Source organism: Erinaceus europaeus, chromosome 7 (genome assembly GCF_950295315.1).
Source record: "Erinaceus europaeus chromosome 7, mEriEur2.1, whole genome shotgun sequence".
Classification (NCBI taxonomy): domain Eukaryota; kingdom Metazoa; phylum Chordata; class Mammalia; order Eulipotyphla; family Erinaceidae; genus Erinaceus; species Erinaceus europaeus.
The window spans coordinates 24,130,988-24,252,958 of record NC_080168.1 but is presented as its reverse complement, the minus strand read 5'-3'; the positions used below and the strand labels follow the sequence as shown (position 1 = coordinate 24,252,958).

Sequence of the window (121,971 nt, the reverse complement as noted above, 5' to 3'; positions counted from 1 at the left end):
GCTGTGAAATTTAGTAAGTATTTCTCCATGTATAGTACAATTCTATAGAAATAATTCTGAACTTATTTATTTTATGTGATACAACAGATAGAGGGGGGAGAAATACAAAGAGACACCTGCAGCTCTGGTTCATTATTTGTGAAGCTTTTCCCTTGCAGGTGGGGAAAGGGGAAAGGGGGCTTGAACCAGGTCCTTGCTCATGATAATGCATGAATTAACCAGTGCACTACTGCCTGTCCTGGGCCTATAAATAGTTTTTAACTTAGTTTGACACCTCCAGTTCCTAAGGATTTATGGTGAGCCTAATGAGGCAGCCAGTTCTTTTTGAATTGGACTCCTTTTCCCACCCTCGCTCCCATCCATCCATCCATCCATCCATCCACCCACCCACCCACCCATCCATCATTTTGTTAGCATTAATTTACAGAATAATGTTAACACAGGGCTAGTTTTTTATCTTCCTGAAATACACATCTTCACACCACCCCCACCAATAAGTCAATCTTCTTCTTCTAGCGTTTGCCCTTCTTCCGTAGCCAGTCAACAGCAAAGCTGTCAGGAGCTGCTTGTTGCTGGCTTTGAAAGTGACTGGGATCCATGTGGATTCAGTTGGCTAGGAAGGATCGTCAGTTTCCCCAATGAATGGGTACTCACGGGATGCACTACGAGAAGGTCGATCCAATGCAACCCAATAAGTCAATACTACTGTGTATTGGTTACCCCACACTCTACTCCCTACTCTCTTCCTACAACTCCTTGTCCAGAGTCCTTTATTTTGATATTTGTCTCCTTCTAACATCCACAGCAGTCTGGCTACTCATTTTGTACAGCTCATAGGTCAGCCTAAAAGCTTTGATAATCCTTCATTTGAATGTGGTCATTCTTCTCTTTAAACCATATGCTTAAATCCTGGTCCTTTTTTTTTTTCCAGGAAGAAAATGTTAAAACTGTCTTGATGAACCCAAATATTGCTTCAGTGCAGACCAATGAAGTGGGCTTAAAACAAGCAGATGTTGTCTACTTTCTCCCCATCACACCTCAGTTTGTCACAGAGGTCATCAAGGCAGAAAGGCCAGATGGCTTAATTCTAGGCATGGGTGGCCAGACAGCTTTGAACTGCGGTGAGTTTTCAGTTTAATTGTAGAGTTTTGGCTCATGAACTTATATATGGTCTTTTTTGTTTGAATTCATCTAACAATTGTGCTCTTTGTACTCATAAAACCTTTTCTCTAATGTGTGAGGAAGCATGTAGCAAAGTACTAGCTGAAAATATCCTATTATGAATGCTATTAGTTTATTTCACAGAAATCTGTTCCTTTATACTCCAAGGTGGAAGTGTATGTTTCTTAGATTTCTCTATTTTACCCCAGAATATTTTCTTCTCATTACTAGCAAAAGCATAAGAACAATTATAAAATTATAAAAATAAATACTTACATAGATTAAATGTTCTTATATATCAAATCTTGTGGCATTTGACATTCATATATATTAAATTGTCAGAAAAGCCACGTTATATTTTTATATAGATAAACATGGAAAAATACTTTACTAACAACCCAAGTTGTTTATGGTAACAATAATGCATCTCTATACCATTCTGTTATGAGCCTGCTGAGTCCAGTGCTCTCTCCTTTTGAAATGCTCCAGATCTTTGAAACTAGGTCATGGAAACTAGAGAGTTGGAGCAAATAGTTAATAATATAATTTGAGTGTCAAATATAAAGGACTTGGTCACATTTAGATAGCAAGTTAATGAAAACACAACAGTCATGATGCTTTTTATCCTAAAGAGTCACCTGTATTATTGAGGTTATCTAGATAAAATAATCTTTATCACAATAGATCTCAGATGGAAAAGAAAATATACTAAATTATTAAGATTCAATGTAATACTGCAATGTCTGTTACACTCATTTATATTATAGAGTTGTGTAAAGAAGATTGTAAAGTAGGTAAAAGCAGCAGCAGCTAACACTTTTTGTAGACTTTGGAATATTAAAAAAAATGTTTTAACCCCAAGAATAATTTTATTATGAACTATGGTGACTCTATGAAGGTAAGTAAAAATTCAAAAAGTTATTCAGGTATTTGTCAAAAGCCATAAAAGTTTGAAAATTTTAAATTGATTAAATTTGGTTCTCCCACAGGGGTGGAACTATTCAAGAGAGGTGTGCTCAAGGAGTATGGTGTGAAAGTTCTGGGGACTTCAGTCGAGTCCATTATGGCCACAGAAGATAGACAACTGTTTTCAGACAAACTAAATGAGATAAATGAAAAAATTGCTCCAAGCTTTGCTGTGGAATCGGTAAGGAGTATTTGTTAGAGATAAATAAGCTATTACATTTAATTTTAGGGAGAACAATGTTTTATGCTTAAAAATAAAAGTCAAAACTAATATGCTTGCATACATTTTCTTCCAAAAATGTGATATTTAATGCTGAAATATTAGTAATAGGAAACAGTTTTTCATCTTGCAAAATGAAAACAAAAGTGCAGAGAGGAAGTCAGTTGGTCAGTGGTTGAAGTGCTACTGAATCTCAAATCTTCTGAATTAACAATTTAAAACCAAACTGCTTTGCAATTTCAAAGTTTTTTCTTTTTCTCTTATTCCTAAGACATGTCCCAGATCTTGTATGTGTGAATGGCCTGCAAGTGGGAAATTTAAATTTTCTTCTTAGAATAAATAAACACTTTGGAATGAAACTGTCTAGAAAAATCCACTGAATCTAATTCAGAACATTTATGACTGAAAAAAGCTGTAGTTAAGATGTCTACAGAGGACAGATCATTTTGCATTTCTATTAATCATTTCCCATAATATATTACACCTATTGACAAGGCATTATCAGATGCCAGAAAAGAGTCACCTTTTTTTTTTTTAGGATTGTTTTTGCCCTTGGTTTATGATTATAGACATATAAGATGTCAGTGAAGTGGGGTGCTAGAAATACAGCTTTTGATGCAGTTTCTCTATTTGTAGAAATAGGCAGCTCCTTAGGGATAAGGCAAGTATAGCTGGGGTAGTTAAAAGCGGGTCATGTATGTTTCAGAACAGAATGCTGTCAGATATATTCCATATTACAAAGCTGTCGATCAGGAATAATCCCAGGATAGCTCTGGTGAACGTTTGGAATCTTCCTGCCATGCATCTATTCTTTTATTGCCAGATTTAATTATGGCTTTGCTTCCTCAGGATAGGGAAACAGGCATATGGGAAAGGTGTAATTACATTCCCATTGGTAGTGTAATAATATTCCATGACAGAAAAATATAGCCAACATATGCTGTATTTTGTATGTTAAAAAAAAAATCCATGCTTCTGGGACTAGTCTGTGACTGAACTTGGAAAATGAAAAATCTTTTTCTTTATAGTATTCCTAATGGCTCATTGCAGTAACACCCAGCTAATTTTCAGCAGCAGAAAACATTGTTTCATTAAGAGGTGAAAATTTAAAACTAAATTAAAAAAATTCAATATGGCTCCCATTCTTAAATTGATGATTGCATCTACTTTGGATTTGACTTTACTTTTTATGCAGTAAAGCAAAAATTTCCCCATTGGCCAAAGAAGTGACTTTACTGCATTTCTGATAATCCAAAACTTTTTAAAAAGATTCTTTTAAAAACATTTTTTTGCAATTATGAGAGGACTAGGGAAGCAGCATAATGGTTTAAGTAAACAGACTTTCATGCCTGAGGCACTGGAGGTTCTATTTTCAATCCTTGAAATCACCAAAAACCAAAGTGGAGAACATCCCTGCTAATAAAATTACTATAATAGAAAGTGTAAGAGAGGAGGGTAAGTGAAAGAGGACTATATCATCACCATACTCTTCATTAAACCACTGCCAGGTATTGAACCGGTATCCTGTGGGGTCGCAAGGATGCAACTTAGTTCTCCAAAAGGATGAGCTATTTGTATCATATAATTTACTTCAGATTGTTTTTTTTTTTTTAAGGATCTGAGAGAATATAAAAGTATTTCATTTTCATTCTCCCCAAGTAAACTGATGTACCTGAACTGCTGAATCTTGCCACTGTCAATTCTGCTAGCACAATTAGCTTTTGAATATTAAAGTCTTTGTTCTTTATGACAGATTGAGGATGCTCTGAAGGCAGCAGACAAAATTGGCTATCCAGTGATGATTCGTTCTGCTTATGCCCTTGGTGGGTTGGGCTCAGGCATCTGTCCTAATAAGGAGACCTTGGTGGACCTCAGTACAAAAGTATGTATTCTCACAGACCAAATTCTGAGCAACCAAAAAAAAAAAAAAAACACTTCACATACCCTTTCAGTTAGAGGAAGTTATGTAGATGACAAATGCAAAATTATCTATTCACTAAATCTCTGCGTGTTCTCTAAGAGTATTGTCAGAAAATGTCACCCAAGGAAGGAAAATATAGTACAGTTACTATGTTTGAACAGAGTTAAGATGGCCCTGGGTTTACTAATGGTTATGCTAACTAAAGCCCGTCGTTAGTGTCTTGTCTGTTAACGTAAGTGCTGTGAACTCAATCTAGTTCCATCTTCCTCTGCTTTAAAATCTCCAAAATATGCTTCATGGTAGTATCCATATCAGCAGTTAATGGATGGAATATAATGGACTGTTTTCCAGTGTTTTTTAAATTTTTTTTGAGGCAGTATGATGTGAATTATAGTAGCTAAGTGAGGGGGAAAAAAAAGAAAGAAGGAAAAAAAATACACACTGAGAAGTTTAGTTTTTTCTCCAATTCAGGAGTTTAAAATATGTACAGAATAAAGTGCCCTGGTGTCATAAATGAGTGAACTTTCTGCCAGCTGCAGCAGACACATGTAAACAAAAGTGAGATCTGAGTGTTTGTATTCTCTGTCAAAATCACTTTACCATCTCACTTATTACTTCTTTAAAATTTTTTTAACTTATAAAATGAAAATATTGACAAGACTATAAGATAGGAGGGGTACATTTCCACACAATTCCCACCCCCAGAACTTATTATCCAATTCTCTCCCTTGACAGCTTCCCTATTCTTTATCCCTCTGCGAGTATGGACCCAGAATTATGGGGTACAGAAGGTGGAAGGTCTGGCTTCTGTAATTGCTTCCCCACTGAACATAGGCATTGAGGAAATTGGTATGCTCCAAACCATAATTTAAAAATTAACTCAGAAAAAAAAATGTTTCAAGAGAGCAGATAATTGTGCCCACATTTTGTTCTCACAGGATAGAAAAATATTTGTGTCACAATAATCGTCTGTTGAATAAATGAATGAACCAGTCAAGAACCTGCATAATTTATGACAATGAATTTGAAAAAAAAATCCTGAGAAATATTCTTTTATTTTCTTTTTCCTTTTCCTCCTCCTCTTTCTTCTCCTTTTTTTTGTAACCAGGGTTATCATTGGGGTTTGGTGATACAAGTCTATAATTCCCAGTGGTCATTTCCCCCTTTTTCTTCTATTTTTTATTGGATAGATCAGAGAGAAATCAAGAAGGGAGGACTAGATAGAAAGAGAGACAACTGCAGACCTACTTATGAAGGGTACCACCTGTAGGTGGGAGCTGGGTCTCAAACCTGTGTTCTTGCTCATGGTAACCTATGTGTCTTAATCTGATGCTCCACCACCTGACCCTGAGATATTTTTTTTGTAGTCAATTATTTATTAGTAAGGAAGAGAAGAGGTCTGGTGTTATAGTTCACTTGGATAGTATCATGCTTTGGCATGTGTATGACTTAGGTTCAAGCTCAGCCCTCACAGTTAATATTTTAATACAATAATATTTCTATTACTGCCTTTAATAACACTCTGTACATTTCCTCTCCCCCCTTTATCTATCTATCATCTGCCTATCTTCCACTGTGTAGGAAGCTAATATGAACCCTGTGTTTTTTTAATCTGAAAACTTTACAGTGAAGACAACTTTGAGATACGATAAATTTTAATTGTTCCCAAATATCCATTATTCTCCATTAGAATTCAGAGTTTTCCTCAGTTTGTAACCTTTGTTTTCCAGACTTCCATTTTTAGCAGGCAATCCTAATGACAAATTAGTCATTATTAATTTGTTAATATTGTCTACAGACTGCAAACCACTTTGAAAACCTCATCATGGGCAGCTGTGAGGCAACTGTGTTATATTTTTAGTTACATGTGGAACCTTTCCTATTGACTGAGGCTTAAAAAATAGGTTTGAGACAAATTATGGAAAAAGCACACTGAATTATTATTTCATTACAGGGCTGCTGATAATTAAAAAAAAATCAAACTATTTTTTTTTCCAGTTGCCTTCTCTTTCTTTCACTGCCACTGTAAATCAAATGAATAGGAAACAAAATGACATTTCAGTCTGGGATTCTCAGCCACTAAATGACCTCTGGTCAGAGACTGCTTCTTTTGTGTTTGGGTTGAGTTTGCTACCCGCTGGTGGGAACTCAGTAAATATGAAATGACAATTATACTCACTCATATTTGTTTAATCAGGCATACATGATATATGGCTCAGAGTATTTAGGCACTTAGGCAGTGATTAGCCATAATAATAATCACAAATGATTCTTCTAATTCCCAAGTTTCCTATGCCATCTTGGCTAACTGTTTACAACTATCATCTCCTTTCTTCTCATCAACCTCAACTGACTTTCATTGTGCATGTCACTATACAAAGCACCCTCAGCTATTTTAGAAAAAGCCAGAGTCTTTAGACTTATTTTCCCCTATTTATTCACACTTACCACATTTTCTGGTTTCACAGAAGCCTGGATGCTGAAATAATTTCATTTCCCTCTGCCTGATTGCTCAATTATTTTCTCTTTTTCCTAAATTAGTTTGATTTAATGTCATATCAGCACTCTGAATGGCAAACCTCCGTAATGTAAATCAAGCATATTCACTATAGGATGCTATTCCCACTACCTCATTGATTTTCTGACACATTGTGCCTTCTGGAACAGAGGGGGAAGATGGAGACTGGGTTTGAGATTTCAGTACTGAGCTGCTTTAGGAAAGGACATCATATATAAGCCACTGCCCTTTCTTATTCTGTAACACCTTTTTGTCACCAATATCTAGGCCTTCGCTATGACACCCCAGATTCTGGTGGAGAGGTCAGTGACAGGTTGGAAAGAAATTGAATATGAAGTAGTTCGAGATGCCGATGACAATTGTGTCACAGTCTGTAACATGGAAAATGTTGACGCCATGGGTGTTCACACAGGTACGCAGAGAATCTTCAAGAAGTATAATAATGACTTCTGATCACATCTTTGGTGGTCCATGCCTGTTTTTACAAAGTTCTTTAAAAAATTGACTTCCTTGACAAGCTAGTGTAAGTTTTACACATATATTTTATAGCAATGAAAAGGTTCTCACATTTAATTTGATTCTCACAAAAGCTCTATGAATAATGTATACGTATTCTCATTTTTTTGGAGAAAGGGACAAAATAAGAGATTTAGTGAAGGTAAAATCTAGAGGGATTGACCTTAAGAAGAGTGTAGAAGAGAATTTAAAAGAGACAAGAGTATTAGTCACTATGTCGATTAGAAAATATCATATGTGACAGCAATAGGTTACTCAGAAAGGGGAAAGTAGTCAGAAGAAGACACTTTAGGTCTTAGAAATACTGGATTTTAGGTGTACTTGGAAGTTTCAGAAACAGGAGTTAAACATGTGGAGTGAGATTTTAAGATACTGAGCCTCTGATACATGCAGTGGAAGTCATTGGTATGATGGAAATAACTGAAGCTGGAAGAACAGATGAGTATGTAAAGGGAGAAACAACAATAGGATTACATCTCAGGAAACATTTAAAATGATGGGGCAGGAAGAAAGGAAGGGTCAGTGTTAAAGAAAAAAGGAGGAAGTGCTTGGGAAGAACATAGGGTAGCACTCAATAAGTCACTGGATACTGAACAATATTAAAGAACTTTGGCTTGGTCTCCATCAAATGCTGTGAAAGGTCCAGACTGAGGATTTCACTTGTCTTTTGGAATATCCAAGAAAACGGTTTTAGTACAAAATCGACTATGTGATTCATAGTGAGAAGAATTATATGGGACGAGTGATAAATGTTACTGGTAAACTTTCAAGAAACTTAGTCATGCAAAGAATGAAGGAGAAGATTCTTGTGATTGTTAATATTGGGGGAGAATAATTGTGAGCTTGTAGAGGTTTGTATATGTTTATAGACAGGAGGGATGGTGCTATAAGTCTGAGACTGAAGATAAATGGGGATAGGAAGGGTAGAGACAGAAAGCAGACAAATTAGCCAGTCTGGGAGAAGAGACCAATGTTCTGTGGAAGGAAGTCCTTGAGAGAAAGGTTATTTGATATAAAGAGACGAGAAAACTGAATAAATTAATGTTTAGTCAGTAAATATGTAACTGGAATGTTTTATTTATTTTACTTATTTGGGTAGAGATAGAGAGAAATTGAAAGGAAATGGGGGGATAAAGAAGGAGAAAGAGAAACATCTACAGCACAGCTTCACCATTTGTGAAGCTTTCCTCCTGCAGGTGGAGATCAAGACGTCCTTGCATACTGTAATGTGTAAAGCTCAAGCAGTTGTACCACCAAGCAGTCCTTGACTGAAATTTTGGTAGCTAGATAGACATAGAAAATGTTATTATTTTGGGGGCCGGTGGTAGCGCAGTGGGGTGCGCACATGGTGCAAAGTACAAGGACCTGTGTGAGGATCCTGGTTCGAGCCCCCAGCTCCCCACCTGCAGGGGAGTCACTTCACAAGCAGTGAAGTAGGTCTGCAGGTGTCTAACTTTCTCTCCCCGTCTCTGTGTACCCCACTTCTCTCCATTTCTCTCCATCCTATCCAACAGCAGTGACAGCAATAACAACAATAATAGTCACAATAACAACGATAAACAACAAGGGCAACAAAAGGGAAGAAATGGCCTCCAGGAGCAGTGGATTCATAGTGAAAGCACCAAGCCCCAGCAATAACCCTGAGGGCAAAAAAAAAAAAAAAAAAAAGAGAAAAAAAGAAAAAAGAAAAAGAAAAGAAAAGAAAATGTTACTATTTTTTTCTTTTTCTTTTGAATGGAGCACTCTTTCAGCAATGGCTGTTAGTGGTTCTTGGACCTCTCATGTGAATGTCATGTGTTTTCCTGCTTCACTAGCACTCTAGCCTTGAGGGGATTTCTATAAATAGTGTGTATAAATAGTGTGTATCGAGTAATACAGGTATAACATGAATCAGGAAGAATAACACCTTGATGTGCCTTATACAAGTCAGCATAATTCAACAAGCTTCTATACCATTTTGTGTCTGTATCACACAAATGGAGTGCCACATTACTAGGATTAGCTATTTAGAAACGTCACCCAAGAATGCATTTTTCTTTCCTATACAGGTGATTCAGTCGTCGTGGCCCCTGCCCAGACACTCTCCAATGCAGAGTTTCAGATGCTGAGACAAACTTCAATCAATGTGGTTCGCCACTTGGGCATTGTGGGTGAATGCAACATCCAATTTGCCCTTCATCCTACCTCAATGGAATACTGCATTATTGAAGTGAATGCCAGACTGTCTCGAAGCTCTGCCCTAGCTTCAAAGGCCACTGGGTAAGATGAGAATGATTGACTATGGATCTGCAGATACTCTGTAGACAGGGTTGGAAAATTGATAGCTATTGGAAAACTGTGCTGCATTTCCAAACTCTAGTCCCTATTTCTGTATGCTGGCTTCAAATCATTTAGGACCCTAAGGACATAGTTATTAATGAGCTTGCTGCCAGATTGAGGCAAATGGTATTGCTAGCTGGCTTTGTTTGCTGGCTAATCATAAACTAATCAAATCTGGGTGGTCAAAGCAGACTGCAAAAAATCTGCTTCTTAATTGCACTTTGCAGATGCTGTTAAAAAGTGCAAATTAATCCTTGATTTTAGTTTTAAACTGGCTCTTTCAGGTATAGAGCGAGTGCTAGTCAAGTAAGATAGCTTGTTCAATTCAGGCATGTGACGTGCCTGCCTTGTTAAAAAATAAAATTCTGTAAGACTGAACAATGTAGGGTTTTTCTGTAGGTGAATATTAAAACCATACAAATAAAAGTTGCTATTCACATAACAAGTGCTAATAAGCATATTTGGAGGGAAATTTATTAATAGCTTTTGCTTTGTGTAATACATTTAGTGCTTGACAAATTACATGGTTATTAAGTAAGCAAATACATACCTCTAAAGATGCTGTATGCAGTTGCACCATGCTGTACTGAGACGTGGAAAGCACCCAGCCATAAGCAAATCGGGAGACCTGGACTTTGGAGCTCTCACTAACTGTGTGACTTTGAGCACATCATTTAAATTATCTCTATACTTTGACTCATGTGTTAGATGTGGAGTTGTACTAAATGATCAGTATGTAATTCTTCTACTTAGTTTCTCGAAACACAGGTTCCACAAATAATAACTCAGAGGAGAGAGCCAAATTTCCAGATGGTTGGTTTTTTTTAAGGTGCTCAGCAGAAATTATTTCAGAGATAATTTGGAAATGGAGTAAAGACTTAAATTTGAGAAGTTTATATTTTCTGACCATGACCTCTTCCATAGCATTAGTTAAAACTCTATAGTTTTCTTAGGCACAAACTTATGTGTGTGGGATATATGTGTAGTTCTTAAAAAGAATACTTGGCAGTTCTTATTTTAGGGCTGTGAGTGTTTTGTTTATCAAGAAAGTTACTGATACCAGATTGAAGAGATGAAGTTTAGGAGTTGTGTCTGTGTTTATTTGACATAGAGAAGAAGTCTTTTGTAGTCTGTGCCTTTCTGTTTTATCATGACTCACATGATAGTAGAAGTGACTATGAAAGATTCACAGAGCAGAGAGCCAGGTTTACTTTGCATACAAGTATATAATATTAAAACTTCTAGGTAAGAAAAATGTATGTTTGGAGTTGTTTTTAACACTTTTGAATGAAAGGTAAAATTGTATCTTCCCTTTATAGTTACCCATTGGCATTCATTGCTGCAAAGATTGCCCTGGGAATCCCACTTCCAGAAATCAAGAATGTTGTTTCAGGGAAGACATCAGCCTGCTTTGAGCCTAGCTTGGATTACATGGTTACCAAAATTCCTCGTTGGGATCTTGATCGTTTTCATGGAACAACCAGCCGAATTGGCAGCTCTATGAAAAGTGTCGGAGAGGTGAGTCTTGATGGATGCTGGGTTCAGAATATGTGTGAATTCTAAATATATAAACAGAACCAAATGTGAAAGAAAATATGAAATACAGGATTTATAAGGACTTCACTTCCTTTTAATGTTTCAATCTCTTCCCACTATGGGGCTAATGTAAGTCACTTGTTACATGGATATTTAGTCAATTCTTTTTTTTTTTTTAAGATTTTAAAAAATATATTATTTTTTCCCCTTTTGTTGCCCTTATTGTTTTTTATTGTTGTAGTTATTATTGTTGTTATTGATGTCGTCGTTGTTGACTAGGACAGAGAGAAGTGGAGAGAGGAGGTGAAGACAGAGAGAGGGAGAGAAAGATAAGACCCCTGCAGACCTGCTTCACCGCCTGTGAAGCGACCCCCTCCCTGCAGGTGGGGAGCCTGGGGCTCAAACCAGGGTGCACTTAACCTGCTGCACTACTACCTGACCCTCTATTTAGTCAATTCTAAGAGCTTCTGTTCAAAAAGAGAATTCAGATATGGTTGTTTATAATAAATACACATACAGGGAAAACACATACTACTCTGTCATCATGCTTTTGATGTTTTTTAGTTGTTTAATACGTAAACGAATTTTTACTATCTAAATCATTTGAGCAAAGTTTTATCTGAGAGCAATAGAAACCAGAGCAAGTGCCTCCAGTACACATGACACTGGAGACAGGACTGGGAGCCTCTGCATGTGCTGATACTGTGCATTATCAGCTGAGCTAGCTCCTCAGCCAGCAGCATATTACTTTATCTCATCACTGTCTCTGTACCACCATCTATTATGATGTAGTGATTTATGTTGGCCTCTATTTCCTGACAAAGATCACAGCTTAAACTAAGACTAATCATTTCAGAAATCCTTGTCACTAATGACAAAAAAAAAAAGTATCACCAATACAGGGAAAAGGAGAAAAAAAAAAGACATTTTACTGGTCATATTCCCACAGTAAAGAGGCAGAATTATTACTATTTTCCTTTATTGTATTTCTGAGATAGTAATGGAGAATTGTAGAATAATGACAGATAAGGAACAACTTGACCTTTTAAAATAAAATGCCTTTTTAGTTACAAAATGCTGAATAGTCATATTATTTCCTTTTTAGTTGTTTTATATCTTATATTTTCTGCTATGATTTTTCTGTGAACAAAAGAATTGTCAATTGTATTCAAATATTATGAAAAGTTGTATTGGCAGTGTTCCTGCCAAATAACACACACACACACACACACACACACACACACACACACACACACACATATATATATATATATATACATTTTATAAGAAGTATCATTTCTAAAAATAAGATAATTTTGTGGTCTTTTTATTAGAACTTTTAATTATAATTTAAATTTAATTTAATTTTAATTTTCTTTTTATTATTGCCACCAGGGTTATTGCTGGAGCATGGTGCTGGCACTACAAATCCCAGTGATTATTTTTCCTTTTTTTTTTTTTCCCTATTTTTCATTATATAAGACAGAGAAAAATTGAGAGAGGATGGGGATATAGAAAGAGGGAGAGATAGACACCTGCAGACCTGCTTCCTGCTTGTGAAGCAGACCTCCCTGCAGGTAGGGAGTGGGGGCTCGAACCCTAGTCCTTGGCTTTTGGTAATATATGTGCTTAACCAGATGTGCCACTGCCCAGCTCCCTGTTGTCTAGCTTTTCAAATACTACTGTGCATAAAAAATTGCTTATACCTGAATTGGGCTAATATTTTTCCTACCCCTGCTCTTCAGAAACTTCCCTTACTTCTAATTAAATTTGGAGCAATGTGAAAGGTTATCTCTTTGGCTTTAGTGACCTTTGAGCATGTACATCACCACATCATCAACATGAAGATTTACTAAGCTGACATTAGTGGGAATTTGGGTCTATTTGGGGAATCACAGACCTTTTGGAAGGAAGCATTGCAACTGTTATTATTTTAAACAGGAGACCCAACATGCACAGCTGTCTGTTATTCCATGGAAAAATTCAAAGTGTTTATTGACTGAAAGTAACTGGGTAGGCATCAAGGTCAATTTAAGTTTAGTTCTGAATTGTAACTTGTCCAAACTGAATCACCAAACTAAATGGCTTTTTCAATTGATTATTGTACAGTTGGCAGTAAAACTTGGAGGAGTACATAACAAATTTGTCATGGAGACTTTAATCTCCACCTATATTCACAATCTCTATCTTTCAGTATTTATTATGGTTCTTAAGGTTCTGTTAATAGGGACCAGGGGGGTAGAAAGCATGATGGTTATGCAAAGAAACTCCCATGCCCAAGGCTCCAAAGTTCTAGGTCCAGTTCCCCACACTATCATAAAGCAAAGCTGAGCAGTGCCCTGGTAAAGAAAGAAAAAATGTTCTATTAATACTAAAGAAATGCTAAATTAATACAAAATGTAAAGTGCGAAAGGACACCTGGGACATCTGTACAAAAGAGAGGTCTTGTCAAGGGAAGGTCTGTATGCTCTGACCACGGGGTCCTTATTTTTAATACAGTAATCCAGAATAATATAGGTGGTTTCTTCATAAACATCAGAAAATATAGTTAGATATTCTCAGTGGTAAAAGGCAAATGCTAAAGACTCATTGCATCTCTGCTGAAAAGGAAAGAGATTGGTGGTGGTAGATAGCATGATGGTTATGCAAAGAGACTCTCTTGCCTGAGGCTCCAAAGTCCCAGGTTCAATCCCCCATACCACCATAAGCCAGAGCTGAGCAGTGCTCTGCTAAAAAAAAGAGAAAGAAAAAAGAAAACTAGAGAGAAAGAAAAGTAACACCTATAGTGCAAATCATGTCCATCCAATTTGTATTTTGTTCCTAATTCTTTTATGATCAAAAATTCTACTTCTAGTTTTGTTATAACTTAAAGATAGATGAACTAGTTCTCTAAGTATGAGCTCTTAAATGTCCTTTACAGGTCATGGCTATTGGTCGCACCTTTGAAGAGAGTTTCCAGAAAGCTTTACGTATGTGCCATCCATCTATTGATGGCTTCACTTCCCGACTTCCAATGAACAAAGAATGGGCATCCAACCTAGATATCAGAAGAGAATTATCTGACCCATCCAGCACCCGCATCTATGCCATTGCCAAGGTAAGATGGGACAAAGGGTCTAGAGCTACTTTTAGTTTTCAAGGTTTACTCATAAGTGGTCATGCATTCAGGAATTTCTGAAAAAAAATCTAATTCTCTTCAGTATTCTATGGGCTTATATGAATGTCAATTTATTCCACTATTCATGAAACATTACCCTTTCTATTTAACTATAGGCACGAATTTAAGGACACATTTTGTTTTGCAAGATAACCATGTATCAAAGATATTTCTCTATTTCATTAAATGCAGTATCAATATTCTTATTTAAATGTTCTAACATTGGTTTGTCATTTCTATCCCTCTCAATACTTATGCTTTGATAATGTATAAAATTGTATTTTAGATCGAAAGTTACACAAAATGATATCACCTAAGACCTTAGAGCAATATTTATTTATTTGTTTGTTTGTTTATTGTGTGTGTGTTAGATAACATCAACAGACTGCAATGAATTTCCATGAGGATATATTTTTTTTTGAGGATGGTATTATGTAACTTTTATTGTTAGCACCTCCTCCATATTTCTCACTTCTACCCACTAGCTTCCCTTTATGCAAATTAAATGTCATATTAATCTCTCTTCATGTTTATTGTACTTAGTTGTGAAGTTTCAGCTCATGTGATTTTATAAAAGGTGATTTGGGCAGCTGCAATCTGTCTGGTCAGAAATCCCTGAATGACTTTTTGACATTTAAGGAAGCTCAGGCATTAATCCTTCAATAGTCCCTAACCACACTGGAGCTACAGAAAGCCCTGCTGATCATTTGTATGCTTGTGGGATCAGTTGATGAAAATATGAATTTTATCTTTAAAAAGAATTTTGCAGTTTGCCTTTGTACCAATGAAAAAAGTTGCTGTTAGTTGTTTTGAACACACTGAAACTTTTGTGTCCATTTTTTTTTCGAATTCTAAAAAATTGAAGAGTTTCACTGTATATAATCTTTAGCTTTATGACTTCTTTTTATTTTGAACAGACTACTTTATTGGGGAATGTGGTTGTGACTGTGGTTGTCACAGTGTATAGTATCACATCTCCCTGTGACAGGTGTCAGCATAAGACACCCTCCACCAACTCACCTTTCCACTTCAGGTGCCATCAAGCCCACCCACGTTCCTCCTTCAGAGCCCTTGAATTTGCTGCCATAAACCATGCAGAATCTCTAATTTCCATTGTAATTATGGGAGGTACTAATATCTTTTGATGGTAGCCTCTCCATGTTGAGTTTTATGATTTAGAAAATTGTTTTGGGGGGCCAGGCGGTGGCATACCTGGTTAGGTGCACACATTACAGTGCCTGCAGGGGTAAAGCTTCATGAGTGGTGATGCAGGGCTGTAGGTGTCTCTCTGTCTTTTTCTCTCGATCACCTCCTTCCCTCTCAATTTCTCTCCAATAATAAAAAGATTAAAATAAATAAAAAATAATAAATTATTAGAAATAACTCATTTTTGGTGGTGGAGAATGTAGTAGTAGGTAGATATTCTGGAAGGTTACCTTGATTATTGTTCCTTTTTCTATCTTATTTTTAAAAATAATTCATGACATTCATGCATATAAATATGTACATGTAATTGCTTCCCAAAGGATAATATTTTTTAAAGTCTAGCCCTCATTCTTCTGTCATTTTGAGATAGATATTAAAAAATATGTATTCCTTAGTTCTCAGTGAGGTGGTAAAACTCAAGTAAATTTCTTTTTCTTCTTAACAGACTTAAATAGCATGAGGAGTCGAGGAAAAATGAGGACAGTCTCTCTTGTATGTTCAAACAAGGGTTTTGGAATCTGAAGTATAAATTATTGTCTGCCTGAGTGTTAGGAAAGGGACCCAATTTCTGTTGGTTAGAGGTCATCATTACTGTTCATTTCCACAGCAAGCAGGAAACTGGTGATTTTGAGAGTATAAAGGGCTGTAGAGGGCTGAAGGGGAAAAAGAATGAAGGGAGTGTGTAAATCTTTGTTCGCTTTTGTAATTCTTAGAAAAGGGAAAATTGCTCTGAGTTCTGATTTTGCAGCTGTCTTATTTAGGATAAGTGAATCATCATGTCTTTTGATTAGGGAGATTAAATGGCAATGTTTTGAGTTTGGTAAATATTAAAATAGCCACAAACTTAGATGGAGGACATTATGAACTTCATTGCAATCCTGTGAGATGGCAAAGTTGTAGTGTTGGAAGATGAAGTGCTAAGGCTTGCAGGATCTTGCTTTCTATTTGAAACTGTGGATGTGACACTAGTTGTTCTTCTTCAGAGTGAAATGACTACAGGCTGCTAAGTGCCCCTTCCATTTCAGGGAGTTTATAGTGTGTGAAAGTTTCCTTTGTCCAGTCAAAAGCGTCAATCAATACGGTATTTTCCGCTTGTTGTTGGCCAACAAACAATTGTGCCTTTAATCACTTACAAAAGATGAACTATCAAATTCTTAGGGACTTGGTCATAATTACATGGAGAATTAAACAAAGAAATAGAAATGAACCAGAGAATTGAATATGCCCTTAGTTATTCTTGTTAGATGTTACTTCACTCTCCACAGTAGTGCTATGAGTGTGCTTTATCTCAACATTTACAGTCATGGTATTTCTGATTCTAGAAATAAAATTTTCAAAATACTCAACTTCCTGGGTTGTCAAGTAGTAGAGATAATAATACATACATTTTAATGGGATGCAGAAATATAACGTACCATTCTAAAATATATTGTCTTGGAATAATGCCCAATTCCTATTTTATTAGATATATAGTGAGGAATAGGAGCAGACATCTTTTGAATATGAAAATTTTGTCTTTGAAGGTTTATCTCTTTTAAATTGCCCCTCTTTTTTTTTTTTTTTTTTTGCTCAGCTTAATGACCCCTAGTTGTAATTTTGCTCCTGAGAAATCACTAAAGTAAGCTTGAAAAAATGATTGAGCTGCCTATCAGAACAGATGTTATTAATATATTGTTTTGGAATATACAAGAGTTATACAAAATGCCTGTACTAGTACAGATGTCATAGAACTGTTTCAAAATAAATTTTGTTTGAAATTCTTTCTGAGGAAACATCCTAGAGAAATAAGGCCAAGTCCGACTTGATCCAGACACTCTCACTGACTCTTTTGTGTAGAGGTGGAATGCTAGGTGATAAGAATATATTTGCTAATCCTGATATAACTTCATATAAAAGCAAGTTGAATCAGCATTATTTTAATTTTTTTATTTTTTCAAATAAAATTCTGGCTAACTTGTGGAGTTAGGAGATTTCTCTTTATTTTAAAGAAATCCACTAGACTTGGGAGATAGCTCATTTGGTAGGACACCTGCTTTACTGCAGAGTGTTGTGGGTTTCAACTCCAATAGCCCCTAGCAGTACTACAACACTGAGGGGAGTCCCACATACAGATGGTGGATCAATGTTGTGCTGCTTCTTTCACCCTTATGTCCCACCCCCAAACATACACATCCTTAAAAAGAAGAAGTAAAGATATGTGTTAAATATAGGATCCCATTGGTAACATGGTCATATAAAAAGGTGGCAAAAACTTAGGGATTTTTCTGAGCCCAGAATTCTCTGAATGACTCAATGCATTTACCCTATAAACCATTCATGGGCATAGTTGATAGCATCTTCAGACTTACAGGGAGAAACATCAATTACATGTTATCAATGTCATGTCTGAAGTATAAGTCTATGACCTCAGGTTCTACATAACATGGAGAGGGATGTCTTGCTAAATACTTTCAAACAGATAAGAGATTTACAAAAACTTTGCCACAGAGACTGTACTGTCCCTTGTCTTTTGGGCAGGCTTTGGAAGATAATATGAGCCTTGATGAAATTATGAAGCTGTCATCCATTGACAAGTGGTTTTTGTATAAGATGCGTGACGTTATAAACATGGAGAAGACACTGAAAGGACTCAACAGGTAAGGCACTAATTCAATCCAGAGATAAACTATGACGATTTTGAATGTAATTCCTCTTATATGTGAAGTATTGTGCCAAAATTCTGCTTCAGTGAAGTAAAAAATGCTAAGATAGGATAAAATAAATAATTGCCTGAAAAACAATGACAATTTTTGTATGTGTACCTTTTAAAATGTAAGCTAATATTTAAAATATTTAAATATGCCTCCAAACTTGACACCCAACACGAGTGATTTTATTAGGTCTTTCGAATTATGAAAATCAGTGTACATTTATAAATCCATGTGCTATTTAACTACAAAATATTACCTCGTTTCAAGTTTCATTGATTTAATAATTAAATGAGTAGTAAGTTTTTAAGTTATGAAATCTCTCTTTTTAATATTAATCTATTAATTGCTATCACATATTTATGAGCAAATGTATTCATCATGCATTCTACTGATACTTTTTTAACACTAAATTTTCAGTTCAGCATACAAATAAGCCACATTCAAGTTTCTGTTAATAGACTCTTTACCTCTTCCTAATTTGCATTTTTATTTCCTTCATGGCCAATTATTTTTAAAATTTCATTTCATGTTCAGAATATTCTGATTATGTCAGTGCTCGAAAGTCTTTTTATTTTCATGGAAAGATCATTTGTCGGATACCTCTTTATGAAATCACGATAGGATTTAAACACATACCTTTGATAATCAAAGAAGAGACTACGACCTATCTCGATCTTTTTCCTTTTAAAAAGGGGTGACAATGAATTACTAGAGGAAAATAGTCTCATTTAGGAGCCTGTGCATATGTTTAGAGAAGGCAAACATTCTGATTGCACAAAATATTCTCAAATAATATAAGAAATTATAGAAAAATAATTACTTAACTGTTGCTGTGGATAATACCTCTAATCTTTGACTTCTTAGCTCTCTAGCAACTAGGACATTAATTGGGTTACTGTGTTTACCCAACCATGATGTATATATACAATGGGGAAGAGCACTTGCTTTCTGTTTTGAGCAAAATCAGATTTTAAGTCATCTGTTTAACAGTCACCTGTTAACAAATCTGCCAAAATGAAGCTAGCTATAGTTGCTTCTAAGTCATCCTTTCTAATGACTCCGTAAGATGAAAAATAGCAGAATAGTGAAGAATTGAGGCTATACATTAATCTTGGAATTTTGCTGACTTGTGGTTTTTCTTCTTGGTGTATGATGCCAGCAGAATTTCCAAGTTGAATTATAGTCTGTTCAACTGTGTTGTGGTTTCAGACAACAGATTTCAAATACCTACAAAACTACTCCAAGGAAACCACAGGAGGGTGCTAGAAACTTGTGCTACTTCGATTGTAGTGGCAGAGACCTAGGGTGAAAAAGAGCAGTTGCTATTGTGATTCAGATTTCCTCTTAATATATATTTTGATTCTGGGACAAATTTAGTATTTTAATTGAGTGTTTTTATTACAGCTAAAAGGCAGCTTAAAATTTACACTAAGCAGGAATAAGAGTGTATTGATAGAAAAAATAAAGATCCTTGGAGGATTAGAACAACTCACTGTTATCAATCACAAACTGATTTATTCTGACTTCCACATTCTGAAGCATTTACTTGCTGATAAATTGATGTTTTTGCTGTCTATTTCTCTAAATATACCTGTATATTGAGATATTCCTACCATTCATAGTATTATGCTTAAAATACTTTAGTATTAGGAACTTAAGTATAATACATAAAATTATTCCTTATTTAGCTTGTTTAGAGAATTCAACAAATGTACAAGCAAAGATAAGACCTGAACTCTATTATCTGAACAACACTTTACTGTTCGATTTATTTCCACTTGGAGAATCACTGATACACACACACCAATTTTAACAATTATTGTTATTTAGAAGTCTTAGATAAAATGAAAACAGATGGCCACCAGTACTATCTGTTACTATCATTCTGTGATACATAGATCTGGAGCTGAAGTATGGTTCAGTTGATGGCATGCTAACTGTTAGAACTTGAGCTTCCTTGTCTTAATATGTCTTATTAATCTGGATTGCAGTGTAGAACTTGAGCTTCATTGTCTTAATATGTTTTATTAACCTGGATTGCAGTGTCTGACTTTTTGTCAGCTTCTAAATATCCAGCAGGGCTTAACCACTAGGGCCTATACTGATCCAAAGAATAGCAGCTTTATAACTATTAACATTATAGTCTGGATTATGTATTTCAAGTTTGAAAAAACATTTAAAAATGTTTTTTTTTTATTCTTTTTTATTTGAGATCTTTCTCAAGATCTAGATGTTCCAGTGATGGAAAGATTGATTCTCGATGTGGATCCAGATGATAGATACCTATGTATATTTGAATGCATTTGTTTATTTATCTATTTATAGATAAGTTTTTTTAAACTGATAATGTAGAGAGTTGAATTTTGATTTAATAAAATAATCATGAACACTTGCTATTAGATAATATATATATATTAATTGACCACAGATCAGGCATGGTTTTAAGCACATTATTTCATTTAATAGTTACTACAAAGCAAGAGACTTGTTAATTACCCTTAATTTATAGACTTTGAAGTGTCACTAAGATATTTAATAAATCATTTGATAGAACATTTTTAATAAGTGGCAGAATTGAGATAATTGAGATAAAATCTGAATAGAACTCCAGAACTAGAATACTTAATTTTTGATCCACATATTATAACTTGAAGAATTAAAATTACATATAGCAGATATTTTAAAATAGTAACAGTATTCAGTAAATGGCTGTAAGTCTTGTCACTATAGATCCAGCAATATGACACGTCTCCACTATAGTGGTAATTAATGGAAAAATGTGAAGAATCTCGCTAACTTAATTTTTTACAAAAGCAAGTGCCTTGAGGTGCTAAATGGTAGACCAGAGTATTTGAATTCATGATATAAACAAAGAAGGAAATATGCTACAATGATACTTCCTTGTGAGCGAGAACTATTTCAGGAATAGTTCTATTTTAGAATTATTCCCCTAGACATCTTATTCATGTCAAGTTGGATTCGAATTTTAGATTGAAAGACAATGCTTTCAACAGTCTGACACGAACAGACAAGGAAAAAAAAAGCGAGAAGGATGATTGACAGTGGTGAGCATCTGCTTATCTTCTGCTTGTATCTACTTTTAGTTCTTTTCACTTCCGTGTGTTGATGCCTTAAGTTTATTGTGTATTTCTGGTTCAGAGATTTTTACTGAACGTGCCTAACATAGATGTTTTTACTCTTTTACTGACTATGTCTAAGTTGCATTAAGTTTTGAATATGTGATTCAAGTGACTAGCTTAAAGAAGACAGCCCATCTGCTTGTGTTGTGCCATGTTAAATTACCAAATGGAAGGTTTCTCCCATTTATGATGCTTGCCTGTTCCTTTACATCTCATTCAATTTGGGCATTTTTCCTGGAATAGTCCTTTTTGTTCTCTGGTTTTGTCTGCTCAACGTTGTTATTTACGTGAGTAACATTGTGGATGATTGCTTAGAAGCAACCTTCTTCAATCCATTTTTCATGTTCAACAGTAGGGAATAGGACCGTTGTGATGCAGTTTAGATCATGAAAGTAGAGAAAGCTAATCTTTGGGTCTGTTTGGTTATTATTGATATAAACTTTGTTTACTATATATAAATGTGCAAAATACTCAGACTTTGCTTTTGCCCAATAGTCTATATATTTCACTCTTTAAATTATGACATTAATACCCTTTTCCCCCCTCTCAGTGCCAATTATTATATAGTCTATGTAGTTTCTTTTTAAAGCATTAAGTATACTTTCTAATGGTTTCCGTTTTCATCTGAGCATCACTACCATCAATATGATAAACTATAACTATTGATGAGTGTTGAGAAATCATAGTTGTCCCTGCTTCTCAGAAAAACAATCTAAGGCAAGGCTAGTGAGCTCTACTTGGGCATTCAGGTGCTAAATTGAACTCAGTTAAGTTGGCCATTTCCCTGCAGCCACAAACTTCTGGCAGATGTAATACTGCAGGTGTCACCTTAGCTGGAACACTCCCTCTGAATGTCCTCTCCTACACATCTTAGTTTCTTTTGACTTTTTTATTTAACTTGCTCACAAGGCATGACAAAACCAGACAAGAATGCTTTGTGCTTATCTTTGATGGAAGTTTTTTTTTAAAGAGTCTTCTGAAAGTTGTTAAAACTTAGGTATGACAAAGATGAATGTCCAATACTTAACTTTATGATAATCATTTATATTTGCTGATGAAAAAGTCAACTACATTTGACTTTAGCCTAATCATAAGTTAAATATAGAAGTAATTTGAGTGAGAAGATATATATATATATATATATATATATATATATATGTGCCCTTATTGATGACATATAGTAAATTATGATTTCATGACACATGATGATGATATCACTTATTGTCTTTCCCATTCTAGTCTGTAGACATTCAGAGATATAAGTGTGTGGTTATTTATTATTTTGAATGTAAAATGGGAACGGTGGGGCCAGATGGTGGTGCAGCTGGTTAAGCACACACATAATATTGTGCAAGGACCTAGTTTTAAGCCCCTGGTCCCAACCTGCTGAGGGAAAGCTTCATGAGTGGTGAAGTAGGGCTGCGAGTGTCTCTTTCCCTTTCTGACACCCCCTTCCCTCTCAATTTCTATCTCTATCCAATAATAAATAAATAAATAATAAAATAAAATGGAACAGAAGTGTTTGGACACTTTGGTGGGATGAGCCCATTGATATGATGTATGAAAAATAGGCTATGACCTCTGACATCACTACAAATCAAAGTGTGTTTCTAAGTCTCTGTTTCATCCTAGTAAAGAAAAAAAAACCCACTTGTCACTTTATTTGTGACCATGAATCTAGATTAATATATACTGTGTGTACAGTGGCTAATTCTCTTTTTAATAAATTTATTTTGTTACCCTTGTTTTTTTATTGTTATAATTATTATTGTTGTCATTGTTGGATAGGACAGAGAGAAATGGAGAGAGGAAGGGAAGACAGAGAGGAGGAGATAAAGATAGACACCTGCAGACCTGCTTCACTGCCTATGAAGCAACTCCCCTGCAGGTGGGGAGCGAGGGGCTCGAACTGGGATCCTTATGCCAATCCTTGTGCTTTGTGCTGCCGCCCGACTTGTACAGTGGTTAATTCTGCAGGAAAACTCAATGATCCATGACTGCATATTACCATTATGCGATCTTAGCCTTCATGTCCTAATCCAGTTATCTAATAAACCTTCAAGAAAACTGAAAATTAGGGATTTCATTAAAAATTATTTATTATTTGTAAAGGATGAATATCAGGTGACTGGGTGGCAGCACAGTGGATAAAGTGCACATGGTGCCAAGCTCAAGGAACAGCTTTAAGGATCCCAGTTCGAGCCTGTGGCTCCCCACCTGCAAGGGGGTCACTTTGCAAGCAGTGGTGAAGCAGGTCTGTAGGTGTCTCTCTCTCTCTCCTCCTTTCTGTCTTCCCCTCCTCTCTCAATTTCTCTTGTCCTATCCAACAATAGCAATAACAACAATAACAATACTAACAACAACAAGGGCAACACAAATGGGAAGAATTGGCCTCCAGGAGCAGTGGATTCATAGTGCAGGCACCACGCCCCAGCAATAACTCTGGAGGCAAAAAAAAAAAAAAGAAAAAAAAAAGAACATCACTATGGGAATTTCCATGCCTCTAACTAATGGCAAAATCCCATTTTATATTATATGTGATTTATGTCTTATTTAGAGACAATATTTTTAAATGATTTTTAAGTGGTTTAATACACTTTCATTAATTTTTGACTAATAGTTGATTGGATCAGATAGAATGCAAAGCTTTACATCAGATATCTGACTTGGAGCACATGTGTTGAATTTACCTTTTATTTTCATCATTTTGACAAATAATTATGCATTTTTAATGTATGAGCGAGGGTTTGATTCCAGCATGGAAAGATGAATGCTTTTTTAAAAATTATTTTAGAATGACATTGAGCGAATTTATAAAATGAATACTGCAATATACATTTTCTGTATATTATTATAGTACACATGTTCTGCATAGTCATTAGTAAGTGTTAAATAGTTCCAGTTTTTCTCATCTATTCAGAATTTCCGTGTATCTGATGACAGCAAAAACGCTTAAATGATTCTTATGTCAATATTTCTGATTTCAAGATGATAGGTTGCATATACTTAAGTATAGTTCTCTTTATCAAGAGCTATTCTTTTGATTAAATTGCATTTGTCAATCTGTTCAGAAATTAATACTTACTGGCTCCTTACTACACTCAAGACATAGGACTAAGTCTAGTGTCTTCTATTAGTGAATAGTTGTTAGTCATTAATCTGCCCTCATTAGGCATGTCAGCTATTTTTGAACGTCAAGGATATACCAAGTATACATAAATCGTCTTTAATCCTAATTTCAGAGGCAGTGCATGTTTGAGGCAGGAACTGAGTTCAGAGCTTTCTGAAAGCACAGGCAACGCCTTTCCTACAATATATCCAACGTTATGGCAAATAACAGAAGAGAGAATTTAAAAGAAGATACAAATGGAAACACTACAACTTTTCATAGCTTAGGGGGAGCAGAGAATGAAAGGACTAAATAGTTCACTAAATGTGAAGACAGAGAAGTTGGAGTAGGAGCACGCTTATATAGAGTGAACATACAGTAAGAAAGAAAAAGTAGTGAGGCCTGGGAGGCGGCACACATGGTAAAGCACACATGTCACCAAGCACAAGGACGGGAGTTCAAGCCCCCATGCCCCACCTACAAGGCGTGTGCTTCCAGAGTGGTGAAGCAGGTCTGCAGGTGTCTTTCTCTCCCTCTATCTGCCTGTCCTCTCTCAATTTCTCTCTGTCCCACATAATAATGAAAAAAGAAAAGAAAGTAGGTGTATGTATGAGTTCTACATGAATCATAATAAACCCTACTTACTCCATTTATAGTTCTTCTACATCTTATAAAATGAAACTCTTGCTATGAAGGAGCTAAGCCTGTGAACTGAGGTGGATATCATTATTCTCTTTGCTCAGTGCATATAACAGAGTCATACAGTTTAACTCCATGGTTCTGTAGTTACTTAATGTACGCATACCTCCACTAAATTGTAAATTCATTAGGACAAATTCCAAATGCTATAATGTCTTAATATTCTCTTCTTCTAAGTGTTTCTTTAAGAACTTTTAGCAGGATGCAGTTTTGATGCATCCTGCTAAAATACAGATCTACAGAGATCTGTATTTCTCTGTTGATCTTAAAGTACAATTCTGTTATAATGCAGGCAGAAAATATTACCATTCTATTTTTGGGGATGGTGAAACTGAGTCACACTTAGGTATGTGTCATCCCTTATGTCACACCAGTCAAAGGAAAGGAAGGAATCTAGCCCAGGGCTTCCTCCTTCAGTTCGAGTCACTATCTCTTTTCAAAAGCTCCGTTTTAGAGTTAAGACTTTTAAATCAGACAGCTGGAGATCAGTTCCGCCCTAGCTGTCAAGTTGTGAGTGACGTGTTTTCCTGCCTGAATTGTTGACCCCACTTAGTTCAGAAGCATGGTAAGAGATTGACCTTTTCTAGAGCTCTTGTGGGGAAAACGTAGGAGAAAGCCCTGGCAAGTCACCTTTACAAGACAAAAACGGATTTTTCAAGGGTACTGAGAGTCAGGATGAGGATTTTGTGTTTAGATTTTTTTATGTACTTACATAAAAATGCCTCATATCTATGCCTGACGCATATATATTTCCATACATTTATTTTTATTTAAATAAAATATATAAGCTTTATCCTTTATGCTAATGCAGATGTACGAAAACTCCTGATGTGTAAGATGGAAATTAAGTTTAGGCAAAAATGAGCTACCTGAGTCATGATTATAGAAGCTAGATAATCACTTGCTGACCCACAGAATTTGTTCACCTCTAATTCATACCTGAGATGCCTTTATGGGGCATAACACCTCGGTGTCTGTCCTTGGAGATGAAGTGTGTAATGTATAAAAGGGAGCAAAAGGTCAGGGCCATGCCTTCTGACTGCAGAGTAAATGCCTGAGTGCACATTTGCTCCAGAAAATCAATTTTGATTTGCAGGGAATACACAGTATGGTGGCCCTCTCTACCTTTGTGTATGGATACAAGAATGCAACCAAAAGAATAAAGAGACTGAAAAAAAAAAGAGAGAGAGAGAGAGAGAGAGAAAAAAAACAACAACAAAAGCCAGAAATGCATGATGGGCCAAATTGAGTTCTGCCTAATTTCTCATCGTGCTCCGTCGCAGTGCTGCTTTCCTCTTTTGTTCTGTCTTGTGCCAATTCCTTCTTTTTGTTTCTACCTCCTCTGGACTTTGAATTGATGCCGTATGTATATCTTGGCATTGTGCTGAATACTTCATACACTGACCTTTCATTTGATTGATTGCTGGGAAACTGATGAAATATTTTTTCTGCATAACTGGGACCTGACTTGAGGTTTTGGTCGGGGATAATTTGCTTACGTAAGGTTGAAATAAGCAATTAGGTACTATTTGTCTGTGTGAATATAATGATGATAACGTTAATAGTCATCATATCAGTATCAACCTGACAATACTGACATTACACCTACTGCCCCCTACTCTACCTTCCCACCTACCTTTCAGTTGATGAATTTATTTAATTGTGCATCCTTTACTCTAGGCAGCTTGAAAAGTGAGCTACTCAATTTCATCTTAGTCACTAGTGTGAATAACTACAAAATTTTTCTTCTGTGTATATTGATGTGCATTTATGCTACTTACAGGGAGTAAGTAGCACACCCAGTAGAGTACACACATCGGAGTGCCAGAGAACCCTATTTTAAGCTCCTGTTTCGGATGTGAGGGCGATCTGGCTGCGACATCTGTCACCCCATTGATCGCCAGGGTTGACTCAGCTGATCTGGCTGGCTAGGCGGGTGTCCCCTTCCTCCCTCAACGCTCCATGTGCATCCCTCCTGAAGCTGCGCGCTCAGTCGAAGAAGACGGCCTTCCGGGAATAGAGATGGACTGGTCTTCTGTTAAGGGTAGCTGCTGTGATCCCCTGCTAGAACCTCCAAACAAGCTCTCAAGTTCCTTTTCCCCACCTATTGGTGGGAGAAGCTTCATGAGTAATGAAACAGTTAATTATTACTAATAAGTAATTCATTAAAAAAAACTATAGGTTATAAGAAGGTAAAAAAAGCTGCACACTAAGTGTACACATTTACTCCTTGATACAGTATATGTGATGCATGGCCAACTATTCTTTGGCAACAAACATGACTTGATTTAAACAAAGATGACTGAGGAGCTTTAAAGCAGACCTTCCAAATAAACCTACCCTGTACTATAATAAAATTGGAACCTCACCCTTGAGAGTTCAACACCTTATCCACTGTGCCTCCTTCCGGACATAGATTTTATATGAACCCTGAATATAGGTATTGTGTGTTTGCCCTGTACATTAGAGATAAAAATAGAGGTTTACTTTAATTTTTTTTCAAGACTCAGTGCTGTACAGAAACAAGCCACAAGGCTTTTAAAACAAAACAGAAAAGTCATATTTACCTAAGTGTCTCAATCGTATTCCTTGCTTTCCTAAATACTACTGCTGCTTTTGAAATATGTCTTTTGCATTTCTTTTAAGGAAAGAGGTAGCAATTTATCTCCTTGGGAGAAGTGATGAGAATGCAAGTCCTCTGCATTATTATGATTGTGGCATGCTCTTGAACTTGTAAAATGCCAAAAATAATCAGTGATGCAGGGTAAAGCTCAGGGGTGAGCCTGGCAAGGGGTCTCACTGCAGAGAGCATAGATCTTACTCATTTTCCATTTATTATTATTATTATTATTACTAAAGCAGGTGTCATTATTAAGCATTAGATCTTGAGTGCTTTTTTTTTTTCTCAGCTTCTGCCTTTGGGGTGACTTTTTGGAAGAGGATAATAATAAAATTGCAAGCCCATCCCATAATTGTAGGCCAAGTAGAGTGCTCATTTTCACATTACAGCTTGTGCAATCTGGAGGGAAATTTGTTTAGTATTACTTGTGAGTTGGTGGATCAGATAAAAGCCAGTCAAGTGGAAGAAAGGATGTGTGAAGTGTGCTGGCTGGTTCCCCTGGTAATTGCCATGCTGTGGGCATTCCTCCACTCAGTTAATAGATTTCCCCAGCTCCTCTATGCCAGGTGAAAATTTCCTCATTAAGGGGGAATTTATTCCATTTCCTTTTATCATTTATTATTGAAGACTAAGTGTGAGTGGAGGAAGTTGCAGCAATGACAGGGTAGAATTTTAAACAACCACCACCACCACCACCACCACCACAAAATCTACATTGGAAGTTGAAGAGAGAAAGGAGAAAAGTTTGCATTGTTTATAAACCAGAGAACACAGGAGAGACTTCCTGCTGGAAAAGTTGAACCGTGATAACTGTTCAAAGATTATGGCAGAGTGTGTAAAAGTCTGTCCATTTTTTGAGATTCCCCCCCCCCCATCTAGAATTTAAGACTGTCATTTTGTGCTGTTAAGTAGAGAGAAATGGGAGATTATGAAAAGGCTAGCATCACAGCTATTTGGTTATTTTTGTTGTTGTTGTTGTTTTTGTAGTATAACCTTTAAAGAGTTTTCCCCAGAACTCTGAAGACAAGAAAAACTTCTAGGGAAAACTCAAACTGAATATACAACGCATTTAAGAAAACATAGTTTTGAAATAGGGATTTAATGTGTGTTCAAAAGAGTAAATATTAGCATAAGAGTAGTAGGAGAGCATACTCTTACTTATATATCGTTACAGACAGATAATTTTTTTAGTAAGCTTGTTTTAAAACTGTCTGCTTTGGTGCAATGTGCTCCATTCTGTCTGTCACATTTCTCATTCGATGCAATGTTCTCATGATTTAAATATAATATAAATTGGAGCATTCTCCATGGAGGCTTCAAAAAATCTGAATTGCAAAGTTAGCATTTATATTTCTTTTAGTAATTTTCTTTTTTAAAATAATTATTTATTTATTCCCTTTTGTTGCCCTTGTTTTATTGTTGTAGTTATTATTGTTGTTGATGGCGTTGTTGTTGGGTAGGACAGAGAGAAATGAAGAGAGGAGGGGAAGACAGACAGGGGAGAGAAAGATAGACACCTGCTGACCTGCTTCACCACTTGTGAAGTGACTCCCCTGAAGGTGGGTAGCCAGAGCCAGCGGCTCGAACTGGGATCCTTATGCCGGTTCTTGCACTTTACACCACGTGTACTTAATCCACTGTGCTACAGCCCGACTCCCATCTTTTAGTAATTTTCTATCTTGAATTTTCTTCAAATTAAGGTTTTCATTTTTCTCTAAAAAAAAAAAAACACCGTAATCCTGTCCTTAAAATAGTTTTTACTTTGCTTGATTAAAAGTATAATAAGAATAATCTCACTTGATGGAAGTTATTTGAAGCAAACAAAATGGAGGGCAGCCCAATAGGAGGATCATGTATCTCTATCTCCACATTGTTAAATAAGCTTTATGTTCACCTCAGACTATTCATCTGTATTCAACTCTTGAAGAGGTCTAAACTTATCTAAATCAATGGCCCAAAGCTAATGAATCATGTCTCAAACTGTCTCTTCTTTTGTTTTATTATAATGGACCACAGAATTTTGTATCAGGACAAGATGGGAATACAGTCAGCTTTCTTCTCTGTATAATGATATGCTAGCCTTGTGTTACAGAAGCAGTGGGGAAAATGAGGGGAGAGATTAAGAAGCAGCTTACTCTGCACCTTGGAGTTAAGGCTGTCCCCTAGAATTAGAGCAGCACTGACTGTGGGAAGGGGCCTGATTTTTCTCTTCGAAATTCTCACAGTGGATGGCTGTTTTCTTAGTATGGATGCTTTTTAAGTGCTCTGCATTCTTTTTTTAAAAATTTTTTAATTTTAAAAAGATTTATTTATTTATTTGTTTGTTTGCTTTTATTTTATATATTTTTTATTTAAGAAAGGATAAATTAACAAAACCATAGGGTAGGAGGGGTACAACTCCACACCATTCCCACCACCCAATCTCCATATCCCATCCCCTCCCCTGATAGCTTTCCCATTCTCTATCCCTCTGGGAGCATGGACCCAGGGTCATTGTGGGTTGTAGAAGGTGGAAGGTCTGGCTTCTGTAATTGCTTCCCTGCTGAACATGGGCATTGACTGGTTGGTCCATACTCCCAGTCTGCCTCTCTCCTTCTATAGTATGGTGGGTCTCTGGGGAAGCAGAGCTCCAGGACACATTGGTGGGGTCTTCAGTCCAGGGAAGCCTGGCCAGCATCCTGATGGCATCTGGAACCTGGTGGCTGAAAAGAGAGTTAACATAGGAAGCCAAACAAATTGTTGAGCAATCATGGACCCAAAGCTTGGAATAGTGGAGAGGAAGTGTTAAGGGGGTACTCACTGCAAACTCTAGTGTACTGCTGCTTTCAGGTATATATTTTGCAGTAGTTTATGGATACGTGTGAACATATGCTCTCTCTCACAGAAACTGGTGTATATCTAGGTTTTGGGACTTTGTTAGAAAGTGAACCACCTGAGATGGAATTAGAGTATACTATGAAAGGAAAGGTCTCAACCGAGTAATGAAGCTGAAGGGTTGTCATTCCACACGTGAAGTCTTTGGACACAGTCTGAAGTGAAGCATGTTGAGGTGGCAATCGTTGCGTTGATTAGGTTGTGATCGGCTGATGCAATATTATTTTATATGGATTGGGAGAGGCATGTGGGAAAGTGGGCCCTGTCCAAGGGTTCCAGGACTGGGGGAAGTAGAGGCTCTATAGTGGAGATGTGAGGTTCCTGCTGTCTTAGGGTTCAAAAAGACAATCGATAGTTAATGTTATCATCACATTATTTGGTAACTGGGTTACCTTTGAAAAGTCCTTTTGTTAGGGTTTGCTGTACAGTACCCAGTATCTTGTATATAGCTGTGTTATTGGTTGCTTCTGATCTACTTGGTCTAGGCTTTTGAGAGAGTCCACCTATCAAATACACAGCCTATATATTAAAAAGATTCAGTCTGTGTTTTAAATAACTTTGAGACATACAATTAGTTTTCCCCCTCTCATATTAATTAACTAGTGATTTATATGACTACATTTTACTAGGAGTGTACATAAACACCATTCTCACCACCAAAAGACTGTGACCCATCCCTCCCACCCACTCCCACCCCCCACTGGCCCTGGAAGCTGCATGTCTAACCCTCACCACAGGACTTTTACTTTGGTGCCCTACTTAGAATTTGGTCAGGTCCTGCTTTTAGTTTTCCTTTCAGATCTTTTTACTCAACTTCTGTTGATGAGTGGGATCATCCCATACTCATCTTTATCTTTCTGACTTAGCTCACTTAACATAATTCCTTCTAGCTCTGTCCAAGATGGGTCAGAGAAGGTGGGTTCATTGTTCTTGATAGCTGCATAGTATTCCATTGTGTATATATACCACAGCTTTCTCAGCCACTCATCTGTTGTCGGGCACCTGGGTTGCTTCCAGGTTTCAGCTATTATGAATTGTGCTGCTATGAACATAGGAGTACACGCCTCTTTTTGGTTGGGTGTTATGGAGTCCTTGGGGTATAAGCCCAGGAGAGTAATTACTGGATCATATGGAAGGTCCATGTCTAGCCTTGTGAGAGTTTTCCAGACTGCTCTCCACAGAGGCTGGACCAATTAACATTCCCACCAGCAATGCAAAAGGGTTCCTCTGTCCCCACATCCTCTCCAGCATTTGTTGCTGCTGTCCTTTTTGATGTATGCCATTCTTACAGGAGTGAGGTGGTATCTTAATGTTGTATTAATTTGCATTTCTCTGACAATCAGTGACCTAGAGCAGTTTTTCATATGTTTGTTAGCCTTTTGGATCTCCTCTGAGGTGAATGTTTTGTTCATATCCTCTGCCCATTTTTGGATGGGGTTATTTGCTTTTTTGGTGCTAAGTTTGCTGAGCTCTTTATATATAGTCAGTGGCATTTCTTTATGCAAACACTAAGCTGGAAGAAGAAGAAATCCAGAAATCAATTCCTTTTACTATAGCAACAAAACAATAAAATATCTAGGAATAAACTTAACCAAAGAAGTGGAAGACTTGTATACTGAAAATTATGCTCATTTTATTTTTCATATAAAGAATATTACAGACTTTAAATAACTGATTAATATTTCAAAAAATAAATCATTCAATTAAAAATATAACAACCAAAAAATCATGTTAAGTGAAATAAGTCAGAAACAGAAGGATGAATATGGGATGATCTCACTCGCTAGCAGAAGTTGAAAAACAAGATCAGAAGAGAAAACACAAGTAGAACCTGAACTGGAATTGGATTATTCCACCAAAGTAAAAGACTCTGGGCAGGGTGGGGGGGAGAATACAGGTCCAGAAGGATGACAGAGGACCTAGTGGGAAATGTTAGGCATGTACAAACTATTGTTTTTACTGTCAAATGTAAAACATTAATTCCCCAATAAAGAAATAAAATAAGAAAAAAGAAAAAATAAAATAAAATAAAACAAATAGGGAGTTGGGCAGTAGTGCAGCGGTTACGCACAGGTGGCGCAAAGTGCAAGAACCAGCATAAGGATCCCGGTTCCAGCCCCCGGCTCCCCACCTGCAGGGGAGTTGCTTCACAGGCGGTGAAGCAGGTCTGTGCAGGTGTCTCTCTTTCTCTCCCCCTCTCTGTCTTCCACTCCTCTCTCCATTTCTCTCTGTCCTATCCAACAATGATGACATCAATAACTACAACAATAAAACAAAAGGGCAACAAAAGGGAATAAGATAAATATTTAAAAAATATATATAACAACCAAAAGAGCTAAAGTATATTACTTTTGTTGTCTTTGGATTTTCCTTTATGTTGCTATTAACCCATCATTATAATTAGAGGTATGATAATTCATTTCAAGACCTGGTTTTTTTCTTCTAGTATATCAGGATTGTTGTAGTTCAAGAATAAGATTTTAGCCATATTGGTTATTGTTATTTCCTTCTTTTTAAATATTTATTTATTCCCTTTCGTTGCCCTTGTTTTATTGTTGTAGTTACTGATGTCATTTTGTTGGATAGGACAGAGAGAAATTGAGAGAGGAAGGGAAGACAGAGAGGGAGAGAGAAAGACACCTACAGACCTGCTTCACCACCTGTGAAGCGACCCCCCTGCAGTTGGGGATCTGGGGGCCCGAACCAGGGTTATTGTTATTTCTTAATATGGTTAACAGTCCAGCATTGACATGCAGAGCAATTAAATTGCAAAAATCAATAATCAGATTGCATTGAAAAATTTCACAGGAAAATTTCCACAGGTTGCTGTGGGAGAATATTCATCAAGTACTTGGGAAGATTAAAAAGTCAAGATGGGAATAAAAATTTAAAAAATGCACTGGGAAAATTAACAAGTTGATTTGAGAGACAGAGGGAATTTAGGTATAATGTAAAAAAGTGAATTGACTAGGAAAATCTGTTGCTACAAAAATCTAAATTATTAGTGACATTAAAAAAAACAAGAAATAACTTTTAAATATACCAGTTTAATGTTCATCTTTAAACTCAAAACATGCATTAACTAAATAGAGAGTAGTAAAGATTAGAGCGAAATAAAATGCAATAGATTTAGTTCTACTATATTCTACTAGAATATCAATAAACATTAAATTATTAGATATTTGGCAATGCACGGTTACATTTTAATATCACTGTATTGCCTACCATATTGTTTATAACTGAAATTTATTGTGCTGACTACTGCTATAAACATCAGGCCCACAGGTTATTTGGTTAAGATACTTTTACATTAATATTCTATTCTTCTGTATTATTGACACCGAATTCAGCTGGCATATATTTTGAATTCTAGCAATGAACTAATTTTAATCAATCCTTTGTCCTATAAGACAGAAAACTAGAAATTTATCATTTTCTTTCATATATATATGAAATGTTATCTGTGGGGCAAAGTACGTGGCTTCGGGGATGATCTGGCAAATGAACCCAATGTATTGTTTGTCCTCATGGAACTTAAATCTAGTAAGAACAAAGTCTAATGTGAATAAAGTCAAGAATCATAAGAAACTCATGTGATTATGACATGTTAAACAATATGGTTCCAACTGTACCCCTGGCTTCAAGCCAAAGCCAGTTAAGATCCTTAGGAAAATAAGCCTGAGTAAGGGCAGACCAAGAAGACTTCATGGATTGGGTATGGCATTGGTTGACCTTCAACAATTTGCTGGGAATTGGAGAGGAATTTGGAATGTGACAGGAATGCCAAAGGCATTACAATTGAAAGAACCAACATGAATATAATGGTCTACACTATGGAAATAAGTCTGTGGGAATAGAAATATAATTTCAGAGGAAAATAACCACTAAACCACAGAACTGTTCAACATAAGTAGCTGTGTGATATTAATAAGTAGAGTTTGTTTATGGAGATGATTCTGGCTGTTACAATGCCTAATGAACAAAAAAGACTATTCTCAAGCTTTGTATGTATAAAGACCTGAACCCCAAGTCAGACATTGGAAGGACTAAAGAAGAATTGGCTTTTGACATTGAACTGTTCTACTTTTTTATTATTATTTATTTTTCCTTTTGTTGCCCTTGTTGTTTTATTGTTGTTGTTGATGTTGTTGTTGTTGATGTTGTTGTTGTTGGATAGGACAGAGAGAAATGGAGAGAGGAGGGGAAGACAGAGGGGGAGAGAGAGAGAGACATTTGCAGACCTGCTTCACCGCCTGTGAAGCGACTCCCCTACAGGTGGGGAGTCAGGGCTCAAACCGGGATCCTTATGCTGGTCCTTGCGCTTCATGCCATGTGCGCTTACCCCTCTGCGTTACCATCCTGTCCTACTTCTTATTATATTTGGTCTAATCTTGAATCTCTTGTTTTCATTAAATCTTAGTGATTCCATCACAGAAGAAACCCTGAAAAAGGCAAAAGAGATTGGATTCTCAGACAAGCAAATTTCAAAATGCCTTGGTATAACTGAGGCTCAGACCAGGGAGCTGAGGTTAAAGAAGAACATCCATCCTTGGGTTAAGCAGGTAAAGTGATTGTCCTTCCCTCCCAGGATGCTTCCAGTGAAATGTAGATACCAACTCAGAGGGTCATTATTAAAGTAAAGGGTGGGGGGCATCAAGAAACTGATTCAACTTGCCTATAAGATGCCCCTAATGCCTCCAGTTTTATTCATTGTAGGTATGATTTCCTTAAAAGGGTAGGGATGAATGGGCACTGACTCAAATGTAAGAGTACACATGATGTTGACATTAATAAAATATATCAAGAGGGCCTCTTTACTTTTTGAGTCATGTGTAAATATATCTACAGGAAGAGAAAACCCTTAATGTACTAACACCTGAAATTGCCTAGCCGGGCAGTTGACTCTCTTGAAAAGAATAATTGTCTCTTTTGGCATTAACCTTTGACAGCGTAGTGGTTTATTTCAAGTGCCCTATCATTATGGTTCATTAAGTATTCATTGTGGTGGGATAGGGCTTAATGAATTCGTCTAATGTTCATGACAATAACTTAAAAACTTTGGTTGGTATACCGCTATGATTAATCTTTTTTATCTTTACCTAAAGAGGTGCTTTGAATTAAAGGACCACCAACAATTCTTAAAAATCATTAACTGATCCCCATTTGCTCAGGGGGCACACATATACCCTTAGATATCAGACTTGATGCTGAATATTTTATACTCAGCAATAACTATCTTTCCTTCTTCTTGCCTGCCTTACATTGGTTTGCCCTGTTGCCCCCAAATTCTTGCTCACTAAGCTGAGCTCCTAGCCCTAGAGAGCTGCATTGATTTAATTTTTCCAAATATGTTTAATGAGTTCTTATCCCTTTCCCCTTGGCCCCATGCCTAGTGGTATTTGCGTCATCCCATTGCTAAATGCCATAAGTAACTTAAATCTGTGCATTAAATCACAAGCCACAAATATCCTTAAATATAGATGATTTCCCCCTGGTATTTAATTTTGTACACAGCTGCTTCAGACAGCTGGCTGAATGTGTCTTCCTACTAATCTTTTGACTATATATGACCACTTTGTCTTAAGAGTTACTACTGTAATGTTATCCAGTGATGCTCTGGGATGTGGATTGCCATTTATTGCTCAAGCAATAGATTGTATCATCATTTTTAGTTTTCCTTGACATTTCTAAACTTAGAAAGTAATTAGATTATACATAACCATTTTCTTATCTTTGTATAATTTTTTATTATCTTTTTTATTTATTAGATAGAAACAGCCAGAAATTGAGAAGGGAGGGAGAGAGAGACAGAAACAGAGAGACAGAGAGACACCTGCAGTCCTACTTCACTACTCATGAAGCTTTCCTTCTGCAGCTGGGGGACCAGGGGCTTGAACCTGGGTTCTTACGCACTGTAGTGTATGTGCTTAACCAGGTGTGCTACCCCCATTTTCTTATCTTTGTATTTGACAATAATTGACACAAAGACATACAAATACAGTATGCAAAAAATTCACAGTCTTGAAAATTTTTTTTAATAATTTCTTTTTTTCTCTATTGGAGAGATTAATGGTCTACAGTTGAGAGTAAAATGTAGTAGTTGGTATATGTGTTAACACCTCCCAGCTCTTCACAACATTCTTTTTTATTTTTATTTATTTATTTTATTTAAGAAAGGATTAATTAACAAAACCATAGGGTAGGAGGGGTACAACTCCACACCATTCCCACCACCCAATCTCCATATCCCACCCCCTCTCCTGATAGCTTTCCCACTCTCTATCACTCTGGGAGCATGGACCCAGGGTCATTGTGGGTTGCAGAAGGTAGAAGGTCTGGCTTCTGTAATTGCTTCCCCGCTGAACATGGGCGTTGACTGGTCGGTCCATACTCCCAGTCTGCCTCTCTCTTTCCCTAGTAGGGTGGGTCTCTTGGGAAGCGGAGCTCCAGGACACATTGGTGGGGTCTTCAGTCCAGGGAAGCCTGGCCGGCATCCTGATGACATCTGGAACCTGGTGACTGAAAAGAGAGTTAACATAGGAAGCCAAACAAATTGTTGAGCAATCATGGACCCAAAGCTTGGAATAGTGGAGAGGAAGTGTTAAGGGGGTACTCACTGCAAACTCTAGTGTACTGCTGCTTTCAGGTATATATTTTGCAGTAGTTTATGGATACGTGTGAACATATGCTCTCTCTCACAGAAACTGGTGTATATCTAGGTTTTGGGACTTTGTTAGAAAGTGAACCACCTGAGATGGAATTAGAGTATACTATGAAAGGAAAGGTCTCAACCGAGTAATGAAGCTGAAGGGTTGTCATTCCACACGTGAAGTCTCTGGACACAGTCTGAAGTGAAGCATGTTGAGGTGGCAGTCGTTGTGTTGGTTAGGTTGTGATCGGCTGATGCAATATTATTTGATATGGATTGGGAGAGGCATACAGGAAAGTGGGCCCTATCCAAGGGTTCCAGGACTGGGGGAAGTAGAGGCTCTATAGTGGAGATGTGAGGTTCCTGCTGTCTTAGGGTTCAAAAAGACAATCAATAGTTAATGTTATCATCACATTATTTGTTAATTGGGTTAACTTTGAAAAGTCCTTTTGTTAGGGTTTGCTGAACAGTACCCAGTATCTTGTATATAGCTGTGTTATTGGTTGCTTCTGATCTACTTGGTCTAGGCTTTTGAGAGAGTCTGCATATCAATTACACAGCCTATATATTAAAAAGATTCAGTTTGTGTTTTGAAAAACTTCGAGACAATTAATTTTCCCCCTCTCATATTAATTAACTAGTGATTTGTATGACTACATTTTACTAGGAGTGTACATAAACACCATTCCCACCACCAAACACAGTCTTGAAAAATTTATAACAAAAGAAAGTAATTTGTTTATTTTCTCTTGCAGATTGATACATTGGCTGCAGAATACCCATCAGTAACAAACTACCTCTATGTCACCTACAATGGTCAGGTAGGAACTGACAAAATCTCATACATTAATCTTTAGATATCATAAATAGTGCAAATGGAAAAGCTTATGTAATTTTGTATCCTTAGTTATTTAGTCACCTTGATAATGAAAAGGAGACCCTATGGGTTCGATGTGGCAATGTGCTTATGCACTCAGTCTACTAAAACCTTCTCTTTTAACATGGTGAAATTGAACAGCTGTCAACATGAGAATGACAGTGGCTAAGTAGATATACAACTTACTGTTTATTAGTAATTATGTACAACTCTTTATATTCATGGGCTCCCAGTGTATAATAGAAGATGCATGTCAATAAGAGGAAAAGTAAGAAAGATACACTCAGATAGGACACCTCATTTAACCAGAGGGAAGAATAACATAGTAACTTCACCATGTCCCCCCTTTTTCCCCTTAGGAGCATGATATCAATTTTGATGACCATGGAATGATGGTGTTGGGCTGTGGTCCATATCATATTGGTAAAATGATTACTTATGTTTATGTAATACATATATATTATATTAATCTGTATCAATTTCTTCTAAGAACTTTGAAAAGAATTACTATTACTGGAAACATTTTGTAAACTAGGAAAATTGAGGTTGAAGGTGTAAAGGCCAACTTCAAATTATATCCCCTTGAATTTTTGTTGGTACCCCTTTATCATTTTCATATTCATGAACTAAATCAAATCTCTCAGTGAAGTTAGGTAATGAATTATATTTTGCCTTTTTCTCTTCTAGTGTAACTTTTCATAATCTTCTATACTTCTTCAAGAAGCTTCTACATCCATCATAAATCACATTTGCAGATGCAGCCCTGACCTAATGTATGACTCCTATTGACTTCAGATCCAAAGAACTTTATTCATTGTATACACACAGCATTATATAATTTATTTAACATATTTTCACCCAAAATGCTTACAGTTCCCCAAATCTTAAAAAAATTAATTGTTTAGTGATGAATAGATATCTACTACAGTCATACATACTTAATAAGCCATTATATTTCTCAACAAGTGTGTTTAACATTTAGACACTGCAAGGTAGTTTTATATGGACAGGATGAAGTATGATTAAGTATATGTAGTTCTATTGTGATTTTTTATATTAGTTTTATAATTCAATTGTGTGCTTCTGAGTACTCCACTTTATCAGTCTCTGGCCAAATTCTGATGTGGGTTGAAAGTGTTTATGCCTTTATAGTTATAGTTATCTTTTTTCTTAAAATTATTTATTTATTTATTTATAAAAATGGAAACACTGACAAAACCATAGTATAAGAGAGGTACAATTCCCACCACCAGAGGTCCGTATCCCATCCCCTCCCCTGATAGCTTTCCTATTTTTAACCCTATGGGAGGATGGACCCATGGTCATTATGAGGTGCACAAGGTGGGAAGTCTGGCTTCTATAATTGCTTCTCCACTGAACATGGGCGTTGGCAGGTGGATCCATACCCCCAGCCTGCCTCTCTCTTTCCCTCGTGGGGCGGGGCTCTGGAGAAGCAGGGCTCCAGGACACACTGATGGGGTCATCTGCCCAGGGAAGTCTGGCTGGTATTTTGGTAGCATCTAGAACCTAGTGATTGAGAAAGAGTTAACATATAAAGCCATACACATTGTTGATTAATCATGAACTTAAAGGCTAGAATATAGCAGATGAAGTGTTATATAGTTATCTTAATAGTGGAATGCCCTGAATACCTTCATCAGAACCTACCACTATCTTCTTTGGGTTTTTCTTTTTTCTTTCTCTTCAGATTTTGCCAATTTTATGAAACTGCTGTGCATTATTTTAATAATTAATAATTATTTTAATAGAAAAGACTAGCTGAGCTGATCAGATGTATGCTTAATAGATAGTGGAAGTTAACATGCTACTGTATCCGGGCAACTTTTTAATAGATTAGCATACATTTTACAACGTTCCATTCTGTGATCCTGCTAGAGGTGATATTTTCAGCCATTTAGACCTTTTTTAAATTTTAAATTACTTCCTAGAAGGTCATTCACTCTGCATGGGGTGACCTTGTCAAGCATAAAAGGACATGATTAGGAAGAAGAGGACTTTCCAATCAATCAAGATATGCCAGAACTTCACATTTGCTTTCTTAGTTTAGATTTACTGCCATGTTATTTCAGCTTCTGTTTATGCAATAGATTCATACTTCTCTTACCATTTTCCCAAATATCATTATGAGTGTTTAAAAAATCATTATAATTATTATCTGCTAAAAAAGATTCTGTATGCAATAAATATGGAAGTAACACACTACAGAACTGAGTGCAGTAAGACCAGTCAAGATATCACTATTTTAGTTCTTTAATCCCATACTATTAATACAATGTGTATAATAGATATGACATTTGTATTTAGGGTTTTTAAAATTTTTTTATTTTACAATTTTATTTATACAATTCCCACCACCAGATCTCCGAATCCCATCCCCTCCCCTGATAGTTTTCCCATTCTTTATCCCTCTGGGAGTATGGACCCAAGGTCATTGTGGGATGCAGAAGGTGGAAGGTCTGGCTTCTGTAATTGTTTCTCTGCTGAACATGGGCGTTGACTGGTCGATCCACATTCCCAGCCTGCCTCTCTCTTTCCCTAGTAGGCTGGGGTTCTGGGGATGTGGAGCTCCAGGAAACATTGGTAGGGTCCTCTGTCCAGGGAAGTCTGGTCGGCATCATGCTGGCATCTGGAACATTCTGGGTTGCAAGCTGCTGCCTCCTTGAGCTCACGGCAGCTGTGGCTCCAGAGTCACCATCTTGGCTCTGTCCTATATTTTGGGGTTTTAAAAACAGAATCAAGAGCACTGGCTAGGTGACGAAACACGTGTTAGAGTACAAGCTATCACAAGAGAAGATCGGGGTTCAAGCCACCCTTCTGCCCCCACATGCAGGGGGTTAGTTTTATAAGTGGTGGAGCAGAGCTGCAAGTCTCTCTTTCTCTTTTTCCATTTTCTCCTCTTTCCCAGTTTCTCTCTATCACTAAAAGAAAAATAAAGAGTGACCTGGGTGGTGGTGCAGTGGATGAAGTACTGGACTCTTGAGCATGAGGTCCCAAGTTTGATCCTTAGAATTGCATGTATCAAGAATGATGTCTGGTTCTCCTCTCATTCTATCCTACTATCTCTTCCATTAATAAATAAAATAAATAAATATTTTTGAAGTATTTTATTTATTCATGAGGAAGTTAGGAAGGGAGGAAGAACCAGATATCACTCTGGTACATGTGCTGCCAGGGATCGAACTCAGGACTTCATGTTTGAGAGTCAGTGCTTTATCCACTGTGCCACCTCCTGGTCCACAATAAATGAAGTCTTTTAACAAAGAGAGGAAGGAAGGAAAGGAGGAAGGAAGGAAGGAAGGAAGGAAGGAAGGAAGGAAAGAAGGAAGGAAGGAAGGAAGGAAGGAAGGAAGGAAGGAAGGAAGGAAGGGGCATTTGCTGTTTTAATTTAAGACTTACTACCAAGTTATTTCAGCTTCAGTTTATGCTGTAGCTTCATGCTTCTCTTACCCTTGTCCCAAATATCATTGTCTCCTCAGGCAGCAGTGTGGAATTTGATTGGTGTGCTGTCTCCAGTATCCGCACTCTGACTCAGCTTGGTAAAAAGACGGTGGTGGTGAATTGCAACCCTGAGACCGTGAGCACTGATTTTGATGAGTGTGACAAACTGTACTTTGAAGAGTTGTCTTTGGAAAGAATCTTAGACATCTACCACCAGGAGGTAAAAAATGAAAAGTAAAAAATCTATGCAGTGCACACTCTATATGTGTGTATTCATGCATGTAGAATTATAGTCTAAATCCCTTTAGGAAAGAGTTGCTAGGCCTATAATTATCTTATTTTCTAGGGAACCTCTAAAAAGTCCCACCCCCTTGTTAGATTCTTGAGATTCTGGCATAGAGTAATTATTTTTTCATACAAAATTCACTTTTTCCCCCTAAGCACTCCAGCTGTACTAAAATCTCTTTTTGGTGACATGTACCAAACACATTAACCAGAACTAGAAAATTCCAATGAATATACTGCAAAATGGTGTCATTAATCATCTAGACACACGATGCTGCTTCCTTCTGGCTCTTTTGTTGCTATGGTTTAATGATAAAGTGTTTCCAGAGGTAGTAGGTTGGTACAAAGGACTAGTTAAATGTTTGTGCTTTTATACGAAGCATCCATATTAAAGTTAAGATTGATGAATCCATTCTGAATGATCTTGATCCTGCCATAGCTTGTTCTTACAGTTGTTTTCCCACCTCCTTTCCAGTACTATTAAGTGCTTGCTCCCAGACTATAGATTCATGTATTGATCATCTACTGTGCATCTGTAGGACACATTGAGTTGCCTTATATTTAAAAACCACTGCTGGAAATGTTCTGAATAAAATGTGTGCCTTTTCAGGATTATAGCTAATCCTCCAGCACCTAGTGTTTATCCCTTTATATATAAATATCTTAATTTAGAAAAAAATAATGTGTTGTATCGGCAGTATCTACTGTTTTTTTTTTTTTTTTTGTCATCTTCAGGACTTCATCACTCCACTTTGACTTTTTCAGGTAGGTAGGTAGATAGGTAGATAGACAGATATCTCTCTCTTCTTCTTCTTCTTCTTCTTTTTTTTTTTGCCTCCAGGGTTATTGCTGGGGCTTAGTGCCTGCACCATGAATCCACTGCTCCTGGAGGCCATTTGTTACCCTTGTTGTTGTAGCCTTGTCGTGATTATTATTGTTATTGTTGATGTTGTTCGTTGTTGGATAGGACAGAGAGAAATGGAAAGGAGGGGAAGGCAGAGAGGAGGAGAGAAAGACATACACCTGCAGACCTGCTTCACTGCCTGTGAAGCGACTCCCCTGCAGGTGAGGAGCCGGGGTCTCCGACCGGGCGCCACGTGCGCTTAACCCGCTGCACCACCGCCCGAACCCCAGACAGATATCTTAACATGGAAGTTTCTTTCAGTGAAGTGGGGACCAGGCTTGAACTTGTGTCATGCACATTGTAAAGCAGTGCACAATCCAGCTGAGCCATTTTGTAGACCCATATTTAAATTACACCTTTGACTTGAAAATTAAATAACGTATATCAGTTACTTAATTTCTTTGTGCTTTTTTTTTTTTTGGTTAAAAAGTATAGAATATGCTTACTCTATGCAAATACTATAAAGGTGACATGAAATCACACTGTGAAGTATAGTTTAGTTCTATAGCAATGTGAGAATATTACTATTATTGTAAAGAAAAACACAAGTTTAGAATGAGTTTATCATCACAGCTGTCCTGGTCTAGCCGGCTTATCTCTCAATATAGTATATTAGAACTGTTGGGTAGAATATACACAGTTTACATTTCTCAGTGACAGGATTTTTTAAAAATTATCTTTATTTATTTATTGGATAGAGACAGCCAGAAATCGAGAAGGAAGGAGGAGATAGAGAGGGATAGAGACAGAGAGACACCTGCAGCCTTGCTTCTCCGTTTATGAAGCTTTTCTTCTGCAGGTGGGGACTGGGGGCTTGAACCTGGGTCCTTGAGCACTGTAACACATTCAACCAGGTGTGCCACCTCCCAGCCCCGTGACATGTTTTGTTTTTTTATGATTATTTAACAGTTGTTTCATATGCACAGGAGGGGCTCAAACTAAGTGAATTTTACAAGTATTTCTTAAGCCCTTTGTAATGCCAGTTTAAACAGGATCAAGAGCAATAAACTTCAAAATGCTAGCTATAAAAGAAGCCTCATGACATAAGTATGTGAAAATTACATAATTGTTAAAATACTAATAAGCACTACAGGGATATCAGCAAGTATTTTACACATAATCAATTATTTCACCATTAACTAATTTAAGGGAAGATTAAGACCTTTTACAACTGCTCTGAATGCATGGATATTACTAATTTTTTTTAATTCTGACTGACTTCAGAATAAATGCGTTGATACTTCTTTGAAGCTAATTGGCATCTAAAGTATTTGAAATGTTATTTTAGAGAATATAAGAGCAATCTTCTATTCCTGTATTCTTTAGACTACTTCACAGGAAACATAATATATCATAAACACATATAAAGCTCACTTCCCAGCTGCACAATAATATATTTTCATTATTAAGCTCCCGTGTATCCACACGGCAAACCCCACAGACCTCTCACAACTGGTGTGGGTATACCCCAACCTTCAGATGACTGTCCTTATCTGAACTTGGGTATCCCTAGTATTGCCAAAAGTACTAAGTAGTACATTTATTTTCAGTAATAAATTTGCAATAAAAAAGAACATACCCCAACTTATTTAGAAGCATAGACTTAGGTCACATAGAAGAGCACTAGATATTTAGACTTTTCCAAGGATACACAGGTACATAGGGGTGATAGAAAAATCTAGACTGCTTGGAATGCTTCAAAAATCAGAGTTGTCTTTATGGCATTATAGGTGCAGCTCTGAGAAAAGAACAAAGTGTTTTGGAGGGAAGTCTTGATCAGACGTTAGATGACTGACAAGAAAAGAGGCTTAGAGTGTTGAAATCTCTGTCTTTTTATCTTTTTCTTTTCTTTTTCTATTTCTCTTTCTTTTCTTTTTTTACCAGAGCACTGCTCACCTCTAGTTTATGGTGGTATGGGTGACTGAATTTGGAACTTTGGAGTCTCAGGCAAGAGAGTCTCTTTGTATAACCATTATTCTATCTACCCCCCCAGAGAGACAGAGAGACACCTGCAGAAACACCTGCAGTCCTGCTTCCTCATTCAGGAAGCTTTTCCCCTACAGGTGAGAACATAGGACTTGAACCTAGATCTGTGTGGACTGTAATGTGTATGCTTAGCCAGGTGCGCCACTGCTTAATTGAAAATGTCATAGAGATTTATTCTGGCTGCAATGTTTATACTTTATACAAAGTGACCTTTAAAGTTTAAGTAATTCATTCATTGTTATTGTGCCCATGTTTAGAGATCTATATTTATTTATTTATTTATTTATTTATTTATTTGAGGGTGGTCATATATGTGTGAGGAAAAGGGGGAGGAAATGAGAGGATGGTGTCTGTAATCTACAAAAAGTTTTGGTAGATGACACTTTACTTAATGACCATTTTGCTTAGGATATTCCTTATATGAAAAGACATGTTTGTGTTTATAGGTAGAGTCAAGTAGAAGACAGATTTGTTCACAATGTGCCCTATTTTAATTTTGACCGACTAATTTGCTCTCTTCTACTGAACTCCTTTGTATAGGTGGAAAATCTGCACTTCACCATCAAGCCATACACCATGACTCTAACATATTCCTATTGGTGTGATTTGTATTCCCAGTGATGACAATATTCATTTCTGCATGTCTGTGATAAGAAAATGCTTTTACAGTAAATGTTTTCCTAACTACTGCTTCTAAAAAAAACTTACCTTGGAAATGGCTTCTTGTATCTTCTACCGTTACTACCTTTGAACCCAGTTAGACACATAGAGCTTGCTTATACTTCAAAGATTTGCTGTACTAGTTAAGCAGAGCTCTTTTATAATATATAGACTGTAGTTGTATTTACTCAGGCTTATTTGCTACGTAAGCTATAAGAGCAAATCATTGTGACTTCATCAAGTCTGCTTCTTTATTTATTTATTTATTTGTTCCCTTTTGTTGCCCTTATTTTATTGTTGTAGTTATTATTGTTATTGATGTAGTTGTAGGATAGGACAGAGAGAAATGGAGAGAGGAGGGGAAGACAGAGAGGGGGAGAGAAAGACAGACATCTGCAAACCTGCTTCACTGCTTGTGAAGCGACTCCCCTGCAGGTGGGGAGCAGGGGGCTGAAACCGGGATCCTTATGCTGGTCCTTGCGCGTTGTGCCACGTGCGCTTAACCCACTGTGCTACTGCCCGACTCCCCATCAAGTCTATTTCTTTAGCTGTAAAATGGGGATGTTATTAATTGCTTCAGAGAACTACAGTAATGGTAAAGCTCCAGAGTGAAGGTTATGCAGTGGTTTCCTTACTAAGTAGTAGCGGTTTATGTTACTGTTTTGGAAACTGCTAACATATCAACAATAGAAATAGAAAATACAACTCCACATAATTTCCACTACCAGAAATTCATATCCCATCCCCTCCCCTGATAGCTTCCTATTCTTTAACCCTCTGGGAGTATGGACCCAGGGTCATTATGGAATGCAGAAGGTGGAAGGTCTGGCTTCTGTAACTGCTTCCCCACTTGTCTCTCTCTTTCCCTTGTGGGGCAGGGCTCTGGAGAAGTGGGACTCCAGGACACATTGGTGGGGTGATCTGCCCAGGAAAGTTGGGTTGGCATCATGTTAGCATCTGGAACCTGGTGGCCTCTCCAGAGAATCCCAGGTTGAAAACTGCTTCTTTTTGGAGCTCACACTAGGTATGGTCTTCAAGTTGCCGTCTTGGCTCTGCCACCTCTTTTTTAATCTTGAAATTTTCACTTCTAGTAAGAGATGAAGGTGAAGGATTCAAGGATTGCCTGTACATCAAGTAGTAAGGAAATAGGAACTAAACTTACCTACTGGGTATTACTAAATTGGTCAAAATAAGAGATAGGACTGAGAGTGAGTAGAAGTTCTTCCTGGAGCTAAAGAGACAGATGATGAAGGAAGACTGTGAAGTCTTAATTGCCTAGATGTAGCAGTCTGTAATGAATTTATAATTCAGCCTTTAGGCAGTGGGGAACCCTTGGAGAACTCAGAGTAAGAGGAGAAATGTTTTTAAAGGGTGATTATTCTGCATGTGAAGTGTTGGGGTGGATAATAGAAGTTGGGTGTTAGTAGGAAAGAATTGTATCCACTTAGGGAATTACAACAATAGACCAAGAATTAATTGCTTATGTTGTAGAGAACATAATGAAAACCTTTACTGACGTCCATGTTTAAGGTTGGCACATTTATTCATGATTTTATGGAGGTCTTATAGACTTCAATCTCTAGTTATATAGACAGCATAAAAGTGCCTATGATATGGACTAAATCAATTAATCTCATTGTGTATATATCATATATTTCATATGGTCCTCTGGTGGAACAAAGGAAATTGTCACAGTCATTTAAAAAATATTTTCAGTAAGGAAATATAGGCAGGGGGCCAAGCAGTGGTGTGCCTGGTTGAACAGACATGTCACAGTCTTCAAGGAACTGGGTTCAAATCCTTGTTCTTCCACTGTAGGGGGAAAGTTTCACAAGAGGTGAAGCGATGCTGCAGGTATCTCTCTTTCTCCTTCCTTTTCTCTCTCCTCCCTCTCAATTTAGCCATGTCTGTATCCTATAAATAAATAATAATATTTTTTAAAAAGAGAGAAATATAGGTAGTATTAGCACAGTTCATTCACAATGAAGTAGCCCCAGTGCTAATATTGTGAACATATTTTTCAGGCATGCAGTGGCTGCATCATATCAGTTGGGGGTCAGATTCCAAACAACCTGGCAGTCCCTCTGCACAAGAATGGTGTCAAGATCATGGGCACAGGCCCTCTGCAGATTGACAGGGCTGAGGATCGCTCCATCTTCTCAGCCATCTTGGATGAACTCAAAGTGGCTCAGGCACCATGGAAAGCTGTTAACACTTTGGTAAGATGGGAAACATATCTGCTGTTAATGGTTTCTTTTGGAGGGTCATAAACCTGAATGCTAACTACTGCAGATATTTAGCTACAGAGCATAGAGAATGCACTAAGCTTAGTGGGTTGCCTTGGAAGTTGCTATGTTTACATGATAGCAGTTAAATGCTGGTTATACATTGATAGAACCATTCTCGTGAAGATTCAGACAATGATCAGAAGTTGAAATTATTTTTGAGCTAAGTTTGGTATTTAGAATTAGAAACTAGGATTTTTATGTATTTCATATCCAATTTACATTTTAACAGTATCTTTTGAGAGAAAGAATAAAGAAAGTTGCATACTACTTGAGCTAATGTTACTTTTCTGCATTTTTATTGCATTTCAACATGTTCATATATTTTGTTGTCGTTTCCATTCATTAGAATGAGGCATTGGAGTTTGCGAAGTCTGTGGGCTACCCCTGCTTATTGAGACCTTCCTATGTATTAAGGTAATATACTTTTTACCAAAACAATTCTTTATTTTTTTTAAATGAGAGATACAGAACAGCATGCTACATGGTAACAGCACTAGATTTTGATGTGTAGTTACTTGTAAATCCATTATCAGTTCCTGAACCAACAGAGGCAGATTGCAGATGGATGTGTAGTCCTTCACCTTAATGCTTTTCCTTGGGAATAGGCAGCACAAAGAGTTTAAAACTTTGTAATTTAGAAGCATCACTTAAGACATTCTCTCCAGGCTGAGAGAGGATATCTTTACAGTAGACTAGAGAGCAATTAAAAAAATCAGAAGGCAAAAACTATCAACAGAGCCAAGCAAACTTGGGAGATCTCTTGCCACCATCTGTTGTCTGATACCCAGAAATCACAGTGTATATTTGATAGTTGTCATCATCTTCTTATGGTGTCTCTGACTTGAATTTGGGTGGTTTATTTATTTTTTTAATCACATTCTTTAATAGATTAATTATGTCTGGAATGAGGGTCTTTCATATTAAACTCAGTCTTATCATCAAAGGAAAAATCGAGAATTAACATCTTTAGATGTTAGTACATGTAAGGGACAATTCCACAGTATAGGGGATAACAAGAGAAACACAGTTTGTTGTGCACATTTTGGAAGTGTAAATGGAACTGGAGATGTAATCCTTTAATCCAAATTTCAAATGAAGTGAAAAATCTTTCCTTGTTATTAAGTGACATTTTGTGTAAACTACAGCCTAATAATACTATTTCTTTGAGCTACTAACGTGAATCAATTTAAACAACACAGACATTTAAGGAAATATTACAGAAAGTAGCTCTGACTTTTGTAAATTTTTCATCTCTACAATTTTTGTTCTAGTTTCCTACATTGTTCATTACCAACAGTCTTGCCTTCGTATTTCATTCTTAAATAGATGAAGAAATCGATTCATCTTTATGTAGAAACAGAGTGGGAAAGGAAAGTAAATATCACCTTTAGAAAGGATGCTGGAAGTAGTATTTTCTTACTTTTTCCTTATTATATTCCTCCTATCGTCTCCTCATATTCATCTTTGAACATGTCAAAATTAGTGGCATAGTTTTTTCAAGGATTTAGAAGATAAAATTAAATACACTGAATTCATATAGTACAATAGATTTGCAAATGCCATTTAAAGTGGTTTTTTTTTTTTTTTTTTTTTTTTTTTGTAAAATTGGGTTGTTAGTAGAATGGCCTGCCTTGACAATGTACTTGTGGGCTTAGATCAGCTGTTGGTAATGAACACTCAATAAATATAATTACATAGTATCAATGAATGTATAACTAAATAGTAACAATATTATATTTAATAAATAAACTCAAGAAAGAAGTATAGTTAGAGAAACCAGTCCTAAGATGAATTCTGGTATATGTTAAGAAATACATGGGACTGGTAGAAGATTGAAACTGTGAATCAGACACAGGATAAACTTTGGGAACATGCCATGTCTAAAATTACTCATTGGGCATTCTCACAGGTCTCAGCCCCTCTCTCAAAACCAGACTTTTACGTTTCATTTATTGTCCTTATGATTAAATAAAGTAAATATAGACTCAATTTAGGAAAAGGCCACTTTTTACTTAGCCTGGATTGGAACTGGAGGTTGCCTGTAACTGTTCGGATAGTCAATCAAGTTTAACTTGCTTTGCTTCTCATGATTAAAATAAAATAAAATAAAGATGACCTGATTTCCCTCTCTCTCTCTCTCTCTCTCTCTCTCTCCCTTACCAGTGGATCTGCCATGAATGTGGTATTCTCAGAGGATGAAATGAAAAAATTTCTAGAGGAGGCCACTAGAGTCTCTCAGGTAAGTATTTGATTTCCTTTTGGTAATTTTTACTTTTTTGTTGCTGTTGTTACCTTATTCTCTAAGTGTATGTGTTTTTTAAATTTACATGATGGTAGGATGGTGTTCCTTTTCATTTCTTCTCCCCACTACTTTCCAACATATGTGAAGAGGAAAACTCACTTGCATTTAATTCTATTTAAATCTTTAGGGTTAGTGAAGAAAGAGAAACACTACTACATATTTGATCAAAACAGAAATTCACATTATAGATTCCAGGGGGAAGCCTGCATAAATAGTCTGGTTTGTTTATCAGTTAGACGCTGGTCCATTTTTCTCTGGGGTCCCCAGCCTCAAGGGCTTCCCAATCCTATTCCTGAGGAACTAAGAAGGGGTTGCTGATTTTTAATTCTCACACCTGGAGAGACTTTGCTTTCATCAACCCTGCGATTTTAGTAGTGTATCCCCTCTCTCACCTATTGATTTTATTTTCATTTGGGCACATTCTGTTTGTCTGCTAATAAAAATGTTTATAATTTTGTTGGTTCCATCACCTCCCTCCACTGCCCTCAGCTTTTACTTTCTCCTTTGGCTTTACCTCCGCGTGATCCATTTAAGATTTACCCAGTGGGTTTATTGATCTGCAGACCTTGTACTGCAAAAGATGAAAGTAATGTTTTCTTTTTAAAAGCTTTCAAAATCTCGTTGGAGTTAAGAAACAGAGGAGGGAGAGAGAGAGAGGGTAATTCATAGAGAAGAGTTTGATGTTAGGCAAGTGAATTTGAAGGGAACCGAAAGTAAAATCTGGGGCAATTCAGAGAGAAGCAAAACGCATGGGTTGTACTCGGATACATGAAACTGGATCTTCTTTGTGTGTGGTTGTTGCTCTCCAAAGACATTTGAGCAGTGGATAGAGTAGATTAAATATAAAATTAGGAAGAGGCAAAAGAGTATAAAAATAAAAGACTGAGTGGATGTTTCATTTAGATGACTGAAGAGGGGATTACTCCAACAGGCCATTTTTCATGAATGTGCTTTGGAGTGAGATATGTTCTATCCTCTCTCTTGTGCCCTACTTGACCTCCTGCCTTACACCCTTATAAAGAAATCAGCATGAAGACCCAAGTGGTCTCAAGTGAATGATAAGACTCTACTTCTTGCCGAGAATAATAGATTTCATAGATGGTCTACTATCTAAAAAAAAAAATTGTTTTTGTCTTAGCATGTGTAATAGGACCAAACAAAATCAACATTTTATAAAAGATGTCCTCATTGAACTATTTGCATATTAAATTATCCCATCAAATTACAACAAAATCTGGGATACTCAATATTGTAAATCTATGGTAAAAAAACAGTCTCAGAGTTCATTAATATATATTAGTTCATTTAGCATAGCTACAAACAGTATTAGTGTTACATTTATGAAAAGGTAATTATAGTTTTACTCTCAGAGAGCATATAATGTGTTCAATAAGAACAATGAAATATGGTGAGAATTGCAATAGATAAAATACTATTTACTGAGGGAAAGTGAATAGCATTAGGATCCAGCCTCTAAAAAAAAAAATTATTTAACTGGGTTAGTTGGATAGAAGTTTTACATTTTGAGTGAGAGGATGGAGAAAAAAAAGACATGTGTAAAGTCCTGGAGATAAGAGAGAGTTAAGTCATTTGTGGAGTTTTAAAAAAACTTTTAAATAATTTACTGTGTGGTAGGATATCAAATATGGAGGAAATACGGCTTATGGTGAAAAGGTGACAGAGTAGACAGGGGTCATATAAAGAGAACTGTATCACAACAATGAGCTCGGATTTTAGTCATGTTTTCTACTTTCAGTTGATCTATAGTGACAGAGAATCATGAGAAGGGGTGATTGCTATCATTCAAAGTAGTTATGGCCTTGCCTTGGATGAGAGAAGTGATATAGTCTTTATATGAATCATCAATTGATGAAATGATTTTTAACAGTGAGTAGAAGTGAATGCATGCTAGAAATAATGGAACTACATATTGAAAGTAATTAGGGAATGGATGGACTTAGTAGTAAAAGAAGATAAAGGATGAGCCCAGAGTTTCTCTCTTAGATTACTGAATGGATAATGATATTATTTATTTAAGTATGAAATATTGGATGAAGAGAAATTTTAGATAAAAATCATATATTTAATCTTTGAACTTTTAAATATGAGGCATTTTGAAGAAGATAGATTTATCAGTAAAGATTTGTAAGTAGTTTGTGTTGTTAATTGAAGCTTAGTGTTTTTGTTTATGTTTTGTTTATACCACAGTATTGCTTAGTTCTGGTTTATGGTGGTATGGAGGATTGAACCTGAGGCTTTGGAGCCTCAGGCATGAAATTCTTTTTACATAGACACTGTGCTATCTCCTCCATCCTAACTGAAATTTTGAGAATGCAAAGAATCACTGAAAATATAGAAAGAAAATGGAACAGCTAAAATAGAGACTTGGGAATTGCTGGTATTTAAGAGCTGAGTAGAAAGAAAGAATCATGAAGGCTCCATGAAATGTGAGGATGAAGTTCACATACACCAAAGGAAGCAAATGTTTTAAGAAAAATCAACAAAGTAGAAAGCTGATGAAAGACTGAACTTATTAGGAGAGTGCTGTGTTTAAGAGGTAAGGGAAGGAAAGGAAAAATATCTGAAACAATGGGCAATACGTAAATATCTAACTATAGATGCATTAGAGTACCATGATTCTGGAATAGAGACTATATTCTTCCCATTCCTTTTTGCTTTAACTTAGCTACACGTCTATATATCAAGTTTCAGAACTCATGTTCAGTTCATCAAGTACTCAAAACTGAAAATCCTACATCTTACTGCAAGCTAATAGAGTCCTCGTTCTTATAAAAGAAACTGAAGAACATGAGTACGTGAGCATGTTTAAGCTTTTGAGAGTTTTCAGGTGTTATTATCCTGTTATTTACTTAAGGTAAGTAAATACTTGGTACTGCACTCATAACTTCAACTAAATGTTTTTGCCCTTCTGTGTTTGTTTGTTTGTTGGTGACAGGAACATCCAGTTGTGTTGACTAAATTTGTCGAGGGTGCTCGGGAAGTTGAAATGGATGCCGTCGGCAAAGACGGAAGAGTAAGTCTTCATCTCCCCAGCCTTCTTGCCACGTTTTGTGTTCTGTAAAGTGTAGAACACAACACAGATCAGAATTCATGGCATTACAAAGCAGGTCTTTAATAAAAATGGATAAACTGCTCAATTAAAAATATCTTGACATGTACTGGAAATTCACATGATATGTCATGAATATCACACTTCCAGTGTTTTATACTGTTAGAGTTTTTCTTTGATGATATTCAAAGTTAATTATCTCATACTCATCATTTTTAATAGATCTTTCTCATTTTCTTTTGCATGTGGGTTTCCTTTTATGTTTCAGTAGATACTATAAAAAGCTAATGCTTTTCTTTCTGAAGTTCTTAATTGAATTCTTAGTTTATATTCTCTCTTGATTTCCCACCTTTCCCCTTTTTATTGGGTTATTAGAACAAAGTTAAACAGATAAGGTAAAGAACATAAAGTTGGCTTACTATACCACATCTTATATTGTGAATACAACAAACAGGGAGAAAATGAAATTTGTCAAGAATGCCTTCCTTGAATTTTCTACAACTTAGGGAGAAAATGAAATTTGTGAAGAATGCCTTCCTTGAATTTTCTAGTTGTGATAATAGGGCGTCTGTGATTTATCATGGAAGTTTTAGGGAATTCATGTCACTTTTATTTGCTTTATGCAAACATGAAAGTTTTCTTTATCTTCTATTTTGCAAATACTTGAAAAAACTACTGAAAATGTTAGTCTTTTATCTTCCAAATTAACAGTTCAAAGTAAGATTTTTTTTTTGAGAAAAAAAATAATGATGACTCAAATTCCAGAGTTTTATAACTTGAGCTAAGTGCTCTTGAAAAGAATTTATTTCAACCCCATATCCCTAGGTCCCCAGATAATGTCATGATCTGTGTTGTCATAGCATTTTTGTCATTAGCTTAAACATGAATATTTGTAATATATGTGCTGTTATGTATTATATGTGTTATTGATACATATGAGGTATCATACATACAGATATGGATGTGTATACCTCATGTATTTTTTATCTTGAACTACTATCTACTTCACTAGAATTTTCACCCCTGATCTCCTGGCCTCTAGAATTACAGAGCATATGTTTAATATTTCCCCTTATCATCATTTTAAGAATTTGAGATGCAGGAATAAAATAAAAGGACTGTAATCACACCAGTGATTATGGGAAATAAGTCTGCCCTGGAGGCATTTGTGGTTTTCTGATATTGTGCTGGCAAAGTAATACTGGTCTGTTAGTCTGATTTAGCTCCATATTGCCAAGATCTGTTCTTGCCGTAAATTTCTTTCAGACATTAACCATTGCTTGTCCTCCTGGACTTCTCTTTCTGAAACATTCTGGGTTATTCATATAGTTTTTACCAGTCAAAATCATAAATAGACAGTACTTTAAATATATCATGATTTTTAGGGCACATTGGGGCTGATGCTGCCCTTTTTTAAACACTATAAACATTTTCAGTAATTGTTAGGCACTAAGTATCATGCCAGACATTGCACATCTCTTTTACCTCTACATTTTATGAGAAATCTACTTTGCCATTGCCATCTTTTCAGAAGTTGAAGTTAAGCTGGCCAAACACCTTGTCCAGTACACAGAGTTCAAAATTCTTAGCAGGAGGTCTGAGACTCAACTGCTCTGCTTTAGGTCATCTACAAGCAAACATTTGCAATTGATTTGTCCTTAACAGTCACCAATTATTCTCTCTCTCTCTCTCTCATTTCCTAATGATACACATATTATTAGTAGTCAAGTTATAACTATAGAACATAAACTTAGAAATCTAACAAGCCATTATAGCAAGGCAAGGTAGTAATAGCATGTGTGTAGGTGATTTTTTTTAATATCACTTTAAAAAGGACAAGATATTTTTCTTGTTAATCTCTGCCTCTCTTTCTCTCTCTCCTTTTATCTCTCTCTCTCTCTCTCTCTCCTTTTGATCTCCAATCTTCTTTCTGGCTCACCTAAGTTATGACATTCATCTAGCTAGACATTCACCTCTCTTATCTTTTCTTTCCGTGTCTGAAACAATCTGAGAAGAAGAAATAATGCCATCTTCAATGCCTTTCAGATGTTTTAGTTTCTTATCTGCTACTAAAAGTCATTATGAGCTGGTTCAATTTTACTTTTGCTCATCCCATGATAATTAATGGAAGAGGGAAGAGTGAATTTAGCTACTCAGCTGCCCCTAAAGACAAACTGTCTCTACCTTGGGAGGCTTGATGTATCTAAAAGGATAGCTTTTTCTACTCCTCTCACCAGGACATTAGCAAAAGAACAGGTTTAATGCTTAAGGCATCTGTTAGATTCAAAGGTGTGGACAGGACAGTAGTGCTGTTGAAGTAGGTACCTACTAATACTTTCTAAAATCTGCTTCTGCCCAGGTTATCTCTCACGCCATCTCTGAGCATGTGGAAGACGCTGGTGTCCACTCAGGAGATGCTACTTTGATGCTGCCCACACAGACCATCAGCCAAGGAGCCATTGAAAAGGTTGTTACTTATAAATAAAATGGAAAGAGAAAAAGCACACATAATGGAGGGAAATCCCTAGGTTAGATAAGTTATGAGGGAGCTTCTTTGTATTTTAAAGGTTCTTTCACTGTCCTTTAGAGTCTGTTTGCTTGGTTTTTTTGTAAGGTCAGTGGTTTCTTACATCTGCAGGGATCACAACCACTTGGGGAACTTATTAAAATATAGAATGCTGAACTCTCGCTCTCTCTAGTTTTTGATTCTGTACTTCTGGGAAGGACCCTGAACTTTGCATCTTAAACAAGTCACCAGTTGAAGTGTTTCTTACTGGTCTAGTGTTCATATGTGGAAAATGACTAATGTAGATGTTGCTAATGTTTGAGAACCAATTAGCAAGGAACATATAAAACAATGTTTATCAATGAAAAGAAGATTGCAAAAGTCATGTGGGAATCTTCCAGAACTGATATTTTAACTCTCTACTCTTGCCGTTAGCGCCTCACCTTACACCAAAATTTTCTGATCTTTTATTTTTTAATTTTTTATTACCACTTTTTGTTTGAACTACTACTGCCTTAAATACTTTCCCAAGAATAAAGATTCTGTCTCACACATGTACTGGTAGGTCCATTGCTACAGATAATCACCTTTTATTTTAACCATTTGAAAATACTCCTGCCATTTGAGTCGAAGCAGATCTGTCAAGTTTTTCTGTACTTCCAGATGAATTTTGAAGGCCTTAACTTCTTCTCCCATATGAAAGGACCAGGATACCTTATAATACCAGTAGCGTAAAAGTTCAGCATCACAGATTTTTTTTTAAATAGAAACAAATGTATTTCAGTTTCTCATGTCAGGATAAATGAGCTTAAGAACTTAGATGATTTTTTTCAAATCTTTTAAGAGCTCAAGGTATATTCAGTACTTTCCTATTACAGACAGGTAAGTTGCTTTACCCTGTTGTAAGGGGAGTGACTGAGTAGGAGCTATTGCTTCCTACAATTAATGCCCCCATTTAGAATGGGCATCTGTTGGCTCTGGTTGGACACAGGAATTCCTATATGTTATGGAATTCCTTTGTTACCTCACTGTAACAAAGCACAGTTTTCTTCTGAACATAATATCCATCCTTGTAGAGTCTAGGGCAACAAAAAGCGGCATAAAAGAAATCACTCTGGTCTCCTTAGGGTACCTTGTACTTTTAGGGCCTGGACCTTTCAGCAGGTATTCAGAAGTTTGGAACCCAGTTTCAGATGCTAAAGCAAGTAGACTTAGACGCTTCTATTTATTGCTTAAGTTAAACCAGAGGTTTAATTGTTAATGGATAGGGGCATTAGACAGAGAGCTTATCCTATACAATTATTTGTTATTTTCTTTGCTATAAGTCACTCTTGTGAATATTTAGTATGTATTGCTATTTTGTGAATGAGTATCTTTTAGTGACTTCTATCATTATTGTTATTATTATTATTGGTAGCGATGTACCACACTGAAAATTAGAACCAGCCTACATTTAGGGTATTTATGTAATTTAAACTAAGGCATGGTCTTTTAACACTTTATAATTTTTCCTCTTGATGTAGGTGAAGGATGCTACCCGGAAGATTGCAAAGGCTTTTGCCATCTCTGGCCCATTCAACGTCCAATTTCTTGTCAGAGGAAATGAAGTCTTGGTAAGAAACACCAGTGTGTTTGAGCGGACATCTGTGCTGTGTTAGGCCATGTTAGCCTGTGTCCCTCTGGTAATCTTCTCTGTGAACACAACCGCAGAGCAACTGAGACCCTGCAGTTTTTCGTGTCTGAAAATGAGATGTTGCATAGCATATAATATCTGTTTCGTTTGAAGGCACAGTCTCTTGGTGACCCTGATATGTCAGTCACAGCTTTGTAAAGTACTCTAATCCATTGGGAAGGAAATCACTGCATGCCATAAGGTTTAGTACAGAGGACTACCGTGACTGTCAGAAGTAATATGGATATGCAGCTAGATATAAGTTATACGCAATATTTTATGTTATTCCTTTCCCAGAGAAGAAAGCTGTTTTGAATATAATTTATCAAGAACAAAATTACATGTGTTAAATTGATTAGATTAGTATAATTGTTTTTTCTACTTAATGTAATCAATCACAAACCAAGATTTTTAAATTTTATTTATTTATTATTTTTTTGTAATAGAGACAGAGAGAAACTTAGAAGGAACTGGGAGATAGGAAGGGAGAAAGAAATAGAGACACCTCCAGCACTGCTTCACTGCTCGGAAAGCATCCCTCCTGCAGATGGGGATGGAGGGTTTGCATCAGGGTCCTTGCACATTGTAACATGTACTCTCTATTAGGTGTGCTGTGGCCCACTACTTCAATAACCAATATAAATTCAGTACTTAGTAAGAAAATTCATGTGATGACTACAAAAAAATAGATAAAGCTGTAGTTCTGCTCTTAAAGGCCTATAATTTAATGAGGACTGAGAAGACGATGTATATGTACATAATTAGAAGATATATCGGGTAAAGAAGGAGCAAAGTGTACAATTTTGTCAAATGTGTGGGACAGGTTCAAGTCCTACCCCTATTACACTAAAGGATGATTTGTTGCTGTGTCTCTTCTTCCTCCTCACTCTGTCTCTACCAGAAAAAGTCAGCTCTGAACAATGAAGCCTTGGTGTGACAAAAAAAAGTTTATGAGTAAGATGGTATTTCAATCATAAAGCAAGTGTCTCTTGTATGTGTGTGCACATGTATGCCTAAGCATGTATTTGAGTGTCCTACCTGGTTTGAAGTGAATCATAAGTGATTTCAAGGAAGATTTTGTACTTTGAACTGGATCTTAATGAATGACTGAGGTTTTGAGAAATTCAGGAGGGTAGAGGGATATTACACAAAGATAGAACAAAATTGCAACATTTTAGAGACAGTCACTAGTTTAGTTTAGCAGGATCATTGTCAAAGGTAAATTCAAAGGTAGGACTGAGTCCATAAAATTGCTATGAAGTGGAAGTGTATTGAGGAACAAGGAGAGCATCCAAATGGTATTTTATTCTGATACCCAGTGCAAATCCAATGAAGACTTTCAGTAGTGGATGTGGAATTATCTGAGCTTCATACTAAAACAAATCTGTTTCCAACATATGGAGATGGAATTATGGAAAACCGATAAAAGAAAATCACAATTTAAACATACTGATGGAAAGAAAAGTAATTGCAAGAGAGCACACAGTGGGCTGGAGAGAAAAAGGCTAAGTAAAACAAAAGCTTGTCCCTGATTAATAACAGCTGAAACCTCAGTAGCCCAGAGAAAATTCATATTGTTATTGGCCCTCACCATCCTTTCTCTCCTTTTGAATTGTGTTTATCTCTCTAGGTGATTGAGTGTAATCTGAGGGCTTCTAGATCTTTCCCATTTGTGTCCAAGACTCTTGGAGTAGACTTCATTGATGTGGCCACAAGGGTCATGATTGGAGAGAGTATTGATGAGAAACCTCTTCCAACCCTGGAGCACCCCATTATTCCTTCTGACTATGTTGCAATTAAGGTAATGCTTAAAAATCTGTGAGTCATTTTTAACTTCCAAGGAAATTAAAGAAATAATTTACATTCAAAATAATCTTGATAGTTTATGAACCTTGTACTAAAGTGAGTATCTGGGAATTTATGATGTTTTCTTTCAACAGAGCAGTGATAGGGAACTCATTTCTGCCAAGGGCCATTTGGATATTTATACCATCATTCCTGAACCACATAAAGTTATCAACCTGAAAATTAACACTTATTGAATTTCAGGACCTGCTTGTCCTTGCTTGGCAGGGCCAGACCAGTTGATTTTGCAGGACATGTGCGGCTCATGAGTTGAACGTGCCTCTCACCCTGCAAGAGAACAGTGGAGTTGTACTATAGGAAACTTTGTAGTATATGAATTACCAGCATTAAAAAAAAATTAACAATCCAGAGTTGCATAAGTGGAGAACTAAGTAGATGAGTGAAGTCTCAGCTGTGTTTATGCAGCTGAAGCCTGTGCTGTGTATTTAGTTAAAATAAAAGTCCTAGACACATCTTTTTAGGACAAGACTTGAGTTGTGCCACCTTTGAATCATTCCAGGATTTTAGGGATGTGTGAGTATTGCAAAAGTGATGGCCTTGTGGTAGTCATTAAAATTCTTCCCGTGGTGACCGCTGGTGTTGAGGTCCTATTTTCCCAGTGGCACAGTTTCTTCTCAGGAGAAGTTGAAATAGTGGTTACTTTCAATAGTGATGATATGAGGATGAACTGGATGGTATTTTCATGAAGAGTAAACATATAAATGCAGGGTGTGCTCACTAATTTCAAATGTATGTTGATACATGTACCTATCGAATATTTTAAAATTCAATGGTGCTTTTTTATTCTTCTGTCTGACTCAATGGGATCATGATTTTTTTTGCTGAAAAGAAGTAAAGACTAGTGATGTGTCAATATATATTTTTAAATAAGCAACACAATGCAAACAATTTATATTATGTTACATATTTATGTGACTGAGGCATATTTTGGATACCTTTAAACAGTCTCTATACATCTATGTACCTGTGGTCTCAACCCTAGCTGTGTTATAGTTGAACCTGAATTCTAGCTTTTACAATGGAAGTTTCAAGCTGAAGTTACAAATTAAAAATTATATATATATATATATTTACTTAATAATTTAGGATGCATCAGATTTCACACTTCATTGAGATGGAATGCCACTTTTTATGTTGGGGACTGGTTGCAGTTAATTCCTGGAAACTGATGCAACATAAATTGTTAAAGATTTCTGTGGGTGTATATATATATATATATACATACATATATATATATATATATATGTATATATATATATATATATGTATATTTGTTTGAGATCAACAAAAAAAGTCCCTGAAAAAAATTTTCACTGGAGATTCTAGATATGAATTTCAAATTCATGTTTCTTTATTTATAGGCCCCGGAATGCAGATGCTTATGTGTGTATGAAACAATTGCAACTTATAACTGTATTCATAGAGAGATATGCATTTTTTAGAATGTGCTGTGTCTTCCAGTTTATTTGTCTCCTAGTTATCATTGTATATGGATTTTGATTCCATTCAAATTATTTATTAATACCTTATCCTAATATAGCCCCAACACAGTGGTTGAATAGCAACAGTTAAGGCTATAGAGAAACTATATTGCAGGAATAAGTAACTTAAAATGACCCATTAAAAGATTCCCCATGTTCATTTAGGTAGGGTGGTGTCATAATCAAAGAAGAAATAGTCTAAAATATATCTATAGTTATATGGTTCTGAGTGAACTGTAATGGTAAAATAATTGAAAAGGAAACACTTTTATCTATGTTCTAGCTCATATGAAAGTTCTGGGCTAAAGTGTCTCCAAGTAGAATGTTTTTTTAAAGCGTTTCAAGAGGTGTCAACAACAGTTTAATGTCTCAGAAGTCAGTTTATAGACATTTTTGGCAAGATGGTTTTGTTGCAAGTTCAAATGATTAGAACAAGAAGAGGAATGTTTTAAAAACCTACCAAGGGAAAAAAAACACAAAAAACAAAAACGTGTTTGAACTCTATTTGGGGAAGCCAATGCCCAGCAGACTTTGTTTGAATCTACTCCAGTAAGAGTATGTGTAGGCTAGATTAGAAATACTGGCCTAGAATGTCACAGGGGCTCTATTTACAGAAATAATTTGTAATTATTTAACCCAAGTTACTGGCCAAGAACTCAAGACATTCTTGGATCAGAGTTTAAAAGCAATTTTTCAGGTCAGATTCTTGGACCAAAGAGATTTTTTTTCTTTTTTATATGTCTACCATAGCCTAAATGAATCCTATGAGGGATGATTCACTAAATATATGCATACTCTTTTCCTCCTTTTATACATTTTTCTCACATATTTTTCCTCCCCCATGTTTCTGACAGGCTCCGATGTTTTCCTGGCCCCGGCTGAGGGACGCTGATCCCATCCTGCGATGTGAGATGACTTCCACTGGAGAGGTAACTGGCGACCCATTAGCATTTTCACAAAAATTACTTATAAATCTATTGTTTTATGTTTAGAATGTTGTGAGATTATTCAATTAGTAAGTGGTAAGGGTCCATAAAATCCTGCTTTCAGAGTTAAGTCTGAAAGGTCTTAAGAATTTGCACTACTTTATTTGATTGGGACAGAGCTTAAATTCTCTTCTATATTTCAGCATATGACTAGAACTCATTTCCACAGTACTGACTGAAAACATTTGTCAAAAAAATATTTTTTTTCTCCTGTAGGTTCAGATCTTTTGAGTATTTCTTCTCCTTCCTCCTCCTCCTCTTCCTCCCCCTCCTCCTCCTCCTTTTTTGTTTGTTTAAGGTTCCCAGGTCTTCCTCTAACAGCATCCCCCGACCTTCTTGTGACTGTGAAAGATCAGCAGCTTGTTATTAACAACATGCAGAATCAAATGATCAAATGTACAACATCAGAAAGATCATGGGTCTAAATATTGTGAAACCTGTAGGCATAAGCAAAATTCCAGAACCATTTTCAAAGCATCTCTAGCCACCTGGGGGAATTCTCTAGAAACTATAATGGGACTGGCCACTGGATGTCCCTCTTCACTTTTGTTGGGACTCTGTCAGCTGAAGGTTTCTTTAATAATGTGAAATGTGTTTCTTGTAGAGAGCTGTCAGCTTCTAGAAAGTTCTCTACATGTCAGTGTCAGGACATTTTATGAATCACCTAGCCCTTGACAGACTTACTAGATACAACCTTCAGATTCTCATCAGAGCACATCGGAGTGGCAACAGCAGACTGTGAGACATCATTGTTTCCCCTTGGTATTAAAAAAAAGGAGGGGAGATATTTAATTGAAAGAAATACGTGATGTTTTATATGGTTGCCTGGTTACAAGCAGACCTGTGATGAGAAGCCAAGTGAGACAGGAAGGCAGGAAGTGAGGAATAAATGAATATGTTGTTTCTGTTAGGATTGATGACTGCATTTCTTAGCCTCTTTGCTGCTGCTGTTAATTTCATAGGTGAGAAAACCCAGCTTTAAACTGAGACACCTGGATTACACTTCCAGGCTATTTAAGGAATAGAGGGCATGTTTTCAGCTGGCCCAGGGTTCAGATCAGGGAGAGATCTGTCTTCATCCTTGTTTCTTTCTTTTTATTTTTTTAAATTTTTTTTTTTATTTATGGAAAGGAAACATTGACTAAACCATAGGATAAGAGGGGTACAACTCCACACAATTCCCACCACCAGAAGTCTGTATCACAGAGATAAATTAAAAGCAGATGGGGAGATAGAGGGAAAAATAGACACCTGCATACTTGCTTCACTGCTTGTGAAGCAGATCACCTTTAGGTAGGGAGCAGGGGCTTGAACCTAAGTTCTTGTGCTTGGTTATATGTGCACTTAACCAGGTATGTCATCACCCTCCCCTGCCCACCCTCTTCCCCTTTTATTCTCTAATCTGGCGAATTTCTTTTCAGTGTTCATTCCTGTTATACCTCCAGAAATATTGTTGAAGTTCTTTAAATATGAATTTATAAAGGAGAAATTCAGCTTCCCCATTCTTGTAACTTTTTTTTTAGAAATAAATGTAAGGGAATAATTCTACTATTACTAAAATCATGTTTCCAAGTTTCACTAAATGTGATGTTACAGGTTCTATTTTACAACTGAAGTCAGAAAAAATATTTCTAGCTTGTGAAATCTCAATTTTGCTTCATATGTCTTGTTGAGAGAGTGAATAAACTTTTAAATCCTGACCTAGGAATTTTTTTTTTTCTCGTGGTGTGATCAGAAACATAAGTTTGATCTTCACTGAAATATTTGACTATTTTCTGCATCTTTTTAGAAAACCGCTGAAAAAAATCTTAGGTTTCACTGCATCTACATTTAGAAGTGTCCTCTTCCTTTCAGTAAAATTTGAGTCCTGTTACCATTTATTATTTAAGTTAGTTGACCAGGACAAGACCAAGACAAATATTCGCTATGGTTTGAAGAGTAGCACGTGCTGGTGGTTGACTGGAGTCATAGTCAGGAGAAGCTTCCTTTCACAGTAAAGAAATCACTTGCTTAAAGAATGAAGTTAGTGATTCTTGCTATTCACTGATTCTGTACACTTTTGCCAACTAATGATATGCATGGCAGAATCTACTATTATCTGAGCATTATACATTTGTTTGGATTTTTTTTTCCCTTACATGACTGATATACAGGATTAGTAGCAAGGTATATATTTTTTTGTTTATTTGTTTCATTTTATGAAAATGATTTTTAGGAAAGGACAAGGTCCTTTGAGATTTTCATGGATTTATTGAATTTCTCAGAAGTGTTTCTCATAAGTTATATGAAATGGTTCCCACCCGACTGATCAGCAGTTAGGCATTTCTGCTACTGACCCATGAATTCATGCACTGCTGGATAGCATGCACGACATATACTGTTATTTAAACAGTTAGTCACATTAACATTTGGTAGCTCACCGCATTATGGATGAGAAGCTGTGATTTGTATCCAAATAACTCACAGCAGAATCCAGTTATTTTGCTCCATGGAGTGTTGTTGGACTGAAAAAGAATTGCTTATTCATTCATTATACTTAATTAAAAAACATACGATACATCTGCCGTGGCTAGCCTTTTAATCCCTGAATTCATATTGTTTGGTTTTGGGGCAACTGAAATAAAACCCTAGATAAGGAGTCTATGAGTCAAATGTTTTGCAGTTGTCTTTGTATTTCTTGTAAGGGCGGTTGACTTTTACTTGCTTCATTTTATTTCTTTTTATTTATTCTTTTGTTTATTTCTAAACAGGTGGCTTGCTTTGGAGAAGGCATTCACTCAGCTTTCCTAAAGGCAATGCTTTCCACAGGATTTAAGATACCCCAGAAAGGCATCCTTATTGGAATTCAAGTAAGTGGTGTGCTGTGTACTTGCTTAGGGGACTGACTGAAGGATGACACCTTCATTGTGACATTGAAGAGCAGAGATTTGTTTTCAATTCTACTAAGAACTAAGTACTTAAAGTCATTTGTGGGAGTCTAGCGGTAGTACAGCGGGTTAAGCACACGTGGTGTGAAGCGCAAGGACCAGCTTAAGGATCCCGGTTCGAGCCCCTGGCTCCCCACCTGCAGGGGGGTCACTTCACAGGCGGTGAAGCAGGTCTGCAGGTGTCTGCCTTTCTTTCCTCCTCTCTGTCTTCCCCTCCTCTCTCCATTTCTCTCTGTCCTATCCAACTACAACAGCAATAACTAGAACAATAAAAAAACAACAAGGGCAACAAAAGGGGAATAAATTAAATAAATATTAAAAAAAAAAGAATGGTCATTTGTTTTTGATTTGCTCCCTGATTTTTTACTTTTTCCTGTTGTAGTAGTCAATACAGATCAGTGAACAAATAATTAAAACACATACATTGAAAATGTACTAAACTACAACCAGAACCTCCCTCAAGGCATTTGCTTCAGAGAAAACTCATTCATCTATCTTCAGAGATGTTGGAAAAATTAAGTGAGGCGTGGATTGTAACATGAAAAGAACTGAAGTATAAAGTATGACACAACTACTTCTCCCAGTTTCCAATAGTGCCTAATTGTCTGGGCTTATGTCATGGCCAAGGTGTGGAGTCATGTTTTTATGTACTTTTAAATTAGTATATAATATTGTGAAAACATTTCAATGCAGGTTGAAAGTGGGCTCTGGTTCAATTTTTCAGAGTTGAGCCACCATCCACCATTTTTTATATTATTATAGGTGATTTAATAGTGGTTCACAAAATTATAAGATTTTAGGGTTATGTTTACACATTCACATATGTGTATGTAATTCACCACGCCTATCACCAAAATCCTGTACTCTCCCTCTGATCATCACCATAGTTTTCATAAAATCTAAAAGATAGTTTGGATACTGAAAACACACACACACACACACACACACACACACACACTCACACACACACACACAAAGAGAGAATCTCTAGGAGAGAGAGGATCTCTAGGGAAGAAATATTTGGAAAGGATTTAATGAACCTGAAAAATAGGTTCATTCTGTTACTTGGTTATGTATTTCCTATGTTTTGCTCTTAGTTCTTCCTCCTTAGTTCGTGAATATAGGCTGTCTATAACTGAGTTATATCTCTGTCTCTCTCTTTGTTCCTCACCCTCTGTCTCTCCACTTTTCTCTTTGCTAGTTCATCCAAATTTACAATATCCATTACCTACCTTTAACCATCCACCTTTAAGCCTTCATTTTCAGGCATGCCATTATTTCTAATGATCTACTCAAATCTAACATATTGACAATGAAGTTGTTATATCATTCACTCTTCCATTCTTCCTTTTCTCATATTCATTTATCCAGTCATTCGTATTATAATCTCTACCATATTAAAATGTTGAGGACTTGATTATCATCTGAGAAATTTTCTTATCCTGGCACTCCATAACTAATTGTGTAGTCTGGAAGGGCTGTGACTTAATGGACTTAAGAAAATCAGTATTTTCCCAGTTTACTATGTTGCTTAATGCAATATTTGGCAAACTATCTATGTAGTTATACTTGTTAATGATTATTTTCATACAATGCAAAGGGTATTATTGGCTTATTAGTAAAAGTCAAACATAAGTCTTGGTAGCCAAACAACAAGAGAAAAACAAATTTTATTACTCAGAATAAGTATTGAAAGAATGTACAAAATGTTCTGTTTGTAAATTTCTTTAAAAAGTATGTTTCCCAACAGGTGAAATGAATCTTGAAGTTAAGTTCAATTAGCCTTGGATACTGTAGCAATAATAGATCATATGTATATATATATATATAATCACCCCTGCTGTACTTTTAATGAATTAAAACCCTGCATGGTCACATAGAAATCAATAAAAAATAATTAAAACAGTACCAGGTATTCTCAAGTCAGTAGGTGGTTATTATAGATGCCATCTCATTAGGGTGTCTTTAATATAAGCATATTGGGCTTTGGAGATGAGGCAGGTAGAGGCTTTAGAGAAGTTTCTGCAAAGAATAACTTGGAATTTTGCTTTCTAAAGGTGCCAGAAGGGTAACAGTGAACAGTTACAGCAGAGGCTAACAAGATGACTTGCAATTGCAAAGCTTAATGATAGTTTAGAGACAAATCACACCATACGAGAGGCTCATCACATTATAAATGGGTGTTAAGTAGAATTGAGTCCCACGTAGGGGAGAGTATTTGCCCAACTTCCACTTACAGCTTAAAGTTTAATGTGAGACCTGGGGGCATTTAGAGGAGACCATGCCCTTAGTCTCCATCTTCACTACTAATCATAATAGTGCTAACATTTTAAAATACCAGTTTAAGAAGGCAGTGATGTGTAAAATTGTGCCTTGTTTGGTTCCAGTGCTTCAGGGAAATGTGAAGCAAAAATTAATTTGATCCCTATGAAGTGTTCATATGATTTTGGCATCGTCGAACAGAAATTTCCCTTCTTTGCAGGGGGGAAAAAAAGAATTTTTTTTAGTAGGGAAAGAAGAGTTTTCAAATTAAAGCCAATAGGTTCTGTTCATTGATGTTCTATTTTTCAAATCATTATTTTATATAGAAATTAATATTCTAGCAGTTAAGATGGGTTATTACAAAGAAATAATTCCCTGTAAAGAAGAACAAAATGTTAGGCGCTCATAATATATGTAGTATTAACTGCTGGGAATTTATTGAAGTGTATTTTCAACTTTATTATTAAAGTGTAATGCATACATTAATTTAATAAAATAGCTTTAGCTTGGGCAAAATTCATGAGCAGGAGGACTCTATACTTCTTTTTCTTTTCTTTTTTTTTTTTTTTTTTTGCCTCCAGGGTTATTACTGGGGCTTGGTGCCTGTACCACAAATCCACTGCTCCTTGAGACTGTTTCTCTCCCTTTTTGTTGTTTTATCGTTGTGGTTATTATTATTGTTATTGTTGTTATTGATATCGTTGTTATTGGATTAGACAGAGAGAAATTGAGAGGGGAGGGGAAGACAGAGAGGGGGACCACTCTGCTGGTGGGGAGCCGGGGGCACGAACCCAGGTCCTTATGCCGGTTCTTGTGCTTCGTGTCCTGTGCGCTTAACCTGCTTCGCTACTGCCTGACCCCAGGACTCTATACTTCTAAAGATGAAATAGATATGGATACATTTCTGACTTTATGAGAAGCAAGAAAAAGCTTCCATCACCAACAGTTAATGCTTAGTATCCTCACTACTATACATAAGATTTGAACTTATGGTGATTACTTTCAAAAATGGATAGCTTTACATGTTTTTCAGAACAAAAGTCTTACTAACTCAAGACTTACTAGCTATAAAATTCACTTGGGTACCTTCTCAGAGGGACCAAATATAACTTAAACTTATTTTTTTTGCCTGTAATTCAAAACAGCTATAAATAAATTATGTAGAATTCCATATTTCAGGACATGTATTTTTTAAGTCATTTTATTTCAGAAAGGTGCCAATTGCCAAGTAGGATTCTGTAAACTAGTTGATTATATAGGTCACAATTTATAAGGGCATAAAATATTACTACTGATTTTTACATGGGGGTTATGGCCAGTACATAAAATGGAAAGTCTTGAATATTTTGTTGAGTTACATAATTGAATTATTAAAAAGAAACCCAAATTGCATATTGATTCCTTTTTATATTTATTTATTTCCTTTTGTTGCCCTTGTTTTATTGTTGTAATTATTGATGTCGTCATTGTTGGATAGGACAGAGAGATGGAGAGAGGAGGGGAAAACAGAGGGGGAGAGAAAGATAGACACCTGCAGACCTGCTTCACCACTTGTGAAGCGACCCCCCTGCAGGTGGGGAGCCAGGAACTCGAACTGACATCTTGATTTCTTAATATCATCATTCTTCTAATTATGATCTGGGTACAATTCACTTACATAAGAACAGTGCTATTCAACTTTGTTGTAGTTTATTTTATCATTTCTTTGTCTAAATGAAGAGAATGTCAGGTATGTGTCTTATTTGCTTGAGATAGGAGTCTTCTTTTCTCTTTATGTCTCCATCCTAATCCAGGTGTTTTATGAGCAGAGGGGCTAATGATGTTAGGTCTCCTTAATTTTTTATGTTTGTTTTTTATTAAGAAACTTATTTATTTTCTTAAATATTTATTTATTTATTACCTTTTGTTGCCCTTGTTGTTTTATTATTGTAGTTATTGTTGTTGTTGATGTCATCGTTGTTGGATAGGACAGAGAGAAATTGAGAGAAGAGAGGAAGACAGACGGGGAGAGAAAGACAGACACCTGCAGACCTGCTTCACTGCTTGCATATATTGCATATATTGCAGTTCATTCTTTTTTTTTTCTTTTTTGATTTTTTTTGAAAAAGGTTTTTTTTTTTTTTTTTTTTTTTTTTACTTTTTATTTGTCATCTCGTTCCCAACCTACTCTTTCACACATATAAACCATCTGGTTTTTGCCTTTCTAAAACTGGAATTAAAAAAAAAAATCTGTGTAATTAGGACTGAGGGGGGGAAAAAGTCAAGATTTAGAATTTGTTAAAGCATCTTTGCCATCCAAACTACTATTGACTGCATTGTATCTCTACTGAGAGATTTTTCATATGCCAAGGCACAGAGCCTCATAGAAGAATATGTGATTATACAGCAACAACATACCCTTTGATTTTTTCATGTAATATTTTCAGCTTCCTTTCAATCCATCAAATTTACTTTTAGTTGCTATGAATAGGCAATCTGCCTTGTTTTGAAAAATTTCTGGAACACCCTTTGACAATAAATGATTTACTCTAGAGCAGATCAAGAGCACTCACTGTTTTTCCCCTCTGATTGGGCTATTCAGTGATGCTTGTGGAGTGGTGAGCACCAGCCTGACATCTGCGCTTCAGCACTGCTCAGAAACACAAAGCAAGCATTTTATTTGAAAAAGACAACTGCAAGTGACATGAATAACCTTTTATCTTCAATTTGGAGTCATTAGAAACAACCATAGAGTTGTTGTTCCAGTCATCCACATAGAGTTCACAGGCACCACACAATATCAACTTGGCTTCTTTTTCTACTGCCAGATGTTAGATTAATGTGAAAACGGTAGTGGGAGGGTTATAGGGAAGATATATACATTTCACTTTTACAGGATTTGCTTCCTTATAAACATTTTTCAGGAAATGAATCAATGCGTACTTTGCACCTTTCATAACAAATGGTTTCTTATCCAGGTATTTTCAATCAGCTTTTAAATCTAGGGCTACTCAGATGCAATCTGACAGCTGTAATTTCTTTTTTGTAGAGAGGCTGTTTTATGTGTCACAAGTGTTCAATACATGTTTGATAGAAGTTTATAATGTTGCTATGAAAGCCAACACCCCAGACCAGAAGGCAGAGTGGTTCCCTGGCTGGGAACTGCCAATACTGTCATGTCAGATATTTATCTTTTCCACTTGGGGGACAGCACTGAAACAGTTCCATAATGAGGTTCTTACTGGTGTCTGCAGGTCTAAGAAGACTTGCTGACTTATTTTACTATAAAATGGTAAAGCATAAATAAATAAATAAATAAAATTTGTGTACTCTTCCCTCATCATTTTCATTGTGACTTTGACCAAGGTTAATGCATCTTCATCTCAAAATGCAAAATGACTGACAGTTGAATCTTCTATCCCCTAATCTCTCCTACTCCTAAATTCAAATGTACACATCAGAGCCACTGGGAGGATTTTTAAAACTACATGTTACCGGAATCCATTCCTAGAGTTTCTAGGTCCAGAGGTCTGGGGTGGTGTTCAGATTTTCATATTTCAAATTATTTCCAAGGCAGTGTTGGTGCACAAGGTGTGACATGTTGAGAACCACTGTACTTGTGAAATGGTGTTTTAGAAACTGGCTCAACATGGCATTGAAGGAATCTTTCACTCTCTGTCTGCTTCTATGTCTCAGAAAGAAAAGAAAGAAAGAAAGAAAGAAAGAAAGAAAGGAAGGAAGGAAGGAAGGAAGAAAGAAAATTTGTTCAGCAATATGTTATAACACAACCATATGTTATTCATCATTTTTTGCTAGATGAAAATTTAAGAAATTGAGAGTAGTTAGTTCAATACATGATTGATGAATCAGTGTTTGTTTGACTGGTTAATGTGATTAAATTATTTTTATTATGTATTTAGCAGATCAAAGTGTAATGCTTCAATTTTTTAAAGAGGATTTAACAAAACTTGAAGTTTATTTCGGATGTTTCATGTGTATTTCCTATCTTTAAAAGAACACTAAGTATAAAGAAAAACTAAAATGTTGCCAGTTCAGCTCCTCAGTTCCAAGTGGAATCAAACTTGAATAATTGATTGTCCTAATTTTACCAAATGTGTATAAAAGAATCTGCCAGATACTCCATGAAACTGCCCTACTGGCACTGTGATGTAAGTTACTCTCTGGTTTTATACTTATTTTTTACATGTAGACATAGCTTCTTGAATCAAAGTCCATTTTTCTTTTTTTATTTGGTCCAAAAAGACCAAAAAAAAAAAAAAAAAAAAGGAAAGCTCTGGGCTGGGTGGTGATGCACCTACAGTGCACAAGGACCCAGGTTTGAACCCCAGCTCTCCACCCGTGTCAGGAAAGCTTTATGAGTGGTGAAGCAGGGATACAGGTGTCTCTCTGTCTCTTTCCTTCTCTATCTCCCCCTTCCCTCTTGATTTCTGGCTGCCTCTATCCAATAAATAAAGATAATAATATTTTTTTAAAAGAAGGAATGGAAAGCTGTTATCCTTGGCATGGTTACAGTTTGTGTATAGAAAATAGTCACGAATAGTCCCTGAGCCAGCCCTCGCTGAGATTCAGCCAGTTGCATTTAGCTTCTCAGTTTGCCAGTAGTTTCTTCTCATAAAAATGCAGTTCTGAGATTGAGCGGGCGAGCCTCTGAAAGAATATTATATTTGAACATAGTCTTTGGGGTCTTTTCTGAGGATTTAGATCTGCTCTCAGAAATCCTCTGCAAGTAAATATTAGGAGGTATTGTGGACTGAACATATCAAAACAATGCAAGAATCTTGATGTGTTTTGCTATCACAATCCTTTGTTTCTCTGAAATTCTGAATTAGGATACTTCCTATGATCTGATTTCAATAATGATGAATATGTTCTCCAAGTAGGATGCAAAGTATTTGCTGGGACATTTTAAATTATGCTATGTCTTTACAAGCAATTTTAAAGAGAAAATAGCTGTGAATGTTCTTATTTAAAGCAGAATAGCTATGTTTTTAACTGTGTGATTTCGCCTTTACAGTTTAAGCTCAGATCCTCATGTTGATGAGGTCAAGATCAGAGTTTAATCTTTGGGTATACGACTCACTCTCTTTTTCTAACCCCAACCAATTTCTTTCAAATACTGGTTTTGGTCCTAGGAAGGAATTCTCATTAGAGTTGGGGAACTCCAGTGGCAACAAGCAGGTGTCAGGGAGGAGAGAGCGGGAAAACAGATGGGTCTAGCTAGAACTATAGGGAGATCACTGTGAGAGTCTAAGAAAATATCTGAACAGTGAGCTAGAACATTAGGAAAGCTTGTCTGAGAATAAAATACATGTGAGAAGGAATTAATTTGTCTTGAATGTGGCAGTCAATAGAGGAACCCAAGATTGGAAACTAGGGCTCAGAGACAAATACAGAGAAGCATTTGGGAGGCTGAATATAAACAGTTATTTTAGGGGCCAGGAGCTAGCTCATCCAGTTGAGTGTATTCAAGGTCCTAGGGTTGAATCATTTGCCACATGGCTGCAGCATAGATGGCACTGGCTAAATTCCATGTATAGTGAAACAGGGCTATGTCTCCACTATTTCTCTACCACTCTCTCTTTCTCTAAAATAGAATGAAAAACTCCTGGGGTTCTGTTCAGCATGTTGTCCTACACGCATGAGACCCTGGGCATACTACTGGGTATAACAAATAATAATTATTTGTATAATAATTGGAAATATTACTAAATAAAAGAATATAGTAATTTAAGTCCTACTTACTTAGCTAGATCACTGAATAGTAACTCTGTGACATGGGTGCAGTTACTAGTCACATTTAACAGATGGAGAAGTCTATCAGAGAGAGCTTACATTGCTCAGAGTCAGTTCATTGTGGACCCCCTCCCAAAGTAAGTAAATAGCATTCTTGTTTTAAATATGAAGAAATGGTGATGAGAAGTCATGAACATTCTAAGCATACACTGATAATGATTGCTAAGATGCCAGAATTTGGAACACATTTTGGTGACTCTGGATCCTATTCTTTGTGCTACCATCATTTATTACTTTAGAGTAAACGTAAAATGGAGTTCTAAATTATTTGACATCTTATAGAGAGATATGTTATTGAAGGGAACTACAAAAAACTCAGCCACTAGAGACTAGGTAAAACACTGCAATTCTGACTTGGTGTTGAGCTCCTAATCCCACTGTCTTTAAATTTACTGTGACCAACAAAAGGGTCTATGCAGAGACCAAGTGGATTAAATAATGAATGCATAAATGTGAATGTAAGGTAAAAATTAAGGTAATGTGGGTGAAATTTTATTTATGCTGGAAAATCAGAAAGGATTTACTGGATATAGAGTATCTGACAACATACAATATTACTTTTTTTGTTAAATATCATATCAAAAACTGAAATTGGTGCTTAGTGGACCTTAATCATATTGCTTATGACTGACTGTGTACATTTATAAAATTACTTTTATTATTATTTTTTAAATTTCAGCAATCATTTCGCCCAAGATTCCTTGGTGTGGCTGAACAATTGCACAATGAAGGTTTCAAGGTATGAGATAGAAATTTAAAAAATTGTTTTTTGACAGTATTGCAATATATCTAGAAAAGAGAATGCTGATGGATATTAGGAGATAGCCCAAAATATTTTCTTTCAACATGAAAAGTATGATTTACCCTGTAATTTAAACTTCAATATGTTAAAATATTAGAAAAACTAGTTGTAAGTTTTAAAAAAACCACAACAAATTCAGTAGAAGTTATCAGCTAGAAACTCAGGAAAATTTACTTACTCAGAAGTGGGACAAAATGTCAATGTATTTGATTAACTTTTCTTCTTTTCCTGTAAAGTTATGTAAGCATGGGTGAAACTTCTTTGCAATGAATGCCTCCATATAAAAACTTTCAGTAAATCTAAGTATTCCCAAAGCTAAGTACTCCAAAGACAATGGTCTTTATCAACCTGATAATGAATTATTAGTCACAAGTAATTCTGTCTCTGCCACCTCTACAAAAGTAGATTGATTGATGATTGATGTTCCTAATTTTTTGTTAAAATATTATATTTATATATTTTAATTGATTTATTTCTTTGATAAATGCAGCAAAATTTAGAGGGGAGTGGCAAATAGGGTGAGAGACACCTGCAGCACTGATTCACTGTTCTTGAAGGTATTCCCCCCACCTGATCCCAGTGGGGGGGAATATATATATATATTTCCTCCAGTGTTATTGCTGGGACTTGGTGCACTACGAATCCACTGCTCCTGGTCACCATTTTTCCCCATTTTGTTGCCCTTGTTGTGTTTATTATTATTATTGTTGGATAGGACAGAAAGAAATCAAGAGAGGCGGGAAGACAGAGTGGGGAGAGAAAGACAGACACCTGCAGACCTGCTTCTCCACCCATGCTTTTGAGTTCTGAGTCTGTCTCTACTTACTTATCATCTTATTTATTATACTAATCAGTGTCTTTTCACTGTATGTTTCAAATGATACCTATCACAGTAGACTTCTCCATGAACCTTTCCTTGTGATGCAGTACAGTAACCAGTTTTTTTTTTTTTCTATTTCAATGCAGCTCTTTGCCACAGAAGCCACGTCAGACTGGCTCAATGCCAACAATGTCCCTGCCACCCCAGTGGCATGGCCATCACAGGAAGGACAAAATCCCAGCCTCTCTTCTATCAGAAAGTAAGAAGAGTCTGTGATTGTTTATAGGCATAATGAAATTGATAGAGGATTAATTGTGGGAACTAGAAAATGGTAGTCACTACATTGCAAGCAGAGTTTACACATTTAAGATGAATAACTTAGCAAATGGTACTAAAGCTTCACCCTCATGAATTTCACTATGGAATGCATGATGCCATAACCATGGTATTATGTAGTATATTTAAAAAATTACCCAGTAAGGATGCTTACCTCTATGGACACCAAATTTCAGCAAGGACATGAAGGATTAATACAGTGTTTTGTTATTTCATATACTGGGCTGTCAGTAAAGTCATGATGTATTTTTTTGAAAACCCAGTACATTGTGCATTTGTGAATACCAACTGTAAGACTGGTTGCATTTCAGTGAGTGAACTTATTGTTTACTTGCTCATCCAAGAAAGCCTGGTGAGTGTGATGAGAATGCCATCCATTGGTTTGCTGATCTGCTATTCTTTTATCGGGTTTCTTATTATTCCTTAGGCTATGTGATAAGATTTTTGAAAGATTATTTCAAAACAATGAGTGTGTGTGTGTGTCTGTGTGTGTGTGTTGCTATTGCATCTGCACTTTCAGAATTATGTGGTGTAAGTGCATAGAAGAGTATTCTAAGTTGCTTTTTTATAATTATAGCCCAATGAACAAATAAGTCATATCACATTCTGTAGCATACATTATTTGTCAGGACTTTTTAAGAAGGCAGATTAAATATCTCTAGCAAATTAAAATACAGATAAATCATGCAGACTTTAGTAGACTCCCCCAAAATATTATAAACTCCTTGCTTGGGGCTCTGTAAAACAGTAATTAGCACTCATTCATGCTTTTGACATTTAAATGTTTAATAGTGTTTTTAGTCCAGCAACAGAGTGTTTAAAGACATAATTCAAAATTAGGTGATACTGCATTCTCATACTCTCAGCAAAGAGGAATTGGTAAACAAAGAGTGAAGAAAATCATTGCTGGAGTTGCTGTGGGGGAGGTATGGAATGGTCTTTAATGTTGAAAAGAATCATTTCTTAGTGAAATAAGTAATTTGTATCAGATTTCGAATTCTTCCTATGGACAGATAGCATTTTATGGACAGATAGCATTTTAAAGAAACGCACACGCACACCCACATGCACACCTATAACCTTCTTTTATGAAATCTAAGCTTTCACTTAGGAATATAGGAAGGCTGGTGGCAGTCGACTCAGTGAAGCATTGGCTTAATAACTAATGCTAATTTGCATTAGTATTTTCAAACTAATTATAAAGCATACAAACTGGATTTGTTTTGTTTATTCTTATAGATTGATTAGAGATGGCAGTATTGACATGGTGATCAACCTCCCCAATAACAACACCAAGTTTGTTCATGACAATTATGTGATTCGGAGGATAGCTGTTGACAGTGGAATTGCTCTCCTCACTAATTTCCAGGTATGTTCTTTAAGTATAGGCTGCATGAGAACTTTATTTTGATGATTCTCTTAAGTGTGTTTGTTCTTTAATGTATGCATATTTCTTTTCACCCATTTTTAAAATGCTCAGAGTAGAAAAACAATTTCTGGATAGAAGGGCTCTGTGGGGAAAAAAAAATTTCTGGTTAGAATCTCAAATAAAGATACAATCATAGTAGGCCATGGTCTAACTGGAACCGTTGGTAATCAAGCAATGGAGAGCACTAAAAACAAACAAACAAACAAACAAACAACCTGAAGAGCCATGACTCTATTATTAACTATATAATTATCTTTTAAATAAAATGTGTAGCGTGACATGGAATAAGGATACACTTCTATGCAATTGTTTTTAAATGAAAGCCACCATATGAAAGCAACTTTTTCATTGATCAAAGATCCAGATCCAGTATAAATAAGCACACCTTTTACAGAAAACGTTCACATGATGTAAGTGCAGATTCCTGTGGATACCGTTTGACCCATTTTACCATTAAAAAAAAAGATAGGCAGAAATCTGTTCCATTAACTTTCTGCCTATCTTTTTTTTTCTTTCCCCTGAGCCACTTTTCAACCCTATGATAAGGGAAGAAGGTGGATAAGTTTATTCAGGGTGAGATCCAAGGAATAAAGTCTCCTTTTCCATATCAAATGATAAAAATTGTCAAGTCCCCAAAGAAAAATTAGTGTGTCTTTTTCCCATGCCCCTTTGAAAACTGGGAGCAGAAAAGTGTGACTTTTTACTCCTGCTTCATTAAGCACCCATTGTCATAACATGTGAGTTGCTAATGTCCCTACTCTTTTATTTTCAGGTGACCAAACTTTTTGCCGAAGCTGTGCAGAAATCTCGCCATGTGGACTCCAAGAGTCTTTTCCATTACAGGCAGTACAGTGCTGGGAAAGGAGCATAGAGAAAAAGATACTTTCTCTTTGCTCTTAAATCAATCTAACCCATATTGTTTTTTTTGTTTTTTGTTTTTTTTTGTCGAAAGGAACTGCTTCCCAACTTTCTTTCCCTGAGATGAATATTGACATTAAACTTTATTTCAGTTTACTTAGTGATGCCACAATAGTCTTTTCTTTCATAAGTCTGTCACTTTTAAGAAAAAAATAACTTAGAATAATTCCTAAGTGACTTTATATCGTGAGACATCATACATTTACTAATGCCTTACTATTCGAGGATTAAGCTTACCTAAGTGCTTATTTGCAGCTAACATTTTATGGTGCTGATTATCAATTACGATCAAGGTAGATGAAGTTGCTGCCCTGTCTTCTGAATTCTGTCTATATATTCTGGAAAGACACTATTGCCTCTATTTTTAAAATAGTGTCTCCTATACTCAGGACACCTTAACAAAGCAAAATATTGTTAAAATGGTTTAAATGAAGTGTGGATTTGATCTGTGAGCCCCCTCTGTCCTGTGAATTGTAATTTTTATATTAATTTTCACTTATCTGGTTCATCCAGGATTATTAACACCCCCCCCCCCCAGTACTGAGTTTGAGAAGTGTGACGGAAGACTTTAAAATCAGTATTCCTTTAAAGGCCACTAGTTTGTAGTTTTGTGTTTTAGAGTATGCAGCAGATGATAGATACCTCTGAGGTAGTATTCTTTTATTCTTGGCTTTTTTTTTTTTTTATTTTAACGTGAGCCAAGTGGAATGATGTTCTGATGTCTGTCATTTCTTTACCACCCCACCAACTTTAGAACAACTTTAAAGTTGTGCTCATTCCCTCCGGTTTATAGATTCAGTTGATCTCCCAAGTCCCTACTGTGCTATGAACTGCACACATTTTAAGCACAAGCTTCCCACTCCTTCCTACTTACAAGAAAAATCCTTCCTGCAGGGCAGCTTTTGTTGCTTTATGACTTTCTGTGTTATCACTGCAAGTTATTTGATTGTGTACTTTGAAATAAAATATTATTAATAGGCAATGCAGTTGTGTTCTTGTATTTATTTATTGTTCAAGTTGATATACAAAATCACTTAACTTCTTTGATGAAATATGTGTATGGGTGGGGCCAAGTGGTGGTGCACCTGGTTGAGCACACACATTACCATTTACAAGGACCCAGGTTCAAGCCCCCAGTCCCTACCTGCAGGGGGGAAGCTCCACAAGTGGTGAAGCAGGGCTGCAGGTATCTCTCTCTCCCCTTCTTCCTTCTCCCTCTCAACTACTCTTTATATCTGAGTCTATGCCAGGATTATATCACTTAGTATCTTATGCTATAAAAAGCTATATAACATCTGAGGAAGATAACATGTAACTATAATTTTTGAGTATGTACTTACCATCAGCTTTTTTAAATTTATTTTTATTAGTGATTTAATATTGATTTACAAAATTATAAGGTAGTAGGGATATAATTCTACACATTTCCCACCAGTGGAGTTCTGTGTCCCCACTCCCTCCATTGGAAACTGCGTTAGTACTCCCAAGATAACAGATATAGGTTGATAAATATTTCTATAACTGTGTGTGTGTGTGTGTGTGTGTGTGTGTGTGTGTGTGTGTGTGTGTGTATTTACCCATTTTTCTATGGTCCTGCCTTCTCTTACTTTTTTAAAAAATATTTCTTTATTAATGAGGGGGATAGAGAGAGAACCTGACATCCCTCGGGTACATGTGCTGCTAGGGTTTGAACTCAGGACCTCATGCTTAAAAGTCCAACACATTATCCTCTGTGCCACCTCCCAGACCACCCTTCTCTTATTTACTTATTAAGTCACACCTACTACTTTTGAGTGTCCTTTCTTCCCCCCACCCCCTTCTCTCTCCAGGTCTTGAAAATGGAGTTCAGAGCCTTTTAGTCATCTTCCAATAACATTTCTCTTGCGGGGAGTTTGGACCAAAGTTCTTTTTGAGATGCAGGAGGTTGAAGGTCTGGTTTCTGTAATTGCTTCGCTACTGTGCATGAGCATTGGCAGGTCAATCCACACCCCCAGCCTGTTTCCATCTTTCCCTAGTGATTAGCATCAACTTTTATCTGAATCGTTTATACAGTTAATCCTCATTTAACATCACTGAGCAGTTAATAGAAACATTGGTTGGGCACCTATTTTTATTATGCATTGCTTTGCTTAGTCACTGTTTTAAGGACCTACAGATGATATTGAGAACTAATTCTGTAACAACAACCAGACACTGACTAAAGTTTACCATGCACATAAGATGAAATTAGTTGAACCCCATCAGAGATTGATTCATATTGCTTTATGGAGAGAATGTTAATTGCAAAGCAATACCATATCACAAGAAATACCGTCCAACATGACTATGAGGCTTCTGAGATCATGAGGACACATAGGATTTGATCCCTTCCTTCTTGAAGTGATGAATGCAGATATAGATCTATTTCTACAGGAATGAAGACTTTCTTTGTTTTGGTTTTACCTCCAGGGTTATTGCTGGTGCTCTGTGCTGCCACCATGAATCCACTGCTCCTGGCAACCTTTTTTTGTTTTTTTTCTATTTTATTGGATAGGACAGGGAGAAATTGAGAGAGGAGGGGGAGATAGAGTGGGAGAGAGACAGATAGACACCTGCAGACCTGCTTCAGCACCTGTGAGGCTTCCTCCCTGCAGGTGTGGAGCTGGAGGCCTGAGGCAGATTCTTGCATATATCCTTGAGCTTAAATACTATGTGGCTTAACCAGGTGAGCCACTGTTAGGGCCCTGGCATGAAGACTTCTCAGAATCATTTTTCTCTTCTCTACCTTGCTACCTGTGGTCGAGATATTCATTACTATTTTTTTCTACAATATTACATACTGGCCTTTGTGATCATCCATTAATTCTCAAGGAAATAATGAGTTTCATTTGTATTCACTATAGTATGTAGCATGAGGCCTGCCACTGTAATTATTTTAACATGGTTTTAATACCACATAGCTTGTCACTACCACATCAGTGCTGTAATTAACATTGTGAGCATCTGCGACTTCTCAGGCAGTTTTAAGTACTTTATGGGAATTAAGCACTGTGATTCTCAGAAATATTTTCCTATAGTTGTTGTCTATGACAATAGGTGCTGTCACATCCATAATATCAATCAACTGAGGCATGGCAGTAGAGCAGTCGAGCAGAGGATTTGCAAGCACGAGGTCTCAAGTTTGATCCCCCACACTGCACACGGTAGAATGGTGCACTGGTCTTCCTCTCTCTCTGATAAATAAATAAAAATTTAAGAAATGAGACATTGAGAAATGTATAATCTCACTTTGGGTCTTATATTCAAATGAAGAATGGTAATATATATATATATATATATATATAATTTTTCATAGCAAAGAAAATATTTGACTTCCCTGGAGAAGTTTCTGTTTTTTCTGGGAAGATGGATTTTGTGATGTTTTGAACAGTATGCTATAGCTCCTCAGGAAGGCTAGAGGGTAAAGATATTTATCTGAGGAAATTGCAAGTGATTTGATATGCCGACAGCTCAGTATGTATGGGGAAAAGGGAATAGATGCAGAGGTTGTGCATGTTTAAACTGCATGATTGTTTTCAAACTTTTTATTTAGAAATAAATCTGGAAAGTAACTATTGCAACACTGTTGTGCGAAAGTGAAAATAGCACATGTTTTAGATTGATTTAGCTACAGGTAACGTTTTACTTTATTTCCTTTCTTATTGCTCGTTCTATCCACAGTACCTACCTTACCTATCATCTATCTCTATCATTGTTGGTATGCATGAGACTCCTTCTGTTTCATTTGGTTTAAATCCCCCCTGCTTAACACTATTCTATTTACATAACCACTTCATTCTATTTACATAACCACTGTTAACAAGTTCCACCCTCCCTCCAGGGCATTTGTGGTTCAGTGATAGGATTCTCGCCTAATCTGCCCCCTCTTTGTCACACTCTGATTTTCACCAGTCACTTTTCTCTCCACCCTCTCTATGTCACATCCTGTTTCCACCCTACTTGGCAAGTATATATAAAGACAGCATTGTGAGTTTTACAGTACCTTTAGTTTAGCTCAGCTCCGCTTAGATTGCGCTGCGTCCTGCATGAATAAAGAGATACTGCCTACAGCTCAACCATGAGTCCCTGGTCGTCTGTTACCCGCCCGTGAAGCCAGCCCAGCGAAAACAACATAACCCATCGAAAACAACATATCATCTATAGTCTAGCAACCTATCTCCTTTCCTCTTCCTCTCTTCTATCCCCTCCCTCCTTTTCCTCCTCCTTCTTACTCCCCTATGTGCTTCCCTTCCCCTTCCCCTTCCCCTTCTCTCTCTCTCCCTCCCCCCTTCTTTTTCCTATCTAACAAAAGTCAACCCAGAACTACAAAACCCTAATATCAACAACACTGAAATGGGAACTTGCAAAAAAAAATGAGCAAACTATTTCTAAGACTAAAAATTATAATGGCTATTATTTGGGGTGGGGGGTCAGGTCACAAAACTTAGAAGATGGGTATAGTGAGGAACAATATCCCTGCAATCTTACAGCCTTGTAAACCATTACTCAATCACTAATGAAAAAAGAAAAAGAGGAAGAAGATAACATAAACACTAATAAATATTGGCCAAGGAAATAGCTGATAAACTTTCATGCCTAGTGAAAAAAAGCATCCTGAGTGGTGCTTTGCCTTCTCTTTATCTTATGAAACTCTGTTTCAAGTGGAACGCAGTCATACCTCAGCTTTCATTGTTTTTGAAACTAGTCTAATTTAGTATTTGATGCATTTTTACAAGGGAAAAAAATCTTCAGCATTCCATGCTGGCTTGACATTGCACAAGAGGGTTGGGAGTAGAAATCTGGGGAGCAGGGATATGTGAGAAGGAGCGTTCATGGGAGTAAGAACAATAGCAGATAGGGGTCTCTGGGACAGCAATTCAGTCAACGAGAAAAGATACCACAGGCAGGCAGACAGGAGGGCAGGCAGGCAGGCAGGCAGTCTCCAGTGGGCAGTAGCTCCTCCCCTGACTCCAATGCCCACAGCCGTGAGAAAGGTTCAATACAGTAACAAATTAACAAGTATCAAGGTACCATAACACAAAATATTACCATATGGGCACACAAATAAATAACGAATTTAAATTTAAATTAAGGGCTTTGGTCAGGAGAAACTGAAAATGAAACCCGGTGTTCAGATTTAGAGAGATTTTTGTCCTGTGTCAACAATCTTGTTCTTTCATATAAACAGGTTAGCGGCCTTTTAAATTTCTGGATATGCTATCTATCACAACCTTAAAAAAGATAGCAGTGTAGTCTATACAAGTGTGCAGAATATTGAAGTAGCTTTTTCCATGCTGAGATTATAACAGCATGCAAACAGGATTGGCTCACTGGGTGGGGGTGAAAAAGACACTCAGCCACCCTGGGCAAATGAAGAGAGGAATAAAGAATGATCTACTATTAGTTTATAAAGTTCATAGTTTGGAACAAGAAGTAGAATATTTTAACTGTTATTCTGTAAAACTTTCCTCTCAAACAGCATTCCTACTGGAAACTTTTTAGAAATAGTTACTACAGTCATTTATTTCAGCAGCTGCAGGTACTTGAACCTCCGCTTCTACAGTGTCCACAGCCTCTTGAACAATGAAAGTGCAAATTATCAGTGAAACAAACCATGGCTGAATGCAGTTAAGTGCTCTGTAATTACCTGCCAGTAGTACCATTTGGCTGCTGGTGCGACCCCCCACAGGCACAGGTGCCACAAATGCTCACACACACCCAATCAATTCCACGAAGACCTTTCATTACATTTCATTTGAGATACCCTTAGTTTGGAAAAAGACTAGCTCAGCTTTATCCCTTTTGCTTCTTTTACTTAGGATTTGTTTTCTCCCTTTGCTTTTATATATTTAAAAAACAAAACAACAACAACAAAAAAACCCTCTGTTTTTCTAATGAGTATTGCTATATTATTTTATGGGCGTTGCGCAATTGGTGAGTGTTAGGTAGTGTAGAAAGAGGAACAATATCTACCATCCTCCTGAGTGGCTTCCTAGGAGCTGTAAAAAATTGGTAATAATTGTCCCTACCTCTCTCTTGCGCATAATGTCAGGTGCCAGAGTCCCAGCAAGAGAATTTAAGTACCTACAGCTGTTAAGATCGATGCAGTAATGGAACAAAAAGTCTTGGTAAGTCAAAATTAACAGCATTTGTGTATGCTTTTTGTTGTTAAAAGATCATTTCTGAGTCTTGATGCTTTCATTTTACAAATAAAGAACTTGTATTTATAGAGAAAACTATTGACTGTTGACCAAAACAAACAAAAAAAGGTTTTTCTGGTCGCAGTACAAGTTCACTTCCTCTCTCCTCAAACTACTAGATGACTTCTTTCTTTAAGGTGTTCACTAGGAGAAACACACAAATAATAGAATAGTGCTTTTGTTCACCAAAGAGGGCAGTGCCAGTAAAACTAAAAGGAAAAGTCAGAGATGCTTTGTGCTGTGGGCAGCCATAAAGAAGGCAAACAAGGTATCAACGTGCAGAAATGGGGCAGGTCCTACAAACTGAAAACATGGCATTAAAGGGGAGACATAACTTTGTGGAAATGTGTCTGTTTTGTTAATAAGGATACATTCTCATGACCAATATAAAGATAACTAGATTTTCCCTTGAGAAACTTAAGGGAATTCAGTAACTGTTTTCACAGTCTTCCTTATGCCTGCCTGTACAAGATCCTGGAAGATGACAGGTGGCAAGGATGTGAGGTCTTTAGCATAACAGAACTATTCGGCTAAGTGTTTTCATAACTCTACAAATTTCCACAGAGAATGCTGCAAATTAAATTTATATGGGATAATTTAATTAGACTATAACGATTTATTTTAATCTTTCCATTCAGGAAGATTTACATATGCATTCTTTAAATTTTTTTCTAATTCAATTGAGGACATAATGTCATATCATTTGCCTGGTTTGATATACTTTCTTTGCCTTCAATAATTAAAATATATAGGGAGCTTCGGGGGAAAATGGAATTGTTTCCATTAAAATGTGTGTGAGTAGGAGTTTTTCGATATTTTTAAAACCATGAGGCATAAGTATTTGATGTAAATTAGGCTCATGCTTTATTCATTGCATCAGAATAAGACAGAGCAATGCTGACTTGACTTTTCCAACGTTGGTGGCCTTCAGAGCACAAAGTAAACCACCATGTACTAAATCTATCATTACCTGCCTTGGGGTACTTGAAATCCTACTAGTCTTAGAACTAACTCACTATCCATAGACATGACTAGGATGAAATCTGTAGACCTGTAGTACCTCAAGGACTCTGAATGCAAATACTTGGCATTTTGTAAGCGGACTTACCAAGGAACATTCCTTGGCTTAAACAATTTGATTTGTTCGTGATGTTAGTCTCTCTGGAAGACTGATATTCTCAAAATTATGTGAAACATGGGTTTTATGGCACTGGTTTTAATCAAAGAAAAGCTTTCTTTGATCTGTTAAGGTGACCTCACCATAAATAATTCTGGGTCATCTTACCACCCCTCTCTTTCATTGCAAGCTAGAGTTAAGAACTGTACTGATGTAAAGCATGTATATGCAAGGAAGACATGTGTTTGTTTTTTGACTATTGTGGTTCCCAGAATCCGAATTATAGTGGGTGTTAAAAACTATCAAAGCCACAAAATGTTGATTCTACAAAATGGTTTCAGTGAAAAAAGTTTGATCAGAGTGATTGTTCCTTTCCTCTTAGTTACACGTTACTTTATCTCTCTCGGCTCCAGAGATGTTGATCTAGCTTATATTGAACCGCCAAACCTTGGGTCTTTATGTAGTCAGGAGGCTAAAACACTTAAAGTAAACACTGATAAACACAGATTTTTAAAAATTTCAATGTACATTTTTTCAAGACTGTCACACATCAGTTATGTTATTTTCAAGCCTAGTTATTATATGATTATTGAATATTGTATAGATGTCTATACCCATGACATTAAATAAACAAGTATTTATCAGCCTCACATGTTGATAGATGATGTCTTGACTTAGTCACTCTTCTTCATTATGTTTTGTTCATGAGTACTTACCTTTACTTGTTTTTAATCTATGGTTATGGAGTATATCTCATAGGCTATCCAAGCAAATTTATGGACTTCATTGAGTATGTAATTTCTTATATATAAATTGGATATATTTATCTGCATCATTTTCCACTACTTTGTGTATAAAACTTTACTAGTTAAATTTAAAATATTATACCCCAGCAACTTTAAAAAACCTTGTACAACTTTATTTATTATTTATTTAATTTTTTTGATATATTTTTCTAATTTATTTAAGAAAGGGTAAATTAACAAAACCATAGGGTAGGAGGGGTACAACTCCACACCATTCCCACCACCCAATCTCCATATCCCACCCCCTCTCCTGATAGCTTTCCCACTCTCTATCACTCTGGGAGCATGGACCCAGGGTCATTGTGGGTTGCAGAAGGTAGAAGGTCTGGCTTCTGTAATTGCTTCCCCGCTGAACATGGGCGTTGACTGGTCGGTCCATACTCCCAGGCTGCCTCTCTCTTTCCCTAGTAGGGTGGGCCTCTAGGGAAGTGGAGCTCCAGGGCACATTGGTGGGGTCTTCAGTCCCAGGGAAGCCTGGCCGGCATCCTGATGACATCTGGAACCTGGTGATTGAAAAGAGAGTTAACATAGGAAGCCAAACAAATTGTTGAGCAATCATGGACCCAAAGCTTGGAATAGTGGAGAGGAAGTGTTAGGGGGGTATTCACTGCAAACTCTAGTGTACTTCTGCTTTCAGGTATATATTTTGCTGTAGTTTATGGATACGTGTGAACATATGCTCTCTCTCACAGAAACTGGTGTATATCTAGGTTTTGGGACTTTGTTAGAAAGTGAACCACCTGAGATGGAATTAGAGTATACTATGAAAGGATAGGTCTCACCCGAGTAATGAAGCTGAAGGATTGTCATTCCACACATGAAGTCTCTGAACACAGTCTGAAGTGAAGCATGTTGAGGTGGCAATCGTTGTGTTGATTAGGTTGTGATCGGCAGATGCAATATTATTTGATATGGATTGGGAGAGGCATACGGGAAAGTGGGCCCTATCCAAGGGTTCCAGGACTGGGGGAAGTAGAGGCTCTATAGTGGAGATGTGAAGTTCCTGCTGTCTTAGGGTTCAAAAAGATAATCTATAATTAATGTTATCATCACATTATTTGGTAATTGGGTTAACTTTGAAAAGTCCTTTTGTTAGGGTTTGCTGTACAGTACCCAGTATCTTGTATATAGTTGTGCTATTGGTTGCTTCTGATCTACTTGGTCTAGGCTTTTGAGAGAGTCTGCATATCAGTTACACAGCCTATATATTAAAAAGATTCAGTCTGTGTTTTAAATAACTTCGAGACATACAATTAGTTTTCCCCCTCTCATATTAATTAACTAGTGATTTATATGACTACATTTCACTAGGAGTGTACATAAACACCATTCCCACCACCAAAAGACTGTGACCCATCCCTCCCACCCACTCCCACCCCCCACTGTCCCAGGAAGCTGCATGTCTACCCCTCACCACAGGGTTTTTACTTTGGTGCCCTACTTACAATTTGGTCAGGTCCTGCTTTTAGTTTCCCTTTCAGATCTTCTCACTCAACTTCTGTTGATAAGTGGGATCATCCCATACTCATCTTTATCTTTCTGACTTAGCTCACTTAACATAATTCCTTCTAGCTCTGTCCAAGATGGGTCAGAGAAGGTGGGTTCATTGTTCTTGATAGCTGCATAACAACTTTATTTTAAAAAAAAAAAATGAAAAACAAGGAGTAAGTGGGTAGCATAGCAGGTTAAGCGCACGTGGCACAAAGCGCAAGGAACAGCCAGCGTAAGGATCCCAGTTTGAGCCTCCAGCTCCCCACCTGCAGGGGAGTCCCTTCACAAGTGGTGAAGCAGGTCTGCGGGTGTCTTTCCCTCCCCCTTTCTGTCTTCCCTTCCCCTCTCCATTTCTCTCTGTCCTATCCAACAACTACAACATCAGTAACTACAACACTAAGACAATAAGAGCAACAAAAGGGTATAAATAAATTTTTTAAAAAAAGAAACATCCCTTTCACAGACATGGATTTAAAAAAAAATTGAAAAACCTTAGGAAGGATTTGGTTACATAAATTTGAATATCTGGTATGGCTTAAGAGATGGTTTGGCAGAGAGTTTCTCCATATGTTGGAGTTAGTCTTCATACTTTACTCCATGACCTGCTGTTATTTTCAGAGCAGTGTGCTTGATTTGAAGGTTTTGATTATGCTGAAGGTGGTCCAAAATGACCCAAAAGAGAATTCAAAGTTTTTATGGGAAATTTTGGTTCATGTTTTATCAATAATTGGTAGTAAGGAGTTTATTGGAAGGAATTGACTAACAGGATTAAGACAGCCTTAGGCTGGGGATTTTTGTAATGGGAACATAGTTTGAGTGCATATTATATATACTGTCTTTTGCTAGAATTTTAACTATGTGATCACATTTTAATACTAGTGACATTCCTTATTTACTAATATGAAGAGGGATAAGTTACTACTCAAGGTTTCATTGCAAAGAAGCATCTATAGAGAAGTAGTGACTCAGAGAGAAGTGAACTGTAGAAAGGAATCAAGGTAAAGAGGTGATCCAAAGAATTGAGGGAGTGGGAGTCGGGTGGTAGCACAGTGGGTTAAGCGCATGTGGCGCAAAGCTCAAGGACCGGTGTAAGGATCTCGGTTTGAGCCCCCGGCTCTCCACTTGCACGGGACTCACATCACAAGCAGTGAAGCCGGTCTGCAGGTGTCTATCTTTCTCTCCCCCTCTCTGTCTCCCCGCCTCCATTTCTCTCTGTCCTATCCAACAACGATGACATCATCAACAACAACAGTAATAGCTACAACAATGAAATAAGAAGGGCAAAAAAAAGGGAATAAATAAATATTTAAAAAAAAGAATTGAGGGAGTAAGAAAAGGGGAAATGGACATAAAAATGAAGAAATAATCTATATTGTCTGCCCATTCTATCAAATATTCAGATATTTGGGTTAATATAAACATGAGTTTTCTGTAGTCAGAAGTTGTGGGAGAATGTAACCTTTCAATGACTCAGAAGCAAAGTTTTCTAAGACAGGAGGTAAGTGTCTTGAACTTTACTGAATATAATGGAGACTGAAATTTGATTTTAAATATGAAATAACTTCTCTAGAGTCCAAGGCTACTGAGGTTTTGTGCTGGTAGAATCAGAATGTCAGATGTAATTATCTATCTAGAGTCATGTGTCATCCCCTGTTGTGGTCATCCACTGTTACATAATAAGCTACTCCAAAACTTTGTCACTTAAAACAGCCATTTTATTATATATCACAGCAGGATAGTTTTTGGGCCACACTTCATGTATGATTCTTCTGTTTATTTTATTTTTTATTTATAAAAAGGAAACATTGACAAAACCATAGAATAAGAGGGGTACAGCTTCACATAATTCCCACCACCAGAACTCTGTATCCCATCCCCTCCCTGATAGCTTTCCTATTCTTTAACCCTCTGGGAGTATGGAGCCAGGGTCATTGTGGCATGCAGAAGGTGGAAGGTCTGGCTTCTGTAATTGCTTCCACGTTGACAGGTCAATCCATACTACCTATGTGACCTCTGCATCCCTCTAGGTCCGAGCTCACATTCTGTGGTCATGAGTAGGAACATTCCAAGCTGCCCCAATATCGACCCATCTTCCTCAGATGTAGCATAGAGTATGTTGTCCATCCTCCAAGGGGAGGATGGAACATTCTCTACTTTTGTTGATCCAAGTTGAGGGCAAGGTCCTCTGGGATCCCACAAAGGGGTCTATTTTGTTGTTCCTGATAGAAATGTCAGGTAACAATGGAGAGAGGGATTTACTCAAGGTCTATGCCCATCAAATCTGTTTGGGAATTTCAGGACTCCCTGATTAGGGCCCCAGCTGGTAGAATGACCTCATAGTGACTAAAGAGGCATCGTTAAAGTATGCCAGTCTCTTGCCCTTATTTAGCTTTTGCAGTCCTTGATTTTCTAAGGTTAGCTTTGTAGTGAGTGAGAGAACTGTAATAGGAAGTAGGTGAGGAGGGTAGCTAAGTCTAAGTAGACACTATTTCATTGTGAACTTGATACTTACTCACTACAGACTATTGTATATTTTTGCTTTCAGGTATATATCTTGCCCTAATTTATGGATTCATGTGAACATATGCTCTATCTTATGGGACCTGGTCTATATCTAGGTTTTGGGACTTTGTTAGGAAGTGAACCTACTGGAATGGAATTAGAGAATACCGTGAAAGGAAAGGTCTCACCCGAGTAATGAGGGTGAAGGGTTGGCATTCCATGCCTGATGTCTGTACACAGTCTGAAGTGAAGCATGCTGAGGTGATACTCATTGCATTGATTAGGTTGGAATCAGTGGATGCAATATCACTTGGTGTGACTTTAGAGAAGCATGCAGGGAAGTGAGCCCCACCCCAGAGGCCGTGTGTGTGTGTGTGTGTGTGTGTGTGTGTGTGTGTGTGTGTATCTCTGTTCTACTGGTATCTGAATTTGTCTTAAAAGGTTAATATTGCTTCAGTCTCATGAATAGTGTTTTAGGAAGAATTACTGGAGTCATGAGTAAGACAGAGACTATGGTCCAGAGTGTTCAGTTTTGACTTCTCCAATGTGGTGGTCTCAGAGTAGTTGGACTTTTTACATAGCAGGTATATTTCAAGAGACTGAATAGGAGCTGTGAGTCTATTGTTCTGTCTACAGAATTCCCAAAATAATGCTTCCTCTGAATTGAAGTTAGTGAAATGCATTACTGTGGTAATCAGATTCAAGGAAAGAAAAACTAAACCTCACCATTTGTGCTATTCTCAGTATGGCTTAACCACTTTGGGTTGACTTTTTTAGATGAGGGATAGAGAAAGAGAGAGTGAGAGAGATAGAGCACAGGACCAAGTTTCCTCTTAAGGTGAGGGCTGGGTTCAAGTATGCTTCACATGCATGGCAAATCAGATGAACTATCCCGTGAGCTATTTTTCAGGCCTGAACTCCATCTCTTATTGGGAGACGTAGTAATTAATCTGCATTAGTAATAAACTAAACAACAATTAGATGCCCTGAAAATAATTTCAACAGATCAAATTGTTTGGAATTGTCTCTACACAGTCACCATCCTAAATATAAACACCATTCACAGTTAAAATTCTATCAATGGTATAAGAACAGCAAAAAGTCATATTGTGCTTTTGAAGATTACTAGATGATATTTCAAAGTCAACTAGGGTCCAGGTCTATAATAATAGTAATTTTGGTTGACTCAAAAACAAAACTGAACTTCCTTGAAAATAGATTAGGTTTAAAAATGAGAAAGTTTCAAAGCAGTTAGATGGTTAGAACTAGCAACAGACTGTATCTTGTTGGCAATAACCATTATTCTAGGCATATTTATCTAAAGAGACTCTTACATTAGGTATACACACCTATATCATTTTATAGAATAAGTCTCAGTGTTTTGCAGCACTAGGCACATGATAGACGTTATATACACACCTCTAGTAAGTACTGGAGCATCATGATTAAAATCCAAATTTCTTGAGCTTAAAGTTTGTTTCTACCACTAAGTTAGCTCATGACTTGGGGTAAGCTAAAGCTTTTATTAATTTTTATTTGTAATGATGAGAAGGTAACATCTTTTTTATAGAGTTGCTGAACAGATAAATAAGATAATCCATATAGATTGCTATCGAGAAGTACCTGGCACATAGGAAAATTCAGTAAATATTAGTTCTTATAATGACCTTTTAAGAGTAAAGTACTCATATGTAGAGACAGCTTAAGTTTTTGTGAATAGAAAAATCATTAAGTGCTTAATATTTTTGTCAATATACTTCAAGAAGGAAGACTACAGCAGTTATCCCCCTATGTAATCTGGCAAGGTAGGAATGGATTTAAAAATATTTTACCATGCTTTTTGCTCCTAGAAATACAGGTAGCTAAAAACTGAAGTAGAAGCAGATATCCAGCTGTTCAAAGATGAGACTGAAAACTTCCCTTAATAGATAATACAGGTAGAAGGTCTCTAAGATGCAGGGAATGGCAATTATATTAAGACAGCTAAGAATTTAGTTCTTAACACACTTTTTCCCAAAATATAGTAATTTAACTGAAGTCAATGGATCTGCTTGATTTGCCAGTATGAAACGATGCTATGTCAAAGCTACATAACAAAAATAAAATGGTATTAAACAATGACTATTGAAAATAACCTCAGCAAATTTAACCACTAGCTACATTCAAGAAAAAGCATATTGAAAGTAATTGGTATGTTCTTACTTTTTAAGGATATATAATTAAACTTTACTGCCTTTTAAGTGATTTGGATTAATTACATCCATAAGAGACTAATGCACATTCCCCATTTTAACAGAGGGGATGACAAGTTCACGGAATCTAGTCATTTACTGCAATTCTCAAGCACTTTGTTTCCTGCCAAAGCAAATCTGCTACAAAGCCTCAGTTCCTCCTAGGATTTACTGAAAAGTGACAGGTGTTGATTTGCTGGTATCTTTCTCAACAGATCCAAATGAGCTAAACAAAATGACTTCTCTACTCATTTAGGCAGAAGAATAAATGGGAACACCAGCTAATGAGGGAATCTGGAGTTTGCTGGACTCAATGCATTCCAAGCAGTTGGCAGCTGGATTCAAAAGAGGAATCAAGCAGACAGTTGCTCATGTTGACAGCTCAACATGAAATTAGAAAGAGGCTTGATCTCCTTCACAGGTGCAAGAACATATAGTTATTAATTACACCAACACATATTTATTGACAAACCCAAGCTTACAAAATCCCAGACTCAGCATATGGCTTTCAAAGTTCACCCAAAAAGCACTTTAGAATCAATACAGAAGCATCATATAGTTGAGGAATCTCTTCCTAGTAAAATTCTGTATCCTGAAAGCATGGCATATTCTGTCTCTGGATATTTATATAGCTGACCAGCACTAGTACTTTCTTGGCTCTTGCAAGAAGCCTATTACAGAAAAAATGTCTCTAATTCCCCATTGCTTTAATAGCTGTGATTCTAGAGTGTTAGGAAGATTGAACTAATTTTGTTGTTTATCAGAGGTTTGTAAAAGTAGTTTTGCCTCTTTATTGAGCACATGATGTATCAAGTTATTTGTTCACTTGTTAATTTAATGAAGATCTATTGAGTACCTATTATGGGGTAGATACAATTCTAACTGCTGTGTGAAACATGCATAAATGCATAAGGACTTCAAATATTATGAGTTTATGTTATGAAACAAAATCTATGATGAGAGAGTATTTGATAATACACTGAGTTATAACTGGTGGGTTTTAAGAGCTATCTTAAAACGGTTACTATGAAGAACTTGATGAAGAAGATTCTGAGCTAAGTTGTTAACAGACATTAAATGGCCATGTTTGTTTTACATATTTGTTATTACAATCTGCTTCATTCCAAGAAGGACTTGAGATAGCTTAGAGAAATGCATATAGTTAAACCTGATAAAATAAAGAAGTGCATAAAAATGAAACTACCCAGTATCTCTCAAAGTGAGTTTAGGACTTTAAGTGTGTACTATAAACTTCTGTCTGCTTTTAGTTACACATATTACATTTGATTTTGTGTTCCATGGTCACAGGGATAGAAACATGACGGGGTACAAATGATATGACATTCCACATCAGAGCTCATTAAATTTCTAGTTGCCTTGCATAATATTTTGCAAGACAATTATCACCTATCCATCTCTTTAAAGAGGGCCAAGGAAAGAACTCAGTGGTTAAATACTGGAATTGCAAACCTGAGATCCATGTTCAGTGTCCAGTGCAGGATGCATTGGATCGACCTTCTCGTGGTGCATCCCGTGAGTACCCATTCATTGGGGAAACTGATGATCCTTCCTAGCAGACTGAATCCACATGGATCCCAGTCACTTTCAAAGCCAGCAACAAGCAGCTCCTGACAGCTTTCAACCTGACGCTGTTGACTGGCTACGGAAGAAGGGCAAACGCTAGAAGAAGAAGTGTCCAGTGCCATAATATAGGACAGATCTGGTAGCTCTCTCTCTTTCTCTATCTCTTTCATAAAAAATGATGAGGTTCTTCAAAAAATAAAATTACATTAATACTGTGGGACATAGCATTTTTTTCTTTTATTGGGGGGGTGGGTTAGTGGTATACAGCACAGTTGTGTACCCATGAGCACAATTTCCCAACTCTGCAGGACAGCTGTCTGCTAAATAATAACAGCCCCATCCTAGGACTCCCAGCCTATTCCCCTCTTCCATTCCTTCCCCAGAGTCTCTTGCTTCAGTGCAACACACCATCCGCAGTACAAATTTTATCCCAAATTCTCCATTTCTGACCTTGACTCTTGAGTTCCACCTACATAGGAGGTGACCCAATAGTCATCCCTCTTCTGATTCATCCCAACCAACATTTTTCCTTCAGATTCCAGCCAAAGTGAAGGACAAAAAAAAAAAAAAAGAATTGTAGAGTTTCTCATCTAATATCTAGGTCTTTGATGTTTGGCCTTGATTCACCAGTATTGGTTGTATCATTCTGTCCATTTACCCTCCCTTTTCCTAAGTACTGGCTGTAGGAAAAGTTATAACATATTTTGCAGAGAAACATATATCATGAATTTTTGGGCAGCCCAATATTTGCTTCTTCTGTTGCTGTTGTTTGTTTGTTTTCATGGTTCTATTTCACCACTGATCTACTCATTTAGAGTTGAAGTTCTTTAGCTTCTTTTAGTGTAGAACTCTCTTCAGTAATTCTTGGAGGCGGTGGTGAATTCCTTCAGTTTCTGTATACTTAGGAAGTTTTCGGTTTCTTTGAAGAATAATTTGGCGGGAAAGTATCTGTAGCTCATCATTCTCATCTTTTAATGCTGTGAATATGTCATTCTGCTCTCTTCTTGCCTCTAGAGATTGTGATGAGAAATCTGATAAATCTACTTCTGTACATCAGATTCTTCCTTTCCCTAGTGGCCTGCAATATTTTTTTTCTTGTCCTCACTTTTGGATAGTTAGTTTTAAATATCTAGTAATCTGTTTTTAACCAGAGCACCACTTACCTATGGCTATTGGTACTTCTGGGCATCAAACCTGAAGCCTCATATGCAATTCCTGTGCTCTACTGCATCATCATTTCCCTGGCCTGGATATAGTGGATAAAATATTCCATTTTTTTTTCTGTTTTTTAACAGAAAAAAACAGCTCTGGCTTATGGTGGTGCAGGGGATCGAACCTGGGACCTTGGTGATATATTCAAATTTTCATAATAAAACTAGGTTTTCTGATCCCTCAGTGTTGGCCACTAATCTGTTGACTTTTTTTCTCTCTTTTTTGTTCATTACTCACTTCCTTCAGTTGTGTGATTATTTATTGAATCCTTGGTCTATCTTAGACACTGCTCTCAGCACTGTACATAGACTGATGTACAAATTGCATAAAGTGGGGCCAGGTGGTGGCACACCTGGTTAAGCACTCACATTACAGTGTTCAAGGCCCTGGGTTTAAGCCCCTGGTCCCCACCTACAGGGAGAAAGCTTCATGAGTGGTGAAACAGGGCTGCAGATATCTCTCTGTCTCTCTCCCTCTCTATCTTCTCCTCCCTTCTCAATTTCTCTCTGTCTCAATTAAATAATAAATAAATAAAATTATTATAAAAAGACTGCATAAGGTCTCAAAGACATTGTTTGAGAATAGATGATAAATGAACAGAACACTAAATTCATTTCGAATAATTGTGTTATAAAGATGGGTGAACAGTATTATATGACAAAGTAACTATGAGAATTAAAAAGTCATATTTGAAAAGTAATAGGTGGAACATATTTAAAAGACAAGAAGGAACAAGTCACACAAAATTGAGAGCAATGAAATTGTAGGATAGAGACCAGCAATCTCAAGGTTCTGGAGAGAAGATGGGGGTGTGACTGGGAGCTACGAAATGAAAGCAAGTGGAAATGACATTATAAACAGCAATTGTCAACTATACTAAGGCATGTATATTTTACTCTAAAGGCAATTGGGAACACACTGTATACATTTCCACACCTAACAAATAGGTCATTGAATCTTTTTTATCTCATGCAATTAAAAAATTGAATGTCGGGAGTCGGGCGGTAGCACAGCGGGTTAAACGCACATGGCTCAAAGCACAAGGACTGGCGTTAGGATCCGGGTTCGAGCCCGGGCTCCCCACCTGCAGGGGAGTCGCTTCACAAGCGGTGAAACAGGTCTGCAGGTGTCTATCTTTCTCTTCCCCTCTCTACCTTCCCCTCCTCTCTCCATTTCTCTGTCCTACCCAACAACAACATCAATAACAACAACAATAATAACTACAACAAGGGCAACAAAAGGGAGTAAGTAAATAAATATTTAAAAAAAAAATTGAATGTCCAAACTTTGAAGGCAATCAGAAATTCAATTAGCTCATGACTATTCTCACTTTTAATTGCTCTGAATTTAGCAATAGGCAATCACTGATTCCAAAGTTCTTTTTAGTTTTGATTCTAACACTTGAATGAAAGAACACTTCAACTTAAAAAATTCTGTGCCAGAAAATGATATAACATGGTCATAATAATTTCACTCTGAAAAGTCATATCAGGTGTTCCCTGGTAGACAAAAATAGTAATGCCTAATATTAATCAAAAACACTTTGTGGTACATTACCAAGATAAACAGGTTACAAAAATATATACCCCCTAGACAACTGAATGAATTGACCTAAGGTAAAAGGCCGTTAACTATAAGCCAATTAGGCTTTGGAAGTCTACCAGATGATTATTAGAACTTTCAAGTGGGTGTTGTTAAGTCATACTTTCTGATAGTAGTTAGCTACAGTATCAATTATCCACTAAGGCCATTCTTAGTTGATAACACTAAAACACATGATCAGTATATACAAATATCCCCCAGATCCCCATTTTAGTTTTTTATTTTTTTATTTTTTACATTAAGATATGATTGGCCTTTCTCACATGCCAAGCTAGTCAGCAGATAGGTAGATCTGTTTTCAATAACCCAAGAACATGGGTGACTTTAGCAGAGAAGACTGTTGTCAAACTAAATATTAGGTCATTATTTTAGTGGACTTAGAGGTTTATTAATAAATAAAGTCAAATAAGTTTCAGATAAGTAAACTCAAGTTAAGGACAGAATCAGTCAACCAGTTGAATGGAAAATTAAACTGCGAAAGAAATAAAATTAGATTTTGCAAGAGCAATGAGAAAACATTTAATTGTTTGGAATAAAATAATATGACTTTTCAAGTGACTAGTATTAGCATATGCCTATTATGAATGTGGTAGATATTCAAGATGCAAGTAGACTATTTAAATTTTTTTATAAATTTTACTATGAGCAATTTAGAGTTTTACAGAATTATAAGGTTTTAGGGGTATAGAATCACACCTGCACATGTATGTTTACAACTCACCATGCCCATCACCAATGTTCTTGTGCTTTAAAGCCCTTTTCTTTGATAACCTCCAAAGTATTCACAACTTCTAAAACACAGCTTCATTACCAGTGGTTTTTGTTTTTGTTCTGCAAGCTTGTTTGCTTTAGTTATCTAAACTCCATATATGAGTAAGATCATCCAGAAAACACTTGTCTTATTTCATTTAGAATAATCTCCTCCAATTTCATCCATTTCATACCTGAAACACACTATGATCTTTTAAAATCAGAGTAGTGTTCTATTGAATATATAACCCATAATTTCTTTTTTATATTTGTCTGTTAGTGATTCCATGATGGTTTACAAAATTATGAGATTAGAGACTCCACACCACTCCCACCCACTACCCAAGTTTTGTGACACCTCCTCCCCACCCCCAATAATAACCATCATAGTTCTCACAAAATCTCACAATTTGGCTCTTCTTCCATTTTTTCAAGTTCATAACTTCTTTTTTTTTTAAGGATTTTATTTATTTATTAACGAGAAAGATAGGAGGAGAGAGAAAGAACCAGACATCACTCTGGTACATGTGCTGTCAGGGATTGAACTAGGGACCTCATGCTTGAGAGTAAGATGTCTGATCCACTGTGCCACCTCCCAGACCACCCAAGTCCATAACTTCTTTATTCACTTATCTGTTAACAGTACATGAGTGAATATTTAGAATGACTACATATGTTGGCTATTATGATTAGCTATAAACACAAGGGGTGGAAATATCACATGATTTTTATTTTTATTATTTCAGGTTAATTAAACAGAACTCGTGTCTGCAGTCTACTAGTTGCTATTTGACCTTAAATGACTTCACATGCATATTTAATTGCTGCCAGTGACAGGACAAAAGTCTGTTAGAGCTTTCAGAGTTAACCTGTATTTTTGTTGATACTGGCTTCTAAAAGTGTACACACATGCACACACACACACACAGTAGAATTTCCAATACCTAAGCATATCTTTTTTTTTTTTTCAGAAATCAGTTACAATTTTTAAAGTATCTTATTTATTTTAATGAGAGGGAGATACAGAGAGAAAGACCAAAACACTTCTGCACTCTGGCTTATGGTGGTGCTAGGGACTAAACCTGGGACCTCACAGCCTCAGGCATGAAAGTCTTTTGCATAACCATTATGCTGTCTCCCTAGACCACATTAGCATGTTTTAAACCTCTGTAAACATAAAATTTGCTGGCATCTTATTGATCAAACCACACAAGGTGTGGTTTGATATATGTGAAAGGTCAATAAGCAGAACTTTTTTATTAACACTTTAAATGTTTAAAATTAATATTAATAATTGATAATATAATATATAAATTTTAGAATTTATATAACATTTATGATTTATAATATTTAATATTGATATTAAATTAATATTTTAAATGTTCACTTCAAATATTAAACTACATGTATAATCTATGTAGACTAAAAACAAACAATTTCAAGGGTAATAGGTTTCATAATATAGTGTTTCCATAGAAGATTAGATATGGAAATTGCTGGTGTGCTGATATGCTGATAACATTTCTCCTTAAAGAGAGTAATGAACTAACTTTGTAGAAAATAAGAGGATTGTAAATATTTTTATTTGTTTTGTTTTGTTTTGTCACCAGAGTTATCGCTGGGGCTCTATGTCTGCAGTACATATTCCCCATTACTGCAGCTAATTCTCCCCCTTTTTTTCCCTTTCCTTTTTCCTTTTTGAGAAAGACAGAAAGAGAATTTGACAAGGAAGGAGGGGACAGAGTGGGAGAGAGAAAAAGAAATACCTGTCATACTGCTTCACCACTTGGGAAACTTGCCCTCCTGTGAATGGGGGTAGGGGTATGAATCCAGCTTCTTGTATGATCTAATATGTGTGCTCTACCCCATGGCTCAATATATGAATTTTAAAAGTTAGAGGCTAAGGTACAGATTTCTAAATGAATTTTCATCTGTACTGGAATTTGAGCTACTTAATCTTTTTCTGTTTCTCAATCCATGCTGAAGAATGTCACAAATGGTTAAAAAAAAAATTAAACATTATGTTTACCAAAGCTGGTGGACATTAAGCCACACTTGAATGTGTTGAAGAGGAAGAGGGAATAAAAGCTGGAAGCAACCAAGTTATTCAGACAGCTCTTTCCAGGAGGTGAAAAGTTAGCTCTTTTATTGAGTCTTGAGCATGCATGAGCAATTTTACTGTGTATATCTAAACCCAATCCAGAGAATGAAATGAAACCTGTCATTTTCAGTATTGTTAGGTGTCCTATTCAGAATTTCTTAAGGAAGGAGACTGTAAATCTTTTTGTGCAAGAATTGTTTTTGTAAAAGGCATGTATGAGTAGTTTTCATTTAAGACTAAAATATTTTGACAAATCAAACTTCAACAAGAACCACTGTGACTATGTTTAAACTCATACACTGAGATATAAAATAGCACTAATCACATAGTTTTCCTGTCAAAATCCTTAGCAGAGTGGATTAGTGAGGGAGAAAAAAAAAGAATTCATGAAAGAACAAGGAAGAAATATCTGACAGGGATAAAAGAAGGTTCTGAATGCAATGAATTTTCTATGTAGATTCAAATGTTTCCACTTAGCAAGTCAAGAAAGGATCACTTAAAATCCCTAAAAGGGTTTTGAAAGTGAAGATGATTTGAGACAGACTATGCAAGTGACAGTTAAAAATTTTTTTTAACTTTTTCTTCATTGAATTTGAATGTGGTTTTAATAGGAAGATATTAGGAATTGTTACATCAGATTTGCTTTCCCTACTTCTATTCAGTTGGAATGTATTCTTCTCCCATAACTTCAGAGATTCTGATGATTCTTCTTCTAGCGTTTGCCCTTCTTCCATAGCCAGTCAACAGCGTCAGGTTGAGCCTGATGTAAAGTTTCCGAGACCTCCTTTGAATCTGGAGAGGTGGCAGTCGTTGACTATGTGGGTCATAGTCTGTCTGTAGCCACAGGGGCAGTTCGGGTCGTCTCTGGCTCCCCAGCGATGGAACATAGTGGCCTGTTCGATAGCGATTGAGGAGGGCCCGATCATAACGTGCTAGGTCAAAGCCGGGTTGACGCTTGCAGGGGTCTGTGATGAGGTGTTTGTTCTTTACCTCAGCTGACTGCCAACTCTGTTTCCAAGAGTCTGGAACTAAGAAGTTCAGTGTAGGCGTAGGGAACCAGATTGGGTGATGAGACGTCAAGCATTGGACAGGGTGGGTGAAGATATCCGCGTATATTGGCAGGTCCGGTCGAGTGTAGACGTGGGAAATGAACTTAGATGATGCCGCATCCCAACGAATATCTGGCGGGGAGATGTTGCTAAGAACTGGCAGCCATGGAACCGGGGTGGAACGGATGGTTCCAGAAATTATCCTCATGGAGGAATATAATTTGGAATCGACCAAGTGGACATGGGGGCTACGGAACCTTACTGGGGCACAGTATTCTGCAGTGGAATAGCATAATGCCAGAGATGATGATCGTAGTGTGGAAGCGCTCGCGCCCTATGAGGAGCTGGCCAGTCTTGCAATGATGTGATTCCTCGCGCCCACCTTTGCTGCAGTTTTTATGAGATGTTTGTGAAATGACAGAGTGCGATCGAGAGTAACGCCAAGATAGACTGGCTGGGCTTCATGCCGGATTCTCGTATCGCCAAGCTGCACATTAAGCTCACGCGAGGCCGAGGCATGGTGTAGATGGAAAACAGATGATACCGTTTTTGCAGTGCTAGGGATTAGTCGCCATTTTTACAGTAATCAGATATCAGAGACATGTCTTTCGTGAGTGTTTCCTCAAGGATGTCGAACTTTGATGCCTGAGTTGCACAGCAGATGTCAGAGATTCTGATGATAAGCAGAAGCACGTAGAGGTCATACAGTTCGTTTCTCTGTACTCAGAGTGCTTGGAGACGTGGTTTCCTTTCTTATTAATTTTTCAGACAGAAAAGTTCTATACTGATGTTTCAATTTACCCACTAAGAATTTTTTCAGTGATTTCTATTCCTCCTCTACCACCTCAAATATTTTATTCAACAATTAGTGGTCTAGCCCACCATCATGTCAGCTGTCAGCTCAGACAAAAATTAGTAAAGTCATGGGTCCATTGGACTATACTTAAAATAGACCTACTAGCTTTTTCCAAAATGGAGATCCCAAATCTCATCTGCTATATTTTTACCTTTAGGTTCCTGTTACTAAGCAATTTGTTCTGCTTTATATCTTAATGCTTTTCAGTCACCTAGTTGCAGATGCTACCATGACACCAACCTGACTTCCCCAGCAGACAACCTCACCAATGTGTCCTGGAACCCCACCTCTCCAGAGCCAGGCCCCCACTAGGGAAAGACAGAAACTGTCTGGGAGTATGGATCCACCTACCAATGCCCATGTCCAGCAGAGAAGCATTTACAGAAGCCAGACCTTCACCTTCTGCACCCCATAATGACCCAGGGTCCATAGTCCCAGAGGGATAAAGAATAGGAAAGCTTCCAATGGAGGGGATGCAATGTGGAACTTTGGTGGTGGGAATTGTATGAAATTGTATCCCTTTTATCATGCAGTCTTGTCGACCATTATTAAGTCAATTGAAAAAGGAAAAAGAAAGAGGAAAAACCTTTGACAAGATCCAGCCTCCTTTTATGATCCAAACATTTAAAAAAAGCAGATAAATGTGAAAGTACTCAAATTAATTGAATCAATATATAGCATGCCTATATCTAACATATTTCCTATTTCACTATTCTAAAATTATGGTGTCATGATGTAGTTATATTCCCTTTAATATCTAGACAGTCTATTAGGTTGATTGTTCTGGAAGAATAGCCATCGATCCCAACTGGCCTATGAGACGGGATATGGAACCTTTTTTTCTAACACCAGAAAAGTCTGGTCCGACTTAGAAAGCTGGCCACCCTAAGTAGCTTTGTCTATCTTATTCACCATTTCCCAGCATGAGTCTGCTACTTGATAGAACTTAACTGTTTTAAGTAAACATTAGCTATAATTGATTGAAAAGCATTGATTTACTAGATATTTATATGCATGATATAATTTTGATGGCAAGTAGCATTCTGCTCATTTTATATAGAAGTGTGAGGGAGACTTTTCTGCCCAGAGACAGAAAGCCAGTAGTAGGTACAAACTCATGATTCAACACATTATTTTATTTCCCCAAATGCAATAGTGTTTATCTAATCTCCTACCTTGCACCTCCTTAAGCTTTTGTTTTAGTGTTGAGTTTGGGGGGTTTTCAGAGACAGGTTCTCAGGGAAGAGGAAATGTTAATTGAGTGCTGCACTTTGTAAACTCCTTGCACCTCCCTTTTTCTCCCCAGGGGCTTTTTCCCCAGGGTAGCTTGTTATCTGCAAGAAACATGAATTTGTGGGAAAGAGAATAATGTCTAACTATCAGCATGAGTTTAAAGTCAGACATTTGTGGTCACTTTTATCTTTGTGCACAGATTACAAAATGTATTGCTTTAAAAACCTAAGTCTTATGTATTCTTTAGTAACAGCTTTTATAAGTGAAATTAAGATACCATAAGGATAAAAGAAAAGCTTTCTTTTCCATGTTTAAGTAAAGACATTTTCACACGGAACTGCATATTTTCTTGACCATCTCATGACAATAGTTGACATATATGACAGCTACAGTTTTGGGAGCAAAATAACTCCCCTGGACAACTATTCTAATTAATCTTTACAGTTTCGATTTATAATGCAGTGTTAGATTCTCTTAATAGAATACTATCATCAGATTAGTTACTCAAATGGCAGCTATTATTTTCTTATTATAAACAAATGTAGCTCATAATTGTAAATTATATTGTGATTAATGAGTGTGTCACCCTTACACAGCAGTGACACATTCCTTCTTTATTTAATCATATTTAAAAGGAGATAGAAGAAGGAATTATGACACTTACTAGAGATAAAACTGATAATGGAAATTCAGGTTAATGCTTCCCTTTTGTATCAAAGCAGTTTCCTTATAAGAATGCTTTGTGTAGTCATGAATTACAATGGACTAAAATGTACACAAGGTCACAAATCCATCATTAATTAAATAATTTGGTGTGAACATTCTCTTCAAAGGAAGAGTAATGAGAATAACTGAGCATGATCATACAGTTAGTTCTCTGTCTAATATATATATATATATATATATATATATATATATATATATTCTTTCAAATTATCGCTGATTACTTTCCTGGTGTGTGAAGTGTTGAAAATGCTACATTTTGGAGATTTGCTGGTTTTCCAGTTTAAAATTAAAAAAAAAGTTTCCAGTCCCATAGTCACTGGGACATTTTCGCAAAAAATACCCTAATGTGAAAACAACTGGCCATCCAAATTATCTAAGACATTTTTCTAGGAGTATTATTATTATTACTTATTATTTTTTTGTTTTTTGTTATTGGATAGAGACAGAGAGAAATGAAGAAAGGAGGGGGAGATAGAGAGGAAGAGAGACAGAGAGATACCTGCAGACCTGCTTCACTAAGCCTGTGAAGTGACTCCCATGCAGGTGGGGAGCCGCCCCAGATCCTAACTGGTCCTTTTGCTTTGCGCCATGTCCTCTTAACCCCCTGCGCGACCGCCTGACTCCCCCTAGGAGTATTTTTAAAAGCAAATATTTTATAATGCCAAATCAAAGCAACAATTCTCTTTTTACTAGAAACTGTAGAACACACAATTACTAAAACTGTAGTTTTATTTCTTTGTAGAAATTAGAACATTCAGTGAGAATGGCCTACATCAATAAGACAGAAAATGATGAGCAAGAACGTGTAGAAAGAGGAGCTCTATTACACTGCTGTGTGAATGAAAACTGGTGCAGCCATTATGCAGAATAGTATAAAGAACTTTTAAGCAAATCAAAATGGAAATACCTTATGATCTAGCAATACCACCCTTGGGCATTTATTCAGTAGACATGCAAACATTAATTTGAAGAGGCACATGCACCGCTATGTTTATAGCTGCATTATTCACAGTTGCCAAAAAAAATGCAATCAGCATAAATGTCCATCAACACATGACGGGATAAAGGAGTTATGGAATATGTACTCAGTGGAGCACTACTCAAGAAAAACAAAACAAAACAAAAAACATGATATTGGGTCCTCAGGTTATGGTTAGTGAAGTCAATAAAGAAGTGAAAGATTGGGATTTGGGTTAAGTGCACGTGGCGCAAAGCATAAGGACCGGCCTAAGGATCCCGGTTCAAGCCCAGGTACCCCACCTGCAGGGGAGTCGCTTCACAGGCAGTGAAGCAGGTCTGCAGGTGTCTATCTTTCTCACCCCCTCTCTGTTTTCTCCTCCTCCATTTCTCTCTGTCCTATCCAACAACGACAACATCAATAACAACAAAAATAATAACTACAACAATAGAACAACAAGGGCAACAAAAGGGAATAAATAAATAAAATAAATTTGAAAACATAAGTGAAAGACAGCTATTGGATAGTTTCACTCATATATGGGATATAGAGAATGGGAACACATGAGCTTGTACAAAATGTAGTCAGCTCATCTCTAAGGCCTTGAGAGAACTATGGTGGTTATCCTCAGGAGTGGTGAGGGACAGAACTTTGGTGATGGGATTGGTGTGGAATTATACCACTATTATCTGCTGATTTTTATAAATAACTAATAAAAATGTAAAAGAAAACAAAACTTACCCTAACGATGAGTGCACTGAAACAAGACAATAAAAAAACAACACTAATATTCTTGCTCTTGTACATAGAGGAGGATTTCTAAAAGTTGAGCAAAAGCAAAGTGGGTAAAGGGAAGTCCAGACAGTTCATCTGGTCTGTGATAGAACTTCTACAGCACAACTAGGGAGTAAGATCACAGGTACCCTCCCTATCAAGGGAGATGGTATAATCCTCCACTTGGACCTGGACAGAGAGATCACTGCTTTTTTTTTTTTTTGCCTGTACCTGTCTGAAGTAGAGCTTTCATCACACTGAGCAGGCAATGGCTCAGGAAGGACAGGTAATAGCTTAAAATGTCAGACTCTGGCAGCTCTTAGTGAGATTACATAGATTTTTCTTAAGTGTTTCTCCATTTGCTGTATGAACTTAGGAACATATTCACAGACTAAGCTATTTTTTTTCCAAAGAATTTCACCAGTTATGGTGAATATAGAGATGGAACTACAAAGGTCCTCATATTCCTAGTCCAGAACTTTCTCTGTGTTTGTACTTGAGAAAACTTTGCAATATATATTTTTTAATTCTGTTAAGATGGAAAAATTTAACAACTGAGAAAAAGTAAAAGCGGATCATATCCAAAAAAGCAAAAATCATGTATAATAAAGATAATGTATACATATAAAAATGTGTATATAAAAATCATGTATAAGAAAGATAATGGAATATATTAATACAGTGAAGGAAAAGAAAAATATCCAAATTTGATGATCTTCCAATAACAATAATTTATTATCTCCCAATACCTAAATTGATTACCTTCCAGTACCTTTCAATGTCACTAATACAGGCACATCTTAACTGGAGTCACAATTCAGGGTCTTACAGTCTCCACCCAAGGTATTTTGCAATCAACTTAAAGTTTTGGATCTGAACCTTGACTACAGGGTTTTTTTTTAACTCACTCTAGATGTTGACAGAATTCATCTCCTGCCGGCGGGGGGGGGGGGGGTTGCAGAAGCACAGCGGGTCAGCGGGTTAAACGCACATAGTGCACGAAGGGCAAGGACCGACATAAGGATCCTGGTTTGAGACCTTAGCACCCCACCTGTGGGGGGCGGGGGTCGCTTCACAGGCAGTGAAGCAGGTCTGCCTTCTCTCTCCCCCTCTCTCCTCCCTTTCTCTCTGAATTTCTCTCTGTCCTATCCAACAACAACGGCATCAATAACAACAATAAGAAGAACCTCAACAATGATATAACAAGGACAACAGAAGGGAGAAAAATAGCCTCCAGGAGCAGTGGATGCATAGTGTAGTGGATTTGAACCCCAGCGGTAACCATGGAGGCAGAAAAAAAAATCATCTCCTTAACATCAAGGAACTCAGGTACCCGTTGTATTGGTTACTAGGGTTGCACTAAACTCCTAGACGCCTCTCAGAGTTCTCTGTTCTGTGAATTATCTTACAGACCCTCCCACACCATGGAAGCTTACTCTAAGGCCAGCATAAGAATTAGCTCTTAAGTCTTCTAAATCAATCTAATATAACATATCCATAAAGGTGACATTGCATCACCATTGCTACATTAAGTATCTTAATTGGAGGCATGATTTTCTGTCGTCTCTACCCTAAGTACTATTTGATTCTACCTGTACTCAGAGAAAGGCAATTTAAAAAGGGCATGACTCACTGAGATCAAATTAATTCTTAGACTGTGTTCAATAAACTTTTCATTACTGTAGATATTTAAAATATATTTAACTGGGGGCCAGGTTGTGGCGCACTGGGTTAAGCGCCTATAGTGCAAAGTGCAAGGACTGTCTCAAGGATCCCGGTTCAGCCCCTGGCTCCTTACCTGCAGGGGGGACGCCTCACAAGTGGTGAAGTAGGTCTGCAGGTGTCTATCTTTCTCTCCTCCTGTCTTCTCCTCCTTTCTCGATTTCTCTCTGTCCTATCCAACAATAACAATAACAACAAAAATAGGGGAAAAATGGCCACCAGGGGCAGTGGATTCATAGTGCAGGCACCTAGCCACAGTGATAACCCTGGAGGCAAAAATATATACATACATATATATAACAAATGTGAGTATATGAGGGTTTTTTTATTTTTATTTTATTTTTTTTTATCCGGAACTATTTGGTAGACTCCTAAATGAACAGTCAATTCACAGAAAAGAGCCTGCTGAACATTTTCCTTCCATGCCTCCCTGAGGCAGTCTCTTCTGTCAGGGCAGTGCCTCAACCTTTATGCGTTTGCTCTGTAGATTCTTAGGGGAATCATAACATCAAATTACAATATACATTATTTATTTTTCATTTCTACCTTACATTCAGTGAATTCATCCTCCAGGGAGCAGGGTACATTCTTGCGAATTTGTAGTTCAAAACTCAATCTTTAAAAAGCCGAAGAGGAATTTTGGGAGAGATAAGGTATAAAGAAGCAGGACTGAGCTGGCCAAGGGGGAGATTTCAGGAGATAGAGGCCCAGGTGAAATTACAGAAAAAGAAAGCATACCAAGAGAACAAAAGGGCAGACTTTGTAGTGTTGTTTATAGTTCAAAGAGGAATAAAATTAGCTTTGCTGTTTACTCACACACCTGTTTTCTTTTAATCTTCAGTTAAACGGTTAATGGAAAAAGTTTTGGAGTTGTTAGGATCGTTCAAGGCTAAGGCATTACTTCAGATTAGCACAATACAGAATGAGTTTCATTCTATCGTCAGTAGTGACAGCAACTAAAAACCATTAAGGAAGCCAGTGACTTATCACTGTGACACAAAAAGGTTATTTCTCTTTATGGGTTTGTGTGTTTAATTTTATGTGTTTCCACATGGTTCTAGTAGTTGGTGGACAGCAAGCAGATGTCAGCACAGAGACTGCAGTTGGATTTGATTTCCAAAAGCTGATTAATGATAGTCCTCCTAAGTATGCAGAAGTTACCAGTAACACTCTGATGGGTGTTTGGGGTGTTGTTATTACACAGCTGAAGACAAAAAGTCAAGAGAGCAGCTGATGTACATCTTGAACTCAAGATAAGAGGTAATGCTTGGAGCCTTAGTTTAGTAGGACTGCAGAGTATTTATAGTACTTATTGTATTTGTGCTGCATTAGTTGAATTGACAAGAATGTGGTATTAAGGTAGTCAGGGATCTAAGGTTCAAATCGTGTTGAATAGAAGGTGAAAACTGCTACCTTTAGTCAGTTTTCTAATATCAACTTTAAAAAAAAATTTTTTTATTTAATAGTTTTATTCAATAGCCATTTATTTAATTTATTGAAATATTAAATTTATTTAATTAAACATTTAATAAAATAATTAAAATATTTAAATGATTTAATTTAATAAGTTAATTAGATATTTAAATAATAGCATTTAAATAGTATTTTAAATAGTTTATTTAATAGTTTTAAATAGTTCTTGTACTTTCTTTTTTGGGGGGTGGGGGAGACCACAGCACTAGATCTTCCTTCAGTGTCATGGGGACTGGGCTTGATCTTGGGTTGTGCTCCTGGCAAGACAGCGCATTATCCAAGTGAGCTATATTTCACCGGTCCTCTCATACTACCTTTGTATAACAACACGTGTAAGACTGATCAGGTTGTAGTAATGTCCCACCTCCCCTGCTACACTGAAAACTCTATGACAGTATGCCACTTCTGTGTCCTCAGTTCAGTGTTGGAAGTCTGCTTTCTATCTATCACTCAGGTCAAGCGAGGAAGAACAAGACTTTGGAGTCATAAAGACTTCGGATTGTGACAAAGTGACAATCCCCAGTTGAGTATGAAGTGTCACTAGGGGCAATTTATTTAATCTCACAATTCTTATTTTCTCTCTATCTGAAAAAAAAAAGTGTTCTGTTCCTTATATAGTCTTCTGAGACTTAATTGTAATCATGTATATCAGTCTGTAGAAACAGTATAAAGACTATGGGTGATGAAGCTGAGATAATTTGAATATGACCTTTGCATGAAATGGAAATAATTATTCTCCTGTGTTTTTATTTCTTTTCTTGATAAAAGATTGACTCTTGGATGTCCCAGAATTATAAGAAACACAATATATTTCACAATATACATAACTAATTTGTTTCACTTTAGAAAGCTTAACTAGTGCCTACCTCTTCTTCCCCTCCCCCCTTTTCTGGATTATCATTTTTGTCTTAGGCTACTGAGGGTTTATAAGAGCTACACAAGGGCTGGCAAGATAATTCACCTGAAGAGTGTACTAGCTTCTTTGTGCACATGGCCCAGGGTTGAGCCCTGCCCCCTACTATACTGAAGGAAGCTTGTTGTGGTGTCTTTCTATCTTTCTCTCTTCCTCCCTTTCTTCCTTTCTCTCTTTCTTTTTTTTCATTTTGAGGTTAATTGTTTACAGTATAGTTGTTGACATGGATATGATTTTTCAACTGCTCATGACAAGTATCTACAAAACACTTTCACCCTCAACTCAATTCCTTTTCTACCATCATGCACCAGGACCGCAAGCCCCTCCCGCCCCAACCCTCTCTGCTTCTCTTCCCCAGAGCCAGCCTGGAGTGATGAAGTTCCAGTAACAAATCAAATAAAAATATAGACCCACAAGTATTTCTTTTCTTTTTCTTTCTCCCCCCCCCCCCACCAGGATTATCATTGGGGTTCAGTGCCAGCACTATGAATCCACTGCTCCTGGTAGCCATTTTTTCCTCATTTTTATTGGGTAGGACAGAGAGAAATTGACAGAGGAAGGGGAGAAAGAGAGAAGGAGAGAAAGATGGACACCTGCAGACCTGCTTTCTGGCTTGTGAAATGACCCTCTGAAGGTGGGGAGCTGGAGGCCAGAACTAGGATCCTTGCAAGGGTCTTTGCCACAAGTATTTCTTCCTTACAGTTATTGGTGGACAGTCCTGCCAGGGGAAGCATTTTATAAAGGTTAGATTTCTTGTGTTATTTTCCTGGCATAGAAAACTTCTTTCTCCTCTCTTTTCAGAGATTGTTAGTATAAAAGTACAGTAAAAGACAAAAGAGAAACTGAAATATTTAGTTTTTTTTAATTTTTTTGAATTTATTTAGTTATTCATGAGAAAGATAGGAGGAGAGAAAGAACCAGATATCACTCTGGTACATGTGCTGCTGAGGGTTGAACTCAGGACCTCATGGTTGAGAATCCAATGCTTTATCTAGTATTCCACCTCCACAGAAAAATTTAGTTTTTATTGAAGAATGCTTAGTATGTTGCAGGAACTGCAGACAATGCAGTAATAGAATACAACAGAGCTATCAAATGGATTTGGAGATAATAGGTTTATTTTTTAAGTTTTATTTACTTTTTAATATATATATATATATATATATATATATATATATATATATTAAAGACAGCCAGACATCGAGAGCAAAGGGGGAGAGAGAGAGAGAGAGACACTTGCAACACTGCTTCACCACTTGCAAAGCTTTTCACCTGCAGGTGGGGACCAGGGGCTCAAACTCAGGTCCTTACCCATTGTGACATGTGTACTCAACCAGGTACACCACCACCTGGACCCAAGATAAAACTTTTTAATTGACTTACTACATGTCACAGTTAGTATCAACAAGATCAGGAATTTCATAGTCATTCACTGTACTGAAATACTTTTTGTAAAGTAATCTTTGCAGTTGAGGGTTGGGTCTGCTTATTTTGTTAGTTATTTAAGAATGAAGTATGGAGAAGTAATAAATGATAAGTGAGAAGTAATAAATGATACTGAATAATAAATCACACTAGCATGCAACTTGGTGTAGCTAGCATTCAATCCTTAACTATAGTATTTTACAACTCAGAAAGATACTGAAAATACATGTCTCAGGTTTTGGAATAATTAAAAAATTTTTTTTTCTTGACCCTACTTACAGAGACTCTGACTCAGTAACCTGATTTGAATCTTAGAAAGCCATATATAGTTTCTAGAGATGATCTAAGTTTCCCTTTGCCAAGTTATACTTGATGATTCCATGATCAGATTCTCCTGAGGCCAGTCAAACAGAGTAATCAGCTTGCCCAGACTGACCCAATTAAGTTTAATTAGTTTTTTTTTTTTAATCTCTCAATGTCCTAGCCAGGTGGATTTTATGGTTTTTATTAAACAACGAAGAAAAGCTGAATCTTTGGAATTAGTTGGCCTCTCAGGTGCTTTTTGTTGGTAATAAAACTCCAGGAAATCTTCAAGTCTCCATAAGGAAGTCAAATGATAATAAAGAACAGTTTGGCTCCTTTTCTCTTTAATTCTCTCTTTCAAATGAAAAATATTCTGTCTCAGTTTAAACAAGTGTCAAGCTCTTCTACTGTTGATTGCCAACATAATGTTATACTTCTGTACATTATAACATGGCAGCACTCCTCAGCTGGTGCTCCTTTGGAATGATCTAACTGCTAGAAATCAGATAGGAGGATTAGGAAAGAGATAGTAAAGCCCATTTTGTGGAACCAGTGAAGATTCTATAGTAAGAGCTGTCAGGAAATTGTGAGGATGTGGTTGAGCTCAGCAGGGCTCACAAAGCACCCTGCATTCCTGATACTATGGCCTATCTACATAATCATTCCTTTGCCTGAAAGATCCCCACCCATTCCATTCCTTTGATCTATCTTCTTTGTACCCTCCAGGGTATTATTAATCCCACCACTTAAAACCCCTCACAACAGTTGCTAAGGAAGTCACTACCTTTACAGCAACTTTTGCCTTTCTCTGCCCCTTTCCTAGCCATTTCCATTTCTGACTTGCCACTTCCGGGTCTGCCCTTTAAAAGCCTTGGCTCTCTGATCAATAAAGATATTGCACTGCCTCGCCCACGAGCTTGGTTCATGAGTCATCTCCCTTGCATCACTGAGTGAGTAGCGGCTCAGGGTGGCTCCAGTTGAGTTCTCTCCAACCCAGAAAGTACATGCCTGGGGAGAGGCACCCCCACGCTAGCCCGACAAAGAGCAGCATTAATATAAGTCAAGAAGCAAATTAGATGGAGAATAAGACTACCAGCACATATATCTAGAAAAATGAAATTAGAATAATTATCAACAATGGAAGACAATAATGATGAGTTAATTTCATATTGTGTATTGCACTACTTAATGGGCAATAATTTAATATATATCTATACATATATATATATACATACATTTATATTTATTCTATCATGAGTCAGGTCACTTGGAAATGTGTTTCACTATGATTTTCTCAACATCTAAATTACTATATTTTTCTAATAGGTAGATTCTTGATTGTTTATTACCTTCAAATGATATCTACAAGTCTCCCTTTCTTTCTTGCCATACTGTGTTTGTCCTGTACTCTGCCTTTCATTTCCTCTAACCCGCATCCTAGATAGTGCCCCTGCCTCTTTATATCTTAGCCTCTCTCTCTTTTTTTCCATGTTATCCCCCATACTTCCTTTTCTAGTTCTCTTCTCCTTTTCTTTCCTTGTCTTTCCCCCTGTATTCCATATTCCTCCCTTACAGTTTAATATTAAACTTTTCAATATTTTTATGTATCATTCTCTTCTGAATAGCTTGTTAAAACTACAGTTGCTATCTTCTACTCACAGAGTGTCTGATTCAGTGGGTTTGAGTTGGGACATGGGAATTTTCATTTCTAAGAATTTCCCAGGGGATGCTTCTGAGCCTGACCCAGGGACCACACTTTATGAACCATTTCCTTAACTGACAGGGTGATCTGGTTTCTACTTCCAAACTAAGGTCTATATACTTTAGATCAATCATAGAATGTGTCTGCAAAGCTGTGTTCTAGGCAGCCTTTACTGTTATTCCATGTAATGAGAATTTGTGTTACAAATACTTAAAATGAATATTTGATAGATTTTCTGATTATAGTATTATAATATTAGTACTATCAATCATAATTAATTTCAAAATGTGAAGATCAGAACTCCCAAACTGGGGCAATCCTGTGCTGTATGTAGTGCTACTATAGTGAGTTGTGTTGACAAGAAAATTAGAAAAGCCAAAAGGATTACAAATTGTTTCAACCGATTTAAACAACTTCTAATTTTATGTCCAAGGTAATTGCTTCTTGGGTCTGTTTTCCTTTGCTTATGCTGTCTCTTGCACTATTAAACTATTGCCCCCTGATAGATACTAAATGTGATTTAGTTATCCTATCTTTGGGAAGAGGTGTTAAAAATTTAAAAGACTGTTTTCTTGGTTACCAGAAGAGAAAACTGGTTATTGTCATGTAGCAAAACAACCCTGGAGATAGAGTAAGCGTTAAGGTCAGGTCAGGGGGAAACAGAACAATTATAAAATGGAATTGTTGAAATTATTTTGTAACCTAAATTTTGAAGATATAGTATTCAGCAGGATTTTATTACTCCTTCCTATTATATAGTCTACTACTACTATGTTTCAGAAATATCAACTATTTTGGACCCTAATATTAGTGGTATATTATAATTCTATCATTAACTTCTATATTTATAAAGGTAAAAAACTGTTCTTTGCTTTGAAGAGGGTTATCCAGTTTGCTTTTATGTCCAACAAGTATAGAAAGAAAAATGTGATATTTCCATATATATTATTAATGTATTTACTATTGGATAGAGACAGAGGGAAATTGAGAGAGTAAGAAAGAGACAGAAATTGACAGGGAGACACCTATAACCCAGCTTCACCACTCATGAAGCTTTCCTTTTGCAGGGGGAACTAGGAGCTTCAACCTGGGTTATTATGCACTATAATGTATGTGCTTAACCAGGTGCAACATTGCCTGGCCCCTTAATATTTATTAAACATAGTAGTATAACTAAATAGTTCTTGTCTAAGGCATAATTCAAACTTTTTCAGGTTACAGTAGACAGTTATCATTTTAAGATGGCCTGATGTCCATTCTTTGAGTAACATAGTCCTACTTTTGGGGTATAGGGAGCAATTGCTTGTTCTCCCATTACATATACAGCTTGACACTTACTAATCAAGGTATCCTGACCCTTTTGATTGTTTACTTAGTATAGACTTGTGGGACCTTTCTCACTAGAATTTGAATGTTGAGTAACATAAAGGAAAAAAGAAAACATTTGAAACTCATAAACCAAATATTTATTGAATAATGAGAGAAATATATGTTGAGAGAGAATAAAACGTCACTCTCACACATGAAATGCCAGGGATTGAGAATTGGTTCTTCAGGATGGAGTCAAGATAGCTGCATAAAGATAACCCTAAGCTGACTCTCCTCAAGAAGTCTGTTCAGATCCTGGAATCTCTGAATAGAAGCAAGATTCCTAGGCCAGTAGTAGAGAAACTACATAGGATGGGACAAAGAGAAACATGGTAGAAAATTATAATCCATTTATGAATTGACAAAAGGGTGCTAAAAAGGACTAAGGTGAACTAGGTGGTGAGTTTCCCCCACCTCCTTCTAAAGCCCAGATGTGTTTATTTGGGAAGACAGAGCAGCCAGTGAGACATGAACTCCCTACACAGAAAAACCAATCTGGGCAGATTTCATGACTGAATTTCCCACAGAGTGTATATTTTGTATACACTCTATCTTAGTCCTTCCTAACAGATCCAGAGCAGAAATTCTCTAACAGTTCAGCCTGCCTGCAAGCTAGTTTGACTGTTAGGTCCGACCACAGGGTGTGTTCCTGTGACTTTGCTTGACTAGAACTGAACTGCAGCTATCCCTGAAGCTACTAGGTAGGCTGGCTGGTCTTCCCACTGAAACAATCAGGCAGCCACCCCTTCACCCTAAACCTATCACTCACCACTGCAGCAGAAACATGCAAAATGGGTACTTTGGGAGCATGAGGAAGCTTCAGGAGACCAACATCCTCCACAATTGTGAGATTATCTATGCTTTATTGCTTTGTTAATTTCTTCCATGGCTATCTGTGCATACTCCTTCTGTTTGCTGTGGTTAGCTGTTTTTTACTTTTGTTTTCTTCTTTTTAGTTTGCTTATTTTTTGTTATTTTTGTTTTGTTTTGCCTCTTTTGTTTTGTAGCTATTTCAGTCATTTACTTCTCTTTTCAATTTGAACACAAGAAACCCTGTCTCTTATCTTCCAAAGGTAATGGTCAGTATTAGAATAATAGCTGCACCCCCTCTTTAAAACATACCACAACTTGACTGGCTTCAGGGATCCAGGCACCAACAGACCTGAGACCATCTCACACCATAACTGAACAACAACTACAACACAAATTTAAAAATCAGATATAATGGTCAATCCAAAAAGAACTACTGTAGCACTGAAGTGGGACAGAAACCCAGAAAAAAAAATCCCAACAAGCTATAAACAAGTAAGAATGAGGAAAATATCCAAACACTAACTGATACAGTAATCACTGGAATGAGGAAAGCTTTTAAAGGAAATATTATCATAAATGGGGAAGAACATATGATATTCTGAAAGGAAATACAAACTATCTCAAGGTAATTAGAGAAATAAAAGTTGAAATAGCCTAGTTAAGAGCCCAACTAGCCAAACAAGCTAGTATAATAACTGAACAGAGCAACAAAATAGCTGAACTAAGAGGCAGAGCTGAAGGAAGTGAGAGCAGAACAACTGAAGCAGAAAACAGAAGTAGTGAGATCGAGGATGAATTAGAGTAAACTAAGAAATAAGTAAGAGAACTGAAAAAGAGATTAAGAGACACTGAAAACAACAACATAGACATATGTAATGACCTCAAAAAAAGTAATAAGTACATTACTGGCTTATCAGAGGAAGAAAGAGAGAAAGGGGTAGAAAGCATAGTAGAGGAGACAATAAGAGAAAACTTTCCCACTCTGCACAACAGTAAGGAAATAGGAGTTGGGTGATAGTTGAGTGCACATGTTACAATATGCAAAGACACATATGTTCAATCACACATTCCTCACTGTAGGAGGAAAGCTTCATGAATGTTCTCTCTGTCTCTCTCCTCTATCTCCCCTTTCTCTCAATTTCTGGCTGTCTATACTCAATAAATAAAGATACTAAATTTTTTAAAGTTAAATAAATTCTAAAACAGAAAGAACATAAAGATTTGAGGTTTAGAGAGTTCCAAACATAATCAATTCAGACCTAAATACACCAAGACACATCATAGTTAAAATGGAAATGAGTGGGAGTCAAGTGGTAGAGCAACAGGTTAAGCACACATGGCACCAAGTGCAAGGACTGGCTTAAGGATCCTGGTTCGAGTCCCTGGTTCCTCACCTACAGGGGAGTCCCTTCACAGTGGTTAAGCAGATCTTCAGGTGTCTATCTATCTCTCCTCCTCTCTGTCTTCCCCTCCTCTCTCCATTTCTCTCTGTCCTATCCAATGATGACATTTGTAACAACAACAATAATAACTACAACAACAACAACAACAAAAAAACAGCAAGGGCAACAAAAGAGGAAATAAGTATAAAAAAAATGGAAATGAGTAAAGAAAGGATTCTGAAGGCTGCAAGAGAAAAACAAAGAGTGACGTACAGAGGAAATCTCATAAGATCATCAGCATATTTATCCATGCAAACTCTTAAAAGCCAGAAGAGAATGGCAAGATATATAGTGAGTACTCAATGAGAAAGACTTTCTGTCAAGAATATTGTATTTTTTAGGACAGTCATGTTTACTTATTTTTTTAAATTTTTATTTATAAAAAGGAAACACTGACAAAAACCACAGGATAAGAGGGGTACAATTCTACTAGGCTGTCATTCGGAGTAGATGGAGGGTGTAGATATGATGGGTCTAGACCTTATTAGGTCCCTCTTTCCACCATCACTGGTTGCTTACATTAGGAGCATCATCATAAGCCCTTTTGTGGGCCTCTATAAGACTTTGTTTCTCAGTGATAGGGACTGCCCCACTCTTTGAAGGGAGCTTGGGTTCACCTACTATTCCACTAGAGGAAGACTGGTCCTGAAATGAGTGCAGCCTAGAATATTCTGTGTCCATAGTCTGCAAGCTTAGATTGACAGGGATACAGAGGTTACACAGACTCTTGTGCTAAATATGAATAGATGTGGGCCTTAGGTCATATTGATAGGGTTTACATACAGTTAATGATATTTATACACTTTCCTCATACTTGGGAGCTCCTCCCTGCCCTAGGCCAGCTTTCTAGTCCATTTCTCAACTCTGACACCATCTTCCCAGACAAAACTTTTAGTCCACCCACATGTTAGCGATCAGGTACAGGCAAAAACTACTAAAGTCATGGGCCCCATGGAACATTCCTAAAGTATACTTCCTAGCTTCTTCCCACACAAAGACCTGTTGTTAAAATTCGGTGGGCTCTGGCTGGCCGGGCTAGCTTCACGGCGGGTAACAGAGACGCGGAGACAACGGTTGGGCAGGGAAGCTGTATTTCTTTATTCAGGAACAACGATTCATAAACTAAGACAAACTAATCACCAAACAGAACTCTGCTGTCTCTTTGCGGCGGCACAAGCACTCTCCCTTACTCTGTAACTCGGGAACTCTCCAAATCTGGAACTCTCTGGCCCTCTCTCTCTTCCTCTCGAACTCAGGAACTCCGGAACTCTCGGACTCAGGAACCCTCTCTTGGGGTTCCTTGGGGCGGGGCCAAGCAGGCCCACGAAATTAACAGGACTGATGCAATTCTCTTGACGGGGAAGAACTACCCAATGTAAAGCATACAACAATTTTAACAACAAAGACCACTAGATTCATTTGCTCTATTCCTACCTTTAGGTTCTTATTTATTGAACAAATTGCCCTCTTTCAACCACCAAGTTGTGGATGCTAACATGCTACCATCCTGACCTCCTTTGATAGTTGACTTCACCAACATTTCTCAAAGTCTCACCTCTCCAAAGTCCTACCCCATTAGAAAAAGGTAGAAACACATTGGGGTTATGGATAAACCTTCCAAGACCCATGTTCAGGAGAAGCAATTACAGAAGCCAGACCTTCCAGAGTTCTGTTTGTGCCTGAACAATGAATCCATTGCTCCCAGAAACCATTTATCTTCTTTTTATTTGATAGGACAGAGATAAATAGAAAAGGGAGGGAGAGACATAGAGGGATAGATGGAGAGAGATACCTACATGGCTGCTTTACTACTCATGAAGGTTCCTCCTGCAGGTGGGGACCAGTGACTTGAACCTGGGTCCTCGCACATGGTATGTACTCAACCAGGTGCACCACTGTCTGGCCCCATAACCAGAAGTTTCTTTAGTGACACTGATTTGATGTATTGGGTTGTCATAGAAATTATGACTTTTTTTTTTAGTTTTTTGATGCAATGCATTGTGACTTTTCTTACAACCCAAAGTTTATAATGCCATCAGAGATTTTGGTTAATTGTATTTTGTTAATTGGGAGTGAGAAAAAATTTCTTTAACTAAAACTAGCAAACTGTTGCTGGATGGTGGTGCATCTGGTTGAGCTCACATGTTACAATGTGCAAGGATCCAGGTTCAAGCCCCCAGTCCCCATCTGCAGGGGTAAGTCTCACAAATAGTGAAGCAGGGCTGCAAGTGTTTCTCTTCCTCTCTATCACACCCATCCCTCTTGATTTCTGGCTGTCTCTATCCAATAAATAACTAAATATAATAGAAAAATAATAATTATTGTTTAAAAAAACAACCAAGAAATCAGCAAAGTTCTTGAAATTCACTATAATTAGTTCAGTTTAGTTTATGTGCTTACCCCTGAAGCAATACCTCTGGCAAGCAAGATTGGTCACTTCTCTAGAGTCAGATTCTGTCATTACTATTTGTGGGAGAAATTGACCCAGTCAAGCCTTTTCTGCCTCAGACCATCAGGCTTTCTTGTCTGACAAGGCAGGTGCCTGAGTATATAACCAAATAGTAAACATGCTCTGTGGACTTGGAGCCATTCCCAGTATTGCACATGTCTGAGGTCACTTTTGTTCTCTCTGTAGATGCAAAGGGGTAGGGAAAAGCCACTGTAGAACCTGGTGAGTGGATATTAGAGAACTCTAGAGAAGACCTTGGAAGGGGTTATATAGCAGTTGAGATGTAGAGATCCTGAACCAGGGAACTGTTCTGTTGCTGCCCTGGGAACTGACCAATATTGCAGATCTAAAGAGAGCTGTCAAGATGTAGAACTGCTGAGAAGCTCAAAGCTTCGGGCCTGAGGGAGCTGCATGGGAGAGGCTCATCTATGAGAGGGAGCTAATCAGAGGAATCTGACATAAGAGGGCCAAGTAGAGCCTAGCTGAGCTCTGCTCTAGGGAGCTGAGCAAAGGGAAGTTAAGCTGAGTTGGATGGTTCTCTATGAGAATAATGATATGTCTGCCTTGTCTCTGCTTTGCTGATCGTTGTCTTTTTCTGGCTCCCTCTGCCCTTGCAATGGACAGTTCAGTTTCCCCTGTCAGATGCGAATCTTACTGATTTTATTGTTGTTTTAATGGAGTCAGACCTCAATCCTGACTGATTTCACTGCTCCAGACCACTTTTTTTTTCATTCAGATAAAAACAAAAAAGAAAAGGAGAAGGTCTGGGTAGATTTGCATACATGTTACAATGTGTAGGCACCTGGGTTGGAGCCCCGGGTCCCTACCTGCAGGGGGGAAGCTTGTGAGTGGTGAAGCAGGCCTGTAGGTCTCTCTCTTTTTCTCACTCTTTTTGAAAAATGTTTATTCATTTATTGGACAGAGACAGCCAGAAATTGAAAGGAAGGGGGTGATAGGGAGAGAGACACTTGCAGCACTACTTCACTATTATGAAGCTCCCCTGCTGTAGGTAGGGACAGGGGGTTTGAACCCAGATCCTTGCATATTGAAACATGTGTGCCCAACCAGGTACATCACTGCCTGGCCCTTTTTCCTCACTCTTTATCTCCCCCTACCCTCTCAATTTCTGACCGTCTTATCCAATAAAGATAATTAAAAAAAATTTTTTTTAAAGGGAGAGTAGGGGCAGGCAGTAGCACACTTGGCTAAGCACACATAGAGGGAAGAACTGATGCAAAGACCAGTGCAAGGATTCTGGTTCAAGCCCCCCGGCTCCCCACCTGCAGGGGGGTTGCTTTACAGGCGGTGAAGCAGGTCTGCAGGCGTCTCTCTCTCCCCCTCTCTGTCTTCCCCTCCTCTCTCAGTTTCTCTCTGTCCTATACAGCTGCTACTACTACAACAACAAACTAGAAAAGATAGCTTCCAGGAGGCTGTGTGGTATAGACAGTGAGTTCCAGAAAGAATACAGGAGGAGAGAGAGAGAGAGAGAGAGAGAGAGAGAGAAAGAGAGATAGAGGTAGATAGATAGATAGAGAGAGAGATAGAGATAGAGAGAGAGAGAGAGAGAGAGAGAAAGAGAGATAGAGGTAGATAGATAGATAGATAGATAGATAGATAGATAGATAGATAGAGAGAGACTGATACCACAGCACCAAAACCTTTCTCCACATCTATGACACCTCTTATGTGGTGCTTAGACTCAAACTAGGTCACAGACCTTTCAATGCAGGGTGCCCTAATTACTAGCCCTTTCCCAATTTTCTTTGACAGCTACATATGACCACGTGACAGGTAGAATTAGGATTAGTATTTTGGTAGGGAGTGAGTGAAAGTAATATGTACAATTTCTCTCTCATTTACTTTAGTAAAGAAAAATTTAGATTTTTTTTTTTACAATTCTCTACTAGCTAGAAATGGTGACAACAAAAGTAACATAAAAATGTATGTCTGAAAATCAAATATTGAAAGTAGAAGACTAACTCATTATGTTTGGATTGTTCCATTGGTATTGTTATAAATGATAAAAGTAAAATTCCATTTTATTGCTAGATATTTGGCTTTTGTTATAGAATTTAAATCGCATCCTAAGTAGGAAAGTAACACACCACTGAAAAATAGTTAGGGTATCATTTAATATTTATGACTTTTATTTATTCTTCCATGTGGATGTCTAATGTAGCTCAGTCTAGTTCATTTCGAATAGAACCATAAGAATGGGGTTGGGGGCTGGGTGCTGTCACACCAGACTGAGAACCCTGGTTACTATGCACAGGTACCCAGGTTCAAGCTCCCTGCAGCATGCTTCACCACGTAAGAAGCCTTCCCCCTATAGATAGCAACTGGAGGCTTGACCCCTGGTCTTTGCTGATTGCAATGTATGTGTTTTACCAGATGCTCTAGCACCTGATCCTGAGAGCTTTTTAGTATCAGTATTTCACCCTGATGGTTGACTCTTTCTCAAATTTTTCTTTTATCCACTACTCACATAACCACATGAGATCAATTAACCCTCTTCTGGGGATAACTAACTGAATAAATTGTCGCTATTTTTTTCTATCACATTACTTCCTACTAGTCTCATGAGTACGGTTATGGAGGGTGGTATAGCCCTTTTAGGATCAAATTGAAATTTTGAATGACGCATAAATTCTCATAACACACAAATTAATTAGCATGCTGTGTATGTAGTGTGGGAGTGGCATTGGGTTTTTTACTTTTCAAATTAATATTCTTAGACTATAAATTAAATATTCTTACACAAAATACCAGTTCATTTTACTGAAGATAGCTTTTGCTTTTTTGGGATGGGAAAACATGGGCAGTGTGCTGGAAAAGTATTTGCACATTCTCTGTTCTACATTGGCAGAACGATATTCTTCACTGCTCATCATGGATGGCAGGATAAATAACAGCTATTAATGATGATTTATTTTGAGTACAGTCTCCTTTCTTTTGTTCACCTTTATGTGCAAAACAAATTCTTGTCTAAGAACTCCTTATTTATGTTCAATGCAGGAAATGATAATATGACTTTATGGTTAACTATATATATATAGTTTACCCGAGCATTACTCAGCTCTGGCTGTGGGGTGTTGTGAGGGATTGAACCTGGGACTCTGGGGGCCTCAGGCATGAGAGTCTCTTTGCATAACCATTATGCTATTTACCCCCGCCCAGTTAACAACTTCTCTAGAAATTTGTGAATCTTTAATAGATATAGAGTTTCTTCATGAACTTTCCTTCATTTTATAATGGTTTATATGCTGTTAGCTATGTTCAAGTTTTTAGGGTTCTACTCACTTCATCCCTTAACTTTATGTGAATACTCACTTTGTGCAGCCAGGGATCTCTCCTTCTTCAATGAACTAGAGCAGAGAGAGGATATTTTTAGGATACTTACTTGCCTTCTCTAGTAAAATCAGTAATTGCATAGAGACAGTTGTTTTATATGGATCCAAGTTGAATGTAGTCAGACCCTTCTCTATAGGCAAATAGAAATTTCACTATTCTCCTATTTGTGGTCACAGTCCTTTGTGACCCTCCCTGGGAAAATCTTTCATAAACATCACAACAAATTGCCTATTTGCTCAGCTTTGTGACATCTGGACCACTTGACCCTGTGTTGATTTACTTCCCTTCCTGCCTGCTTTTGTTGGTTCATTAATCATTTGCAATTGGCACTCACATGAATTAGATGTCACTTCCGTTCGTTCCCTCAGCGAACTCAAAGAAGCCTCTGACTTTTTTTTTGTAAAATCTTTTGTAGTTAGTGTCAGACTGGACACTGAGTGATTTATTTTGGTTTGTGAGAAAGATAAGCTTTGTTTATCAGCTTTAAAAATGATAAAGAAGCATTCTTTAGACTATGCAGTTAGGGTGGTAGTAGTAGGTATGATCTACTCTTTTTTGAGTTTAAAACTTTACTCTGGATAAACATATTTAGACTAATGGGACACTGTTCCTGCGAATCACACATGCCAAGTATATAACAGGTAAAGCATGAGCTATTGGACATTACTTTGTTTTTATAAACAAACAGCAAAAAATAAAACAGTTATATCCATTTCAAGAATCACTTATGACATCTAATTAAGTACAGAATGATCAAATTAAATGTTTATTAGTTTTCTCTGATATTAAATGAAAATGTCTGTAACCTCAAGGGAGAAAAAGAAAATCTTATAGATGAAAAGACTATGTGACATGTGAAATTGGGTATTT

General features: G+C 37.0%; 1 protein-coding gene across 1 annotated transcript; it reads left to right on the top strand.

The window, feature by feature from the left end:
• Positions 1–932: 932 nt before the first annotated feature.
• Positions 933–77,905, top strand: CPS1 (carbamoyl-phosphate synthase 1). The gene is made up of 25 exons (XM_060193971.1): positions 933–1,121; positions 2,151–2,308; positions 4,101–4,229; positions 7,054–7,198; positions 9,351–9,561; positions 10,941–11,139; positions 14,078–14,254; positions 18,038–18,156; positions 35,073–35,214; positions 38,057–38,122; positions 38,538–38,601; positions 41,676–41,857; positions 47,497–47,691; positions 48,107–48,174; positions 49,924–49,999; positions 53,019–53,096; positions 55,492–55,599; positions 57,162–57,251; positions 58,941–59,111; positions 61,512–61,586; positions 64,394–64,492; positions 73,305–73,364; positions 74,394–74,506; positions 75,823–75,952; positions 76,785–77,905. The coding sequence occupies exons 1-25, from the start codon at positions 956–958 to the stop codon at positions 76,881–76,883; spliced, it is 3,120 nt and encodes a 1,039-aa protein (XP_060049954.1). The 5' UTR covers positions 933–955; the 3' UTR covers positions 76,884–77,905.
• The last annotated feature ends 44,066 nt before the right edge of the window (positions 77,906–121,971 follow it).

Bases quoted from the DNA above. Each gene is read 5' to 3' on its own strand.
- CPS1 (XM_060193971.1), top strand. From the start codon at position 956: ATGAACCCAAATATTGCTTCAGTGCAGACCAATGAAGTGGGCTTAAAA. The intron at 38,123-38,537 runs GTAGGAACTGAC...TTTTCCCCTTAG, and splicing joins ATGTCACCTACAATGGTCAG to GAGCATGATATCAATTTTGA. The intron at 57,252-58,940 runs GTAAGAAACACC...TTATCTCTCTAG, and splicing joins TCAGAGGAAATGAAGTCTTG to GTGATTGAGTGTAATCTGAG.